The sequence below is a fragment of the Mastigoproctus giganteus genome, chromosome 12 (genome assembly GCF_048544385.1).
Source record: "Mastigoproctus giganteus isolate SK-2022 chromosome 12, ASM4854438v1, whole genome shotgun sequence".
NCBI classification, from domain to species: domain Eukaryota; kingdom Metazoa; phylum Arthropoda; class Arachnida; order Uropygi; family Thelyphonidae; genus Mastigoproctus; species Mastigoproctus giganteus.
The window spans coordinates 166,851,984-166,996,162 of record NC_143586.1 but is presented as its reverse complement, the minus strand read 5'-3'; the positions used below and the strand labels follow the sequence as shown (position 1 = coordinate 166,996,162).

General features: G+C 37.6%; 1 protein-coding gene across 1 annotated transcript; it reads left to right on the top strand.

Moving 5' to 3' along the window:
• Positions 1–66,065: 66,065 nt before the first annotated feature.
• Positions 66,066–119,945, top strand: LOC150077576 (uncharacterized). The gene is made up of 2 exons (XM_090385949.1): positions 66,066–66,229; positions 117,837–119,945. Exon 2 carries the CDS (start codon positions 117,843–117,845, stop codon positions 119,943–119,945), a length of 2,103 nt encoding a protein of 700 aa, XP_090242075.1. The 5' UTR covers positions 66,066–66,229; positions 117,837–117,842.
• Positions 119,946–144,179: the final 24,234 nt, after the last annotated feature.

Here is a 144,179-nt window from a genome sequence, read left to right as displayed (position 1 = left end):
CCACTTTCCATTTTGAGAAACCGCGTCCTGCTCAATCAGCTTCAACTTCTCGAAAATCTGCTACTAAATCCTTAAATACCGATCTTCAGGTAATTCTCCAGTGGGGCAATGACAACTTAGTTGATTTCAGCCCTTCTAAAACTCAGTCTTGTCTTATATCTCGCAAAAAGGATTCTTCCGCTCCAGTGCTTACCTTTAGTGACACTCCGATTTGTAGGCAAAATGATATATCTCTTTTGAGGATTACCCTGATTTCTAATCTCTCTTGGCACAAGCACATTACAAATATTGCTTCCTCTGCATCTAAAAAACTTGGTTTTCTCTTTCGCTCTCGGCTTTACTTTTCTTCCAAACAGCTGCTCACTCTGTATAAATCGCAAATCCGCCCTGCCATGGAATATTGTTCCCACATCTGGTGTGGTGCCCCCAAAACCTCTCTCAGGCTTCTTGATTCCATTCAGAAGAGGGCAGTTAGGTTAATTAATGATTCATCTCTAACGGAGTCTCTCCATTCGCTTTCTCATAGAAGTACTGTTTCTGCTGCATGCCTCTTCTACAGATACTTCCATGGGCACTGTTCTTCTGAATTGGGTTCTATAATTCCCGCTCTCTCTTTCAAAACAGTCCGAACACGTGCCGCCACCAGCCAACATCCATTTACTGTCCAACTTCAAACCCACAGAACCAACTTTTCATCTTCCTCATTTATTCATTCAACTGCCGTTTTCTGGAACAACCTTCCTTCATACGTATTTCCTGAAAATTACCATCTACAGAAGTTCAAGTCCAATGTCAACAAATATCTTCTTTCGTCTTCTCAACCTCCTACCCAAGCACGGTACTAAGTACTATAGGTTCTAATACCTCTCGTGTTTGGGTTCACATAAAAAAAAAAAAAAAAAAAAAAATCAAAGTTTAGTGGCAAAGCTTCAAAATGATCCTTATTTTAAGATAAAGTACTCATTATAAATATTAATATATACAGTCTAATCTTGTTAATACAAAGTTCAAGGGACCTAAATTTTCAACGTGGTTTGTAGTTTGTAGTAACGAGGTCCCCAAAACTGTCAAAATTTTACTGTTTTTTTTTTTTTTTTTTTTGGAACATACAATATATCTACGAATAATAATATCAAAAATAAATGAAAAAATTATTAATTTAAATTAATAAAAAAAAATAAAAATAAAACAATAGAAAACAAAAGCCTTGTCTAACAATACAGTAATAGGAATAACACATTTTTTAAAGATTTTTTGTTTGTAAGATAAACTAAGAGAAAAGCAATTAACGGAAATGAAAATACTTTACAGTATATTATTATTATTAGCCATATGGTGCAAGGAAGCCTGAGGTTATGCTGCAGTAGCCAAAAAATGTTGAGTACCCTGAGAGAGAGAGAGAGAGAGAGAGAGAGAGAGAGAGAGAGAGAGAGAATCACCAAAAAAGAGAATGATGATATTCAGCTCAAGACCCTGGGTGTGCCAAGCCCATGCTCACCAGATGTGAGTCCCTGGTGTTAATTTATTTTGATATATACAATATTTTAGTATCACAGTAAAAAGAATTACGATCTTAATATTAAATGAGACATACAAACCATTAACTTTTCATAAATTAATCTGATTTAAAGAAAGAATCCAATGTTGTTTGCACAGTTTTTGTCCTATATGCATTTTTAACTACAGCACAGACATAAAATGCAATAGGTGTTCTTTATCAACATTACTGCAGGCCAACACAAAAATAAGAAGCAGTGTGTGTGTGTGTGCTACTTTACTTTCACTGTTGCTGGTGGTAACAAAAACAGCATCGTTTTGCTTTGTGCTTAGCAGCTCTTCTGGCATTGCTGTGGTAGCAACTTCATCATTGACCTTCATAAACTCTTCAACTTCAACAAAATCCATATGCGCCTTCAAATTCTACCATTCCTCAATGTTGCTATCACATTCATCTGCCGGACCATGTTTTTTGATATTCTCTCCAAAGCCACTCTTTCTGAAGCAGTTGATTATTACACTTGATGCAATACTGTCCCAAGCAATTACAAGATTACTGATAGCTTCCAAGACATTCCAATTTGGCTGAAAATTGTTCCCTCCTATGTTGTGGATGAAGTACCTCATCAGGTGGGCTGTATATACCTTGATCCAGTGACTGCGTAAAACTAGTGGTATTGAGAGGTAAAAACAACAGCCATATATTTGTAAACTTAAGTGTCTCAGCAGAATGTGCTGTACAATGATCTAGAATCATCAAAGTGTTCCTTTTTTCTGAAGTCGTTCTTTTGTCCACTTTTGATAACCAAGACTGAAAAATTTTGACCATAAGCCAAGTATTTCTATTGGCCTCATAATCACTGGGAAGTTGGTTAACTTCTTTAAAACATCTTGGCTTGGAAAACTTACCAATCACAAGTGGGTGTAGTTTTGTACTGTCATCTGAATTGCAGCTTAACAGAATAGTGAGTCTTTGTTTACTTAATTTTCTACCAAGACAAGGCTCCTTGAACAGCAAATATTTTGTTTGGCAGCAAATTATAAAATAAACCTGTCTCGTCAAAATTAAAAATATCCTTTGCCTCATAATTTTCAAGAATGGACTGTACAGAACACAACCAGTCTGTAGCCTTTTCTTTGTTGACTAATCTGGACTCACTGCAAACATTTTGTGAAATCAAGTTATTCCTGTTTTTAAATTTTTGGAGGCTGCCACTGCTGCATTGAAGTCGCTAATTCCATGTTGCTGAGCTAGATAATTTGCCCCTTCTTACAAGATCGGATCTGATATTGGCAAATGAGATGCATGCATTTGTTGGTAACACTTGAAAAGTGTTGTTTCAAGCCCCTTGTGTTTTGCAGCAGGAATTCGCTTCCTGTTTTTTATTGCTGCTCCAGTTTCATGTACCCAAGTTTTTTTCAGTTTTTCAGTATTGTACATAAAGTAGGTAAAAGGATGTTGCATTCCTTTGCAGTGTCAATTTTACTTCAATCCATCCCATCAGGCTCTTGTATAAGTTTCAGTTTAATTTCCAGGCTTATTCCATCAGTTTGTGTTTTGTTGCCATAACACTGCTAGATAAGATTTAATATAAACAAATTTTAAATTTAAAGGCACAAATTCCACAAAAGACATCAGCTCAGATAAAATGGCAAAAAAATAATTACTGTGTACTACTGTAGCAAAAGACTCTTTGAACTGGCATAACAATTGCAACTGACCTTAATCCCATGGAGAATGAGGGAGTGTATGTAACAACTTAGAAAAACTGTTTTTATTCTTTTGTTAATTTAACAGCTCATCCTTCAGAAAGATGTTTTTCAAAGTGCACTTACGTTGTCAATGCATACCATAAACTGGTTCTGTTTATACAAATATAATTTCTAAGAATAAGTGCCATCCTTTGGGAAGTTGGGAACTGGGTGGCCAGAGGCAGTAATAGAGGCAATAATCAGACAGCTGTGCCAAGATTTGTATTAAACTTACAAAATAACAGTATTTATTTCTCACAGGGTGAAAACGAACTTTGTAATACATATTAACTGAATTTTGTTATAAATGAATATATTTATATAGAAAAGCCTATCCTTTCGCAGGGGAATGGTATGTTCTTCATATAAATGAGTACTTCGTATAAAATGAGTTTGTATTAACAAGATTTTAACGTATATCTTTTTTTTCTAAGCTATGACTTATGGCAAGATACCAATTTTGAACTTTTGCCATTGTATTTTAATAACTATGGTTAAAATTTACTATCGGAAATAATGCTTTTTTATTCTATGATAATTAGATATAACTCATATCTGTACTTAATTTTTTTCTCTGTGAAAATGTGGCTGTACATCATTTCATACCAGCCTTAAAAATCTGCTGGTGAATGCCCCCCTTCTCTCACTCAATTCACCAAATCAACTAGTTCTCTATTTGCCTCTTCCCTGAATGCACCAGTTTTCTGTCTGTTGTCTTCTCCTCCCAAAGTGAACCATTTTTCTGTCTTCATTCTCATTTCCTTAACTATTGTGTTGAATTGGTTTGTTTGTAAAAATATATTGATATATATATATATTTTTTTTTTATGTGAACCCCAAACACGAGAGGTATTAGAACCTGTAGTACTTAGTACCGTGCTTGGGTAGGAGGTTAAGAAGATGAAAGAAGATATCTGTTGACATTGGACTTGAACTTCTGTGGATTGTAATTTTCAGGAAATACGTATGAAGGAAGGTTGTTCCAGAAAACAGCAGTTGAATGAATAAATGAGGAAGATGAAAAGTTGGTTCTGTGGGTTTGAAGTTGGACAGTAAATGGATATTGGCTGGTGGCTGCACATGTTCGGACTGTTTTGAAAGAGAGAGCGGGAATTATAGAACCCAATTCAGAAGAACAGTGCCCATGGAAGTATCTGTAGAAGAGGAATGCAGCAGAAACAGTGCTTCTATGAGAAAGCGAGTGGAGAGACTCTGTTAGAGATGAATCATTAATTAACCTAACTGCCCTCTTCTGAATGGAATCAAGAAGCCTGAGAGAGGTTTTGGGGGCACCACCCCAGATGTGGGAACAATATTCCATGGCAGGGCGGATTTGCGATTTATACAGAGTGAGCAGCTGTTTGGAAGAAAAGTAACGCCGAGAGCGAAAGAGAAAACCAAGTTTTTTAGATGCAGAGGAAGGAATATTTGTAATGTGCTTGTGCCAAGAGAGATTAGAAGTCAGGGTAATCCCCAAAAGAGATATATCATTTTGCCTACAAATCGGAGTGTCACTAAAGATAAGCATTGGAGCAGAAGAATCCTTTTTGCAAGGTATAAGACAAGACTGAGTTTTAGAAAAGTTGAAATCAACTAAGTTGTCTTTGCCCCACTGGAGAATTACCTGAAGATCGGCATTTAAGGAATTGGTAGCAGATTTTCGAGAAGTTGAAGCTGATTGAGCAGGACAAGGTTTCTCAAAATGGAAAGTTGAATGCAATGTGCTATCATTGCATTCAACTTTCCATTTTGAGAAACCTTGTCCTGCTCAATGATAGGATTTCTTTCTCTTTAATGGGTGTGATATCACAGATTCAGTTGTCCAAAAGTTGTTTTAGGATTTTTCAATAGTGCGGTTTTTTTTTTTTTTTAATCCTAAATTTTTTCAACATAATACAATATTGCATCTTTTTGTTTCAAGATTTGAGTATTTTTTTTTTTTTTTTCCAGAATTTACTGAACTTGCAGTATGGCCAAATTCATTTTAAAAGTGAATGGCTAAATAAGAGGCAGTAGAGTCCCCCTCATTTCATCAGTGACACAAAAGCAAAGTGACAGTGAGCTGTTTTGTGTTGTATGCCCAGAGCAAAAGTAAGAACAGCATCAAATCAAGTAACCTTCAGCTTGGCTTGACTGGTATAAAGAGCAAAGTGGAAAACATTTTGAGAACTTTAGTGATTGATATAGGAGTATGTGCATTTTTTGCAAGTGTTTGGGATGTAGCTCACACAACCAGAGTTATTGGTAATAATAAAAAAAAATGTAAGGATGTTACATCATTAGTTTAACTTATTGGGTGACGAAAGCCATGGCTCTGAATGCCCTTCTGACTCTTGTTGGGCTTTTCAAAGCAATGTTTTCTATGCCTGGAGCATTTTCAAATGAATTTTTACTTAACTCTTTCAAATAATTTTAAAAGTTATCCTATTGGAGATGCATCATCGCCATATTTTGTCATACTGCATGCTACACATTGCAGTATGATAAAATATCTATCAGTAAAGAACGACAAACTATGATAAGAGACTGGGATTTATACCAAAGAAGCAGTAGTTTCGCATCATTTGGAGAGTTTTTACATGGGTTGCACAACTACTGAAGACTTAAAATAACATTTTATTATTTTTTTTTTTTGGTAATGGAGAATTGTTTTTATCTGAGTTTCTTATACAGTAAACCCTCGATTTAACGGACCCCGATATAACGGATATTGGATTTAACAGACCAGACAAATGATAATACAGTAATGTACATATTAAACTCGACCATATTATTTTTTTTAGGTTATACAAAACTTCAGTGTTATTATCAATTAAAAGTATTAATTAATTACCTATATCCATTATTGTTTTGATAATTACCTACTTTTATTTTTATAATCAAAGTCAGGAAATTGTTTTTTATTCTTTCTGAAAACGTGTTCAAATAGCTGTTTTCCCAGATTACAGATAAGAGCAGGCAGTGACTTGCAAGCTGAACATGACTTGGGACATTAAACTGCAGGACTACCGACTCACTTTGTTTCGGTCTCAGTCTGCCTCAAGCTAACATGCGGTCAGGTTGTATACAGAGTGTTTCTGAATTGTGACTATTTATTAAATAATTTTGCAATCCTTGAAATTTAAAATGGCAACAAGTGATAGAGGAGTTAAAAGAAAGCGTGTGAACTTAAGTGTGGCACAGAAATTAGAGCTGATTGAGAAATTAGAACAAGGCGTCTCAGTAGCACGTGTTTGTGAAATTTACTGTGTAAAAAAACACTGTTTCTTATATCCGTAAATCAAAGGGCAAATTGCAACACAATTTTATATTTTACAGTACTGTATATTGTATTAAAGCTTTTTTTTACATTAAGAACAATAAAAAATGCCTCTCACCCCAGGTTACATTTGATTTAACGGACTTTCGGCATTAATGGACACCCCTTCTCCCCTATTAGTCTGTTAAATCGAGGGTTTACTGTAGTTATCATTGATCATCCCACTGTCAATTCAAATATTTTGGCTCTAGAATGAAATTAAAAGTATCGAAGAAGGGGGAGCTTGATTTGTTTTGGTGTTTAATGGTGCATGAGGCCATATTGTGCCAATTCAAAGTAGGAATTTGTTGTCACTGGAATGCACAAATATATACATGCATGTTCCATTGTCAACAAGTCCCTTATTTTATCCTCTGTCCTTCATGGCATTTGAACTGGATTTTCTGTTGATGATAGGAAGCTCCATAGAGAAGTCACCCCAGTCCTGCAATATAGACCCTTGTAACCCCTTCCCCATTCATCCTGCTTACATACTACCAGTATCTCTTTTATCTAACAGGAATAGCAGTAATGGGGATCAGTAGCATGCACCAACCTCCCCCAGGGCACCTCCATAGCCAGTGGGAAGGAGCAACAGTGCGTAGCACACGCTTCTTGATTAGACCGGGGTTCGAGCCTGTCACCACCAAATACGGAGGATGCGGAAAGGTCAGGGAATGACCACCACATATTCCCGGAGCAATATGGCCTTAGTTGCTAATGCTCCTGAAAACCAAATAACAACAAACAACCAACCTCCCACATCTCTGCCCAATTCCACTCTCTCTCCTAATTTAAAATACCAGACAACACATGGACTAATAACCCTGTCTTTGGGCGCCTCCGTAGCCAGGTGGGCAGGAGCAGCAGTGCGTAGCACACGCTTCTTGATTAGATCGGGGTTCGAGCCCGTGACCACCAAATACGGAGGATGCGGAAAGGTCAGGGAATGACCACCGCATATCCCTGGAGCAATATGGCCTTAGTTGCTAATGCTCCTAAAAATCAAACAAACAAACCCTGTCCTTGACCCGTTACCAATTCCCACCCTACCTCTAATTCACAACCACAGCAAGAGAGTACTAATAGAAGAAGAAACTAAAGTTCTACATAAAGCAGCCCAGTTTGTAGCAGTTTTTAAAAAATCCTCATCCTACAGCTATTTTCCTATCTAGGAACTTTCAGTAAAAACATTGAAAACTCTAGGAGTATGGAAATTTATAAACTATAGACTTAGTCCAAGCAGTCAAGAAATGCAACTGACATGTTAAAAATAAATTGACCAAACCAATAGACCATCCCTCCCTCCTGACAGAAAAAAAGCACCTAACCTTAAAAGCAACAACAGCATATAGAATAGTAAAGCTGTTGAAGGAAGTGGCCTTGTGGTGCCAGAAAAAGACACTATATATCAATAAGATAAATACTTATGTGATATGCACATGTCCATATCACTCAAAAAAGATCCTGCTAAACCTTTGGGCAAATGCATTCAAGAATTTCAAAAATTATATCCACAGAAAACAAAACTGACCAGCCCATCTTCAAAATACTAAACCCTAACAATTCACAAAATAGCTTGTATACTAAACAGTACTAGAATGAATAGTAAACAGGTAGCTCAATTATGTACATCGGCATATTTTTTATATTTAGCTAAGAATTTAGAAAAAAAGTTGCATTATTTAGAAATATAATAGTGTATATACTGAATATCAAAACCTTGCGAGTAGTATTTCTTTGTTATACTGTTAGCTCATGAAGTAATTTTAAATCAAATTTTGATTGGAATCATGCCAGAAATGAGCAGCAAAGCAAAAAACCAAAAAAACTCAAAATGGCTGGAGTACTTTGGCTTAGAAGGGAACTGTTGATGGGTCTCTTTCAAATCCCAGTTTCATACTTTAGTCTACTTGTTGCCTTTTTTCATACTTATCGATAGTTGAACATGATGAGACTAGGCATCTGCGAGGTGATCTGATTGAGGTGTTTAAGGCCTTGAATGGTTTGAGCAAGTCAATGCTGAAGGGATTCTTCCTCTTGCTCAGATTCCTCACCTGAGGGGGCATAAATTCAAATTAAGGAAAGACAGTTGTAGAATAGATGTGCAGAGATTTGCCTTTAGTATTTAGTATTAGTAACGGCCGCATGGTGCAAGAAAGCCTATGGCTTATGCTGCGCCAGCCAAAAAAAAAAAAATAATAATAAAAATAATAACTAAATAATAATAATTAAAAAAAAAAAAAAAAAGGAAATTAAACCTATCATCCTATGCGCTTCCCTTACCCAAAAGTACTATCCAGATGACCTTTGAATTTCCCCAAACTGTCGGCCTCTACCACCCATGAAGGCAACTTATTCCAGTAATTTATAATTTGCAGGCTAAAATAAAACTTCCTGCAGTCCAATGTAAACATTTCCCCCCGTAACTTGAATTTATGTCCCCTAGTTCTAGCATCATTAATAATCTTGAAAATTTTGTCCTCATTCATTTTACTGATGCTTCTCAGAGCCTTAAACACCTCAATCAAATCTCCTCTAAGGTGTCTAGTTTCCAACTGCAACCCACATATTCGAAGTCTTTCTTCATAAGGACGCCCTTTTGCCGATCTCACCAGGCAAGTTACCCTTCTTTGCACCCTTTCAAGAAGCTCGATGTCTTTCTTTAGGTGCGGTCTCCATACCTGAACACAGTATTCCAAGTGTGGTCTAACATAAGCCTTATATAATGGGATTATCACGTCCCTATCTCTACTTGCAAAAGTTCGATAGATCATCGATAGGACACCATGGGCCTTCCTTGTAACCTGTTTACAATGCTCAGAGAATTTCATGTCTGACCATATCGTAACACCCAAGTCCCTTTCCTCCAGTACTGGGTTTAGTTGAACTCCACCAAGTGAATAAGTTTTTGGGATTACTGTTTCCCAGGTGTAATACCTTACACTTTGTTGGATTAAAGCACAGCTGCCATTTTTCTGACCATTCCTGAAGTCTAACTAGGTCTCTCTGAAGAAGTTCAGCTTGACAGTGATCATTAACTACTCTACCAATTTTAACATCATCTGCAAATTTAGACATAACGCCCTCTATCCCTTCATCAATGTCATTTATGAAAATTAAAAACAACAGTGGTCCTAATACTGATCCTTGGGGAACCCCACTTCTTACATCAACCCAATCTGAGGAATAGCCATTTATCACAACCCTCTGCCTCCTCCCCTGAAGCCATCCTTCTATCCATCTAAGGTTTTCCCAGTGATTCCAACTTGTTTCAGTTTATAAAGCAACCCCTCATGTGGGACTGAGTCAAAAGCTTTGCTGAAATCTAAATAAACAATGTTGAAATTATTCCCTAAATCCAGCTCGTGAGTGACCCTTTCAAAATAGCGAACCAGATTTGTTAAACATGATTTTCCCTTTACAAAACCATGCTGAGTATCCTTGAGAATTTCAATTCGATCCAAGTGATCCTGAATTCCACCCTTGATCATTGCCTCCATGATTTTCCCTACTACTGAAGTCAGACTGACATGTCGATAATTTACAACTTCACTTTTAGAGCCACACTTATGTATGGGAGATACATTTGCACTTTTCCAATCCAAGGGAATCTCCCCAGAGTCTAGTGATGCTTGCATAATTAGCCTCAATGGTTCAATGGACTCACTTGCCGCCTCCCTTAAGATTATAGGGTATATTCCATCAACTCCAGGAGCCTTACTGGTCTGTAGGCTCGAAAGTTTTTTCATTAAATAATCTTGCAAAATTTCAATATCATTAATTACATATTTTTTAACTTCGCTCCCACAATTTCCCATTGCCACAAAAGGTTTTTCATTTGTAAATATCAATGCAAAATAACTGTTGAGTTCATCTGCAATGGCAGCTGGTGTATTTAATACTATCCCCTTTCCCTTACGTAAAGGTCTGATCTGGTTTGTCCTGCTCTTCTTGGCATTTATATATGTGAAGAATTCTTTATCCCCCCTCTTTGCTCTGTTTGCTAGTGATTTCTCATAAACTGCCTTTGCCTGTCGAACCTTTTCTGTGGCTCTATTACACATCACCTTGTAGCTGTTATAGGCTTCAGTACTTTTTATTGCTCTGTAACCTTTCCATGCCACCTTTTTCTGCTCAAGTAATGTGGCAACTTCGCTATTCATCCAACTTGGAACCCTTCTTGTGGAGTATTTTTTTTAATGGCATATATGCATTCAAGGCATCACAGATGCCTTTAATGGCATATACGCATTCAAGGCATCTGTGATTAATGTTTTAAAAGCGTACCACAGTTCAATTGTATTCATTCTCTGCGCGATATCTACCCAGTTAATAGAGGTCATGTAGTACCTTAAGGCATCGTAATTTCCTTTTCTGAAATTAAAACCCATTCCTTTGCCTTTTACTTCTGCTACCTCTCTCGTCATCATCCACCGTAGAACTCCGTGATCACTTCCTGCTACTGGTTCCTCTACTTTAGCCAGCAGATGGTTGATTGTTGGAACAAACTTCCATTCGTTGTGGAAGTCGAGCTTAAATAAATTCAAGGCTGAACTAGACACACTTTTGGACTGAATGGATGGGTGAAATGGGAAAGTTTTTTTTTTTTTTTTTTTTGGCTAATCTTGCTTTCTTGCATCATATGCCTCTGCTAATGATATGGCTAAGGGGAATGTCTTTGTATACTTTCATTAGAGAGTGTGTGTGTGAGGAACTTTAGCAATTCAGTGTTCTGATGAACGCTTGAGGAACAGGTTTTATGCCCTTGAAGAAATTGAAAAGAGGGACAGATCAAGCACTCAACCACCTAAACACTGCTGGACAACATTATATGAAACACAAGACAGACAGATAGTCCACAGCAGGGTGCACTGGTCCTAGGAGGCAGCTGTTGTCAAAAAAACAGGAAATATACATTATAAAAATTATATGTGGAATAGCGTCAGGGTATGAACTATATGAACTAATCAGCAGCAATGAGCAGTAATACAGAAAGACAAATGATGCTGAAACTGAAGAATAGCGAGGTGTAATTATAAATAACAGAGAAGGCATAATTTAAATAGCAGAAGGCTACTATAGAGAATTATACAAGGAGCAAGGGAATGATACCAGCAGTGGGGAAGATGGATCGCAAATTAGTAACACATACGACATACCTGATATCCTTCCTGATGAGGTAGAACATGCATTGAAGAAAATGAAGAATCAGAAAGCCCCGGGAGAAGATGAAGTTACTGTACGGTTGTTAAAGTTGGGAGGAAGAGACATGGCACAAAAACTGGCAAGACTCTTCACAAAATGCATTAGAAAAGGTGTGATGATTAAGGAGTGGAATAATGCAATCATAGTTTTGCTGCATAAGAAAGGAGATAAATCAGAAATTGGAAATTATAGACCAATTAGCTTGTTATCCCACATCTACAAGTTGTTCACAAGGGTCATTACTAACAGATTATAAAGGATACTTAATGAGAATCAACCGAAAGAGCAAGCTGGCTTTAGGACAGGATTCTGAACTATGGATCACCTTCATGTAATATCACAGCTAATGGAGAAAGCAAATGAATATAAAACACCATTAAGCCTGGCATTTATGGATTATGAAAAGGCATTTGACTCCATACAGCATAAAGCAATGTTTCGGGCACTAGAAAGACAAGGCATAGATACCCCATATATTATGATTTTGAAGAAAATATATAAGAACACTACCTTCTTTATTAGACTAGACAATAGCAAATTTAGAGTAGTAGCAAATTTAAAATTGAGAAAGGAGTTGTTTACTGCTGCCCTTGAGGAAGCTGTCAAAAGATTAGACTGGGCGCAGAAAGAAGTCAATGTGAATGAAGAGTACTTAAACCATTTACGATTTGTAGATGACATTGGGGTCATAAGCCACGATCTTAAAAAATTAGAGGAAAACCTTAATCAGCTATGCAGAGTTAGTAAGGATTTTGGACTAAAGATGAATATGGCTAAAACAAAAGTAATGATGAACAAGCATGCCATAGAAGGGGATATAATGATTGAATGAGCAGTAATTGAAAAGATGAAGTCATATACTTATCTGGGATAGGTCATTAGCTGTAATAATGATAAATGGCTGGAAGTCAAGAGAAGAATAAATTTTGGATGGATGGATGGATAGTATTCAGGAAATATAGTCACATACTGAGGAGCAATATCCCAATTTATCTGAAATTTAAAATAATGAACCAATGTATACTACCCACCATGGCTTAGAAGTGGAACTTGGGCACTCACCAAAAGAATGGACGACAAGCTGACAACTACATAGCGAAGAATGGAACAAATTATATTGTGAATCAGACTGTTAGATAAGAAGAAAAACACATGGATTAGGCAGCAAACTCAAGTAAAGGACATTCTTTTCAAAACTAAAGAACTAAAATGGTCTTGGGCAGGACACATACCTCAAAGACATGATAGCAGATGGATTAAGAGAATAGTAGAATGGTACCAAAGAGGAGCTAGAAGAAAACCTGGAAGACAAAGACGGAGATGGACAGATGAAATTCATGAGTGTGTGGGTGGTAAATGATGGCCAGTTGCTGGAGAGGTCTTCATCCTGCAGTGGATTGAAAATGGCTGATGATGTTGAACTATATGAAGCAAAAGTTGATAACATACAGCAATTTTCTTCTTCCCCAGAAAGTTGCAGGTTATAATTAAATATGAAAGTGTGTACAACATATTTTCAGGCATGATATGATAGAAGTGCATGATGAGAGCCTTGTTAATCAATTCAGCCCTGAAGGGGACTGCAAAGCTCATGGGGAAGAATTTTTTTGAACGTGATCTGTGCTAGTTAACGGGAGAAACTGTTTTTACAGAGATGTAATAGAATTGATGCAAAAATATTTGCTGCTACTGTCGAGGGCAGCGTTTGGAAAACTGATAGCTTGAGGGTGGGGAGGATACAGAGACTCGTAGATTAACAGCAGTTGTATGCATAGGTGAAAGTGAGGTGCCAGGGTTAACAAGGCCTCCTAAGGATCCTCACAGAACAAGGAGTAAAACCAGGTGGATGTATACTTGCATGTGCACTAAGGCTAAGAGCATTAGTAATCAAATTTTCTGCATTTGAAGGACTGGTTAAGTTATTAAATGCAGACATTGGAACACTGAAGGGATATTAGTAATATGGTAAGTGCAATGATAGATCTGACAGGGTTGTGGGGGATTGTGCTCTTAATTAAGAAATACATAGAACATAAGGCAGTGCACCCAGTTGACGAGGGTGCCCAGAAGCACTAGAAAAACAAAACTGAGATGACTGTGTTATAGGACAAATGACTGCAGTGAATATAATGAATAACTATATAGATAGATAGAATGGGTAAGAAAATCAGAATGTCTTAAAATGGAGAAATATAACATTCCAGATATTCAAAGGAACTTGTGGGTTGGTTACTCACACAGTAGTAAGTCTGGATTTATTGGAAGACTTTTCTACATCAGCATGTTAGAGAGGCAATGAGAGAAAGAAATATGTACTCTTAAAATGATTAGAAATGGTGTTTCTTTGTGCTTAAGAATCTGCAAATAAAAGAACCATTTGGTGGTTGATCATAGTGTATTGATGTGGGATCTACTGTCAGAGGTAAGGGCGGGGATTTTATTTTTGTAAAGATGACTTGACAAAACTGTGACTGCATTGGTCTCAGTTTTTAAATTATATTCAGTGGGACCAAATGCAAATTCTAGATGGGAATCATTCTGGGAAGTAATCATAGAATCTCCTAGGTACCAACTAAGAGACTTTCAAGGTTTATCCATAAATGGTTGTCACATGAACTGATGAAACTACTTGCAGAGAAGAAAAAATACAAGGGAAAATTATAAATTATCAGGGTGTATAGAAATCTAAATCAGATATAGTCTGCAACAAGTCATAATGAGAGGTATTATTATTATTAGCCCTATGGTGCAAGGAAGCCTGAAGCTTATGCTGCACCAGCCAAAAAAAATTCCCGAGTTATCCTGAGAGAGAGAGAGAGAGAGAGAGAGAGAGTCAAAAGTAGAAAGGAATCACCAAGAAAGAGAAGAATGATGATATCCAGCTCAGGACCCTGGGTGTGCCAAGCCCATACTCACCAGATGTGAGCCCTGGGGCAAGCCAAGGCAGATTATGACAGATCTTTGACAAATAATGCAAACAAAGACTTCTTAATTATGTAAACACTAGAGGGAAAGGGGTGAATCACATTGGTCTGCTAGATATTAACAGTACCGTTGGTGATCCTCCTTAGGTTGATAACAAACTGAAGAAATATTTTGTCTGTGTTCAAACACAAGGAATTTTTAGGGATGCTGATGTCAGAAGTATATCAAATTAGAGGGAGCTAAATGGTTTTGTGATAATTGAGAGGGAAGTGAAAGAAATTGTTAAGGTTAAACAATTGCTGCTACTCCCAGTAATATTGGGAGAGGCAGCAAAGGAGTCAACAAACCTTTAGACATAATTATGATATTGCTTTGGTTCAGGTAAGTACCCTGTGGACTGAAGATGTGTAAATGCATCCCCAGTTTACAAGGGGGAACAAAAGGTGAGGTGATTAATTAAAGACCTCTAAACTTGACTTCCATTGGTCCTTATTGAACAAGCATGCACTTGGACTGTGTTTGGATTATTTAGAGTAAAAACAGGTGCATGTATATTTGCATGTTTACTATACTCCTAGCATTAGTGCTAGGAGTATAGTAAACATGCAAATGCTAGGAGTATAGTAAACAAATTTGAAGTAATGGTTAAATTATCAAACATTGGCACTTTGGTGATATTGGAGATGTGGTGCCACTCTGACATAAGGGGTAGAATTTGAATATGGGAAGTGCATATCTACAGACAGGACAGGAGGCAAGAGATTCTGCTCTTAGTTAAAAAGCACATAGTATCTAAGACAGTGCACCTCAAGTTGACTAGGGTGGCCAGTGTTGAGTTAGTTTGGCATTGACATAAGTACTGGGAAAACATATGAGATTAGTAATTTTTTATAGGCCTAATTACTGTGATCAACTCTATGGACAAATTGTGGGCTAACAAATCACATTGGGCTAAGGTAAAGAAAGACTGCACGCGAACGACGAAAAATGTCGGATAACTTACGTGGAAAATTAGTTTCCCGGCACCGGACTCAAGTGCTGCTCACTCTGTAAACAGACGGTGGGTGTTATCGGTCTGGAGCAGAAATCGAGAAGAATATATTGATTGATAGGTAGGCGTGGCAAATGATGAAATGATTGGTGATGGGTGCAACAGAAGATGTGCTACTGTGTAGTTGCTGACCAGGCTAGCCCGGTGGGTAAAATGTCTACCTGGCAACCCAAAGGTCGCAGGTTCGAATCCCGCCTCGGGCTTGGATCAGAGTAGAAAATACAAAAACTTTGGGCGGTGCATTATGGCCACAGAAGCTGATGTGCCAATAACTAACAAAAAAAAAAAAAAAAAACTGTGTAGTCATTAGTTGGCATTATGATGTGTATTTACCAGTAAAGAACGGTGCATAATAGTTTTGTAATGAACGGTGAACAGGTAATAGTAGCGATGAATCTTTTAAGGTGCTGATTGACGCTATGATATGTGTGTATCCGCACGAGTGTCTTTAAAAATAAAAGTATAGTAATAAAAAATTAATATTTTTTTAATAAACAGTTTATGTACTAGTCCACCCATGATTCTAAAGAAAAAAGGTTATGTTACTCCCTCCATTTCGGGAGGGGTTCAAGCTCCCATGGGATTCAAGTGGAGGTAACCTGACCGTTTTTCACCATTAGGGCATATTATTGAACAAGAAAATAAAAATACAGTCATAAATAAATTTTTTATGAATGTATTTCTAAATATGACTGATTCTAAAGAAAAAAAGTTAGGTTACCCCCTCCACTTTGGGAGGGGTTCAAGCTCCCATGGGATTCAAGTTGAGGTAACCTGACCTTTTTTCACCATTACGAAATACTGTAATGGTGAAAAAAGGTTAGGGCATGTGCGATTAGGACAAGTTACCATTAGTGCTGCTAAAGTGATACTAAACCGATGTAATTGGGTGTTGTGTTCATGCACTAATTAGCACATCATTTGCCACGCCTACCTGTCAATCAATATATCATTCTCGACTTTGCTCCAGACCGATAACACCTACCGTCTGTTTACCGAGTGAGCAGCACTAGAGTGCCGTATCGGGAAACTAATTTTTCGTGTAAGTTATCCGACATTTATCATCGTTCTCATGCAGGCTTTCTTTACCTTCGCCATCACATTGTCTTATAATGAAAAATTTTAACTTTATGGATATTGACTGGAACTTGTGAGTTTGCCTCTCGCACTAGCAAAAATTTTCTATATTTATGGGCGATCGTTTTCTACAGCAGAATGTTAGGGTGGCAACAAGAGAAAAGCTCCTGATCTAATTATCAGCAGGGACTCATCTTGCATTAACAATCTGCAGGTAAAAAGAACCACTAGATGATAGTGATTACAGAGTATTAATGTGGAACAGTCAAGGAAAGGGCCCTTTGTTTTTGTCACGGTCTGACACAAGGGTGTCGACAGTTTTTAACCTCAATGTTACTGACAACATCTAGATGAAAGGTATTCAGTGAAGTAATCATAGAAGCTGCTAAGCTTTTTATAAAAACTAAGGTGTAGTTTACAGTTTAGACCAAAAGGGTGTCACATGAACTGATGCCTCTGTCAAAGAATGCAAAGAAGAGTGGCAGACATCTTAATAATGCAAACAGTAGAAGGAAAGGAACATTGGTTTACTAGATATGAATGGTATAACTGTTGATCTACCTTGTATTACTGATAAACTGAAAAATTTTGCATCTGCATGCACACATTTTTTGAGATGGGGTGCTTGAAGTATATCAAATTCCAGGGTGCTAAATGATTTGTGATAACTGAGAATAAAGTGGAGCAGAAATTGTTAAAGCTTAACATAAATAAAGCACTTTAGAAAGATGTGGTATGTCCACATCTGTCTAAAGTGCCATATTAAAAGGGACAACAAAAGAGGCAAGCCATAATTTATGAGCATGATATTGTTGTACACATTGGCACTAATGATTGTTATTTTTTATTTACACATTTCCCTTTATTTGTTTAGGCAAAGGTTAAGCCAGTATAATGCTCACATTCCATACTGTATGTTGGATACATCAAACAAGTCTTTACATATTTCTGTGCCACCTTGTGGTCATTCACTGATGAGCCCCCCCCCCCCCCTCACAGCAGCTCAGTGTTCCCTGCAAGGCCCGAATCGCGAAAATTTTTAAGTCTGCAGCGGTGATTCCCATAAGACGGAGTTGGTCTGCAGAAGTGCGGCACCAAACCCTTTATAGGAGATAGTAATAGATGACGCCATAGGTTGAATATTGTTATATTCCAAGGCTATTGCATTTTTCAAAGTAATATCTCTCTCTCTGTACATTAAAAAAGTTTTCCTCCTGGTGATATTTATTTGAGTCAATGGGAGAAGAGAGCGAGGCCATTACATCACTACAAATGCAATTAATTATTGACAACTGCCTCCAAAGCACGTGCACGTGCTTTGCTATCTAACATTTGACGTTCCATTGTAACATTTTTTGTATATTAATGAATATTGTATATTTGTAAAATAGTTTAGTTAAAATACATTTAAAATACTGTAAATACAGTATTTTAAATATTTGTATAGTTTGTAAATATTTTAGTTAAATATTTTAGCCCTTCTCTTTCGGATGCAACAATATTCCTCGTGCATTATGGGAACCCGAAGCAAAAGGCCTTTTCCTAAGTGACCTATGTGAATTGCAGGTAAATAATTACATAGTGATATTTATTCGACCTTGAAAATGCCGCACACTACAAATGCATGGGTAAATAAATACATAGGTCATTTCCTGATTAGATGTCAATCACAGTGACATAGTGTTTTTTTGTTTGGCGGCACCTGGGGTCTGCCGACCCGGCTAGCCGGTTGGGTAAAGTGCCTGCCTGGTAACCCATAGGTTGTGGGTTCAAATCCCGCCTCGGGCTTGGATCAAAGTACTACAAAAACCTTGGGAGGTGCATTATGGCCACAGAAGCCGATGCGCCAACAACTACAAAAAAAAAAAAAAAAAAACCTGGGGTCTCTCCCAACTCCGTGTTTTTACTCTGTATAGAATACAATACAATACTCTGCATAAAGCCAGGGTGTGTGTTTTGTGAAGTATTAGTGTGGATTATGTTGTTCCTCTGGCTACTTAGCCTGGGAGGGCTGTGGATAACCACTAACAACCCCAGTTTCCGTTACTGCCATGGGGAGGTGGACCAGAACACATTAGGAGAGAAGAAAGCTGTGGCAGGGTGAACCCTGGGGTAGCCTAGGCATCCAAGGAGAGCCCCAAAAAATTTTGGTGGAAAGGAGATAATGGGGCGATAGGAAGAGAGTGGGATATAAAAGGAATAGAGAACAGAGGGGGCAGTGTTGAGGCACCCACCTGGTTTAAAAGGGGGGACTAAGTGTACCCCTGGTACAGGTCACCCATCCTGGTCCTGCATGTGGGAGTTGAAATTGGGTGGTGGGGTGAGCCACCAGGCAAAAGGGGGTAGGGGCCACACAGGGTGTGAGAAGGAGACTCAACCACCTCAGGTGGCAGGAATAAAAGAACATAGGGAAAGAGATTCCTATGGTGGAGCCTGCTTTTTGCATCTCTGTCCCACACTCTGCCCCTGGGCGTTATCCTAATGGCCAGAGTCAGCATTTCACACAATGCCAGCTAGGAAAAGCTACAGCATGCTGTCAGCTTGGATAACCATGAGGCCCCTGAGGGCCTGCGTAGCATGTCTGTTTGGTGAAGAGGCTAAGACAGACCGTGCAATTAATAATAACTTTCATTCACTCAACATTCACACAATTTTACTTTTTATAGTTTTTACTTACACTTTCTATTTTCTTTTATATATTAGATTAGATATCGATCAGTGCGTTTCGACAGGTGTGTCTTTTACGTAGAAAAGATTTGACTTGCTCCGTCATACATCTACATATTACATAGAAAAGCATGCCTGGGGTTTAGTGAGCAAGGAGCTGAGCCCCCTAGTTATCATTATAATAATTTTTCTTTCATCTATGCAATACCTCCAGATCATCACCTGTTCCTACGATTTGTTCTTCGAGAAGGAACAGGGACCCACCTCTTGCACATAGAAGATCTGGCTTACATACTCCTTCCGTAATGTTAAAATGTGGTTCTTTATGAACCTGCCAGCCTTTCTGTCAGAGCCTGTTTATCACAATATCTACAACAGCATCATAGTGTCGCACTCTCAAGACATGAGTTCTTATGCACCATTGTGATATGTGGCAGCAACTCGACCGCATTGCATCTAACTCTGCATATCCTCTCCATACTATGTCCTCTATATGTCCTTGAGAGGGTAGGGAGAGCATTTATCCTCATTCTTATGAGGTCTGTATATGCATGGCCGGACAACAATTTGGTTCCGTGACCCACCCACCGGTGCTGATAATGAACCTTTGCTGATTACTTTAAGCCCTAACCATCGAAGGACTAGTGCAAGAGGTGAGTCTACTGCCCCTTCACAGATGCCTTTGAGTCCAAGCATACAGATCCATCTAACTGTAGCTTCTGTATTTTTCCCCATCTCTGACTTGACATAAGGTAAGTTAGCAATGTGACGAGTTAAAGTTAAAGACGAGTATTGGAGCTTCTCCAGCCTATTCTTCTTCAACAGAGGGATAGTCCACTGATAAGATGGGATCCCCAAGCCTCCCTTTGGAATGCTGGCATAAATGTAAGCCATGACAGTGTCGTGCGGCAGACAGAGCCATTGTTTGACCGCGGACCTCACTTGGGAATCCAAGCTAAGTTGGTCGGCTGTTACTCTCCCCAGGACTAGACTGTAAAACAGCCTAGGGATGACGTAGGCACTGAGGATAAACAACCTTTGTTGTGGTTGCATTAAGAGTACAATATCTGCAGACTTACTTATCAAGTACAGGGCAGTGTGAAAAATGCTATGAGTTAAGGTTAAATTTGAAAGTGTCTGAAATTCTACCCAGACACAATAGGGAGTGTATGATGAGATCTTTGTCAATTAATTTGGTACTGCAGAGATTGTGCAAGGCTCACGGGGTAGAATTTTTCTCAACATTAGTAGAGGCATATGACACAAGAAAGCAAGCTATTACAGCATCAGCCAAAAAAAGAAAAAAAAACTTCCCATTTCACCCATCTATTCACTCCAAGAGTTTGTCCAGTTCTTGAATTCATTCAAGCTCTTCACTTCTGCAACATCTGATGGAAGTTTGTTCCAGCAATCAACTACCTACTGGCAAATTTACACACATCTATTCTGCAACCAACCTTCCTCTGTTTGAATTTATGCCCCCTCAGGTTTATAATCTGAGCAAGACGAAGAATCCCATCAAAATTGAGCTCGCTCAAAGCATTCAAACCTCAGTCAGATCACCTCGGAGGTGCCTAATCTCTAGGTGCTTCCTTTGTCTGACCACCCCTTTATTCCTCTCACCAATTTCATTGCCCTTCTTGATATGTCACTCTGGGGGTTACTGTTACCCCTGTCCAGTATTTTGTATTTGTCAATGTTAAACTTCAGTTGTCATATCTCAGCCCATCTGCCCAATTGTCCTAGATCCTGTTGCAGTACCATACTCTCATTAATAACCCTACCAACCTTCGTATCATCTGCAAACTTGTCTATATCATTGATAAATATAGAAAGCAACAATAGGCCCAACACTGAACACTGGGGGACTCCACTAAAAACATTAGTCCACGAAGAGCAGTGTCCATTGATTACCACTCTGTCTTCTCCCACTCAGCCATCTCTTTATATCAACTTTCCCTTAATGCCATACTGCTCCAATTTGTGCAGTAGTCTTCCATGTGCAACAGTATCAAAAGCTTTCCTGAAATTCAACTATATGATATCAAAATTTTTTTTGCATCTAGTTCCTTTGTGACCATGTCATAGTATCCAATCAAATTGGTCAGACAAGACTTCCCCTTAACAAACCCATGTTGTGTCTCAGCTATACCTGCAGTCTTGTCTAGATGATCCTGAAATACTTTTAACCAGTGTCTCCATTATTTTTCCTGGAACAGAAGTTAAACAGTTGTATCCCCAGTTCACAAAGGATGTCATGTCATCCTTTGTTATGAACTGGGGATACATTTGCACATCTCTAGTCTGTGGGGACCCTGTGTTCAAGGATGCTCTCATGATTATGGCTAATGGTTTGCGCTTACTTCCTTTGCTGTCTCCTTTAATATAACTGGATAGATTCCATCCACCCCAGGTGCCTACCTTGTGATGAACTTTAAAAATTTCTCCTCCACTTTGCTCTCAATTATTACAAAATCATTTAGCTCCCTGTTTGAATTTGATAAGCTTCTGGCCTCCACTTCCCTACTGAATTCCTCGTGTGAATGTAGATGCAAAATACTCATTTAGTTTGTCAGCTATCTGAGAAGGATCATCAACAGTCAAACCATCGATTGATGGATCCCAACTAGAAATGTGTAATATCTCGAAAACGATTCACTTAAGGACCCATATTTACTGGGTTTTTTTGCATATTGTAGTCTGTACAGTTCACCTTTAAATTATTGACCATCACATTTGAAACGCCCTGTATATCGTAATTATGATAATTGTATAATATAGAAACTAAGTTTATTTGAAAAAAAATGTAACCAATTTACTTACAGTTATTATTATTATTATTATTATTATTAGCTATATGGTGCAAGGAAACCTGAGGCTTATGCTGCACCAGTGAAAAAAAAAAAAAAAATTCTGAATTACCCTGAGAGAGAGAGAGAGAGAGAGAGCCAGTCAGAAATAGAAGGGAATCACCAAGAAAGAGAAGAATGATGATATCCAGCTCAGGACCCTGGGTGTGCCAAGCCCATACTCACCAAACGTTGAGCCCTTGGAGTTAGTGAGATACTTGCACTTGAGAATCTTTTACCAAATTTTCAACGTTAGCAGGAATAGAAGTTGTTGCTACCCTTAAGTTGCTTTCTTAATGCTTGTTTATCAATCTTGATCTTTTTTTAGACTTGATTTCATTCTTGAAAATAGCTGTTCACATTTATAGGTACTGCCAAAAATTGAGGCATGTTTTCTAGCAAATTTTATCATTTGTGGAAAGCAATCTAAAGGAAGAGAAGCATAGAATTCCAATAGAGAAATATCTTGAAATTTCTGTTGAAGAAGAGCACTCCTTTTAAGTTCAATTAGTTGCATTTTCAGCTCTTTTCACGCCTGATAAATATATACACCAAAAGGATTTGAAAATAGCGTGAAATCTGCATCTTATAATTTGAAATATTGAAATCTAACACCGAATTCTGTGTTAATGACTACTAACTCTTCAACATGTGAAATGTACCCAGAACTATTGTGATTGGCTAAAGTTGGAAAGTGGTAAGTGGCACTATCTTTAAGTTGTCTTTCCTAAAGTTGAAGTTTGGTTTGAAAAGCTTTTATATGAGCATAAAGTTCACGAATGGATTTTGTACTTGTATTTTCTGATTTAGCTAGCTCATTAAATGAGAAGTGATATCAACAAGAAATACAAGATCACGTGTCCACTCATTACTTTCTATTTCTGAAACAGATTTGCCTTTCATCTCCATAAAGATAGACTTCTTCTCTAAGATTATAAAAGCGCTGAAGCATTTTTCCTTAGCTTAACCATCGAACTTCTCAGTAATAGACCAATGTTCTGTATTCATTCTCAAGTTCTTCAAGGAATAGCTTTAACTCAAGCTTGGGGGAGGGCAAATCTCTCCCAAGCTTGAGTTAGTAAGTAATTTCATTTCTTCATACAGCGTGTTCCCCCCCCACCACTTTTTTTTACTACTGAATACACCATGAATTGTCAAACTAATAGAGCAAACTTATCTGTGAAAAGATCTAAACACTTCCTAGTTCATTTCACAAATATACGTGGTCTCAGTTCTAATCTCAATGAAGTCCATTTCCACTTACACTCTTCCAAACCCCCTTGCACTTTTTCTGACAGACTCTTAGTTATCTGTTGATTCAACCACTGCTCATCTCAGTTGCCCAAATTATTTCCTATATGATTCCTTTTGCATCAAAGGTGGTACTTATGCATAATGTCCATTTCGATATTCGCTGTCAGAGATAGTAATTTGGAATCTCCACTTTTTGATCTTCTCTGGCTTAAAATCTGTCTACCTCATTCTGTCAAATTCATCTGTTGTCCCTACCACTCTCCCAACTCTACTAATCACTTGGAACTCTTTGACTTTCTCCAGTCCAACTTTCCTAACAGTGAGGTAATTTTCCTTGGTGATTTTAATGTTCACAACTCCAGCTGGCTTCCATTATCTAATCACACAAAACTGTTGGTTGAGATGCTGAGGCTTTTGAAATTACTAATGACCTTGTACAGATTGTTCATTTACCTACCAGAATACCAGACAATCCTAACTGTACAGCCAACACTCTTGATCTTTTTCATACAAACAACCCTTCGAAGTGAGTGGTCCATTAGGCACCTTAGATCACAACTTGGTGAATGTCTTTTCTCCAATGGAGTGTGTATCTCGTGGCTATTCCCAACCTCATGTTGTTTGGCATTACAAGAATGCGGAATGGGATGACCTGCAAGATTTCTTTTCCTTGGTTGCATTACTGTTTCATAACTCCTGATGTCAACGTTTTGCTCAGATTGTGTCAGTGAAATTATTCTTATAGGAATGAAATCATTTATTCCACACTTCACCTTAAAATCTCGTCCTTTATCTAAACCTTGATTTTCCAATAAATGTGCTAAGGCTGTTCAAGAAAAGAATGTTGCATATCGTAATTGGCTTGTTTCCAATTCTTCAGTTTAATTTTCTGCCTACACCAGAGCTCGCAACAAATGTAAAGCAGTTATTAATCAGTCCAAACTAGATTTTGAACAAGCTAAGAGTAGAAAGTTGCTTCTTGCCCTAATGGTAGCTGAGCATTCTGGTCTCTTGCCAAAGCTATTGGCTGTAACTTTTGCCCATCTCTATCAAAACCAGATGGTTCTATTGTCACCTCAGCCAAGGATAAAGCTGACCTGCCAGCATCCCATTTTTCTTCCAACTCATGTATTAAGGATCTTGGTAAAACACCTCCCACCATTCCCAGCATGCTCCATTCAATGCCCCTGTGGTCTTCCATCAAAAGGATGTTAGAAGGATTTTGACCAATCTTGATGCCAAGAAAGCTCCAGGTCCTGATGGTATTTCTCCACTTGGTCTCAAAACCTGCACTCCTGAATTTACTTCTGTACTTTGTCACCTTTTTTCACTTTCTTATTCCAAAGGTGTTTTTCCTTCTGCTTGGAAATTTGCTCATATCCAGCCAGTTCCAAAAAAGGGTGACAAATTACTCCCATCCAGTTATCGTCCCATTGCAATTACTTCTACTCTTTCTAAAGTAATGGAGAAATTAATTAAACGCTAACTCTTAAACTACCTAGAAACTTTCCGTCTGATCAACGATCACCAGTATGGATTCCGTCAGTGTCGATCCATTTGTGATGTTCTGGCTTATGTTACCCATTTATGGACAAATTCAATGGAAAAGTTCGGTGAAATCCAAGCAGTTGTTCTTGACATCTCATCATGTTTGGCATGAAGGTCTTCTAAACAAGCTTCCATCTTATGGTTTGCCCACTGTTTTTTATAATTGGTTATCTAGTTTTCTCTCTGACTGCTCAATGAGGGTGGTGATAGATGTTTCTCTATCTTCTAACTTCTCAACTAATGCTAGTGTCTCCCAAGGTTCAGTTATTTCCCCCACTCTTTTCCTCTTGTATATTAATGACCTTCCATTGACTGGAAATCTTATCCATCATTTTGCTGATGATAGCGCAATGTATTCCACTTTCCAGTTTGAGAAACCTCACCCTGCTCAATCAGCTTCAACATCTGAATATCTGCTAACAATTCTTTAAATGCCGATCTCCAGGTAATTCTCCAGTGGGGCAAAGACAACTTAGTTGATTTCAGTCCTGTCTTATATCTCGCAAAAAGAATTCTTCTGCTCCTATGCTTATCTTTGATGACACTCCGATTTCTAGGCAAAATGATATATCTCTTTTGGGGATTACCCTGACTTCTAATCTCTCTTGGCACCAAGCATATTACAAATATTGCTTCCTCTGCATGTAAAAAAAATTTGGTTTTCTCTTTTGCTCTCTGTGTTACTTTTCTTCCAAACAGCTGTTCACTCTGTACAAATCACAAATCCCTCCTGCCATGGAATATTGTTCCCACATCTGGGACGGTGCCCCCAAAATCTTTCTTAGGCTTCTTGATTCCATTCAGAATAGAGCAGTTATGTTAATTAGTGACTCATCTCTAGCACATTTTCACCACTCTCTGTCTCAAAGATGTACAGTTTCTGTTGCATGCCTTTTCTACAGATACTTCCATGGGCACTGTTTCCCTGAATGGGGTTCTATAATTCCCGCTCTCATTCAAAACAGTCCGAATACATGTCGCCACCAGCCAACATCCATTTGCTGTTTTCTTGAACAGCCTTCGTTCATGCATATTTCCTGAAAATTAGTCTACAGAAGTTCAAGTCTAATGTCAACCATTATCTTCTTTCATCTTCTCAACTTCCATTCCATGCACGGTACTAAGTACTATAGGTTCTAATACCTCTTGTGTTTTGGATCTTCTTAAAAAAAAAAACTGGTGATGGTTTTGAGCCCCTTTGATTTTATAAAATTAATGGAGACCACAACTTTCATCACATTTGCAAATTTAAGAGATTTAGCACACAAGTTCTGGTGTATCAAACAGTGAAAAGAAGTAGAATATTTTCTTCCAAGTTGAGGAAATGTATTTCTGATTTTATTTTGGAAATTAAAGCCACTTTATTTCCGATTATTGCTTGAGTCCGATCTGTCACACTTTCGAGCTTATCAAAAGAAAGGTTAAATTTCTTTATGGATGCCTTTAGTTCGTTGAAAATATCATCACCTGTGGTAGTATCATTCATACTTCGAAGGCAAAGCATTTCTTCAGTAATAGAAAAAGCATATCAATCCGACAAATAAAAATTGTCAACTGGGCCGTATCCAATATATCCGTGCTTTCATTGAGAGCCAATGAAAAAGACTCAACTTTACAAGCCAGCATTGCTAAGCTGAAATTTCCTCAATGCTTCTCGTAACCGATCTTCGGGATAAGCTAATGGCATTGAACTGTTCGTTCTTCTCTGGATATAAAACATTAACAACAGAGGTTAAGCACTCCTTGAGAAATTCACCATCAGAGTAACTTTTTCAGTGCTTGACAATTTTTGCTGATACAATATAACTCGCAAGCAAAATGTTGTCAGAAAATTTGTGCAAAAAGAATGTAGTTAGACTCTTAGTCTGTTTCATCAATTTTTCTGGTTTCATATTTTTAATTTCTCCTTGAAGTTTATGATATTCACTGTGTTTCGTATTGTAATGATGCTTAATATTGTATTCCTTGAAGACAGAAACAGTTCCAGAACAGATTAAGCACACAGATTTGTTTTTTGATTCAATAAAAAATAATCATTTGTCCACTGTTCATGAAACATTCTCATACGATAGCATTCTTTTGTTTGACAAAGACATTCTAAGGGTTATTACTGTATTCATCAAGAATCAGTGATCAAACTTATGAAGTAAATGCCCAAGCACAGTAAGAACTATGTACAGTGACGGACTAAGACAAAATCGGGCTCTAGGCAAGATTCTCATTTCGGGCCCCACCTACAGTTGCACCTTTCAGAAATTGTAATGGAGGACACAGTTGAATGGGTAAAAAAGGTTTTCTATTACTAAATATAAAAATGCAGGTCTTGTATTATGTTGAAAGCTAAAAAGTTTCATACTTCCACTTAAATGCTTATACATTCTGGATATAAGGCTGAAAGAAAATTAAATAAATAAAATGTAATCTTGAATTGAACTGTCAAAAGTGATAACTGTAGCACAAGTGGGTCAAGTTAAATACACTTACATTTAGAGTACTTCAAAAACTGCAAAACCGGAAAGTTGATAAGTTTGCTTGAAATTGACATTAAATTCACTAAAAATTGTTCAAACACTCGTTATGTTTACACATACAGAATAAAACATTTGAAATCTATTATTGAAGTTGCCAACTTAAATGAAATAGTTCATACCAACGTACAACAGAGGCATTAATTAAGTAACTAAATCTACCTAATCAATGTGCTACTAGCGCTATCTGGTGAATCATCGTGTATACCGCGCCTGGTGCCGGTATACACGATGATTCACCAGATAGCGCGGCATGCAAAGATGCTTTGATTGATTGGCACGAAACAAGCGGAACATTATAAATTTATTTAAAATAAAATAATGAAAAAAAATGTATAATAAAACCGTTTTACGGGCCCTAGGCAGTTGCCTAGGCCAAAGTCTGCCCCTGACTATGTACCCCAAACAAAAATGTTATGACTAATAAAATATTATGACAAACAAAAATATTGATTACTTAAAAATAGTTCAAAGCAAAGACCTTTGTGTTCTGCAAAAATTCTAGGTAAAAAAAAAAGGCAAAATTATGAACAAAGAAAGATTTTTCTGGCCAAACTGAATCAGTTGTCAGGAGAAAAATAGAAAACATGTCAGCTGTTTAATGGAAAAAAGAGAAAATGCCTGAGGGAAAGGATATGAGGGCAAACTTACCTAAAACAATGATTTGGACTTATACATGTTAAAATTGCATCAAGTAGAATAGAGTCAATTTTGCCTAAATAGCTAACTTAATTTTATTTCATTTTAGGCATACATATGAATTAACATTATTATATTATTTATTTTATTTAACCAAACGCTTATATTTCTACAAAATTATAAAATTATCTTTCATAGCAGAATTTACACTTTACAGTATATTAAATATATTGTCTATATTGGTTGCAGGCCAGATGTGGCCCAGCCCAAGGTTGCCCATATGTGCTTTAGATACTGTTACACATAAAAGACTGCTGTGCAAATTGGAGCAGTGCTGGCAGTAAGGTAAAGTTACTGCTATGGATAAAGGGATGGTTGAGAGAAGGAAGACAAAGAATTGTGATCAATGGACATTGCTCTTTGTGGACTGATGTTATAAGTGGAGTCCCCCAGGGTTGGTTTTAGCCCATTGTTGTTTTCTATATTTATCAGTGATATTTATGAAGGCATATCAGTCTTACTGTCCAAGTTTGCAGATGATACAAAGGTTGGCATGGTAGTTAATGACAATGCTACTGCAACAGGATTCAGAAAACTTAGGCACATGGGCTAAGGAAAGGCAATTGAAGTCAGACATTGACAAATGCAAAGTACGGTATATGGGTAGCAGTAATCCCAGAGTACCAACAGTGACGTACTATGCTCAGGGTAGTGGAACATGAAAAAGACCTGGGTGTTGGGGGAGCAGTAATTGTGCTGTCTGATGTGACATTCTCTGAGCAATGCAGATATGCTGCCAAGACAGCTCATAGGGTTTTGTCAATGATATACAGGAATTTGGTTAGCAGGGATAAGGAGATGGTTATCCAATTGTATATGGCAATGGTCAGGCCATAACTTGAGTACTGCATGAAAAGTGTGCTGCAGTGAGAGTGGTGAGCGGAACAAATGGGTACTCTTACCAAGAAAGGCTTCTGTTCTGCAAATTGCAGCATCTGGAGACAAGGCACCTGTGAGGAGATCTGATTAAGGTGTGTAAGGCTTTAAATGGTTTGAGCAAGGTGATGAGATTCTACCTCTTGCTCAGACCACACAGGCGCCTCCGTAGCCAGGTGGGAAGGAGCAGCAGTGCGTAGCACACGCTTCTTGATTAGACCGGGGTTCGAGCCTGTCACCACCAAATACGGAGGAAGCGGAAAGGTCAGGGAATGACCACCGCATATCCCAGAGCAATATGGCCTTAGTTGCTAATGCTCCTAAAAACCAAATAACAAATAACAAATCAGACCCCACACACACGAGGGAGCACAAATTCAAATTGAGTAAAGACAGTTTCAGAATAGATGTGAGAAAATGCTAATTCATCTTTGGATTCAATGGAGGTCCCCATGCGATGTAGATGTGAAATTGTATTCCCAATTCATAAAGGGAGATCAATGAGTGAAGTATTTCTCAGGGATATAATGGAGTCACTGGTTAAAGAAATAATGTGGGACCATCTACACAGGAATGCAGTTAGCAGCTGTCACAGCATAGATTTAATAAGGAGCAATCTTGTATGACCAATATTTTAGATACTGTGATGTAATAACAAAGGAACTGGATGCCAAAAATAATTTTGATATTTGATACCATTTCACATAAAAAGCTGCTTTACACTTTGGATTACTGTGGCGTTAAGGGCAAGATGCTGCTGTGGATTAAGGAATGGCTGAGTGGAGAAAGAGTGGTTATTAATGGGCACTGCTTTTCTTGGGGCACCTCCGTAGCCAGGTGGGCAGGAGCAGCAGTGCGTAGCACATGCTTCTTGATTAGACCGGGGTTAGAGCCCGTGACCACCAAATACGGAGGATGCAGAAAGGTCAGGGAATGACCACCACATATCCCTGGAGCAATATGGCCTTAGTTGCTAATGCTCCTAAAAAAACCAAATAATAATAACAAGCTTTTCTTGGATTAAAGTTATTTCTTGATTCCACGAAGTTTCAGTGCCTGCCCCGGTGTCCAGATCAAACTCAAATTGGAAGAAAATAATATAGATATCGTGGTACTCCAGGAACCCTACACACATATGGGTAGAGTACAGGGATACCCAAGAGGCTATAAAATAATAGAATACACCTCAGGTGTCCCTTCTACAGCAATAGTAGTTAAAAATACTGACTTTACAGTCACAAAGGTGGGTCACCTCTGCTCCCCAGTGGGAGTGTGTGTGCCCCCCTATCACCATCGCTGTAGGACAGTTTAACTTATTTTTCTATATTCCAGACTAGGTGAGGATATAAATCCAACTATTGAATATCTACAAGTAGTCACAAACTTGCTACCTACTGCAAATATCATAGTGTGTACTGATTTCAACTGCCGGTCAGCCTTATGGCATAGCCGTATGGAAGATAGAGCAGACACACACAATGGCCAGATACTTTAAGACTATATAGCCACCTCACCCTTTCAAGTGCTAAACCAACCAAATAACCTCCCAACTTTTAGAAGTACCATGTGGGAGAGTGACATTGATGTTACTCTTGCCACCAATTCAATAGCTTATAAAATCACAGATTGGTGTGTCCAGCCAGCCTGGACCACATCAGATGACAGAGCCATTTCCTTCAAACTAAACAGGCAATTACAAACAACCCAACACTCCCTGTTGGATATCAAAAGGTATAACCTTAAAAAGGCAAACTGGCAGATTTTTGCAGAACATACAGCAGCTGAGCTGCAAAAACAGAAAAATGAGTGGTCTAGATCAGGCAACTGTAGCCCGGACGAGCAAACACTGACTATGACAAACATTTTAACAAAAACAGCAACCCTGTCTATCCGACGGAAAAAAACCGAGGAAGCAGACAGTTCCCTGGTGGTGCCCCAAACTGACTATACTCAGAAATAGGGTACTCCAGGCGAGGAGACATTTTCAAAGAGCCAGAACATCTTGGCCACAAAATGAGGTGGATGCATTGAGAGATACTTATAGAACTCTCAGGAATCAGTATACAGCCCTCATAAGAGACAAGAAAAAGGAATGCTGGAGGCACTTGGTGGATACTACTGGAAACAATAACCCTTGGGGGAGTTGTCTACAGAATAGTGACCAACAAGCTGCCAAGAGGAGATGTCTTAGAAACTACTGTCAAACCAGACGGAACCCCAACCCTGTGTTGGGTGGATTCTGTAAATAACATCCTAGACAGTATCATTCAGACTGAAACTGGGAATCATTCCCCCACCCAGCTAGACATTATAAAAGAAAACACTGAATACGACAATGCCAGTATTGAACCTCTGTTCACTATACAAGACTTAGAAATAGCACTATCTAAAACCAAAAACAATAAATGCCCAGGTTTTGACCTCTTAGAGATTGAGATTATCAAAAAATTAGCGAAAATAGCACCAGATAAATTAATAGCACTATATAATAACTGTATGACAGAAGGTATATTCCCAAAAATATGGAAACAAGCTGTGTTAAGATTAATTCTCAAAAACCCTGAAAAACTCCCTACTGATCCCAAATCATATAGACCAGTAGCCCTCCCTGTGCTAGGGAAAATATACGAAAGACTAATATACAGCAGATTAGCTCAATATTACACAGAAGCAGGTTTGCATTCCAACAATCAGTTCGGTTTTAAGCAGGGCAATTCCACGGAGGATGCCATGCACCACCTACTGACAACAGTTAAAAACACAGAGGAGAAATATATGCTGGCAATCTCCATTGACTTTGCTGGGGCATTTGACTCACTCTGGTGGCCTAGTGTCCTTAGGAGACTTTGCCAGGCGAATGCTCCACAAAACCTCTATAAGGTAATAAACAGCTGTCTGTAAGGTAGCTGTTTATTACCTCTATAAGGTAATAAACAGCTACCTTACAGACAGAAGTGTCTCAGTACGCACAAGGTTCCAGGAATTGACACACCCTGTGAATAAAGGCTGCCCACAGGGTTCAATCCTTGGCCCTTTCTTTTGGAACATTGTTCTGGACGAATTTCTGGCCTTGGATCTGGGCCCCGTGGAAAGCCTGGCCTTTGCAGATGACATGATTTTCCTTGTAAAAGGTAACTCACGAGTGGTTGTAGAGCAAAGATCAAATGCTGCCCTCTTGCAGCTGCAGGAGTGGGCACAAATGAACATGCTCAAAATATCGCCTGAAAAAACCAAACAAATACTTCTAAAAGGCAATTTGGACATAAGAAGACGTCCACAAATCAAAATTAACACAACCACTATAAAAATGGTAACAGAACTAAAATATCTTGGAGTGGTCTTTGATTCAAAATTAACTTTTTACCCCCATTTGATCTACTTGGCAAAGAAAGTGAGAAATTATGCAGGTATGATTGCCAGGATCAGTTGAGCAGACTGGGGACTCAAAAGAAAGACCCTGGCAATCATATGCTGTGCAATGTTCCTACCTGTTATCACCTATGGAGCCAGTGTGTGGTTCATCCGCTCAGCCATAGTAAGAAATAGGAATAAATTAGAATCGATACAAGGACAATACTACTCACTATTACCAGAGCATGTCGCACAGCAAGCACACCTGCATTACAGTTGCTGGCCGGAACTCTCCCACTTTACCTGGAAGTAGCTAAAAGAGGCTTATATTATAGATTTAAAAAGGGCATACCCACAGAATTTCTGGGGATAGCCCTTGATACAACCAACACCTTCAATGATGAAAGAAAAAGAATAGCCACAAAGCTCCATGAGCTATGGCAAACAAAGTGGGAGCAGGAAACTAGAGATCTGGTTACCAAACGGTTTCTGTTACGGGTGTCAATGGTTAGCCCAAAGCCACCTAAGTGGTATGTCCCTGGACTTTTTACAACATTTAATTTTACAGGTCACGGCTCCCTATAGGCGAAACTAACCTCCTTAGGCCTGACTGATGACCCAAACTGCACCTGTGGCAAGAGTAAAGGCTGGGCACACATTCTATATGAATGTATAATATATGACATCCCCAGAACAGAGCTAATAGTACAGATTGGCCCCCTTCCCAGGGGAGAAGAACATCTGTTCATCATAGAAGAGCAAAATTATAAAGCTTTTACATCTTTCACACAGAAAGTATTCGAAATGTGCAGAGCAATCCAAAGAATGGCAATTCAGCCCCCCCAGCGATTAAACAATAATCAATAGTAAAATTGCCGAAGTTTCCCACCATGCCCAGACGATGACTTAAAAACTGTTAGGATAGCAATATTCAGCGCCCTGACATAACAAAACTCCCCAGGACTACTCTGCCATGTGTAGGAACCTGGGACCCCACACCAAATAAGTAACCATGTAGGGGAGGGAGATTAACTGAAAAATATCAGTAAGCTAGTAGCAAGGGGATGCAATGTAGAATGAAAGAAGAATGAATGAATGAAAATGAAAGAAGAATGAATGAATGAATGAAAATGAAAGATAGAATGAATGAATGAAAGTGAAAGATAGAATGAATGAATGAATGAAAGTGAAAGATAGAATAAATAGGCTGGGCACTGAGTGAACTAGGAATTATGGTAAAAGGGAATAAATGGCAGTTTTGGTGAAAGAAAGAGCGACCTAGCATGAGGGAAGAGAGTGAATGGGAATGAGTGGAAGAGCAAATGTAATTGGCCGAAAGAATACAAAGTTAAAAATAACTTACATTACTTTATACATACTGTACCAACAAACATTTACTAACCACATAAACACTATCACTGCATTCTCCCCTGGCCTGCACAAAAAAAAAAAAAAAAAAAAACTTGCGGCTAGGCCTGCACCACAACTGAAGAATAATAGTAAGTTGAAGTGCCCAGAGAGTGCAGTGCAGAAAGTAAGAGTCAAATAAATGAGATGAGAGCTAGAAGAACGAATAAAAGTGTAAGCATGTGAGAAAAAGAATACAAACCATAAATGCTACAGTTAAGTACACACTAATTGTGTACTAACCGTAGTTTTAATTAGTATTTAAATTTACACTACACATCATTGCTTCCCCTCCTGGTGTGTGAGAAAAAGATGAATGAGTTGAGTGAAAAAAAAAATATATATATAAAAAACTTGGAAAAACAATTATAAAATAAGAAAAAAGTATTAAAAAAAAAAATAAATAAATAAAAAAATAATAATAAAAAAAAAAAGAATGCAAGTAGAGTGAGAATGCATATTATGAATGAAGTAAATGTGTGTCTCTCCCACCCCTTCGCCTGTTGGGTTCCCCACTACCAGCTAACATATCCCACCCCCGGAACGGGATGGGCAGCTTGACCTTCATATCGGATTTGACACTGCTTGGACATGACACCGACGAAGACATTCTGAGGCTTTACTGCCAACACGCCATTGGCGATCTGAACTGGGTACTCTAACCAGGTTCCCTTTAAAACCCCATCCCCAGGCAGGGGAGGGAGGAGACGGATCTCTGTCTCCTCTCCTCCCTGCTTACCCCCCATACTTCGCCTGGTGGGGCTCATCTCCACTGACCTCTTTGGGGATGCCTACTCTATTGTCCCTATTCTTCTATCTGTTTTCCCCCCAGTCTTCAGTCTCCCCCCCTCTCTCACTAAATCGACCGAGTACACCCTTATCAATGCCGCCAAATTCTAATCGATGTCTAAATTCTACCAGTTTCGTGTAAATCTCTAAGACAACTAACACTATTACCTTTTATCTAGTGTATAGCCTCACATGTCTAAATTTAATAACATCAAAATTTTGCCCGGCCTGTTAGGCCTTTAACACATCTCTTTAGCGTTCAACCCCAACCAGCGATTTCCTAACAGCAATCCCATTAAGCAATAATGTGAAACGCATAATGTTTTTTTTTTTTTTTTATAGGTCCTAGCCACTGAAATCCCAGGAAACTAGGTGGCAGGACCTGCCAGAGCAATTTGTTGTGATACTGGATACACCCGGCTAGCCTCCACGTGGCAAGGTATGGGCAACGTCGGGCCCCACTAGGGGCCTGGTGGCCAATAAGCCTGACAAACAATGGGCACAACATATCACACTGCACAGACACGGCCCACACACTTTCAAGTCTCTGACTTGACAGTGTACTGTCCTCGATACAGCGAAACACACGCGGAGATGGGAGAAATCCTAGGTTCCGTCTGACACGAACATGCCTTATGTCCTTTTCAATATTTATTAATAATATAGATGATCATATCAGGCTTCATTTCTAAGTTTGCAGATGACAATAATGAAGGTATGCAGCTACAAGGTCTACAAAAATTAGGCAGATGGGTTGAGAAGTGGCAATTGAAATTTTATGTTGGCAAATACCAGGTACTGCATCTGGGTAGCAGTCATCCCATAACAACATACCATCTGTGTGGTTCCACATTCACGGTAGTGGAGAACAAAAAATGACCACCTGGGATTAATTGTGGAGTCAGACCTAACTTATGCAGGTGAGCTGCTAGTAAAGTTCTTGGAGTTTTGTATTTTTGTTTGTATGAGTACTACATAAAGGTCTGGAAGGTTGTATGTGTGTGGGGGAAACAGAATGGATACAGGGAAGAGCAGCAAAATCAGTGAGGGGAATGAAAGAGAACTCTTAGCAAGAAGGTCTTCAGTTATGCAAATCTGGAAACTAGACACTCGTGACAAGATCTGACTGAGGTTTTGAAAGCTTTGAATGGATTGAGTTATCTAAATACTAATTGAATCCTTACTCTTGATCCAAAAATACATACACATGAGGGGGGACATAAATTAAATTCAAGATAGGAGGTGGATAGATGCTTCTAAATTTATTTCCAGCCACAGGTATTTGACTGTTGGAATAAACTTTCATCTGTGGTGGTAATGGATAGTGTGAATAAATTGAAGAAAGAACCAGATAAACTATTAGATCAGATGGATACGTGATGTAGGAATGGTTTTTTTTTAATGCTAAAAAATACATGGAATGTGTTAGGATTAATAAAAGCAAGAACAGGTACAAGTATATTAGTATTATAATGGCCATATGGTGCAAGGAAGCCTAATGCTTATGCTGCACCAGCCAAAAAAAAGAGAGTAAGAGAACCTATGCAGTTCCCTTTTCCTGCAAGTAACTATCCAGCTGACCTTTAAATTTCCCCAAACTGTCAGCCTCAACCACTCACGTAGGTAACTTATTCCAGTAATTTATAACTCACTGGCTAAAAACTTCCAGCAATCCAGTCTAAACATCTCCCCACATGACTTGAATTTATGGCCCCCTAGTTTTAGAATCATTTATAACTGAAAATTTTGTCCATATTCATTTTACTTTTGCCTTTCAGAACCTTAAACACCTCAATCAAGTCTCTTCTAAGGTGCTTAGTTTCCAAGCTGTGCAACCCTTATATTCGAAGTCTTTCCTCATATGGACGCCTTTTTGATAATCTCACCAGGCGAGTTACCCATTTTTTTGACCCTTTCAAGAAGCTCAAGTGTCTTTTTTTTCTTTTTTTTTTTTTGGTGTGGAATACTGTGTTCAAGTGTGGAGACCACACTTGAACACAGTATTTCAAGTGTGGTCAAAAAATAGCCTTATATAGTGGGATTATTATTATATTAGCCATATGGTGCAAGGAAACCTGAGGCTTTTGCTGCACCAGCCAAAAAAAAATTTCTAAGTTACTCTGAAAGAGAGAGAGAGAGAGAGAGAGAGACGTAGAAGGGAATCACCAAGAAAGAGAAGAATGATGATATCCAGCTCAGAATCCTGTGTGTGCCAAGCCCATACTCACCAGATGTGAGCCTCTGGGGTTGTGACGTCCTTTTCTCTACTAGCGAATGTTTGATAAATTCTCGATAGGATACCATGGGTCTTTCTCCTTGCAACCTGTCTACAATGCTTAGAGTACTTCGTGTCTGACTGTATCATAACTCCCAAGTTTCCTTTCTTCCACTACTAACTTTAGTTCAACTCCACCAAGTGTATAAGTTATTGTGGTGTTGCTGTTCCCCAAGTGTTAAGACATTGTATTTTGCTAATTTAAAGCATAGCTGCCACTTTTCTGACCATCCCTGAACTCTATCTAGGTCACTCAGAAGAAGTTCTGGTTGGCTGTGATCATTAACTACTCTACCGATCTTTACATCATATGCAAATTTAGAGATCATACCCTCTATCCCTATCATTAACTATTCTACTGATCTTTACATCATATGCCAATTTAGAGATCATACCCTCTATCCCTTCATCGATATCATTTAAGAAAATCAAAAACAACAGTGGTCCCAATACTGATCTTTGGGAACTCCACTTCCTACATTAACCCAATCTGAAGAATAACAATTTATCACAACCCTCTGCCTCCTGCTTTGAAGCTATCCCGCTATCCATCTAAGGATTTTCTCTGATTCCAGCCTGTTGCAACTTATAAAGGAACTGCTCATGTGGGACTGAGTCAAATGCTTTGCTGAAATCAAAATAAACAATGTTGAAATTATTCCCTAAATCCACCTCATGAGTGACCCTGTCAAAATAGCTAGCCAGATTTGTTAAACATGATTTTTCCTTTACAAAACCATGCCAAGTATCCTTCAGAATTCCATTTCTGGCTGAATGATGCTGAATGCCACCTTTGATCATTGCCTCTATGATTTTCCCTACTGCTGAAGTTATACTGACCAGTCAGTAATTTCCAATCCAACGGAAACTCTCTCTCTCGAATCCAGTGATGCTCTCATAATTAGCCTCAATGGGTCAATGCACTCACGTGCCACCTCCCTTAAAATTATAGGGTATATGCCATCAACCCCAGGAGCCTTATTTGCCTCTAGGCTTGAAATATTTTTCATTAAATTATCGTGTGACATTTCATTATCATTAATTACATATTTTTTATTTCACTCCTATAATTTTTCATTGACATAAAGGGTTTTTTCTTCTGTAAATATCAATGCAGAGTAACTGTTGAGTTCATCTGCAACATCGGCTGGGTTATCTAATACTATTCCATGTCCATTACGTAAGGGTCCAATCTGGTTTGTCATCTTTGCATTTATGTATGTGAAGAATACCTTATCCCCAATCTTTGCTCTCTTTGCCAGTGATTCCTTATAATCTTCCTTTGCCAGTGATTCCTTATAATTTTCCTTTGCCAGTGATTCCTTATAATTTTCCTTTGCCAGTGATTCCTTATAATTTTCCTTTGCCAGTGATTCCTTATAATTTTCCTTTGCCAGCGATTCCTTATAATATGCCTTTGCCAGCGATTCCTTATAATATGCCTTTGCCAGCGATTCCTTATAATATGCCTTTGCCAGCGATTCCTTATAATATGCCTTTGCCAGCGATTCCTTATAATATGCCTTTGCCAGCGATTCCTTATAATATGCCTTTGCCAGCCTAACTTTTTCTGTGGCACTATTACAGTTCAATTTGTAGCTGTTATAGGCTTCAGTGCTTTTTATTGCTCTGTGACTTATCCATGCTGTCTTTTTCTGCTCAGGTAATCTGGCAACTTCATTATTCATCCAACTTGGAATCCTCCTCATGGAGTATTTTTTTAATGGTATACTAGGAGGCTTGGCCCCCTGCTTGTTTTGTTCGCCAACCCCCCTCCCCGTGCATGCTTTTCTATGTAAAATGTAGAGGTGTGATGGAATAAGTAAAATCTTTTCTACGTAAAAGACACACCTGTCGAAATGCACTGATCAATATCTAATCAGGAAATGACTATGTAATTATTTACTTGTGCATTTGTAGTGACAAAATTGCCCCACCCACTTGTACCACGTGACCTGCATCCCTCTTGCTCCCATTGGCTTCCCCACCAAGCGGCATTCTCAAGGTCGAATAAATATCACTATGTAGTTATTTACCATAGGTCACTTAGGAAAGGATCATTTGCTTTGGATTCCATAATGCATGAGGAATATTGTTGCATCCAAAAGAGCACAACTAAAATATTTACAAAATACTAAACTATTTACAAATATACGACCTGTTTACAAATATACACTATATCGGGTCCCTTCATCAGCTGACATTACAATGGAACATCACATGATGCCGGGCATGGTCGTGTATTAGAGAGTGAAGCACATGCATGAGGTTAGTGAACATTATGGAGGTAGTTATCTTGCAATGCAGTGAACGTTGGCATGCACCCCATTTACATGCTCTACACTGTCAACAGCAAGTGTCTGATTCTGCCCAGCAACCCATTTGTGTTCCATTGTAACGTTTTTTGTATATTAATGTCAGCTGATGAAGGAACCCATCGTCCCGATATATAGTAGAGGGTGTATGATTGTAAATAGTTTAGTAGTTTATAAATATTATTTGTATAATAATAACATTATACTAACATTATAATGCACTGATCGAAACTAATCAAGAAATGACCTATGTAATTATTTACCTGCACATTTGTGGTGATGTAATTGCCCTGCCCTCATCTCCCATTGGCTCGAATAAATATCACTAGGAGGAAAACTTTTTTAATGTATAGGTAGATATCCCCAGGGGCTCATATCTGGTGAGTTATGGGCTTGGCACACCCAGGCCCTGAGCTGGATATCATCATTCTTCTCTTTCTTGATTCTCTCCCCCCCCCCTCTCTCTCAAATTAAAATCACCCCTAACACTTACTTGTCCATGCCATTTGCATGTAGAAGCTCTCATCATAATCAGAATGTGCAACCAGATGTAAGTGGATAGTGCAATGCCAAGTCAGGTTGGTATGACAATTAAGCACTGGGAAGACTGAATATATGCTTTTACACTAATGCTAGTAGTACTGTAAAAAATTTCATTAATTTGAAGTAATGGTTACATCACCAAATGCAGAACTCATAGATATATTGGAAACATGGTGCCTCTCAGACTTAAGTGATGTGGAATTTGTGAGTACAAACACATACAGAAAGGGAGGTGGAGTTAATACACTTTGTTAAGAAAGATGTGCAACCAGATTATGTAAATGGATAGTGCAATGCAAGTCATGTTGGCGTGACAACTAAGCACTGGGAAAACTAAAATGAGAAGAGGAGTCTGCTGTAGGCCAAATGACTGTGATGTGTACAATGAACAACTGCACAGGCAAGTAGAATGGATTGCTACATTGGAATGCCTTATAATGGAGGAAATTTATAACTTTTTAGATACTGAGTGAAATTTGTGGGTTGGTCACTTATATACTAGCAGAAATTTTCCGGTTTTGACTATTTTTTACAGCCATCTAATAAAATCAGGATGGCATATTACAGAGGCAATAATAGAAAGCAATATTCTTGATCTGAATATGATTATAAATTAGCAGAATACATGGAAAATCCTGAAACAAGTACAAAGTACAGTAGTCTGTAATCAGGTCACTAAATAAGTTAGGCAAACTAATGCAGATTATGAGAAATCCATGCTAAGATTCATAGAAAAGAAGCAAAGAATTCTTTGCTCATGTTAATGCTATAATTAAATGGATCAGCAACATTTGCTCACCAGATTGAATGGCATAACTGTTGATGATCCTGCTCAGGCTGCTGACAAACTGAATAAATATTTTACATCTACATCCATGTGCGAAGACACTGTTAGGGATGGAATCTCAAGAAGTACATGAAGTTATAACTGGGAGTTAAATGACTTTGTTATAACTGAGAAGAAAATATTACATCTCTGTGAGATGGTGGTTATAAATTTACACTGCTCTTCTTGTTCTAATGTAATTAGTGGAGTCGCTGAGGGTTCAGTGTTGGGCCCCTTACTGTTTACAATATTTATTAATGATATTGATGAAGGCATATCAGACTTAATAGCTATGGTTTCAAATGATACAAAGGTTAGTAGGTTGTTAATGAAATTATCTGGGTATGTTACTGCAATAAGAAGAAAATGTAGGTAGATGGGCTGAAAAATGGCAATGCTGGTTTAACATGGTAAGTACAAGGTACCACATATGGCAGGCAGTAATTCCAGAATAACATATCAATTAGGTAGTACCACACTCAAGTGATGGAGAATAAAATAGACCTAGGGCTAATCGTACAGTCTGACATGAAGTTCTGTGAGCAGCAGATAGGCTGCTCAGAGCTGGAACAGTTCATGGCATTCTGTCAATGATATACAGGAACTTGCCAGCAGATACAAGGAAGTGATCATCCTGTTGTATTAGGCACAGAGTAACAGAATTGTTTTGGATTTATTGGATGACTTTACTAAAGCAGAAATTATTAGAGAGGCAACATGAGAAAATTTGATCTGATTATCAGCAGAGATTTGTCATGCATTAACAATCCGCAGATAAAAGAACCACTAGATGGTAGATGGGGTTTACTTAAAGGTAACTACTGTCAAGGGTAAAGGGAAGGCCCTTGGGTTTTGTAAAGGTAACTACAAGAATTGCAGACAGTTTTTAAATTCTATTCAGTGGGGCCCATTATGTTACTGGCAGCAAATTCTAAATGGGAGGCATTCAGGGAAATAATAATAGAAGCTGCTAATCTTTTTATACCAACTGCTCTTATTTTGAATACCCTTAACACATTTGTTGGAAAACTAAGGTTTAGATGAAGGTTGTGCTACATCTCAAGTATCGCATACACATCTTGGAGGCCTCATTTAAGAAAGGTGTGGAACCCTTGGAACGTATGCAAAGAAAAACAACTAGATTAGTAAAGAACACAGTGGGATACTCCTGTTTCTAAGCACTGCAAATTGCAGTGCTTAGAAACAGGCACTTGCCAGTAGACCTGATTAGAGTGTTTCAAGCTTTAAATGGTTTGCATAAACTTAATGAATGGTATTCTCTTTCTTGTATAAAACACACAAAGGTACATGAGCTTAAATTGAAAAAAGAAAAAAGGATGGTTGTGAAGATTTGTGAAAATTTGCTTTCAGCCAGAGTAATTGTTGGAACAGACTACCATCTGGTGTGGTGGAAGTGGATAATTTGAATTAATTTAATGAAGAATTATACATATTAGAGAGGACAGATAGATAAGGTAAGTAGTCTTTTTTTTTTTTTTTTTTTGCTGATGCTGTATAAGCTTTCTTCTTTGCAGCATTTACCATTACTACTAATAATGATAATATTACCACATTATTAATTTGGCAGCCCTGTACATATTTGTGAACATTAAAGCCCACAAAACTGAGCTTCCAGTGAGGCCTATTGTTGATTGGCAAGACATCCAATTGAGACCCTATGTGGTTAGGCATTTGGTCAGTTAGTCTCCTGACTATCTATTCCCCTTCTGACAAACATCACAGTAAAGAACATCCAAGAAGTTATTACTAAAATCTGTCAACTCTGCTTCCAGGAAGATGAAAGAGTAGAATTTATGATTGGAAGATTAGTCAGCTTTAATTTTGATGCAGTCGGCACTAATATCCATAAAACATTAATACCTCCCATCTCAACTAATACGTTCTAATCCTTAATCTTGGGCAAAAAAAATATGAAATCATAGCTGTCCAGTGATGACATCACTGGACAGCTGTGATTTCAATGCCTGATTACCGTTTGGACAAGAAGCAAGCTTTGTATTCTTAACCTGTACAAAATCTAGTTTGGACTGATTAATAACTGCTTTACGATTATTGTGGGTAGAAAATGAACATGGAGATTTGGATGCAAGCCAATTGTGATATACAACATTCTTATCTTGAACACAGCACATTTATTGGAAAACCATGGTTTAGATAAAGGACAAGATTTCATCCCTACAATAATTTCACTGACCCAATCTGAGCAAACATTGACATCAGATTTAAAACAGGACTCCAACCAAGGAAAATAAAAATACTGATTTCACTGATCATCTCATTTTGAGTTCTTATAAGATTGAGAACAGTTATGAGACAAAGGCTCCATTGGAGAAGACCACCAAATTATGATCTGAGGTGCCTAGATGACCGCTCACTTCAACCATGCTCTTTGAAGGGGTGTTCATGAGAAAAATATTTAAGTGCGTTGGCTGAGTGGTTAGGATTTGTCTGGTGTTCTGGTATGTAAATGAACAATGCCAGGTCATTAGTAATTGCAAAAGCATCAATCTCTCGACCAGCCGAGTCCGTGTGACTAGTAGACTGAAGACAGCTGGAGTTGGGAACATTGATATCACCAAGGAAAATTACCTCACTGTTAGGAAAGCAGGACTAGAAAATCGAGTTTCAAAGAAAGGAAGTCAAAGAGTTCCAAGTGATTAGTGGAAATGGGTGATCGATAGATGCAACAGATGAATTTTACAAAATAAGGTAGAGAGAATTCAAAACAATATTAAAAGAGGAGATGCAGAATTACTAATCCTGATAGGAAATAACAGAGTGGACACATTTTCTTCAAAGATGCACAAGTAGCATCTTCGAAGAAAAAAGAATCATACAGTGATTAAAGTAAAACAGATCAGCAGGAGTGCAGGCAACTGTTAATTGGAAATCTCAAAAAAAGTGGAAGTTGGCAAGGGCGGGTGGAAATGGACATCATTCAGAATGGAACCGAGGGCACTTATTTTGTGATATGAATAAGGCTGTTTTTGGGACAGATTACTGTATAAGCTTGAACAGGTTGGGATTACTGGTAAGATTCTAAGATGGATTGCTGAGTTGCTCCAGGGCAGAAGGCTGTGATTAATGGATATTCTTCGGATTGGTGTATCATCGGGAGTGGGGTCCCTCGAGAACCTGTCCTTGGACCACTCTTGTTTCTCATTTTCATAAATGACATTGACAAGAGGGATAGAAGGCATGAATGCGAAAATAAGCATCATTCCTTCAGAATGGCATGAACAGATGTCAAAGTTCATCAAAGAAGTGGCAGATATGTTTTAATGCTGTTGAATGTCTTACTAAAGGATTACACTTGGGGAAGAGCAACCCACAAATAAATTATACACTTGGTGAGGTTCAATGAAAAACTGAATGAGGAGGAAAGGAATTTAGGAGTTATAATATGGGCAGATATGAAGTTTCATGAACAGTGTAAACAGGCAGCCAGGAAAGCCTGTGGTGTCATTGATTGATCAAACGCTATCTTGTACAGAGATTGCTGGGATTTGTAAAATGAATGAAGGTGCAATTCGCACTTTTCTAAAGAATTCCAGAACTACAGATCATAAATTCAAATTATGGTGCTTGAGGTTTAGATTAATATTATTCAAGGTTTAGGCCTAAATAGATGTCAGATGAACTAATGAGAAATGGGGCAGAGAAGAAAAATGCATGGGATACATATAAATTAATGGGTGACATGGAAGCCTATGATAGATATAAGCTGGTCTGTAACCAAGTCACAAAGGAGATTAGGCAGGCAAAGGCAGATTATGAGAAATCCTTGGCAAAGGATGTAAAGGAAAACAGAGTTCTTTACCTATGTAAACTCTAGAAGGAAAGGGATGAATCGGATTGGTACACTGGATATTGATGGTTCATCTGTTGATGATCCTGCTCAGGTGGCTAACAAACTAAATGAGTATTTTGCATTGACATTCACCCATGAGGAGTTATTCAGGGAGGGGAATGCCAGAGGTAAGTTAAACTCTGCAATGAGCTGGATGATTCTGTAATAACTGAGAGGAAAGTGGAGGAGAAATTATTGAAGGATTGGATGGGATCTATCCAGTAATATTAAAGGAGGCAGCAAAGGAAGTAAGCAAACCCTTAGCCATAATTATGAGAGCTTCTTTGGACTCAGGGGAGGTACCCATGGACTGGAGATGTGCAAAATTTACACCAGGGGCTCACATCTAGTGAGTATGGGCTTGGCACACCCAGGGTCCCGAGCTGGATATCATCATTCTTCTCTTTCTTGGTGATTTCCTTCTACTCTCTCTCTCTCTCTCAGGGTAACTCAATTTTTTCTTTGGGCTGGTGCTGCATAAGCCTCAAGCTTCCTTGCACCATATGGCTAATAATAATAATAATAATAATAATAAATGTGACCCCAATTCACAAAGGAGAATCAAAGGGCAACACGAGTAATTATAGACCTGTTAGTTTAACTTCTGTTCCAGGAAAATTAATGGAGGCACTGGTTAAAGAAGCACTGCAGGAGCATCTCCACAAGACTTCAGTTATAGCTCGGACACAGCATGGTTTTGTTAAGGGAAAGTCTTGCCTGACCAATTTGATTGGATGCTATGATGTGGTCACAAAGCAACTGGATGCAGGGATTAACTTTGATATCATATATTTGGATCTTAGAAAGGCTTTTGATACTGTTGCACATGGAAGACTGCTACACAAATTGGAGCAGTGTGACATTAGAGGCAAATTGCTGCTGTGGATAAAGAGATGGTTGAGTGGGAGAAGACAGAGAGTGGTAATCAATGGACACTGCTCATCGCGGACTAATGTTATTAGTGGAGTCCCTCAGGGTTCAGTATTGGGTCCATTATTGTTTTCTGTATTTATAAATGATACTGATGATGGTATATCAAGCTTAATGTCCAAGTTTGCAGATGATACAAAGATTGGCAGGGTTGTTAAGGACACTAATGACAGTATGCTGCTGCAACAGGATCTAGAAAAGTTGAGCAGATGGGCTGAAAGGTGGCAAATGAAGTTTAACATTGACAAATGTAAAGTACTATATATGGGAAGCAGCAACCCCAGAGTGACGTATCAACTCTGTGGTACTACACTGACAGTGGTAGGGAACGAAAAGGACCTGGGGGTAATTGTGCAGGCAGATATGAAGTTTTCTGAGCAGTGCAGACGAGCTGCAAGAGTAGCTCATGGTCTCTTGTCAATGATATACAGGAATTTGTCTAGCAGGGATAAGGAGGTGACTATGCCCTTATATAAGGCAATGGTCAGGCCACACCTTGTGTACTGTATACATGTCTGGAGGCCTCATTTTAAGAAGGATGTAGAGCTGTTTGAAAGAGTACAGAGAAGGACAACAAGATTAATGAATGGAACAAAGGGTTGCTCTTATGAAGAAAGGCTTAAATTTTACAAATTACAGCGTCTGGAGACTAGGCACCTGGGAGGTGATCTGATTGAGGTGTATAAAGCCTTGAATGGCTTCAGCATGCTCAATGCTCATGGAATTCTTCCTCTTGCTCAGAATAATCATTTGAGAGGGCATAAATTCAAATTGAGGAAAGACAGATGTAGGATAGATGTGCGGAAGTTTGCCTTTAGCCAGCGGGTGGTTGTTTGGTAGAACAGACTTCCATCCTTTGTTGTGGAAGTTGATAGCCTAAATAAATTTAAGGCTGTGAGCTAGACAGGTACTTGGAATGAACGGAGGGGTGAAATGGGAGCGTGTTTTTTTTTTTTTTTTTCTTTTTGACTGGTGCTGCATAAGCTTGCTTTCTTGCATCATATGCCTCTACTAATGCTAATGAATAATTAGATTGTAGGCAGTTTTCGTTTAGCCAGGAAGTTGATGGCTGGACCAAGTTTCCCTCACAGGTAGTTGAAAAGTTAAAAGAAATCTTCGGAATCATTTTTGTTCAGAAAAATTTATATCGGTAGTTAAAAGGAATTGGAATGATCCTAATCATTCGAAGTAGTTTTTCAACTTTCTAAGTACTTATTAGATGGTCTAGCCATGGTGATTTCTCTTTTGTGATTTTATTTTTAAATAGACAAAAAAAACTATTATATATATAGGCCACCCGAATAATTAAATTCATCTGCCGTGCTGTGTCTTATCTATTAATTGTGTGTGTGTGTTCTATGGTCGATTTGTCTGTTTTCTGGATGAAAAACCCCAGTTTTCTGGGGGAAAAACCTTGCTATCTATGCCTGAGATCGACTAACTCAGCCACGGAATGAAAAAAGCCCATTAAAGTTCTTCGTGTCATCGACGGGATTCAAACCTGAACCTTTTAAATAGACAAAAGTATTTAGTGTCTAACGGCACCAGGGGTTTCCGCCATCTCTGCTTTGCTTTCATTGTGGGTGTACCAGTTCCCCCGCGCCTCCGTAGCAGGTGGGAAGGAGCAGCAGTGTGTAGCACACGCTTTTTGATTAGACCGGGGTTTGAGCCCGTCATCACCAAATACGGAGGATGCGGAAAGGTCAGGGAATGACCACCGCATATCCCGGAGCAATATGGCCTTAGTTGCTAATGCTCCTAAAAACCAAATAACATAACTAACATAACCAGTTCCCTGGGAAGGCCAGTGATTTAAAAGTGTATCGATATTGTACATGTGTAGTGTTGTGTTCTATTGTTCATCTGGCTGTTTAGCCGCTGGCCCAACGTTGCCCACACTTGGCTGCGTGGGGGCCGACCAGTTACACCAGTATTTTTAGATAAGTATTCTGGTAGGTCCTGCCACACCTAATTTCCTGAGATTTCAGTGGCTAGGACATATATATATAAAAAGTGTGGGGGGGGGGATAAACGCTTGAATCTAGTTCGGCCGAAAGAGGTTGCAAGTGTGTCGAGTTTGGCATTTTCAATTTTTCGTTGTGTGGGGCATTCGCTTTTCACTGGCAATATAGGTAGAGTAGGGGGGGAGATGGAAGGCTAGGGAAAAGGACAAATATGGGATCAATAGGAAAGTGACCCCAGGTATATCAGTGGGGCATGCCCCTGCCCCACCAGAGGGAAAAGAGGGGGAGGGGCAGACAGACCATCCCCTCATCCCACCAGGGATGGGGAAAGAAAGTGGGCTGGGCAAGGGAACCATGCCCAGTTTGCCGTAGCGACAATTTGCAGTGCCAGCCAGCCAGTGCAGTCCGATGCTGACTCGGTTCTATCTGGTGTGGGTTCATCCTGGGAGCGACCACATCCTGGTTGGTGCCACTCCCATTGGTTCCTAGGTCGATGCTGTTTCAGTGATAGTATTGGTGCTCCATTTATTCTGCTGCATATTATGCCGTTTGTCCTTAGTATTTTGCGATCATTTCCTCTGTGTTAATGTTCATTATCAGTTTGCCTTTATTTATTATTTGTGGTCATCTGTTCGTTGTCGATGGCTATTTCTGTTTGTCATCTATTGAAGACGTCAAGTGCAAATCGGCTGAGCGCTTTGTATTCATCTTCTGAATCCAGTAAATGGTACTCGATTTTTCGGCAAGTGTTGAATCTCAGTTATAAGTCTACTTCTGTGTGCTTTGTAGCATTCACAGTCGTGCATAATATGCTGCCAGGTTTCAGGTTCTCCACAGGTGCATGTGGACTTCTTTTATTCTGAGTGCATTCAGTTTTGCTTTCTTCCTTCCTCCTGATGGGCCACGGCCCATCAGGAGGAAGGGTGTATTTAGCTCAGGGTAGAACCACGAGGGGGCTTTTGGGTACATTTTTGCGACTCTTGGTATGAAGCTTCTTGTAACTTGATCCTTTGGCGACATCTCCCATCTGTGGTGCCAAATCTTCATCATGTGAGCCACTATTTCAAGGCCGCCATAGCCTAGTGGTCAGGCACGCAGGTGCATAAGTACACGTTCCTTGAGTGACCAGGGTTCAAACCCGTGACTGCTGAATACAGTGCTGTTTCTTGTATTCTTTCTATCTTGTGAACCCCTCTGACCGTTTGGTCGTCCCGGAGTATAAACAGAAAATTTATTTTATTTTTTATTTGTTGTTTCTCTGTCGTCCAGCTGTTGGTTGGGGTGAAAGTAAAGTCATAGATGGAGGCAGGCATATCCTTAGATAGTAAATACATTTGTCCACATCCAGTCACCTTGAGGTCCAGTGGAAGAGCTCCTGCCAGGACCTGCAGAGTGTGAGTGCTCATCGTTTTGCAGGCCCTAGTTATAGTTAGAAGTATGTTTCTTTGGATAGTATCCAACAGTCTTGTGTTGACCATGGTTCCGGCCTTCCTGAACCAGATTGGCGATCCCTAGGTGATTGCTGGGATGAATATTGTTTTATAATATGGACAGGGTCTTGCTGTTGAGACCCCAATCCCTGCGAGATACTCTTGCTACAAGTGCTGCATAGTTCCTTAGTTTCTCTCTCAGGTAGGTGAGGTGTAAAGAACAGGTTTCCATTCAGGATTATACCTAGGTTCTTTATTTGCTTTGCTAGTTTAATGGTGGATTGTGCTATTTTTATTTGCGGTGGTCTGATATTTAGAGAGCCTTTTAGTAATACTGAGTTTGTCTTGGTGAAATCATTAACATGTGTTTTCACCCAATTCTGTAGGGTTTGTAGTGCTTAGTTAGCCTATGTTTCAAGTCCCGATCTGGAGTCCGCTTCCACCATTAAAATAAGATCATTAGCAAAGGCCTGACTGGCCACATTTCCCTGGTCCAGAGCCAAGAAGTCATCAAAGACCATGTTCCACATTAGTGGTTCCAGGACAGATCCCTGTGGGCAGCCCCTAAGGACGCTTTTAACAACTCTTCGGAAAGTTGTGACAACCTCAATTTTCCTATCCGACAGATATGCCTGGACACTTATACAAGTTTTCTGGCAGTGCTGCTTTCCGGAGCCTGCCAAGGACGCTCGGCCACTAGACGGTGTCGAAGGTCCTAGCAAAATCCACTGCTATTACCAAAAAATACTTCTTGTTACTTTGGGTTGCCTTGGTTTTGGACTGCTTCAATGGTCGAGAAGCCCAGTTTGAATCCATATTGCCTGGATGATTCCAGGTTGGCGGTTTTGTAATGGTTCATGATCCTTTTGTGGAGCAGCCTTTCATAGAGTTTGTTTAGGGTATAGAGTAGGGCTATGGGGCGATATGAGGTCGGTTGGTCCATAGGTTTTGTTGGGTTTTTTAAGATAAGTTTTAGGTGTGCAGTCTTCCAACTTGTCGGGAATTTCCAAGTTTCTAGGCATCGGTTGGGGAGATGAAGTATCAGGTTCGGTATATATTCCACGGCTTTTTTCACCATCTCTGGTTCTATGAGATCCGGGCCGGGACATTTCCTGTTGCACATTTGCAAGGCCGCGCCCTGTAATTCATCGACTGTGAAGGGTGAATCTATTTCTTGGGTTCTATATGTTTGGTTTGTCTGGCATATTGCCTGTTGTTGTTCATTAACGATATCTGGGGTTCATGGATGATAGCACTAAGGATATTGGTAACCGATTCCTCCCACGTTTTAGTCAGGCTTCCATTCGGTATCCCCATTACAGTGGCCGCTTCTCCCCTGGGGAGCTTGTTTGTGGGGATTTTATACACCACGCCCCAGGGGTTCTCGTTCCCTGTCTTGGAGACCAGGTTTTTTATTATTATTATTAGTAGTAGTAGTAGAGGCATTTGATGCAAGAAAGCAAGCTTATGCAGCATCAGCCAAAAAAAAAAAAAAAAAACCCACTTCCACTTCACCCCTCTGTTCGTTCCAAATACCTGTCCAGCTTAGCCTTAAACTTATTTAGGCTATCAACCTCCACCACAAGGGATGGAAGTCTGTTCCACCAACCAACCACCCGCTGGCTAAAGGCAAATTTCCTCACGTCTATCCTACATCTATCTTTCCTCAATTTGAATTTATGCCCTCTCAGGTGATTTTTCTGAGCTAGAGGAAGAATCCCATCAGCATTGAGCATGCTTAAACCATTCAAGGCTTTATACACCTCTATCAGATCACATCGCCGGTGCCTAGTCTCCAGACACTGTAATTTGCAAAACTTAAGCCTTTCTTCATAAGAGCACCCCTTTGTTCCATTCACTAATCTTGTTGCCCTTCTCTGTACTCGTTCCAGCAGCTCTACATCCTTCTTGAAATGAGGCCTCCAGACCTGTATACAGTACTCTAGATGTGGCCTGACCATTGCCTTATACAATGGAATAATCACCTCCTTATCCCTGCTGGAAAAGTTCCTGTATATCATTGACAATACTCCATGAGCTACTCTTGCAGCCCGTCTGCACTGCTCAGAGAACTTCATATCTGCCTGCACAACCACCCCCAAGTCCCTTTCATTCTCTACCACTGTCAGTGTAGTACCACAGAGTTGATACGTTGCTCTGGGGTTGCTGTTTCCCATGTGTAGTACTTTACATTTGTCAATGTTAAACTTCATTTGCCACCTCTCAGCCCATCTGCTCAACCTTTCCAGATCCTGTTGCAGCAGCATAGTGTCAGTAGTGTCCTTGACAACCCTGCCAACCTTTGTATCATCTGCAAACTTGTACATTAAGCTTGATATACCATCATCAATATCATTTATAAATGCAGAAAACGATAATGGACCCAACACTGAGCCCTGAGGGACTCCACTAATAACATTAGTCCACGATGAGCAGTGTCCATTGATTACCACTCTCTGTCTTCTCCCCCTCAACCACCCCTTTATCCATAGCAGCAATTTGCCTCCAATGTCACACTGCTCCAATTTGTGTAGCAGTCTTCCATGTGCAACAGTATCAAAAGCCTTTCTAAGATCCAAGTATATAATATCAAAGTTATTCCCTGCATCCAGTTCTTTTGTGACTGCATCATAATATCCAATCAAGTTGGTCAAGCAAGACTTCCCCTTAACAAAACCATGCTGTGTCTGAGCTATAACTGAAGTCTTGTCTAAATGATCCTGAAGTGCTTCTTTAACCAGTGCCTCCATTAATTTTCCTGGAACAGAAGTTAAGCTCACAGGTCTATAATTACTTGTGTCAGCCTTTGATCCTCCTTTGTGAATTGGGGTCACATTTGCACATTTCCAGTCTATGGGTACCTCCCCTGAGTCCAAGGAAGCTCTCATAATTATGGCTGTTTGCTTACTTCCTTTGCTGCCTCCTTTAATATAACTGGATAGATCCCATCCACCCCGGGTGCCTTTAGCATTAGCATTAGCATTAGTAGAGGCATACGATGCAAGAAAGCAAGCTTATTCAGCATCAGCCAAAAAAAAAAAAAAACCCTCTCCCATTTCACCCCTCCGTTCGTTCGAAATACCTGTCCAGTTGAGCTTTAAATTTGTTTAGGCTATCAACTTCAACAACAAGTGATGGAAGTCGATTCCACCAACCAACCACCCGCTGGCCAAAGGCAAATTTCCGCACATCTATCCGACATCCGCCCTTCCTCAATTTGAATTTATGCCCTCTGAGGTGATTATTCTGAGAAAGATGAAGAATCCCATTGGCATTGAGCATGCTCAAACCATTCAAAGCCTTATACACCTCTATCAGATCACCTCGCCGGTGCCTAGCCTAGTCTCCAGACTCTGTAATTTGCAAAACTTAAGCCTTTCTTCGAAAGAGCAACCCTTTGTTCCATTTACTAATCTTGTTGCCTTCTCTGTACCCGTTCCAGCAGCTCTTTCTTGTGTTTATCTTCAACAGTTTCTCCTCCACTTTACTCCCAGTTATTTCAAGATTCTGTAGCTTACTGCTAGAGTTGAATACACCTCTGGCATTCCCCTTGCTGAATAACTCCTCATGTGTGAATGTCGATGCAAAATATTCATTTAGTTTGTTAGCTACCTGAGCAGGATCATCAACAGCTGACCAATCGATATCAAGTGGACCAATCTGATTCATCCCCTTCCTTCTAGAGTTTACATAAGTAAAGAACTCTTTGCTGTTTTTCTTTGCATTCTTTGCCAAGGATTTCTTGTAATCTGCCTTCGCCTGCCTAACCTCCTTTGTAACTTGGTTGCATATCAACTTGTATCTATCATAGGCTTCTGTGTCATGTGTTAATTTGTAAGTATCCCATGCATTTTTCTTCTCTGCCATATGCCTCATTAGTTCATCTGACATCCATTGGCCTAAACCTTGAACAATATTTCTTAGTTGGTATGTAAAGCCTAGTAGCTTCCAAGATAAGTTCTTTGAATGCTTCCCATTGTGAATTTGCTGTTGGTAACATCATCAGTTGGTCCCACTGTATAGAATTTAAATACTGTCTCAGTCCATCGTAGTCGCCTTTACGGAAGCAATAACCCTTCCCTTTACCCCTAATGGTAGTTACCTCTTTGAGTAAATCCCACTTCAGCACACTGTGATCACTGTCACCTAGTGGTTCATTTATCTGCAGATTCTTAATGCATGAAGAATCACTGCTGATAATCAAATCAAGAGTATTACTCCCTCTAGTTGCCTCCCGAACATGCTGATGTAGAAAACAATCATCCAATAAATCCACAAAAGCCCTGCTAGTGTGTGAGTAACCAGCCCCCAAATTCCAGTCAATATCTGGGAAATTAAAATCTCCCATTATAAGACTCTCTGATTTACTGGCCCACTCTATTTCCCTGTACAGTTCCTTATTATACCTTATTATACTCATCAGAGTCATTAGACCTATAGCACACTCCTACTCTCAATTTTGATCTCCCAATGCTTATGTCACACCAAACTGACTCAACACTGCACTGTCCGGCGATGTCGACTGGCTTCACTTCCTTGGTTTTTATGTGTTTCTTAACTAATAGCATAACCCCTCCCCCCTTCCTGTCCTGTCTATCCTTTCTGTAGACGTTGTCCTCCCCAAATTGCAGTTCTGCATCCCTTATATCTGTGTGACACCACGTCTGTGATATCCCAACAATATCTGCCTTTGATGTTTTGAGCAATACCTCAAATTCATCAAATTTATTTACTAAACTCCTAGCATTGGTGTACACGCAAGTATACCTGCACCTGTTTCTATTCTTAGCTACCCTAACACAACCCATGTGTTTACTTGTACCGCAATGGCTCCCAGCAGGCTCACTTATTTTTTTTTATTTTTTCTGTATAGGTGTTTTGCACCTCTTTGTATTGTTGCTGTAGTACTGCTACCTCTGTTGGTGGCCATGTTCTCCGTGCTCGGTGGAATTCCTTTGTCTGGACCTGTTTTCTCAATCTTTGCAATTCTGGAGTTTTAAATAGACAGTGCCAGCACAACAGAACTGGATGAAATCCAATTTGAGACTAACGAAAAAGGTCGTCTGGAGGGGTTTCATGAAATGGAGATTCGCCAAATTATACATTTGATTTTACAAACCATTTGTAGAGCCTTTCGAAATTTAATTAAAATGGGACCAATAGAATTCTGGAAATTATTTTTTTTGTCTGTCTGTCTGTCTGTCTGCATACTATTAATATTATGTATTAATTTAATAAATATTATTAAACCTAATAATTCATAATAATAATAATATTAAAGTAATATTATGTCCCAGTATTAATATTATGTACCTTTATATATATATATATATTTTTATATTTTATTACGCCTTTAAAAAATATTTAGTAATACTATTAATATTAATAGTGGCTAATGATGCAAGAAATTAAGCTTATAGGCATCAGTCAAAAAAAAAAACCCACATCACCTGATTGTTCGCCCCAGTACTTCTCTAGTTCTTCCTTGAATTTATTCAAACTACGCAATTCTACTACAAGAGATGGAAGTTTCTTCCGATTAACGATCCACTGCCCACTACCGATGGCAAACATTTGCACATCTGTTCTATAAATGTCCTTTCTCAATTTGAATTTATGTCCCTTCTTCTATGTAATCTGATCATGAGGAAGAATGCTATCAGCACTGATCTTGCTCAATCCAACCAAAGATTTGTCGAGGCATCCTAATTTCATTAAAGTCTAGCCAATATCAATCCAACAATTATGATTTATTTGACCGTCCCATTTGTGCAGGCAGATATGAAGTTCTCTGAGCAGTGCAGACGGGCTGCAAGAGTAGCTCATGGAGTATTGTCAATGATATACAGGAACTTTTCCAGCAGGGATTAGGAAGTGATTATTCCCTTGTATAAGGCAATGGTCAGGCCACACCTAGAGTACTGTATACAGGTCTGGAGGCCTCATTTCAAGAAGGATGTAGAGCTGCTGGAACGAGTACAGAGAAGGGCAACAAGATTAGTGAATGGAACAAAGGGGTGCTCTTACGAAGAAAGGCTTAAGTTTTGCAAATTACAGTGTCTGGAGACTAGGCACCAGCGAGGTGATCTGATAGAGGTGTATAAAGCCTTGAATGGTTTGAGCATGCTCAATGCTGATGGGATTCTTCCTCTAGCTCAGAAAAATCACCTGAGAGGGCATAAATTCAAATCGAGGAAAGACAGATGTAGGATAGACATGCGGAAATTTGCCTTTAGCCAGCGGGTGGTTGGTTGGTGGAACAGACTTCCATCCCTTGTAGTGGAGGTTGATAGCCTAAATAAGTTTAAGGCTCAGCTGGACAGGTATTTTGAACGAACAGAGGGATGAAGTGGAAGTGGGTTTTTTTTTTCTTTTTTTTTTGGCTGATGATGCATAAGCTTGCTTTCTTGCATCAAATGCTTCTAATAATGCTAATGCTAATATACATATATATATGTGACGATACCACTGTGCTGTCCTCGCAGACTATGAAGTTTAATATAGAGAATACTATGATATTACCAATCTGCATAGAATTTTATGCAGTTTGAGTATTAGATATTTTTGGTACATATGGTTCAAATATGTGCCAGGGACGCTATGCTGTTTTGAATAATATTATTCCGAAATATAGAAAGATTTTTTATACAATTTTTTTGACAGAAAAATCGTTTTCGTGTGTGTGTGGTTTGAGCAAGAGGAAAAATCCTATCAGCCTTGAGCTTGCTCAATCCATTCAAAGCCTTAAACACTTCAGTCAGATCCACTCACCGGTACCTAGTCTCCAGACGCTGCAATTTGCAGACCTGAAGTGTTTCATGGTAAGAGCACTTCTTTATTCCCGTCATCAATCTCGTTGCCCTTCTCTGTGCCCGTTCCTCTATACTTCTTAAAACGAGGCCTCCAGACCTGTATGCAGTAATCAACATGTGGCCTGACAGAATTTGAAAAGAAAAAACAAACTTTTCGAGAAGCAAAAAACAAAGTTGGGCACCTCTCAGAATTCATATGGCTGTGTTTGTAATAAACGGGAAAGTGATTATTGCTAGGTTCAACAAGGTTTAATTCAGATGGTAAAACAGAATGAAAAAAACAAGTAAAGTGTAAAGTATGTTAGCTGTCTGACGGCACCAGGGGTTCCCCCAATCTCTGGGTTGGATACTCTGATTGTGCATCACATACTCTGTGGAGGCTAAAGATTTAAATGTGTGTGGGAAGTGGAATGTCGTGTAGTGTTTTGTTCTATTGTTCTTCTGACCATTTAGCCGTTGGACCCATAATGGATCCCCCACCGTTGCCCATCCTTTGTCACAAGAAGGCAAGTCAGGCACCCAATAGATTTTTAAGTACTCTGGCAGGCCCTGCCACCTAGTTTCCGAAGAATTCCGTGGAAAAGACCTAAAAAAAAAAAAAGGTTGCGGGCGGTGAATTTACAGCCGAATTGGGGTATAGGTTTAAGTGATTTTGAGTAGGGGGAGAGGCTGAAGTCTGGGGGGAACAGATAGAGATAAGGGGACAATAGGGAAGACATCCCCTTGAGGATCAGTGGAGACAGGCCCCACAAGGAGAAGAGTGGGGAGGCAAGGAAGGGGAGGAGACGGGAACCGTCTACTCCCACCCTGTCAGTGTGTTGGGAATTTAAAGAAACCAGGTTTAGATCGGCAAATGGTAGAAGGTCAGATTCAGGATGTGGTTCTTCCTAACACCCCGACTGTGGGACTAGAGGATCGTTCCATTAGTTGGTATTGTCACACTTCAGTTGTCATACTTCCAGTTCTTCCATTTGCTAGTTTCGGTTTTGGTAGGAAATCTTGTACTACTACTTGGCGCATTATGGGTAGTCAGTTCTGGTCCATCATACGTGAGACTGATTTGGGACATATCCATCATCATTGTCGTGTCGTGTCGCCATGGTCAACTTTAGGTGTCATTTCTGGGTGTTCAGTCAGTAAGGATTTGTTGGTAAGGGCACCATTTCCTTACTAAGGTTCATTTCTGCTCATTAGGTACGGGCCTATGCATTGTTATGCAGACTGTCCTCCTCCTTGCGAATGGATTCTGCGCTAACTTACTGAAATGCTTTGTATTCTTCTTCCACGTCCAGTAAAAGGAGTTTCCGATTTCGAAGAAGGTATGTAGTCTTGATTATCAGGATGCTTCCGAGATCCTCATAATATTCACATTCATACATTATGTGTTGCCAAGTCTCTAACTCTCCTCATCCAAAATTTGGGTCGTCTGCAATTCTCATATTATTTAGCTTGGCATTTATGGCACGATGACCCGTCAGTAGTTATGTAGTGTGTAATACTGGGAAGAACCAAGGTGGGGTTCTGGGGTAGACTCTGCTGACTGGATGTCTGAATTTTCTTGTGATTTCACCTTTACTGGAGTTGGACCATCTCTCTTGCCAGGCCTGACGCAGTTGCAGCACCAGCCGCGTTTTTTCCTGTTTCCGATTATTCGCCGGATCTGTTGTGTACCCTATGAAGGGCGTTTGGATTCCTCTAGAGAGTATGTACAAACGCACCACCTGTAAATGAAGGGAAAGAACGCCTGCCAGGGTCTCTAAGGAATGGGTGCTCACCGTACAGCAGGCACGAATTATTGTTGGTAGAATATTTCTCTGAATGGTGTCAAGAATTCTTTTGTTAACGGCTGTAATTGCCTTGGTAAACCATACACGCAAGCCGTAGGTTATTGTCTGGACAAAAATCGCTTTGTAGTAGAGTGCCAAAGTTCTTCGTTTTAGTCCCCAGTCTTTTCTTGTGATTCTTGCAATCATGGCTGTGTATTTTCTGAGTTTCTTCTTCCGGTAGAGGAAATGTTGCTTGAAGGATAAGTTTGAGTCTAAAATATTCCCAAGATACTTTAGTTGCGTGCTAAGCTTGATGGTTGCGCCCTCAATTTTAATCTGTGGCGGGCAACGAGTGTCTAGTGTCCCTTTTAACAGGATTGAGCCCGTCTTTGTCGGCGAAATTGTTAATGAGTGCAGCTTCGTCCATTCCAGTAGCTTTTCCAGTACCCTGTTTGCGTGCATTTCCAAGCCAGCCCTTGAGTTCGCCTCCACGGTGAGGATGCGGTCATCTGAAAACGCTTGACGATTTACCTCTCCCAGGTCCATCGAAAGGAAATCATCTAGAACTACATTCCACAGGAGCGGCCCCAGCACTGAACACTGCGTATAGCCTCGGTGTACCGGTATAGTTATTTTCTGATACGGTGTTATAATTTCCACATGGGAAAAACATATATGTGATTATGAAATTAACTTCGATCAGCGAGAAGTTATTTGAATAGCAGATTATCATTGTGAATTTAACGGAACTGGGGCACAAAAATGAAAATTTTAAATTTATAAAATGCCACTTACTGATGTTGAAAACAACTAATTCAGAAACAAAGGTTTCACCGTTGAAAGTAAATAAAATCAAAACATAGTGAAACAATGCACGCAGATCACAAATTTCAATCTAAAATGAGAGAGAGTTATTGACAATGAATTCATGGAAAGCCAGAAATAGCACATCAATAATCCATAATATAATTGGGTACGTTACCTCCACAGCAATACCGGAGTGATATTGAAAATAAGCATTTTAATTAATGCTGGAGGCAACAATTGCCCATTTTTGTGTCTCATGCAAGTGCACTGAGGCGCATAGTTTCCTAGCGTTAGTGGAAATGCACCTCCAATGGTTTCCACATCTGTATTGATGTAGCCTGACAGGGTGTAGAGAGTGGAGTGTGTTTAATGTCAAACGGCACCAGCGGTTCCCCCATCTCCGCATACTATACATTATGGGTTTGAAACAGAACACTGTGAATGCCAGAAGTTATATCGCTGTTTGCAAAATTCCTGTGTATCCTTGACAAAACTCCATGAGCAGTCCTGGCAGCCTGTCTGCATTGACCAGATTTCATATTCGAATGCACAATTAGCTAAGAATTGGAACAGGTGCAAGTGTACTTACGTGTACACCAATGCTAGGAGTTTGGTAAATAAATTTGATGATTTTGAGATATTGGTTGAAACGTCAAAGGCAGATATTGTTGGGATATCAGAGACATTGTGTCACACAGATATAAGGAATGTTTGTTTGTTATTTGGTTTTTAGGAGCATTAGCAACTAAGGCCATATTGATCCATATAAGGAATGCAGAAATGGAATTTGCGGAGTGCAATGTGTACAGGAAGGATAGACAGAATAGGAAAGGAGGAGGGATGATGTTGTTAGTTAAGAAATACATAAAATCTAACGAAGTGCATCCAATTGATGTTGGTGGACAATGCAATGTTGAGTCTGGTTGGTGTGACATAAGCACTGGAAAAGGAAAAATGAGAGTAGGTGTGTTTTTTAGGGCTAATGACTCTGATGAGTATAATAAACAAATGTGCATGGAAATAGAGTGGACCAGTAAATCGGTGTCTTATAATAGAGGATTTTAATTTCCCAGATCTCGACTGGAACTTGTAGTTTGGTCACTCTCAAACTAGTAAGACTTTTGTGGATTTATTGGATGATTGTTTTCTGCATCAGCATGTTCGGGAGGAAAGTATACGGAGTAATACTCTTGATCTGATTATCAGTAGTAATTCTTCATGCACTAAGAATCTTCAGATAAAGGAACAACTAGGTGGCATTGATCACAGTGTGCCGAGGTGGGATTTAATTCAAAGAGGTACTACTATCAGGGGTAAAGGGAAGGTTTTCGCTTTCGTAAAGGCGACTACAGGGGTCTGAGACAGTATTTAAATTCTATACGGTGGGACCAGCTGATGATGTTACCAACAGGAACTAGTAGTTGTTGGTGACTCTATTGTCAGGGAAGCGGGGAACATGCTTTGCAAAAAGGATAGGTGGAATAAGACCAGGGTCTGTCTGCCGGGGGCAAAGGTTGATGACGTTGTAGAGCGGATATCATCTTTTAAGGGCACAAAAGGTGATATAGTTGTACACGTTGGCACTAATGATATTAAGAGTAGGAGACCGGCGGAATTACTTAGCAAGTACAGGTCACTGTTGAAAAAAACCTGTGAATTAGGGTTGAATTTGAAAGTGTCTGCAATTCTGCCCAGACACGATAGGAGGGAGTATATGATGAGAGCCTTGTCGATCAATTCGGCCCTGGAGGGATTGTGCAAGGCTCAAGGGGTAGAATTTTTTTCAGCCTGGATTGTACTTGTTAACAGGAGAGATTGCTATTACAGGGATGGGATACACTTAAATAGAAAGGGTGCAAGAATTTTTGCTGATGCTGTCGAGGCAGAGTTAGGTGGGTCGGAAAACTGCTAGTTGGGGGGGGGATACAAGGACCAATAGATTAACAGTAGCCACTGGCAGAGGTGGAAGTGATTCTTGCACTGCTTCTATTGAAATGAGGAGAAGCCTGAAAAACAAGATGCAGGATATTTCAGAGACTGCTGGGAGTCATTGCGGTACAAGTAAACACATGGATTGTGTTAGGGTAGCCAAGAATAGAAACAGGTGCATGTATACCTGCGTGTACACCAATGCTAGGAGTTTGGTAAATAAATTTGATGAATTCGAGGTATTGCTCAAAACATCAAAGGCAGATATTGTTGGGATATTAGAGACGTGGTGTCACACAGATATAAGGAATGCGGAACTGGAATTTGGGGAATACAATGTGTATAGGAAGGATAGACAGGACAGGAGGGGAGGAGGGGTTCTACTATTAGTTAAGAAACACATAAAGTCCAAGGAAGTGAAGCCAGTCGACATCGATGGATAGGGCAGTGTCTAGTCAGTTTGGTGTGACTTCAGCATTGGGAGATCAAAATTGAGAGTAGGAGTGTGCTATAGGCCTAATGACTCTAATGAGTATAATAAGATATTGTACAGGGAAATAGAATGGGCCAGTAAACCAGAGAGTCTTATAATGGGGGATTTTAGTTTCCCAGATATTGACTGGAATTTTTGGGTTGGTCACTTGCACACTAGCAAGGCTTTTGTGGATTTATTGGATGATTGTTTTCTACATCAGCATGTTCGTGAGGCAACAAGAGGGAGCAATACTCTTGATCTGATTATCAGTAGTGATTCTTCATGCATTAAGAATCTGCAGATAAATGAACCACTAGGTGGCAGTGATCACAGTGTGTTGAAGTGGGATTTACTCAAGGAGGTAACTACCATCAGAGGTAAAGGGAAGGGTTTTCTTTTCGTAAAGGCGACTATGATGGTCTGAGACAGTATTTAAATTCTATACAGTGGGACCAACTGATGATGTTACCAACAGCAAACTCAAAATGGGAAGCATTCAAGGAACTAATCTTGGAGGCTACCAGGCTTTACATACCAACTAAGAAATATTGTTCAAGGTTTAGGCCTAAATGGTTGTCAGATGAACTAATGAGACATGTGGCAGAGAAGAAAAATGCATGGGATACATACAAATTAATGGGTGACATGGAAGCCTATGATAGATATGTTGGTCTGTAACCAAGTCACAAAGGAGATTAGGCAGGCAAAGGCAGACTACGAATAATCCTTGGCAGAGGATGCAAAGAAAAACAGAAAAGAGTTCTTTACCTATTTAAACTCAAGAAGCAAAGGGATGAATCAGATTGGTCCACTGGATATTGATGGTTCAACAGTTGAGGATCCTGCTCAGGTGGCTAACAATCTAAACGAGTATTTTGCATCTACATTCACGCATGAGGAGTTATTCAGGAAGGAGAATGATGTAGGTAAAGTAAACATTGTCAGTGAGCTGGTTGATTTTGTAATAACTGAGAGGAAAGTGGAGGAGAGATTGTTGAGGATAAACAAAAAAGGCACCTGGGGTGGATGGGATCTATCCAGTTATATTAAAGGAGGCAGCAAAGGAAGTAAGCAAACCCCTAGCCATAATTATGAGAGCTTCTTTGGACTCAGCGGAGGTACCCATAGACTGGAGATGTGCAAATGTTACAGCAATTCACAAAGGAGGATCAAAGGCTGACACAAGTAATTATAGACCTGTCAGTTTAACTTCTGTTCCAGGTAAATTAATGGAGGCACTGGTTAAAGAAGCACTGCAGGATCATCTAGACAAGAATTCAGTTATAGCTCAGACGCAGCATGGTTTTGTTAAGGGCAGGTCTTGCCTGACCAATTTGATTGGATACTATGATGTAGTCACAAAAGAACTGGATGCAGGGAATAACTTTGATATTATATATTTGGATCTTAGAAAGGCTTTTGATACTGTTGCACATGGAAGACTGCTGCACAAATTGGAGCAGTGTGGCATTGGAGGCAAATTGCTGCTATGGATAAGGGGATGGTTGAGTGGCAGAAGACAGAGAGTGGTATTCAATGGACACTGCTCAACGTGGACTAATGTTATTAGTGGAGTTCCTCAGGGTTCAGAGTTGCGTCCGTTGTTGTTTTCGGTGTTTATGAATGATATTGATGATGGGATATCATGTTTAATGTCCAAGTTTGCAGATGATACAAAGGTTGGCAGGGTTGTTAAGGACACCACTGACACTATGCTACTGTAACAGGATTTGGAAAGGTTGAACAGATGGGCTGAGAGGTGGCAAATGAAGTTTAACATTGACAAATGTAAAGTACTACATATGGGAAACAGTAACCCCAGAGCAACGTATCAACTCTGCGGTACTACACTGACAGTGGTGGAGAATGAAAAGGACCTGGGGGTAATTGTGCAGGCAGATATGAAGTTCTCTGAGCAGTGCAGACGAGCTGCAAGAGTAGCTCATGGTCTCTTGTCAATGATATACAGGAATTTGTCTAGCAGGGATAAGGAGGTGATTATTCCCTTGTATAAGGCCATGGTTAGGCTACATCTTGAGTATTGTATACAGGTCTGGAGGCCTCATTTCAAGAAGGATGTAGAGCCTGGAACGGGTACAGAGAAGGGCAACAAGATTAGTGAATGGAACAAAGGGTTGCTCTTACGAAGAAAGGCTTAAGTTTTGCAAATTACAGAGTCTGGAGACTAGGCACCGGCGAGGTGATCTGATAGAGGTGTATAAGGCTTTGAATGGTTTGAGCATGCTCAATGCCAATGGGATTCTTCATCTTGCTCAGAATAATCAGCTCAGAGGGCATAAATTCAAATTGAGGAAGGACGGATGTCGGATAGATGTGCGGAAATTTGCCTTTGGCCAGCGGGTGGTTGGTTGGTGGAACCGACTTCCATCACTTGTTGTTGAAGTTGATAGCCTAAACACATTTAAGGCTCAACTGGACAGGTATTTCGAGCGAACGGAGGGGTGAAATGGGGGTGGTGTGTTTTTTTTTTTTTTTGGCTGATGCTGAATAAGCTTGCTTTCTTGCATCATATGCCTCTACTAATGCTAATGCTAATGCTAACAGCAAATTCAAAATGGAAATCAGTCAAAAATTAATCTTGAAAGATACTAGGCTTTACATACCAACTAAGAAATATTGTTCAAGGTTTAGGCCTAAATCAATGTCAGATGAACTAATGAGACATGTGGCAGAGAAGAAAAATGCATGGGATACATATAAATTAACGGTGACACGGAAGCCTTCGATAGGTATAAACTGGTCTGTAACCAAGTCACAAAGGAGGTTATGCAGGCAAAGGCAGATTACCTTTGCCAATCTTTAGCAAAAGAATGCAAAAAAAAAAAAAAAAAAAACAGCAAAGAGTTGTTTACTTATGTAAACTCTAGAAGGAAAGGGATGAATCAGATTTGTCCACTTGATAGCGATGGTTGAACTTTTGACGATCCTGCTCAGGTAGCTAACAAACTAAATGAGTATTTTGTATCTACATTCACACATGAGGAGTTATTCAACGAGGGGAATGCCAGAGGTAAATTAAACTCTGGCAGTGAGCTAGATGATTTTGTAATAACAGAGCAAAGTTGAGGAGAAATTGTTGAAGACAAACTTAATAAATGCACCTGGTTTGGATGGGATCTATCTAGTTATATTAAAGGAGGCAGCAAAGGAAGTAAGTAAAAATCGTTAGCCCTAATTATAAGGGCTTCCTTAGATTCAGGGGAGGTACCCAAGGACTGGAGATATGCAAATGTTACCCAATTCACAAAGGTGTATCAAAGGGCGACACAAGTAATTACAGACCTGTTAGTTTAACTTCTGTTTGAGGAAAATTAATTGAGGCACTGGTTAAAGCACTGCCGGATCATCTACAGACGACTTCAGTTATAGCTCGGACACAGTATGGGTTTGTGAAGGGGAAGTCTTCTCTGACGAATTTAATTGGATGCTATGATGTGGTCACAAAAGAACTGGATGCATGGAATATTTCTGATATAATATGTTTGGACCTTAGAAAGGCTTTTGATACTGTTGCACGTGGAAGACTGCTGCACAAATTGGGATTGGATGCAATTTGCTACTGTGGATAAAGTGATGGATTGATGGGTGGGGGATGACAGCGAGTGGTAATCAATGGACACTGATCTTCGTGGATAAATATTATTAGTGGAGTTTCCCAGGGTTCGGCGTTGGGCCCATTGTTGTTTTGTATATTTATTAACGATATTGATTATCCTATATCAGGCTTAATATACAAGTTTGCAGACGATACGAATGTTGGCAGGGTTGTTAATGACAATATTCTGCTGCAACAAGATCTAGAAAAGTTGAGCAGATGGGCTGAGACGTGGCAAATGAAGGTTAACATTGACAAATGTAAAGTAATGCATATGGGAAGGAGTTAGCCCAGAGTAACGTATCAACTGTGTGGTACTTCACTTATAGTGATAAAGAATGTAAGGAACCTGTCGGTTATTGTGCAGGTAGATATGAAAATTTCTGAACAGTGCGGATGGTCCGAAGAGTAGCTCATGGTGTCTTGTCAATGATACACAAGAATTTTGCTAGCAGCGATAAGGCGGTGATTATCCCCTTGTAGAAGGCAATGGTCAGACCACCCCTTGAGGTCTGTGTACAGGTCTGTAGTTATCATTGTTAGAAGGATGTAGAGCTGCTGGAACGAGTACAGTGAAGGGCAACAAGATTAGTGAATAGAACAAAGGGTTGCTTTTACAAAGAATGGTTTAAGTTTTGCAAATTACAGTGTCTGGAGACTAGGCTCGTGCGAGGTGATCTGATTGAGGTGTATAAAACTTTGAAAGGTTTGTTCATGCTCAATACTGATGGGAATCTTCTGCTTGTTCAGGATAATCCCCTAAGAGGACATAAATTGGAATTAAAGATAGATTTGTAGAAGTTTGTCTTTAGCTAGCGGTTGGTTGATTGCTGGAACAAACTTTCACCTGTCGTTATAGAAGTTGATAGCTTAAATAGATTCAAGGCAGAACTGGACAAACATTTGGAGCGACTGGATCGGTGAAATGAGAATGAATTTTTTTTTTTTTTTTTTTTTGGCTGATGCTATATTGGCTTCCTTTCTTACATCAGCCTTTACTAATGCTAATGCTAAATACCCCAAGGTCTCTTGAATGTTACACTTCCATGAGTTGATATCACACAGTTGATATGCTACTGTTAACCGTATGCTCTGCCTTGCATTTGTGAATTTTAAACTTCAATTGCCATTTTACAGCCCATCTGCATAACTTTTCTAGATTCTGTTGCAGTAAAATTCTGTCATTAACCACCCTGCCAACCTTTGTATCATCTGGAAACTTGGGTATTCAGCCTGATATATCTTCATCATTATCACTGATAAATATGCAAAATAACAATGGACTCATCAACAAAGTGTGCAGGATTCCACCAATAATATTAGTCCAGAAGAGCAATTTATCAATTCCTACTCTGTCTTTTTGTCCATAAACTGCTAGAAAACTCTTTAGTTAAATTCAGCAATAGCGTGATATGTTTTTCTGAAAATTGTTAATGAAGGAGGAAATCGCTCAAATTGATTTTAACATCTTGGGATATTAATCATATAACGTTTTATATTTTGGAAAAGAAATAGGACAAAACAATAATACTGCTAATGCCAATTGCAATTTTTGAATTTCATAAAGCACACAAATATCACATTATAAAATAATAATATACTCTCAACTCTTTTGATATATGTAGGGAACTCTCGAAATCAAATGGTTCTGTGTTGGATGTAGTGGTATATTGCAAATTTCGACTGTTCTGTGATTTTCGAAAAAAAAAAAAAAAAAAAAAAGCTCTAGACTTTTTGTCATTTTGTTTGATCATGAACTCTATTTGTTATTTTGTGGAAATGTCGTCGAGTCTTTTATCATTTTCTTTGTAGTGCACGGTATTTTTATTTCTTCTCTAATTGTCGATACTGTGCGTTTTGTTATGGCGTACTTCACCACTGCTGCTTAGAGAAGGTAGGTTTGCTTGATCTAACCTTGTGTTTTCAATAATCAGAGTACATTTTTAATTAATTTGACATTCTAATTGAATATCATCTGTAATTCAGCAGTTTTTTTTGTTTTCTTTTTTTAATTTAGCACACTGTGTACTGATGATGCATTCATATATATATATATTAATGATAATAGATTTGAATTGCTTATGTTGCTTAAAATAGTAACTTCACGTTGTAGACAATTCCTTTTGCACACCAGTATCTGAAGAAATCGTGGGAATTGATTTCGGAAATGCATTGAGTCTGGTCGCTATATGATTGAAACGAATACCACATTGACTAGTCTTATTTTTTCAGATTGCTGGAGATCCTCGTGATTTTTATTTGCCATTAATATATCACTTATCTAGGTGATTTTTCACTTTACCTAAGAAAGTGTAATAAAGGTTGAATGAGCAAAATAATAGTTAATGCAGTAGTTTAATAATTGATCTTTTAGTTAGTGTTGCATTTGAATCTAATATTTCAGAAACCCAAAAAAATGAAAGTATACTAAGAGTGTTGCCTTCAGTGACTAAGAAATGGAGAAACTGCATAAGAGTTGGTGTAGTATCAGTAGTGTTGGTAATTAGATGGAGGAAACTACTTGCTGCTTTTAAAATGTGAGGGGCACACTAATGGGGAGACAGTAATGATAGTAGAGCACAACCAGTGCTGAAACTACCATTCCATCAGGACTGCCACTGCAGTTGTGGGGGGGGGGGACAGCTAATATGGCAGTTTTGCCACTAAGTTTTCTCACTGCAGGGGAGGGAGTGAAGGGTCAAGATTACCTGATTTTAATGAGCACAAGGGAGCCCATTCCAAAAATTTTATGAGTGAGCCCAGAAGTCATAGTTTCACTATGTAGCATTACACTGTATATATTTACATCATATAAAAAAACATTATGGAAATTTAACACTTATCTCACTGTATATAGTGAAAAATAAAAATTTGTTTAGTTCTCGATGCATACTTAATGAACACATTTATATTTATCTCAGACTAAGACTATCCTTTGTATTTACTATTAGTATTAGTAATGCAAATGATGTAAAATAAGCAAACTTATTTCCACATCAAATATCCATTCCTTCTAATAGTTTGTGTAGTTCTTCCTTGAATTTTGTCAAACTGAAACTTATAAAACACCAGATGGAAGTTTGTTTCCAACGGTCAACTACTTGCTGCATGAAGGCAAACTTCTGTGCATCTATCCTGCAACCATCCTTCCCCAGTTTGAATTTATGTCCCCTCATGTTTGTAGGCTTGGCAAGAAGGAGGATACCATCATTACTGAGCTTACCCATTCCATTCAAATGCTTAAACACTTAAGTCAAATCTTGCGGGTGCCTAGTCTCCAGATGATGCAGTTTGCAGAAGTGAAGCCTTTGGTAAGAGCACCCATTTTGTTCCTTTCACTTATCTCATTGCCGTTCTCTGCACCCGTTACAACAGATTCACATCCTTCTTAAAATGTGGCTTTCTGACCTGTGTGCAGTACTCAAGATTTGCCTGTTCAATGCTTTGTACAACATGATAATTAACTTCCTAAAAAAATTTCTATACCTCCTTGATGAAACCCCAGTTGAGCCTTGTAGCCCATCTGCATTGTTCATAGCACTTTGTATCTGACTGCACAAAGACTCCTTTTCATTCTTCACTACCCTGAGTGTGGTATCATACATTTTGGATATGTGATATCATACCCAGGGTAGAAACCTGTAATGCAGAAGCTGCTTTTATCATACTAGGGAAGCACCATTAAAAAAAAAATGCAGGCTTTTTCATAGGTCAATTCTCAGTCTGGTTATAATAGCCACAAATAATCATTCTGATATCTGCCACTTGTGGAATGATCTTGAATATTTTTGAGAACCCTATAAGCAAGGACAAGAGAACACGAACTTCATGTTTGACTGCACAATTACCTCCAATTTTTTTTTTTTTTGTTCTTTACTACTTTTTGTAGAAAAAAAAAAAGGTAAACTGCAGCCATTATCAACCCACTGCAGGATGGAAGCCTCCTCAACAATTCATACCGAGAAAAATGGACCATAATCTGCTGGTCCAGTGCAGGTTGGCAGATCGACCGTATTTAGCAGTCAGGGGCTTGAACCCTGGTCTACTCAAAGAGTGTGTGCTACTGCCCTCCTGCTCATGACCACTCGGCTATGGGGTTTTTGTAGAATATCTCTGTAAATCAGAATATCTACTACCTTCCCTAGAATATCTCTGCATTTGATTTTCCACATACCAAATGTACAGCATAACGGCTAGGAGCAGCTACCCTTTTATTAGTGGACATTCAAATGCACTTTTCTCTAATATCTTTACCGTTACAAATGTCATCATGTATGGTATCAAGACAATTCTTTCTCAAGGTAGGTTCATCTGTAGTATTTTGGTTTATACGATAGTTTTTTTTTTTTTTTTTTTTCAATAATTGTTTAAAAACTGGCTTCTTTAACTGAAAGGTACATTTTTGCTTACCAGGATGAGACATGGATCCTTTTAAAAGTTACTTTTTTCTTATCCTGACGCACTTGGCTAGGTTATAAACTATTGATGTGGCAATTTTTCATGCATTTTCTTTCTTTCTTTCTTTTTTTTTTTTTTTTTTTTTTAGCAATGGTGTGTGGTGTTATTTTCATTTGCCAGTCTATCTGGAATTTTTTTTGTGTGGAACAATATTTTCTAAGGAATGCAGAAAATGATAGTGCCACCTGTTGCAAAATTTTTATCATAATTGGCGATTCATAATTCTATATGTGTAGTAGTAGATTTCATTTTTGGATGAAATCTCCAACTGTGTATTCTGTAAATTTTTTTATACCAAAACTGAACTATTATTACACATGCAACGAATGCACTGTCATCCAAAGTTGATGGCACAAGAATTAAAGCAAAACACTGTTGACATGTTTTCCTATACATATGTTATTTTAAGTGGCTTAAAATAGCACATTTTGCATTTAATGTTTCTCAACTGAGAAACTGATCAAATTAATGAAATATGTAGTGTTGCTATTAATATTTGTGTTCTGTGTGCTAAAGATTAAAAATTATCAACTTTATGCCTACCCTTTATAATAATTTGTCCAATCCTTTAAATTTATGCATATTGTCATTTAACAGTACAGTACTCAGGAACTTTATTTCAACAATAATTAATGCCCAGTTTCCAGATGATGCAGTTTATAGAACCCCTCCCATTATTTTATGGTAAGAATACCAATTTTTCCACCCAACTAATCCTTTGCTTTTCACTGCTTTCTTTCCAGCAGATTTATGTCCTACTTAAAATAGGTTTAAAATTGTATATGCAGTATTGACATTGGTAGAATTTCTGTTTACATTGCTCAGAGAACTTCATGTCAGACTGTACAGATGCCCTTTGGATTTCTAGTACATCTTTGTCTGTACTGGCTGTCCTTGAATCAGGGATGCTCTCATTATCATAGCTAAAGGATTGCTTACTTCATTTGCTGCTTTTTCAAATATGCAGCAACAAAATAGGTTAGTTTTTATATTTAACCATATCTTGTATATTTTGTGTGCCGAATCCAGTTGTCATTCTTTTTTTCTGCTATGATGATAGCAATTAAAGATTTCATGTTTTTACAACATTTATGTGTATTTCATAATTGTGTACCAGTAATGTGATCCATAAGAGCCTGTAGTATTTTTTTTTCCAGTTTGCTTTCACTACTGAAATTTGTAAGTGATTACAGACTTGTTCTGCTATATAGGTCCAAAGCAGGTGAAGCACAACATTGTTGGTGGCACTGAGTTTTGCAGTACATATGAAATATCTATCAATCTATAGGTGATCAAGACACATTGAGCATCTCATTTTTGCATCTCATGTGGTAGTTGCAGTCAGCATTAGATGAATGGTTTCATAGTAGTTATGAGTGTCTTTTACTGTACTTTAAATAAGGAGAGAGCATAAAACCAGCATGATGATTGCTAGCTACTTTTGTATTGGTGGCATTATTGAAGTTTAAAATTCTAGTTCAAAAAGCTGTAGTTTCTTCAGTGCCACCCAATGAATATGTGCCAGTACCCACTCCACCTTTCAGAGAAGAATTTTCAGAATTGGATGACATCTGGTGTACATGATAATTGGGACTGATCCTCATGATTGATCCAAATGTTGCCTGACAACATTTAGTTAGACCTTCTCACTTAAAAGATTGGAATTTAATGTATACCAGGTGGAAGATTTCTGCATATAGAAAAATACATGTTAGTTATGCATGTTTTTACACTGTTGCAGAATCCCTCTGCTGTTGTTATTGATATGATTGGTTTTTATGAAGTTAGTTATTAAACAGAATCCAGGATTCTGTTTAGAATCCTGGATTTCTGAAACCAATTATCCTTATTATCCAAGGATAATTGGTTTCAGAAAATTCCACTTAAAACAGGGACCAAATTTTCATGTGTATTATATAGTTGTACATAGTAAAAAATGGATTAAAGGAAACTAAAAAAATTAGACAATTATTTTATTAGACATTTTTTATTATAATATGTTGAACAATTTAAGGTCAAGCAAAGTTTAACTATATTGATTACTCATTCTCCACTTCTTTTCGACATATAACTTCTAATTTAACATCTAAACCATAACTTTTGCGTTGTCTTTTTTTTTTTTTAATGATTTTTTTTTTTTCATTAGCACTTTGCTTTGAATGTATGGTTAATAAAAATAAGAAAACTAAGAATTCACTTAATGTAAAAATTATCAAAAATATCAGATTTGTCTACTACAAGCAACAGTAAATGAGAAACTGACTGTAGGTAGAGGGAATCGAGTCAACAGGACGTTTGCAGGAAGAACAGGACCGAAATAGTCAAGTGTGTAGCGGGGTGCTTCAGCATAAGTTGAAACAAAGTTCATAGATACTATTATGTCTTTTATGTTTTAGTATTTTTTTATGTATTATTTGCAACCTCAATTGCGGAGACTCGGATACCACAGATTTATTTACTTGGTCTTCATTATTTCCTTAGGGTAGTGTTAATCTTTATATATCTCTCTCTCTCTCTCTCTCTCTCTCTCTCTCTCTCTCTCTCTCTCTCTCTCTCTCTCTCTCTCTCTCTCTCTCTCTCTCTCTCTGTCTCTTTTTTGTTTAATTTTCTCCCTTAATTATTTTATTTCTTTTTCCTGTATATACTGTTCTGCACATTGTTCATATTAAAGAAGGCTATGGGAATGTAATTCATATTTTAGAAAAGATCAAGTGTGACCAGTATAAATGGGATGTCTCTGAGGGCTTTAAGATACAGGAATTTCATCTGGGTTTGCAAGGTTTTGCCAAGTTTCCCTTGCTTTCTTTTCCTCTGGGGCAGTAGGGCAACAGATCAGCCTACAGGAGATGAGAATGGGCTGCCATAATTGCTCAAAGCATTTGCTCACTGGCAAATGCTCAGGTAAAGCATTTGCCAGTGAGCTGGTTCATATCAGTTATCTTAGTTATCATAGTATCATTTTTGGGAAAATTTCTAAATCCCTTTATTAAGCTGCAGAATTTTTAATTTGATCAAATTTTTATTATAACATTGGTGATGTTTTTAAAATAAACAAATATATAAACTGAAAAATTTTAAAATTTGAGTGTATATGTACTTTTGCTGGTTCTCTGCAAAACTCTAAAACATACTGTTTTAAATTTAGTTTTGCAGGGAACCAGCAAAAGTACAAATACATTCAAATTTTAAATATTTTCAGTTTATATGTTTGTTTATTTTAAAAATATCACCAATGTTATAATGAAAATTTGATCAAATTAAAAATTCTGCACATAATAAAGAGATTTCTGAAAACAGTTGACCATTTTAAGAGGTGAACAGATGAATCTGTGATTTCTAATTCGATTTTACACTTGTGGCTTGTTCAGTTACTGCTGTAGAAGTATTTTCATAGATAGTGTTTATTTGGTATATAGTAGAGGTCTGCATGGGTCTACATTTTTTATTTTTACCCGGCCTGAAGTCTAGGTGGCCCAACCCAACCCAAGCCCAAATTTGTTTTTCAAATTCATTACCCATACCTGACCTACTTAAACTGATTTTTATCCCAGCCTGACTGAAATTTTTTATATAAATAAAATTGCTAGCATTAGTTTCTGAAGTTCATAATAAAAAAAAAAAAAACTTTCAGATTCAAAATTCAATATTAATAATTATATAACAATTATCCAATTATTATATACACTGAGCGATCACTGAATTATGACCACCCCTATGAAAATTGAATATGACTTGTTTGACCACGTGAGGTACGAGAGTCGACCTATGTAGCATAGATAAGATGTCAGTGGTTCAGTAGGTAGTAAAATTCCGAGCGTGTTGGGTAAAAGAAAGGATTTATTGGACTTTGATAAAGGACAGATTGTGGGAGCTAGATGAGCTGGTACCTTGATTTCCCAAATGGCTGAACTGGTGGGGTGTTCGAGAGCCGCCGTTTTTAAAGTGTACCAGGACTGGCATCAAAATGGCCAAACAAAGACCCGACGGTAAAACTGCAAAGGTCAGTGAAAGGTTGATGTTAGAGGTGAGCGCCGGGTCCAATGACTCGTACAGGAACAGCACTGTTGAAGAGTTGACTACCCAATACAACATGGGCAAACCTGGAACAATATCTGGCTTGACCATGCATCGCACACTCGCATGTATGGGCTGTGTCAGCAGACGACCCCTACGGCAGCCTCTCCTAACCAAGGTTCGTCGGCGTAAAAGACTTGCCCGGTGCAAAGAGAATGAAAGTTGGACATTAGAAGACTGGAAGAAGGTGTGCTGGTCGGATGAGTCACATTATTTACTCCATACTGTGGATGGTTGTGTACGGATTTGGCATCAACAACACGAGGCTCTTCATTCATCATGCATGGTATCAAAAGTGCAGGCCGGTGGAGGTAGTTGTATTGTGTGTGGCGTTTCACTGGCAAGAACTTGGACCCCTGGTGTGTGTGGAACAAGTATCAGTGGTCTCTGCTATCGTCAACTGCTTGCTGACTGTGTACACCCCGCTATGTTACACCTTTTCCCGAATGGCGATGGTGTCTTCCAAGATGACAATGCGGCAAGCCATCGGGCACTTGATGTGCAGGAATGATTTGAGGAACACAGTTCTGACTTCCAGCATATCGATTGGCCTCCAAACTCCCTCGATATCAATCCCATAGAGCACTTGTGGGACACTATGGAAAGGCATATCAGGCGTCTGGATACACCAATCACCACCATACTTGCATTGTTAGCTGCATTACACACAGCTTGGTTGGCCATACCTCCTGATCGCTTCCGACATCTTGTTGAATCAATGCCACTTCGGATAGCTGCTGTTCGGATAGCTGATAACTGAGGGCAAAAGGAGGACCTACGAACATTAGATAGGTGGTCATAATTCATTTGATCACTCAGTGTATGCAATTATCCAATAATAATTATTAATATTAATTATAAAAAGACTTAAATGTAATAAATTTCCAATATACCATATTTAATATAATTCCAAAACGAATATCAATATCCACATATACCAGCCACCCTCTCTTCACATACTTTTTATTGCAAATTGTTGTGCAGAAATAAAATACAGTGAATACTGACACTACTTAAATTGATTTGATGCTCTTCTGGCTGCACTAAAATTTATTTCGGCGCGTGCACTGCTGGAGGATTTCCACGAAAGAGCAAATTTCGGTGAATTTTGGAGACATCAACGAAGTGCGACCTATTGGTCAATTAAAAGTGTCAACACAAATAATACACATTTTTTTCTAAAAAATCTTTAAGAATTTAAATTCATATAAAAAAAAAATATATATGTATGAAATAGCCTGAAAAAGTCCGAAATGTTTGATATGACAGTTCATTACATTATTTGTACCCGACTGAAGCCCGAACATAGTTTGTATTACCCGACCTAGCCGAGGGCCGGGTTTGACCAAAGCCTGAGGGCCAGGCCCAGGCAGACCTCTAGTATATAGGCACCTTTTATTCTCCAATAATATAAGGCAACTAGTTGATATGACCCAGAATATTTCCGGGTAAGATTTAAAGCCTTGTATATGGATTTTTTAAAAAGAACGTTAAACATAACTATAGTACAAACTCCTAAAATTTACCAGCACACAACTGTCTTTCAATAAAATCAGGTTTTCAAAAATATTTTATTATGAAATTAAAGGTATGAGTAATATAAAAGTTAGAAATAAGGTTCCAGTTTTAACAGTTCAGTGGTCAGTTTATTTAATCAGTGAATTCTCTTCCTCGCAGCATACCATCTGTATCTCTCATTTATAACACTTAATTTGGGTTTTCTCTCAAATGAATCAAGGTTTAGTAATGGGTGGTACAATCCCACCCATTACTAAAGAAATGTACTTGAAGAAATGTACACCGAAATTGAGTCTTCTAGATGAGCAGAAAACCCACTACACTATTATTATGGGGGACTTCAATGCTAAGGTTGGAAAAAGACAAAACAGCGCAGAAAGGGGAATTATAGGAAATTTTGGAATTGGTGAAAGAAATGAAAGAGGTGAAAGACTTGTGGAATTTGCAGAATCTCAAGGACTGTCAGTAATGAACACTTTTTTCAAGAAAAGGGTGAACAGAAAGTGGACATGGAAGAGTCCAAATGGATTAACTACTAATGAAATCGACTTCATCCTCACTAACAGAAGATATATTGTGAATGATGTTACCGTCCTGAATAAGCTAAATGTTGGAAGTGATCACAGAATGGTAAGATGTACACTTGATATACATTTGTAGATGTAGGAAAGGAAAAAACTGATTCGAGTAAATAACACAAAGGTCTTTGAGATAACAGAAGAGGAGAAAAGCAGTATGTACTGGAACTTAGAACAAGTTTGAGCTTCTGCAGACTGCTCAGGACCAAGATATCGACGAGGAATATTACAACTTTCTGAAAGTGATAAAGCCCAAGAAACCTATAGGGAAAAAGAAATCCAAAGAAGAAAAAATTAGTCAAAAAACACTTGTCATGATGAACCGAAGACGACAAATGAAAAGCAAGAAAAATACTGACAGGGAGAAAATTGAGTATACTGAGTTATGTAAAGCCATTAGAAAGAGACTTAGAGAGGACATAAGAAAATTTAACACAAGAAAAGAAGAACAAGCATTAAGGGAAAACAAAGGATTTAAATCAGCAGCCATGAGCAGTAATACAGAAAGACAAATGATACTGAAACTGAAGAATAGTGATGGTGTACTTATAAACAGCAGAGAAGGCATAATTCAAATAGCAGAAGACTACTATAGAGAATTATACAAGGAGCAGGGGAATGATGCCAGCAGTGGGGAAGATGGATTGCAAAATAGCAACACATACGACATACCTGATATTCTTCCTGATGAGGTAGAACATGCATTGAAGAAAATGAAGAATCAGAAAGCCCCGGGGGAAGATGAAGTTACTGTAGAGTTGTTAAAGTTGGGAGGAAGAGACATAACACAAAAACTGACAAGGCTCTTCACAAAGTGCATTAGAAAAGGTGTGACGCCTAAGCAGTGGAATAATGCAATCATAGTTTTGCTGCATAAAAAAGGAGATAAATCAGAAATTGGAAATTATAGACCAATTAGCTTGTTATCCCATATCTACAAGTTGTTCACAAGGGTCATTACTAACAGATTAGAAAGAATACTTGATGAGAATCAACCGAAAGAGCAAGCTGGCTTTAGGACAGGATTCTCAACTATGAATCACCTTCACGTAATATCACAACTAATGGAGAAAGCAAATGAATATAAAACACCATTATGCCTGGCATTTGTGGATTATGAAAAGTCATTTGACTCCATACAGCATAAGGCAATGTTTCGGGCACTGGAAAGACAAGGCATACATACCCCATATATTATGATTTTGAAGAAAATATATGAGAAAGACTTATTAGACTAGACAAAGACAGTAGGAAATTTAAAATTGAGAAAGGAGTTCGACAAGGAGACACAATATCTCCGAAGCTGTTTACTGCTGCTCTTGAGGAAGCTTTCAGAAGATTAGACTGGTCGCAGAAAGGAGTCAATGTGAACAGAGAGTACCTAAACCATTTACGATTTGTAGATGACATTGTGGTTATAAGCCACGATCCCAAAGAATTAGAGGAAAATCTTAATCAGTTATGCACAGTTAGTAAGGATTTTGGACTAAAGATGAATATGGCTAAAACAAAAGTAATGATTGAACAAGTATGCCACAGAAAGGGAAATAATGATTGAAGGAGCAGTAATTGAAAAGGTGGAGTCATATACTTATCTGGGACAAGTTATTAGCTGTAATAATGATAAATGGCTGGAAGTCAAGAGAAGAATAAATTTTGGATGGATAGCATTCAGAAAATATAGTCACATACTGAAGAGCAATATCCCAGTTTGTCTGAAACGTAAAATAATGAACCAATGTATACTCCCCACCATTACTTATGGAAGTGAAACTTGGGCACTCACCAAAAGAATGGAAGAGAAGCTGAGAACTACACAGCAAAGAATGGAACAAATTATATTGGGAATCAGACTGTTAGATAAGAAGAGAAACACATGGATTAGGCAGCAAACTGAAGTAAAGAACATTCTTATCAAAACTAAAGAACTAAAATGGTCTTGGGCAGGACACATAGCTCAGAGACATGATGACAGATGGACTAAGAAAATAACAGAATGGTATCCAAAAGGAGCTAGAAGAAAACCTGGAAGACAAAGGCGGAGATGGATAGATGAAATTCATGAGTTTGTGGGTAGTAAATGGATGGCCAGTGCTCAAAAAACAGAAGGAACTGGAAAGTTGCTGGAGAGGGCCTTCATCCTGCAGTGGATTGAAAATGGCTGAAGATGATGATGATGGTACAATCCCTGCTGTGTCTGGATTAGATCAGAGAAAATCAAATTAATAAAAACACATGTGAAACACTTTTATCCATTGCACTATTGTTTCAGCTATTATAGTTGTACGTGTAATACCTTGATTTACCAGTTAGTAATTGCACAAGCACATCAGATTCTTAATTCTGTATTTAAAAAAAAAAAAAAAACATTAACTTCTGGTAATATTGTAAACTTGATTCCTGTTTATGACTTTTTTGAATAATATGTGATTTATTGTTGTAGAAGCAAAACCTGAGACCAGTATCATAAAAAACACAATCAAACACAGTTTTGATAATGTGTAATAGATTCAGAATCATCTTGATTTAGAATATTGTATAACAAAACCAATAAAGATACCAAAAAGCAACTAGAATTTAGGCAGACTTTAAAAGTTTTTTTTAAACTAATTAAGTTTATTCTGCACTCAGTTTGTGAAGTTGCAGACATCAAGATGATATTCCACTTCTTGTCATGTTTCATAATGTATTGCACTGTATTTTTGCAATAGCTACATATTCTTTTCTTCTAACCCTCCATTGATACCCCCAATTGGAATACATCTTTTTTCCATGGTATCTGTTAGACTTTTTTTTTTTTTTTTTTTTTTTTTAATTATAAAAATTTAATTTTTAATCAGTTTGTTGAATTGAAAACAATATTTCATTGTGATTTACGTAATTTATCACTAATTTTTTTCACTGATCATAGATTATATACTTGCCCTTCCCTCAGTTTTAGATTTTTTCATTTGGAATATTATCATTAGTATTAATAGTGGCAAATGATGCAAGAAAGCAAGCTTATACAGCATCAGCCAAAAGAAAAAAAAAAAAATCCCATTTCACCTATCCATTCCCTCCAATAGTTTGTCTAGTTCTTTCTTGAATTTATTCAAACTATCCACCTCTACAACAACTCATGGAAGCTTATTCTGGCAATCAACCACCCATTGACCCCGCTCCCCAAAAAAAAATCAGAAAATTACAAGTACAAAGAGCCAGATTATAGTAGTTTATATGTAACATAATATCACTGCAGATATGTCTCACATTCTTCCTCCGAACACTTTGCAGGGTCCTTAAAAATATTAACTAAAAATGTTAATTTTTTGACTTATAAGGTATTGTAAATAATATAAATATACCAATATTCAGATATTCTTTCATGAATGATTCATTGTATTCTTAATATCAGGCAGAGAGAGCAGAGTCCTGGCAACTACCCATTTGTCAAATGGGAAATCTGATACTTTATATGTTTTTATCTGGTAAAGAGTATATACATAAAATCGTTAAATAGCCCTTGATTATACTGAGTATTATTATTTATTTATAGATCATATATCTGCTTTTAGAAATATCAAGTTATGAAAATGTAAATTTTCACTCTGTTATTGCAATGAATGTCCTTTCAAATACTTTTGCTAGATACCCATGATAAAAATAAAATTATGCATAATATAATTTTTTTAGAGATAGTTCTGCTTAACTTTTAGATGTAATTTTTTTTAGACAGAATTTGCCATGTATAAATTACAATATGATATGCTACACAAGTTTTTGGACTTTTACTTTTGCAATGCATTTTGGTATGGAAATCTGCTGCTAGATGGCAGTGATAGCTTCTAGCTGTTTAGCAGGTTTATACAGCGAACAGTTATTTTTCACATAAAGTTGGTACATGCAATCGTGTAATTTTAGTCTCATGCTGGTGGTTTAGATTGCTGTATTGGGCAGAAAACCCATGTGTGGAGTCCTACATTCACTTTTATTGCCATGCATATGTGGGTGTACAGTGTCATCAGAATCACAAATTACGCATGTTTGTACTAAATTGGAATAGGGAGCGGGAATTATAGAAGTCAATTCAGAAGAACAGTGCCCATGGAAGTATCTATAGAAAAGGCATGCAACAGAAACAGAATGTCTATGAGACAGAGAGAGTGGAGATACTTCGTTAGAGATGAGTCATTAATTAACCTAACTGCCCTCTTTTGAATGGAATCTAGAAGTGTGAGAGAGGTTTTGGGGCCACTGCTCCAGATTTGGGAACAATATTCCATGGTAAGATGGATTTTTGATTTGTACAGAGTGAACAACTGATTGGAAGAAAAGTAACACAGAGAGCGAAAGAGAAAATCCAGTTTTGTAGATGCAGAGGAAGCAATATTTGTAATGTGCTTATACCAAGAGAGATTAGAAGTCGGTAATTCCCAATAGGGCACCTCCGTAGCCAGGTGGGCAGGAGCAGTAGTACGTAGCACACGCTTCTTTATTAGACCGGGGTTCGAGCCCGTCACCACCAAATACGGAGGATGCGGAAAGGTCAGGAATGACCACCGCATATCCCCGGAGCAATATGGCCTTAGTTGCTAATGCTCCTAAAAACCAAATAACGACAACAACAATTCCCAATAGAGATATATGATCTTGCCTAGAAATCGGAGTGTGACCAAAGGTAAGCACAGGAGCAGAATCCTTTTTGCGAGACATAAGACAAGACTGAGTTTTAAAAGGATTGAAAAATCAACTAAGTTATCTTTGCCTCACTGGAAATTACCTGAAAATCAACATTTAAGAAATTGGCAGTAGATATTTGAGAAGTTGAAACTGTGTGTGCAGGGCAAAGTTTCTCAAACTGGAAGGTGGAATGCAATGTGCTACCATTAGCAAAACTAGGGATAGGATTTCCTGTCAGTGGAAGAAGGTCATTAATATACAAGAGGAAAAGAGTGGGAGAAAGAACTGACCTCGGGGAACACCAGCATTAGTGGAGAAGATAGAAGACAGAAAGCCATCTACCATCACCCACAGTGAGCGGTCAGAGAGAAAACTGGATACCCAATTACAAAAAACAGTTGACAAACCATGAGATGGAAGCTTATTTAGAAGACCTTTATTCCAAACATGATCAGAACCTTTGAAATGTCAAGAGCAACTGCTTGAGTTTCACCAAACTTTTCCATTGAATTTGTCCATAGATGGGTAACATAAGCCAGAATATCACCAGTGGATAGACACTGACGGAATCCATACTGGCAATCATTGATCAAATGGAAGGTTTCTAGATAGTTTGAGTTGGTGGTTAATTGATTTCTCCAGTATTTTTGAAAGAGTGGAAGTAAGTGCAATGGGATGATAATTGGATGGGAGGGATTTGTCACCCTTTTTAGGAATTGGCTGGATATGAGCAAATTTCGAAGTAGAAGGGAAAACACCTTTGGAATAAGGAGTTCACTTAGAAGGGTTGTTTGTGAAAAACAGATAAAGCATGGTGGCTGTGTGGTTAGGATTGTCTGACATTCTGGTAAGTAAATGAACAATCTGCATGGTCATTAGTATTTGCAACAAGCCTAAGCGTCTCGAACAGCCTGGATATGTGTGACTAGAAAATAGAAGCCGGCTGAAGTTGTAAACATTAAAATCACCAAGGAGAATTACCTCACTGTAAGGAAAGTTGGACCGGAGAAAGTCAAGTTTCAAAGAGAAGTCAAAGAATTCTAAGTGATTACTGGAGTTGGGAGATTTGATAGAAGCAACAGATGAATTTGACAGAATGTGGTAGAGAGATTTTAAGGCAGAGAAGATCGAAAAGAGAATATTCCAAATTACTAAGTCTGATGGAATATCAGAGTGGACATATGCACAAGTGCCATCTTTGAAGCAAAAGGAATTAAATAGTGAATAATTTGGATAACTGAGATGGGCAGTGGTTGAATCAACTGATAACTGGGGTTCTGCCAGAAAGAGTACATGTGGTTTGGCAGATTGTAAATGGAAATGAACATCATTGGGATTGGAACTGAGACCAGTTATATGTGTGAAATGAACGAGGAAGTATTTGGAAGGTTTAGACCTTTTCGCAGATATATAATTGTTCTATTAGTTTGACAATTCATGATGTATTCAGTGAAAGGTGAAGTAAGAAAGGTGGGGAGGCACACATGCTGTATGAAGTAATGAAATTTTTGGATATGGTGTACACATGGAAAGAATGTACCATGCTCCTTTACATAATGTGGCCTTGACAATGCCCCCCCCCATACATACACACTACTTGTACTTCTTCCATTCACTATCTGGCAGAGTAGAGGCAGAAAGATTATAGACCTGATCCGGAAGCCACCTATAGATTTACAAATAGGATCGGTCCAGTAGACTATCTAGTGACGGTCTGTAGACACTGTTGTACAGGAGCCAATTCAGAAGACGCTGTTCTTCTGAATTGGCTCCTGTAATTCCCCATCTCTCTTCCAAACCATTTCGAACATGTGCCACAACCGCGGAACATCCATTTACTGTCCAACTGCAAACTTACTGAACCAACTTTTCTTCCTCATTTATCCCTTCAACTCTGTTTTCTGGAAGAGTCATTCTTCCTGTATTTCCTGAAAATCTACAGAAATTCAAGTCTAATGTTAACGTGTATCCGCGTTTGAAATTTTAGTAAAAAAATTATTTAATTTTTATTTAGTTATTTGTATTTATTTATTTTATTTATCTATTGTTATTATTAAGCATGCTCATATATATATATATATGTATGTGTGTGTGTGTGTGTGTGTGTGCTTAGCACCTGTTGTCTTCACCATGGTTTGTCTGTTTGCATGTAACAGAGGGACTCCCAGTGGACTTCGTATTTGGCTTTTAAAAATATTTGTTGAATCAAACCAAATTTCATTAAAATTATACAAATAGAAACTGATAGATTAAATGTAGTTTTAATGTATTATTGTTAGCTTTAGGCTGTTCACAGTTTGTGAATATTGTTATGCAAGACTTGTGAATGTGAGGTTTTTTGTGAAAGTGACTGAAAAAAAAAAAGAAGAGTAATATAGAAGAGTATTAAATGTTATACTGTTGTAAACTAAATGGCTAAGTTTAGAGAATGCAAACCTATAGTATTATTATGTGTTCTATAAAGTTATGATCTTAGTAATTAATTGATAAGGAGATAATGATATTTTCTTATTTCTATTAATCGCAGAAAATGAAAAAAACCTGCACCTGTTATTATTAACATAACTAAGAATAGGTGCATGTATATTTGCATGTACACTAATGCTAGGAGCATAGCGAATAAATAATTACTAGTTAAGTCGTCCAATGTGGACATTGTAAGGATAGCAGAGACGTGATGACATTCAGACGTGGGAAGCAGAATTTGAATATGGGGAGTACTACGTATACGGAAAGAATAGATGGCACAGGAGGGTGAGGTTATGCTCTTAGTTAAGAAGCATATTAAATCAAAGGCAGTGCATTCCATTGACTTGGGTGGCAGTGGAAACTTGAGTGTGTTTGGTGTGACATAAACACTGGGAAAACTGAAATGAGAGGAGTGTGTTATAGGCCACACTAGCAAAACTTTTGTGAATTTATTGGATGACTGTTTTCTTTAGCAGCAACAAGAGAAAGCAATATTCTTGATCTGATTATCAGTAGCAATTCTTCATGCATTGAGAATCTGTAGATAAAAGAACCACTAGGTGGCAGTGATCATATTGTATTGATGTGGAATTACCTAAAGATCTAACTACCATCAAGGATAAAGGAAAGGCTTTTGTAAAGGTGACTACAGTGGTCTCAGAAAGTTTTTAATCGTAGAAGCCAAGCTTTTCATACAAAAGTATACCAAAATTTAAATATGTCGAATGAACTTGGCATTCGTGGAAGAGAATTTGCATATAAATTAGATATAAACTAGTCTGCAATGAAGCCAAAAAGGAGGTTAGGCAAGCTAAGGCAGATTGATAGAAGTCTCTGGCAGAGAATGCTAAGAAAAACAGCAAAGACTTTCTATTTATATAAACACTAGAAGGAAGGGATGAATAACATTGGTCTACTCGATATTAAATGGTTTAACTTGATGGTTGATGATCCTGCTGCGATCGCTGATAAACTGAATTGATATTTTGCATCTACATTCCCACACAGAATTTTTTGGGAAGAGGATGCCGAGAGGAAAGTGGAATTGAAATTGTTGAACATGAAAAAGGCACCTGGGTTAGATGGGATATGTCTAATTTATTACAGGAAGTAGCAAAGGAGGTAAGCAAACCCTTAGCCATAATTATGAGAGCATTTTTGGATTTGGGAAAGGTCCTTGTGGACTACAGATGTGCAAATGTATCTCCAATTTATAACAGGGAATCAAATGGTGGCACTAGCAATTACAGACCTATTAGTTTTTCTGTTCCATGGAAAATATTGTACTGGTAAAATATGTTATGGAAGATCATCTAGACAAGGCTGCAATTATACTTCAGACAGTATAGGTTTGTTAAGGGGAAATCTTGTCTGACCAGTTTGATTGGATACTGCGATGTGGTCACAAAGGGACTGAAGCAAAAAAAAAAAAAAAAATTGATGTCGTATATTTAGATTTCAGGAAAGTTTTTGATACTGTTTCATGTAAAAGACTGATATACAAATTGGGCGTTGAGGTTGCCACAGACATTCTCTCAGCCATGCCAGACAAGCTGCACTTGCTACCTGGGAGCCTAAAACGCTGATGGAACTGATATTTGACTTGAATGTCAAATGGACCCAATTTTGGCCAAGTCCGGATGGTCTGTAACAGCCAAATCTTCTGCTTGCACCTTCACGATGGTGGGACTGTTAGTAATCCTGGGTATAACCTCCATGGACAAGCACTGTGGGTGACCACCCAGGTGTGAACCGATGTAAGCAGGGGTCGAGTTGTGGCACCCACACCACAGGGAGGAATGCCACCCCCTTTGTGTTACCAGGCAATACTAGGTGGTAGTTGACTCTCATCAACCGGTGAAATACCACCACTTTGCTTATTGGAGGCTTGAAGTGGTGGAACCTATGTTTAGTCTCCAGAGCTAAGTTCCGGTCAACCCTTCTCCATCTCTTCCATCATGCAGTATGACTGATGACTTTTGAGGTTATGATGAACGTCATGGCGAGATCCAATCTTCCTTACATTTCGAGGGTACAACTCTAAAACGGTGTTCGCAGGCAGGCGCTAGTTAGTAAACCGGACCAAACCTATTGGGAACTCTTTAGGAGGCTTCCGGATCAGCTAATGTATAATCTTGCTACCTCTACTCTGCCAGATAGTGACTGGAGGGAGTCCGAGTAGTGTGTATGCGGGGGGGGGGGGCATTGTTGAGGCCACGTTATGTCTAGCATCTGGGTGTACGCCATATCCTAAAATTTCATTACTTCATACAGCACGTCCCCCCCCCCCCCACTTTTTCTTACTATTGAATACACCATGAATTGTCAAACTAATACAGTAAGCTTATCTGCGAAAAGATCTAAACCTCCCAAACACTTCCTAGTTCATTTCACAAATATATGTGGTCTCAATTCTAATCTCAGCGATGTCCATTTCCACTTGCAGTCTGCCAAACCCCATGTACTTTTTCTGACATAATCTGTTATCGGTTGATTCAACTACTGCTCATCTCAGTTGCCCAAATTATTCGCTGTATGATTCCTTTTGCCTCAAAGGTGGTATCGTGCATATGTCCGTTCCGATATTCCCTATCAGAGACAGGTAATTTGGAATCTCCTCTCTTCGATCTTCTCTGACTTAAAATCTCATTGTGTCAAATTCATCTGTTGTCTCAACTGTTCTCCCAACTTCACTAATCACTTGGAGCTCTTTGACTTCCTCTCTTTCTAACTTGACTTTCGCCAGTCCAACTTTAACAGTGAGGTTCACACCTCCAGCTGGCTTCCTTTTTCTAGTCACACTGAACCAGCAAGGTTCAAGATGCTGAGGCTTTTGCAATTACTGATGACCTTGCACAGATTTACCTACAAGAATACCGGACAATCCTAACCATACAGCCAACATGCTAAATCTTTTTCTCACAAACAACCCTTCTAAGTACACAATTGAAGTGAGTGGTCCTTTAGGCACCTCAGATCACAACTTGGTGATTGTCTCTTCTGCAAAGGAGCCTTTATCTTATGGCTATTCCAAACCTTGTGTTGTTTGGCATTACAAAAATGCAAAATGGGATGACCTGCAAGATTTCTTTCTTCTTTCCTTGGTTGGATTACTGTTTGAAAGCTTCTGATGTCAACGTTTGACCTCAGAAGCTTTGTCTTTTGACACCAGAAGCTTTTATCTAAACCTTGGTTTTCCAATAAATGTGCTAAGGCTGTTTATGAGGTATGAGGTATTGAGGGTCTAGCGGCTCCTGGGATTTGTGGGATTTCTAGCGGCTCCTGTTCTCAAAACCTGTTGTTTGCAGCCTTTTTTCACTTTTCTTATTCCAAAGGTGTTTTTCCTTCTGCTTGGAAATTTGCTCATATCCAGCCAGTTCCTAAAAAGGGTGACAAATCCCTCCCATCCAATTATCGTCCCATTGCAATTACTTCTACTTTTTCTAAAGTCATGGAGAAATCAATTAACCACCAACTCTTAAACTACCTAGAAACCTTCCGTCTGATCAAAGATCGCCAGTATGGATTCCGTCGGTGTCGATCCACTGGTGATATTCTGGCTTATGTTACCCATTTATGGTCAAATTCAATGGAAAAGTTGGGTGAAACACAAGCAGTTGCTCTTGACATCTCAAAGTCTTTCGATCGTGTTTGGCATAAAGGTCTTCTAAACAAGATTCCATCTTATGGTTTGCCAACTTTTTTGTAATTAGTTATCCAGTTTTCTCTCTGATTGCTCACTGAGGGTGATGGTAGATGGCTCTCTGTCTTCTAACTTCTCCACTAATGCCGGTGTCCCCCAGGGTTCAGTTCTTTCCCCCACTCTTTTCCTCTTGTATATTAATGACTTTCTTCCATTGACTATAAATCCTATCCATAGTTTTGCCGATGATAGCACATTACATTCCACTTTCCATTTTGAGAAACCTTGCCCTGCTCAATCAGTTTCAACATCTCGAATATCTGCTACCAATTCCTTAAATGCCGATCTCCAGGCAATTTTCCATTGCGGCAAAAACAACTTAGTTGATTTTTCAATCCTTTTAAAACTCAGTCTTGTCTTATGTCTCGCAAAAAGGATTCTGCTCCTGTGCTTACCTTTGGTCACACTCCGATTTCTATGCAAGAAATTGGCACAAGCACATTACAAATATTGCTTCCTCTGCATCTAAAAAACTTAGTTTTCTCTTTCGCTCTAGGCGTTACTTTTCTTCCAAACAGCTGTTCACTCTACAAATCGCAAATCCGCCCTACCATGGAATATTTTTCCTACATCTGGGGTGGTGCCCCCAAAATCTCTCTCAGGCTTCTAGATTCCATTCAGAAGGGTGCAGTTAGGTTAAGTAATGGCTTCTCTCTAACAGAGTCTCTCCACCCCTACCTCATATATACAATTTCATTATACAGTATATACTTTATATATATATATATATATTTTTTTTTTTTTTAATGTCAGATGCTGCAGACAGTTCATTTTCAATCATATATACTTATTTTTGAGGCACTTGGCAACTCACTTTGTGCAGATCTTCCTTTACTATAGTATGTCATGGATAATGGTGTAAGGTGGACACGTGACTGATATTTAGCACCCTGCTCACATCATCAGCTATCCTTATATCATCAGTCTGTCCTCAACTGCCAAGGCAACATTTTCTTGTGTGAGCTTGTGCCACGGCAAGTGTCATCCGTCACAGGTGTTCTAATTTCATGACTTGTACATTTGTGGACATGACATACGGTTTTTGATTTACACCTTTCCCATACAATGGTGAAAATTTCTGCCAGAGAAATATTATCTGCTTTAAGCAGTTTAGCACTGTGTTGCATTATCTTGGATTCACCTGTTGCTACAAATGCTACATTGCCTTTGCTGCTTTGCTCATTCTCAGCATACAGTAGAAGCATTCCCTAAATTTATAACAATGACAGGTATAATTTAAATTTAAGCTAATTAAAATAACTTAACACGTCACTGTATGTAATTAACATAAGAATTTTAATTTTTTAAACCTAAACAATTATAATAAGAAACTTAAACAGAACTGATGGAGTCACTGGTTAAAGAAGCACTGCAGGATCATCCAGACAGACCCCAGTTATAGTTCAGACACAGCATGGGTTTTTTAAGGGGAAGTCTTGTCTGACCAATTTGATTGGAGACTACGATGTGGTCACAAAGGAACTGGATGCAAATAATAATTTTGATATCATATACTTGGATTTTAGGAAAGCTTTTGATACTGTTGCACATGGAAGACTACTGTACAACTCGGAGTGGTATGACATTAACGGCAAGTTGCTGCTATTGATAAAGGGATGGTTGAGTGTGAGAAGACAGTGATAATCACTGGACACTGCTCTTCGTGGACTAATGTTATTAGTGGTGTCCTCCAGGGGTCCGTGTTGAGCCCATTGCTATTTTCTGTATTTATCAATGATATTGATAAAGGTATATCAGGCTTCTTAATGTCCAAGTTTGCAGACGATACGAAGGTTGGTAGGGTTGTTACAGGGACGTGCCCTCGGGTTAGGCAAGGCATAGCCAGACTAAAATTATAAATATTAATCATTAAATATAAAAAGTAAATGATTTCCAATTCATTATAAAAATATTAATTTAATGCATGAAATTTGATATATTTATTAAATTTGTATATTTTGAGGTTAGACAGGAAAGACAGGAAATTGAGGTTAGACAATTTCCTTGTGCCTTTCAACCTCAATATATATATATATATATATATATATATATACTAACTCATTACATTGTTAAACCATGTGCCATGTTAAGCAGCTCCAGATGCACGAAATACCATGTTATAAAGGCAGAATAAATTCTTCTGCCTTTGCTTCAGTGCCTTTGCAGAGTGAGGAGTGTACACATGTGTGTTGTTGCATCGTTTGCCTCTAGTGATAGAGCTGTTACTTTATTACTTTACAAATGCTTTATTTCAAAATTTATCGATTTTCAAATATGGACTGTGAGTCTCTTAAAAATTTTTCTAATCTGTCTTATGAAGAAAAGTCTAATGTCTAATATGATTAAAAGTGGAAGACCAACATCAGAACTGAAACAACTTCAACTGCATAAAGGGACAGAAATAATAAGAACATTTCAAACCGTGTGGTACAGCAAGAAAGATTGGTTGTGTGGCTGTATTACAACAAATAGACTTTTTTCGTTTCCCATGCTTGTTATTTTCTGTATGTAGTGAAAGTGTGTGGGTAAGAACTGGATATTGTGATTTAACTAATTTGCCTAATGCTTTAAGTAAACACGAAAGATCTGCCGCGCATTACGAAAGCCAAATATCATTGAAAACATTTGGATCTACACGAATCTACTTGAGCTGAAAAAACTTAGTGTTGAAATTTACAATAAAAAGGTAAAGGAGAATAGAGACATACTGCAAAAATTAATATCATCTGCTACTTGCTTTTTGATTAAAGAAGAACTTGCTTTTCGCAGTAATAATGAAGGCAAATCCCCTTTAAATTGTGGAAACTATATTGAGTTACTGAATTACACTGCAAAATTTGATGAAAATTTGGAACATCATTTACAGACATCATCCGTTTTTTCTGGTGTTTCTAATAAGATCCAAAATGACTTGATTGAAGCAGTAGGAACAACTGTAGAAAATAATATTAAAGAACAGATCGCAAGATCCACATTAATTGCTATAGAAGAAATTATTGCTAAAGAAACAACTGATATTTCAAATTCAGCTCAGTGTTCCACAGTTTTTAGATATGTATTGGATTCTGAAATTAAAGAAGCCTTCATAGGATTTGATGAACTTAAAGACAGAACAGCTACTGGTGTAACAGAATGCATATTTAAAAATTTAGAAAAATACATCGATGCTGATAAACTCAGCACAGGCATATGATGGAGCATAGGTAATGGCATCACATTTAAATGGCATTCAAGCTAAAGTAAGAGAAAAAGCACCATCAGCATTATTTACCCATTGCTATGCTCACAAGTTGAATCTTGTTCTGTCTCAGTCAGCAAAATTCATATCTGTAATTGATTGTTTTTTTTATGTAAACCCCAAACACGAGATGTATTAGCACCTATAGTACTTAGTACCATGCTTGGGTGGAGGTTGAGAAGACGAAAGAAGATATTTGTTGATTGTTGACATTAGACTTGAACTTCTGTAGACTGTAATTTTCAGGAAATACGTATGAAGTAAGGTTGTTCCAGAAAATGGCAGTTGAATGAATAAACGAGTAAGATGAAAAGTTGGTTCTGTGAGTTTGAAGTTGGACAGTAAATGGATGTTGGCTAGTGGCGCCATGTGTTCAGGCTGTTTTGAAAGAGAGAGCGGGAATTATAGAAGCCAATTCAGAAGAACAGTGCCCATGGAAGTATCTGTAGAAGAGGCATGCAGCAGAAACAGTACGTCTATGAGAGAGCGAGTGGAGAGACTCTGTTAGAGTTGAATCATTAATTAACCTAACTGTCCTCTTCTGAATGGAATCAAGAGGTTTTGGGGCCACCACTCCAGATGTGGGAACAATATTCCATGGCAGGGCGGATTTGCGATTTATACAGAGTGAGCAGCTGTTTGGAAGAAAAGTAACGCCGAGAGCGAAAGAGAAAACCAAGTTTTTTAGATGCAGACGAAGCAATATTTGTAATGTGCTTGTGCCAAGAGAGATTAGAAGTCAGGGTAATCCCCAAAAGAGATATGTCATTTTGCCCAGAAATCGGAGTGTCACTAAAAAGATAAGCATAGGAGCAGAAGAATCCTTTTTGCGAGATATAAGACAAGACTGAGTTTTAGAAGGGTTGAAATCAACTAAGTTGTCTTTGCCCCACTGGAGAATTGCCTGAAGATCTACGTTTAAGGAATTGGTAGCAGATTTTCGAGAAATTGAAGCTGATTGAGCAGGACAAGGTTTCTCAAAATGGAAAGTGGAATGCAATGTGCTATCATCAGCAAAACTATGGATAGGATTTCCAGTTAATGGAAGAAGGTCATTAATATACAAGAGGAAAAGAGTGGGGGAAAGAACTGAACCTTGGGGAACACCGGCATTAGTGGAGAAGTTAGAAGACAGAGATTTATCTACCATCACCCTCAGTGAGCGATCAGAGAGAAAACTGGATAACCAATTACAAAAAAACAGTTGGCAAACCATAAGATGGAAGCTTGTTTAGAAGACCTTTATGCCAAACACGATCAAAAGCCTTTGAGATGTCAAGAACAACTATTTGGGTTTCACCGAACCTTTCCATTGAATTAGTCCATAAATGGGTAGCATAAGCCAGAATATCACCAGTGGATCGACACTAACAGAATCCATACTAGCGATCATTGATCAGATTGATGGTTTCTAGGTGGTTTAAGAGTTGGCGGTTAATTGATTTCTCCATTACTTTAGAAAGAGTAGAAGTAATTGCAATTGCAAAAAACTTGGATGGGAGGGATGTGTCACTGGCTGGATATGAGCAAATTTCCAAGCAGAAGGAAAAACACATTTGGAATAAGAAAGTGAAAAAAGGCGGCAAAGAATAGGAGTAAGTTCAGGAGCACAGGTTTTGAGAACAAGTGGAGAAATACCATTGGGACCTGGGGCTTTCTTAGCATCAAGATTCGTCAAAATCCTTCTGACATCCTTTTGACGGAAGACCACAGGAGGCATTGAATGGAGCGTGTTGGGAATGGTGGGAGGTGTTTTACCAAGATCATCAATACATGAGCTGGAAGAAAAATGGGATGCTAGCAGGTCAGCTTTATTCTTGGCTGAAGTGACAACAGAACCATCTGGTTTGGACAGAGGTGGGAGCAGAGATGGGCAAAAGTTGCGGCCAATAGCTTTGGCAAGAGATCAGAATGCTCGGCTACCATTAGGGCAAGAAGCAAGTTTTCTACTCTTAGCCTGTTCAAACTCTAGTTTGGACTGACTAATAACTGCTTTACAATTGTTGCGAGCTTTGGTGTAGGCAGAAAATGAAACTGGAGAATTAGAAACACGCCATTTACGATATGCAACGTTCTTGGCTGTTCAACTTCTCTTGAACAGCCTTAGCACATTTATTGGAAAACAACGGTTTAGATAAAGGACGAGATTTTAAAGTGGAGTGTGGGATAAAGGATTCCATTCCTGCAAGAATAATTTCACTGACATGATCTGAGCGAATGTTGACATCAGAAGTTTTGAAACAGTAATCCGACCAAAGAAAAGAAGTCTTGCAGGTCATCCCATTTTGCATTCTTGTAATGCCAAACAACACGAGGTTGGTAATGGCCATGAGATAAAGGTTCCATTGGAGAAGAGACAATCACCAAGTTGTGATATGAAGTGCCTAAAGGACCTCTCACTTCGACCTTGTACTTAGAAGGATTGTTTGTGAGAAAAAGATCAAGCGTATTGGCTGTATGATTAGGATTGTCCGGTATTCTTGTAGGTAGATGAACAATCTGTGCAAGGTCATTAGTAATTGCAAAAGCCTCAGCATCTCGACCAGCTGGGTCGGTGTGACTAGAAAACGTAAGCCAGCTGGAGTTGTGAACATTAAAATCACCAAGGAAAATTACCTCACTGTTAGGAAAGTTGGACTGGAGAAAGTCAAGTTGCAAGGAGAGGAAGTCAAAGACTTCCAAGTGATTAGTGGAATTGGGAGAACGGCAGAGACAACAGATGAATTTGACACAATGTAGTACTTATTGTATGTTTTTTTTTTTTTTTTTGTTTTAAAAAAAATAAAAAATTTCAGAATATGCTATGTGTTTTACACCTTTTATTTAAAAAAAAAATAATAATTCTGCTAAAACTTGCAAAAAAACATTTTAGGTATAAAATAAAACATCAGCCCCTATTATCTGTCATTTTCTAGTTTTAAAAGCCTGTTTAGCATGCAAAATTTCAAACCTTGCATATATTTCTGCTTACTGTGTATATAAATATTAAAAACCATATTATATATGTTTGCATGTGAAATTTCAAAAAATCTGAATATATTTTTGCTTACTGTGTATATAAATATTAAAAACCATATTATATACATTTGATGCTTCTTCCATTTCCAGATTTATTTTAATTTGGCACTGTTCACAGTGCATGAAATTTGAAACTACTTATCGTGCTTCTTGCACTGTAACAGTTATCTGGAGAGAGTATTGAGTTTTTGTTGTAGTCTTTACTCTGAAAACAATGTCTTCCAAAAACAGCTAGGTAAGATAAGACTAGATGTATTTTGAACAAAAACAAAACAAGTAATATGAAACTATAAACAAGTACAGCATTGGTGCTTGTTCAGTGTCATGTCACTGTTCAAGCCAAATAGTAGGAAAGATGTGATGGGTCACCTGACAAATTCTTGCATGCAGTTTCTGTATGAAAGCTTAAAAAAAAAAAAAAAACTAAAAAAACTTTAGAAAATAATATAGTAAAAGTTCAACTATATTTAGGAAGGCAGAAAAAATTTCTATTTTTTTTTTTATTTTTTTTTTTATCATTGATTAATGCTTCATGCGGAATTTTTATTTTCGAGGGTCACCTGTTAGGTTACCTGTCATGGCTATTAAGATTTCAAGTAGGAATAAATCCAGATATGAACCTCCTTCCACGTGGGTTTGGGAAAGGGATGATTGAGACTAAATCCTATGAATTGTTTATGGTGCAGTTCATTTATTTCATATAAATCATTTCTAGTGCAGGTAATGCTTGTTTGTTTCGTATTTAACTTGAGACCTTTGAAGGTAGGAGGCCACTCTTTTCAACTCTCTTCCATCTCATTCACATGCTCTCCTCAGCTTTTTTTTTTTTTCCAAGTTTAACATTGTTGTCTGCTTCCCTTGCTAGTACAGTAAACAGTCTTTTGTGTGTGTTCAAGATGGCTTTAATAAATTTCAGTAAGGACAGCATTATTATTATTATTATGTACAATGTTATGTTTATAATATTCAAGATCTTGAATATAAGATTAAAAATATTATATTTAATTTAATAAAATATTATTTATTATTTTCATTCTTGGTAATAGTATGCAGAAAAGATTGGTGCCAAAAAAGCAAACACTGTGCATTGTGTGCAGTTTTTCAAAACATGCAAGCCATTGTTTCTTAAACACTTCAAAAAAAAAAAAAAAAAAAAAACTTGAAAAATCAGTTTACCTACAAGAATATTGATGAAATATGAAAAATAGGCTCCAAAAAAGTCTTGCTTATAATGCTTTTCCACTTATATTACCCCTTAGGACTAGCCTCATAGAAAACCCTGTTATGAGAATTTACTGTGTGTAGGTGTGTATAAATAAATAAACCTGCAACCAATGTCAATCCACTGCAGGATGGAGACCTCCTCATCAAGTCATGTTCAGAGGACTGTAATCTGCCGCACTGATCTAGTGGGGGGGGGGTTAACAGATCGACTGTATTTAGCAGTTAGGTTTGCGATGGTCTTGCAGAGGGTGTGTACTATTGCACTCACACTAATGACCACTAAGCTGTAGATGTGTGTGTGTTTTAAACTTCCCGCATCTTGAGTTTTTTATATATATATATCAGTAATATTTTTTTTTTTTTTTTTTTTATGTGAACCCCAAACGCGAGAGGTATTAGAACCTATAGTACTTAGTACCGTGCTTGGGTTGGAGGTTGAGAAGACGAAAGAAGATATTTGTTGACATTGGACTTGAACTTCTGTAGATTGTAGTTTTCAGGAAATACGTATGAAGGTTGTTCCAGAAAACGGCAGTTGAATGAATAAATGAGGAAGATGAAAAGTTGGTTCTGTGGGTTTGAAGTTGGACAGTAAATGAATGTTGGCTGGTGGTGGCACGTGTTTGGACTGTTTTGAAAGAGAGAGAGCGGGAATTATAGAAGCCAATTCAGAAGAACAGTGCCCATGGAAGTATCTGTAGAAGAGGCATGCAGCAGAAACAGTACGTCTATGAGAAAGCAAGTGGAGAGACTCTGTTAGAGATGAATCATTAATTAACCTAACTGCCCTCTTCTGAATGGAATCAAGAAGCCTGAGAGAGGTTTTGGGGGTGCCATCCCAGATGTGGGAACAATATTCCATGGCAGGGCGGTTTGCGATTTATACAGAGTGAGCAGCTGTTTGGAAGAAAAGTAACGCCGAGAGCGAAAGAGAAAACCAAGTTTTTTAGATGCAGAGGAAGCAATATTTGTAATGTGCTTGTGCCAAGAGAGATTAGAAGTCAGGGTAATCCTCAAAAGAGATATATCATTTTGCCCAGAAATCGGAGTATCACTAAAGATAAGCATAGGAGCAGAAGAATCCTTTTTGCGAGATATAAGACAAGACTGAGTTTTAGAAGGGTTGAAATCAACTAAGTTGTCTTTGCCCCACTGGAGAATTACCTGAAGATTGGCGTTTAAGGAATTGGTAGCAGATTTTCGAGAAGTTGAAGCTGATTGAGCAGGACAAGGTTTCTCAAAATGGAAAGTGGAATGCAGTGTGCTACCATCGGCAAAACTATAGATAGGATTTCCAGTCAATGGAAGAAGGTCATTAATATACAAGAGGAAAAGAGTGGGGGAAAGAACTGAACCCTGGGGGACACCGGCATTATTGGAGAAGTTAGAAGACAGAGAGCCATCTACCATCACCCTCAGTGAGCGATCAGAGAGAAAACTGGATAACCAATTACAAAAAAACAGTTGGCAAACCATAAGATAGAAGCTTGTTTAGAAGACCTTTATGCCAAACACGATCAAAAGCCTTTGAGATGTCAAGAGCAACTACTTGTGTTTCACCGAACCTTTCCATTGAATTAGTCCATAAATGGGTAACATAAGCCAGAATATCACCAGTGGATCGACACTGATGGAATCCATACTGGCTATCGTTGATCAGATTGATGGTTTCTAGGTGGTTTAAGAGTTGGCGGTTAATTGATTTCTCCATTACTTTAGAAAGAGTAGAAGTAATTGCAATGCGACGATAATTGGAAGGGAGGGATTTGTCACCCTTTTTAGGAACTGGCTGGATATGAGTAAATTTCCAAGCAGAAGGAAAAACACATTTGGAATAAGAAAGTGAAAAAAGGCGGCAAAGAATAGGAGTAAATTCAAGAGTACAGGTTTTGAGAACAAGTGGAGAAATGCCATCAGGACCTGGAGCTTTCTTATCATCAAGATTCATCAAAATCCTTCTGATATCCTTTTGACGGAAGACCACAGGAGGCATTGAATGGAGCGTGTTGGGAATGGTGGGAGGTGTTTTACTAAGATCATTAATACATGAGCTGGAAGAAAAATGGGATGTTAGCTGGTCAGCTTTATCCTTGGCTGAAGTGACAACAGAACCATCTGGTTTGGACAGAGGAGGGAGTTGAGATGGGCAAAAGTTGTGGCCAATAGCTTTGGCAGGAGACCAGAATGCTCTTCTACCATTAGGGCAAGAAGCAAGTTTTCTACTCTTACCCTGTTCAAACTCTAGTTTGGACTGATTAATAACTGCTTTACAATTGTTGCGAGCTTTGGTGTAGGCAGAAAATGAAACTGAAGAGTTAGAAAGAAGCCAATTACGATATGCAACATTCTTCTCTTGAATAGCCTTAGCACATTTATTGGAAAACCAAGGTTTAGATAAAAGACGAGATTTTAAAGTGGTGTGTGGGATAAAGGATTCCATTCCTGCAAGAATAATTTCACTGACACGATCTGAGCAAACGTTGACATCAGAAGTTTTGAAACAGTAATTCGACTAAGGAAAAGAAGAAAAGAAGTCTCGCAGGTCATCCCATTTTGCATTCTTGTAATGCCAAACAACACGAGGTTGGGAATAGCCATGAGATAAAGGTTCCATTGGAGAAGAGACAATCACCAAGTTGTGATCTGAAGTGCCTAAAGGCCCTCTCACTTCAACCGTGTACTTAGAAGGGTTGTTTGTGAGAAAAAGATCACGTGTGTTGGCTGTGTGTTTAGGGCAAACTGTATTCTGGTAGGTAAATGTATGATCTGTGCAAGGTCATTAGTAATTGTAAAAGTCTCAGCATCTCGACCAGCTGGGTCTGTGTGATTAGAAAACAAGCCAGCTGGAGTTGTGAACATTAAAATCACCAAGGAAAATTACCTCACTGTTAGGAAAGTTGGACCGGAGAAAGTCAAGTTGCAAAGAGAGGAAGTCAAAGAGTTCCAAGTGATTAGTGGAGTTGGGAGAAAGGTAGAGACAACAGATTAATTTGACAGAATGAGGTAGAGAAATTTTAAGCCAGAGAAGATCGAAAAGAGGAGATTCCAAATTAGGTGAAGTGCCTGAATCAGCCGATAACTGAGATTCTGTCAGAAAAGTATATGGGGTTTGGCAGACTGTAAGTGGAAATGGATATCATTGAGTTTACATTGGTTTATATTGATTCATCATTTTACATTTCAGACAAATTGGGATATTTCTCCTCAGTATGTGACTATATTTCCTGAATGCTATCCATCCAAAATTTATTCTTCCCTTGACTTCCAGCCATTTATCATTATTACAGTTGACTTGTCCAAGTTAAGTATATGAATCCACCTTTTCAATTTCTGTGCCATCAACGATTGTGGCATACTTCTTCATCATTACTTTTGTTTTAGCCATATTCATCTGTAGTCCAATATCCTTACTAACTATGCATAACTGATTAAGATTTTCCTCTAATTCTTTGGGATCATGGCTTATGATTAACAGTGTTATCTGCAAATCATAAATGCTTTAGGTACTCCCAATTCACATTGACTCCTTTCTGCGACCAGTCTTCTGTAAGCTTCTCATGGTCAGCAGTAAACAACTTCGGAGATCTTGTCTCTCCTTGTCAACTCCTTTCTCAATTTTAAAGTTGCTAATGTCTTTGTCTAGTCCAGTGGTTCCCAAACTGTGTGCTGTGGTGCCCCGGGACACCGCAGTTAACTCACAGGGGCAACGTGGGATATTTTAAATTTTGCAGGGAAACAGTGATTCTTGTCATCTGTCAGACACTGCGTAATCTACCAGCTCAACGTAGTTCATAGTTTTAACATTACTTATTAAGTTGTTTGGTACTACATAAAAATGGAACTGTTAAGTATTTCTTTTTGTCTAGGGGTACCATGAAAAAAATACTTAGACACTAAGGGCGCCGTGAAAAAATTAGAGACATAAGGGCATTGTGAATCGAGAAAGTTGGGGATCCTCTGGTCTAGTCTAACAAAGGAGGTAGCATTCTCATATATTTTCTTCAAAATCATGATGTATGAGGTGTCTGTGCCTTGTCTTTCCAGTGCCTGAAACAGTGCCTTATGCTGTACGGAGTCAGATGACTTTTCATAATCTACAAATGCCAAGCATAATGGCATTTTATATTCATTTGCTTTCTCCATTAGATGTGATATTACGTGAAGGTGATCCAAAAAGTTGAGAATCCTGTCCTAAAGTCAGCTTGCTCTTTTAGTTGATTCTCATGAAGATTTCTTTCTAATCTGTTAGTGATGACCCTTGTGAACAACTTGTAGATGTGGGACAACAAACTAATTGGTCTATAATTTCCAATTTCTGATTTGTCTCCTTTCTTATGCAGCAAAATTATGATTGCATTTTCCCACTCTTTAGGTGTCACACCTTTCCTAATGTATTCGTGAAGTCTTGGCAGTTTTTGTATCATGTCACTTCCTTTCAAATTTAACAACTACAGTAACTTCACCTGGGGCTTTTGATTTTTCATTTTCTTCAATGCATGTTCTGTCTCATCTGAAAGATATTGGGTATGTTGTATGTGTTGCTTATTTGTGAATCATCTTCCCCACTGCTGACATCATTCCTTTGTTTCTTATATAACACTTTATAGTATTCTTCTGCTATTTGAATTATGCCTTCTCTGCCCTATCACTATTTTTCAGATTCATTATAATTTGTCTTGCTGTATTACTGCTCATGGCTGCTGATTTAAGTCCTTTGTTTTCCCTTAATGCTTGTTCTACTTTTCTTGTGTTAAATCTTCTTATGTCCTGAGTCTCTTTTTAATGGCTCTGCATAACTCGGTATACTCAATTTTGCCCTTGTCGATTCATCATGACAAGTGTTTCTTGACTAATTTTTTCTTTGGATTTCTTTTTACCTATAGGTTTCTTGGGAGTTCTCACTTTCAGAAAGTTATAGTAATCCTTGTCGATATCTTGGACCTGAACAGTCTGCAGAAGCTCAAACTTGTTCTTAAGTTCCAGTACAGACTGCTCTTTCTCCTCTTCTGTTATCTCAAAGGCCTTTGTATTATTTACTCGAGTCAGTTTTTTCCCTTTCTTTTCTTACAGTTATATCAAGTGTGCATCTTACCAGTCTGTGATCACTTCCAACAATTACCTTGTTGTAAATGTTGGTAACATCATTCACGATATATCTTCTGTTAGTGAGGATGAAGTCAATTTCATTAGTTGTTAATCAATTTGGGCTATTCCGGGACCACTTTCTGTTCACCCTTTTCTTGAACAAAGTGTTCAATACTGATATTGCTCAAGATTCTGCAAATTCCATAAGTCTTTCATTTATTTCACCAATTCCAAAATTTCCTGTAGTTCCCCTTTCTGCATTGTTTTGTCTCTTTCCAACCTTTGCATTGAAGTCCCCCATAATGATAGTGTAGTGAGTTTTCTGCTCACCTAGAAGACTCAATTTCGGTGTACATTTCCTCAACCTCTTCATCATCATCATCATCATGGCTTGACGTTGGTGTATAAATCATTATAACCTTTAGCTTGTACATCTTAGAAATCCAGAGTAGTAGTCAGTCTTGACACCCTTGGTGATGTACTTTTGAATTCCAAAATGTTGTTTTTTATATCTTTATGAACCAGAAAGCCAACCTCACCTTAGCTCCTTTCACTGTTTCCCTTGGTGTACAGCAGATTTCCACTTAATAAACTTTTAAGTGATTCATTTCTTGTTCTTGTTTCAGCCAAACCAATGATATTTCAATTCACATTTTCTAATTCCTTTTCCAAATCTAATATCCTATCTTTACCGATGAGTGATGTTACGTTGTAACAGGCCAAGTTCAGTTTCCTTGCATGGCAGCCTGGTCATACCCAGAGATTCTTAGTACCCTCTGCTTCCACTCTGATCCTCTCACTGCTGCAAGAGGGGGAGTGAAAGCTGCTGGGGACTGAGGACCATTTGTTTCATTGTGTTGTCATGTGCTGGAGGTCTTGGTCTTTTCCTTTTCACGCTGACCAGGCATCGTGAAGAGAACCACTACACGTTCGTTGCCACATAAGTGACGTAACAGGGCTTATATCAAGAAAGTGTGCATGAGTTGATTTTAGGGAGGCAGGCCAGATGGACCTCTCCTAAATCTTCTGAAATAGACAGATATTGGATCCATCAGTGTTTTAGACAGTGTCTGATAACACACAGAATGCTTGTTCCCCTCTAGCCCTACACAAGTAATTACTGACCTGTTAGTTTAACTTCTATTCAGTGGAAAATAATGGAGTCATTAAAGAAGCATTGCTGAATCATCTAGACAAGACTGCAGTAATAGTTCAGACACAGCATGGGTTTCTTAAGGAAAGTCGTGTCTGACAAGTTTGATTGGATACTATGATGTGGTCACAAAGGAACTGGATCCAGAAAATAAATTTGATATTATATACTTGGATTTCAGGAAAGCTTTTGATATTATTGTACATGGAAGACTACTGTACAAATTGGAGCAGTATGGCATTAATGGCAAGTTGCTACAATGGATAAAATGATGGAAGAAGCGAGAGTTGTAATCAGTGGACACTGCTATTAATGGACTAATGTTATTAGTGGAGTTGTTTTGTATATTTATTAATGATATTGATGAAGATATATCAAGCTTAATAAGTTTGCAGATATACAAAGGTTGGCAGGGTTGTTAATTGTAGTAATGACAGTATGCTACTGCAACAGGATCTAGAAAATTTGGGTAGATGGGCTGAGAAATATCAACTGAAGTTTAACATTGACAAATGCAAAGAACTGCATAAGTAACCCCAGAGAAACATACCAATTGTGTGGTAGTACACTCAGATGGTAGAAAATTAAAAAGACCTGGGGATAATTGTGCAGTCAAATGTGAAGTTTTCTGAACAGTACAGACAGGCTGCTAGAGCAGGTCAAGAGATTTTGCTAGTAGGGAAAAACAGGTGATTATCCATGATTATCCTTTTGTATAAGACCGTGTTCAGGCCACGCCTTGATTACCGTGTACATGTCTCTATACCTCATTTTAGGAAGGATATAGAGTTGCTAGAATCAGTATGGAGAAGGGCAACAAGATTTGGTGAGTGGAACGAAGGAGTACTCTTACCAAGAAAGGCTTAAGTTCTGCAAATTGCAGTGTTTGGAGACTAGGCTCCTGCGAGGTGATCTGATTGAGGTGTATAAGGCCTTTTATGATTTGAGCAGCATCAGTGCTGATTGGATTCTTCCTCTTGTTGAGATTACGAACCTGAATGTTGTAGCATTGATGTGCGGAAATTTGCCTTTAGCCAGCGGATAGTTGATTGCTGGAACAAACTTTCATCTGTTGTTGGTGAAGTAGGTAGCTTAAATAAATTCAAGGGAGAACTAAACAAAGTTTTTGAGTGAATGGAGTGGTGAAATGGGAGGAGAATCCAACCTTAGCATTGAAGTCCCCCATAATGATTGTGTAGTGAGTTTTCTGTTCATCTAGAAGTCTCTCAATTTTGGTGTACATTTCTTCAATGTTATGGTGGCTCGATGTCAGTGCATATATGATTATAAACCTTAGTTTGTATCTCTTAGAAATCCCAAGTATTAATCTTGACACCCTTGGTTGATTTAGTTTTGAATTCCAAAATTTTGCCTTTTCTATCTTTAAAGACCAAAAGCTAACTCCACCTTCCATCCTGTTTCCATTGGTGTACAGCAGATTTCCACCTGATAAACTTATAATTGATTCTTTTCTTTTTGTTTCAGCCAACCTGATGATATTTCAATTCACATTTTCTAATTCCTTTTCCAGCTCTGATATTCTCTCTTCACCGATGAGCAATCTTACATTGTAACAGTCCAAGTTCATTTTAAGTGCATGGCAGTGTGGTAATACCCAGAGATTCTTAGCATGCTCTGCTTTCACTTGGATCCTCATGTTGCCCTAAGAGTGAAAGCTGCTGGAGACCGAGGGCCACTTGCTTTGTCATGTTTTCACGAAATTCTGGAGGGTTTGATCTTTTCCTCTTCGCGCTGACCAGGCCTGTGCTTGAGTGGATTTCAGAGAGGCAGGTCAAATGGACCTCTACTAAATCTAAAATAGACAGATATTGGTTCCATTAGTGTTTTAGACTGAGTGTCTAATATCACACAGAATGCCTGTTCTCCTCTAAGCCCGATCAGTCAATATGTGCATATTAGTGTCAATATGTGCATAAACCCTTTCCATTCACTGCAAATGTTTGTCTAGTTCTGCCTTAAATTTGTTTAAGCTGTAAACTTCCACAACGACAGATGGAAGTTTGTTCCAGCAATAAACCACCTGCTACTAAAGACAAATTTTCACACATCTATTCTACAACTGTCTTTCCTTAATTTGAATTTGTGTCCCCTCTGGCAATTAATCTGGGAAAGAGGAAGAATCCCATCAGCAATGAGCTTGCTCAAACCATTCAAGGCCTTACGCACGTCAATCAGATCACTTTGCAGGTGACTAGTCTCCAGACACTGCAATTTGCAGAACTTAAGCCTTTCTATGTAAGCCTTTCTTGTTCCATTCACCAGTCTCGTTGCCCTTCTCTGTACTCATTCCATCAGCTCTACATCCTTCTTAAAATGAGGCCTCCAGACTTGTACACAGTACCTCAAGGTGTCTGACATTGCCTTATATAAGGGGATAATCACCTCCTTATCCCTGCTAGAAAAATTTTCCCTGTATAGGCACTCCCCGGCTTACGTAATACTTGACTTATGGAAATTCGACTTTACATAAGTTTTTTCCGGCTGGTGCAAACTTAAAAAAAACCATGGAAACGTATTTTGTATACCATTGGAATAAATGGAGGTATCGTGAAAATATCGTAATGTGAACCTAATAGCACATTGTGTTTTTTTTTTTTTTTTTTGGTAATTCAATCCAGGATCTCGGAACTTGAAATTTTTTCTATATAACCAAGCTATTTATCTCTCTAAGGGGTCATTTTTAAAATGGAAATTGCACTATCCTTTCATCGTTATCATATGTTCTGGTATAAGGATCAATTTTGAACACCTTTGTGATATTTTTCGAAAACACATTTCTTTAGCTCCCTACCATAAAACAATAAAAACAATTTGCACTTTCCGGTTTATTGGGCTTTTCTGTTAGTGCATCTAATTATAAACGATTAGTAAACTCGATCTTATTGCATTTGCGATAATACCGATAACTGGAATTCTGTGGGTTTTTATTTTACAGTATTATGGTGAAATGAGTTCCCCTTCACTGAAATCTTCAAACATAAAAAACAAATAAATTTTCAGAATCTTCTCTTCATTCCTATTTACTCATTACAATGGTGAAGAGAAAGGGACCAACGGAAAGTGCAAGTGCTGGCAGTGCTAGGAAACGAAACAAAATTAATTTAGAAATGATGATGATTAATTAAGAAGTACGAAGCAGGACAAAGTTTGGCAGCTATTGTATGGAATTAGGTATCGCTGCTTCAACAGTGAATACTATTTTAAGGGACTGTGTGCATATAAAAGAACATGTTAAAGGAACAAAGCATTTAAGATTAACAGTGATCGCAAAACATCGTTCAGGTGCTATATCGAAAATGGAAAGCTATTTTCCATTAATAATATGGATGGAAAATCAGATTCAGAAGCGAGTGCTCCTGAGTCTTTTGCTTTTGCGAGTGCTCCTGAGTCTTTTTCAAAAGCAAGAATTATTTATGAAGAATAAGTGCGGTGAACCCTAAGCCAAGTTCGTGGCAAGCGACGGGTGGTTTAATAGGGTTCAAGCAGCGCACTGGTTTCCAGAACATTAAAATATGCAGTGAAGTCACCAGTGCCGATTCTGCAGCTGCAGAAAAATTTTGTGATGTGTTGGAAAAATCCCCTTCTAAATCTCCACAGCCCTCAGTGCTTCCGCAGTGGTATACTTTTCAGCTGGAGAGTTAATTCTGGCACAATGCTTGAATGGTAAAACTTGCTGACGTTATGCCTGTTTCCTCTCTCTCTTTGTAATTTTATATTTTTTATATTTGAAATTTTTGTAATTTGGTACACGTTTGTAATTTTTCCTGTGCATGAGATAAAAAAATGTAATAAATAATTCTATTTATATGTTCGCCGAACATTTCTTTTTTGCTTCAATCAAATTGAGCGTGCATAGTTGTGAGTGCTGAATTTAAGATTTAGGGAAATTCCGACTTACATAGAGTGGTAAGGAATGCAACTCTTACGTAAGTCGGGGAGTGGCTGTTTATCATTGATAAGACACCATGAACTAATCTTGCAGACTGTCTGCACTGCTGAGAAAACATCATATCCGAGTGCACAATTAACCCCAATCCTTTTCATTTTGCACTACCCTGAATGTAGTATTACATAGTTGATACGTTTCTCTGGAGTTACTGCTACCCATATGCAGTACTTTACATTTGACAATGTTAAACTTCAGTTGCCACTCTCAGCCAATCTGTTCAACTTTTATAGATCCTGTTGCAGTAGCATACAGTCATTAAAATCCTGCCAACCTTTGTATCGTCTGCAAACTTGGACATTAACCTTGATATACCTTCTTCAATATCATTAATAGATACAGAACCCAGAACCCTGGGGACTCCACTAATAACATTAGTTAACAAAAGAGCAGTATTCATTGATTACCACACTCTGTCTTCTCCCACTCAACCATTCCTTTATCCATAGCAGCAATTTGTCCTTAATGCCATAATGCTTTAATTTTTACAGTAGTCTTCCATGTGGAACAATATCAGAAACTTTCCTGAAATCCAAGTATATGATATCAAAATTATTTTTTGCATCCAGTTCCTTGGTGATCACATCATAATATCCAATCAAATTGGTCAGACAAGGACTTCCCCTTAACAAACCCATGCTGTATCTGAATTATTACTGCATTCTTGTGTATGCCTGTAATGTTTCTTTAACCAGTGACCCCATTATTTTCATTGAAACTTAAGTTAAACTAACAGGTCTGTAATTACCCATGTCATCCTTACATTACCCTTTATGAATTGGGGTCACATTTGCACATATCCAGTCCATGGGTACCTGACTTGAGTCCACGGAAGCTCTCATAATTATGGCTAAGGGTTTGCTTACTTTCTTTGCTGCCTCCTTTAATTTAAATGGATACATCCCATCCACCCAGGCACCTTTCTTATGTTTAACTTCAACAGTTCCTCCTCCACTTTGGTCTCAGCAAAATGATTTAGGTCTCTTCCTGGGTTTGATAAACGTCTAGCATTCACCTCCCTGAAGAACTCCTAATGTGTGAATGTAGATGCAAAATAGTTAAGTTTGTCAGCCATCTGAGTAGGATGATCCTCAGTCGAACCATCGATATCAGGGGAACCAACCTGATTCATCTCCTTCCTTCTAGAGTTTATATAAGTAAAAGAAATCTTTACTCTGTTTCTTTGCATTTTTTGCCAAAGATTTCTTGTAATCTGTTTTTGTTTGCCTAATCAACTCTGTGACTTGATTACAGTCTAGCTTATATCTACCATAGGCTTCTGTGTCGCATGATAATTTATATGCACCCCATGCATTTTTTTTCTTAGTGGTTAGTGGTTCTTTTCTCTGCAACATGTGTCATTAGTTAATCTGACATTCATTTACGCCTAAACCTTGAACAATATTTCTTAGTTGGTATGAAAAGCCTAGTAGCTTCCAAGATTAATTCTTTGAATGTTTCCCATTTAGAATTTGCTGTTGGTAAATTCTAAGTCCAGTTGGTAATTAGTTAATCCCACTGTATAGAATTTAAAAAGTGTCTCAGACCACTGTAGTCACCTTTACAAAAGCAAAAACCCTTCCCTTTACCTGTGATGGCATCTTTGAGTAAATCCTACATAAGCACACTGTGATCACTCTAACTTAGTGGTTCTTTTATCTGCAAATTCTTAATGCATGAAGAATTACTGCTGATAATCAGATCAACATCTTTACCCTCTCTGGTTGCCTCTCGAAAACAGTCATCCAATAAATCAACAAAAGCTTTGTTAGTGTGCGAGTCATCAATCCACAAGTTACAGTCAATATCTGAGAAGGTGAAGTCCCCCATTATAAGGCAATTTGATTTACTGGCCCACTATTTCTCTGTACAGTTGTTCATTGTACTCATCAGAGTCATTAGGTGTATGATACACTCCTCTCAATTTTTCATTCCCAGTACTTATGTCACACCAAACTGGCTCAACATTGCACTGTCCACCCATGTCAACTGGATGTACTTCCTTGGATTTTGTTTTTTAACTAACAGCATAACTGCTCCTCCCTATCCTTTCTGTACACATTGCACTACCCCAAATTCCAATTCTGCATTCCTTATATCTGTGTAACACCATGTCTCTGATATCCGAACAATCTCTGCCTTTGATGTTTAGACTAGCACCTTAAATTAATTAGATTTCACTTAATTCTTGAATTTTTCTTAATTGTGTGATGACTAACAGATATTTCCAGAATTTTCAGTGGAGAAATCCAAGATAATATTTTCAGTAACAGCTGTTAGGAGTTTCAGCTGTATGGATGAAGTGATTGAAGAGAAGAAATACTAAAATATTGTTTGTGGTCTTGCTGACCTTGCTTGGCCAACTTGGTTAAAAGATGAGAGACTGCTCTCACAGCCTCTTTTAGAAAACACCTTGCCCCTCATCCGATTAGTTGGACTTTAGTGACAACACTCAGATAAAAATAGTTGTGAAGAAGCATCAGTGTTCGATGCCATGCACTATATGAAATCAGTTTTCAGAGTTTAATATAGCTATAATCAGTGATTTAGTCGTAAAATTAGCAGAAGGTATACTCTGTGAATGTTACAAAAAGCAGAGAGTATACTATGCATATTAATCGAATTCCAGAATGTATAAGGCATATACCCGTATACACCGTATTTCAGACTTTCAAAAAACTAGAAGGTGTACACTATTCACCTTAAAAAATCCAGAGGGTATACCTGCATATACCATTCACTACAGCCCTGGCTATACTACAACTCAAGCTATCCCTTACATTCAAAGCTTGTTACTAAGTCAAGTTTCTTCTGCTGTGGGAATTAAGTTCATTGCTCATTTTAGTTGAAATCCTTCTGGCTGCAAAAATAGATGAAAGTGCTACAGATGTAAATAAATTCTCTTTCTCATGATTAATATTTATTGAAACATGCTCCTCTATAACTCATCAACCACCAGGTATACCTCTCTAAAATCCAGAAAATTTTAGCATTCAGAATTCTTTCAATCCTAGATTTTGCTAGATTTTAAAGTTTACTGTGTATATACACACGTACACATATATATAATAGATAATATTAGTCATTTTCGAATTTGTTTCAAATTTCCTACATTGTTAAGCAGGGTAATTTCAAAATTATTCATTTGAATATATTTCTTTATGTATTTGTTTTATTTTTTATTTTTGGGAAGTACCTGTGAGGTGCTGCATGATCACTAAGCAGAAATAGTAGCAAAAACAGTGATATGTCTTCTGAAAGGTGCTTTCAAACAGAAGCTGTGTGAAAACATTAAAAGTTTCACTTCGAAAATTAATCCAGTAAAACTGTTTCTATAGTTAAGAAGGCTGAGAAGTGGCAACTGAAGTTTAACATTGACAAATGCAAAGTACAGGCATACCTTGAATAACGAATAGGATGCGTTCCACGAAATTACTTCGTTAAGCGAAACTTCGTTTTCAGAGGTAAAAATACTATGGTCAGAATAGGGATACGTTCCTACATAAAGAAAATGAAAAGCTCTTTTTTCGAACAAAGAAAAGTTTTATTAAATAATCAGTCAACTTACATACAAAGTGAAATCACATTTTAAAATACGAGTCTAAAGTTGTTGTTTATGCTCTTTTTCTCTTTCATTTAACAATTGCCTATACGGAGTTATTGCATTTAACACTGATCGCTTAACAATAACACTTCTTCCTAAATCAGGATCATTTTCACTAAAAAAATTTAAAACGTTTTCAATGTCATTTAAGCACCTTTTTAAATCTTTGGTTGTTAACACTTTTTCGGCAGGAACTTCTTTAACCTCGTCTTCATTATCTTTGTCTTCGTTGCTAACAAGGTTTTCTAAATCTTCCACTGAAAAACCATCATCTTCTGCATTCAATAAATTTCTAACATCCTCTTCATCGACATTTTCGAAACCTATTGATTGAGCCATCTGGATAACTTCATTTCTAATTTCTTGGATGTTATTTTCTTCTTCTAGTACAACTTCTGGCCATATTTTGCGCCAAACTCCATTTAAGCATTTCTTAGTGATTTCTTTCCAAGAACTATCAATGTTTTCAATTGCGTTTTTAATGGTGTAGTTTTTCCAAAAAGTTTTAACTGTCATTTCCTCTTTATCCTCTAGTTCAGTTAAACTGCTTAATGTTCGACGCAGATAATAAGCTTTAAATTATGCTATTACTCCCTGATCCAATGGTTGAATCAGGGAAGTTGTGTTTGCTGGAAGAAACACAACTTTGACAGGAATGCATGTGTCCAACGTGTTAAGATCAGTAGGATGTCCCGGAGCATTGTCTAACAACAAAAGAGCTTTTTCTTCAAAGTTGTTTTTTTTGACAATACCGTTTTACTTCAGGACAAAAGTGGTTAACAAACCAATCAGTAAATAACTCCTTGGTAACCCACGCTTTTCTATTTGCTTTCCATATTACAGGTAAATTCATTTTTATGTTACCTTTTAACGCCCTCGGATTTTCTGAATGGTAAACTAATAACAATTTTAATTTATAATCGCCAGAGGCATTTGATCCAAAGAGTAACGTTAAACGGTCTTTGGCTGCTTTGAACCCAGCAGCTGATTTTTCTTCAATAGAAATGAAGCTTTTTGTTGGTAGCCGTTTCCAGAACAAACCGCTTTCGTCAACATTGAACACCAAATTTGGAAAATTTTGACGTTCAATGATTTCCTTTAGTTTTTCTGGAAACTTATTTGCAGCTTCTCCTGTTAATTTTACACTATGAATCCTGGCCTGTTTTTTAAATTTCTCGAACCAACCACGAGAAGCCCCAAAAGTTTCCGTAATTTCTTCAGTTTGTTTAGATTTCAGGTGATTGAACTGGAATATATTTTTTTTATGTTAAATGGGGCTTGAAATTGCCGACTTGGTTATATCGAAGCTTCGTTATCAGAGGTAACGTTAACCGAGGTATGCCTGTACTTCATTTGTAGCAATAACCGAAGAGAAACTTACCAACAGTGTGGTACTACACTCAGGGAAGTGGAAAGTGAAAAAGACTGGGGGCGGGGTTAATTGTGCAGTCAAATATGAAGTTCATTGAGCAGTGCAGATGGGCTGCCAGGGCAGGTCATGGAGTCTTGTCAATGATATATAGGAATTTTCTAGTAGGGACAGGGAGGTGATTCTCTCCTTATACAAGGCAATGATCAGGCCACACCTAGAGTACTGTGTACAGGTCTGGTGGCCTCATTTTAGTAAGGATGTAGAGTTGCTAGAATGAGTACAAAGGCAACAAGATTGGTAGGGGGAACAAATGGGTGCTCTTACCAAGAAAGGCTTAAGTTCTGCAAATTGCAACACCTGGAGAGTAGGCACCTGCAGGGTGATCTGATCTGATTGAGATGTATAAGGTCTTAAATGGGTTTGAGCAAGCTGAATGCTCATGGGATTCTTCTTCTTATTCAGACTAAGAACTTGAGGGGGCACAGTTTCAAATTGAGGAAAGTTAGTTGTAGCATAGATGTGCGGAAATTTGCCTTTAGCCAGCGGGTAGTTGATTGCTGGAACAGACTTCCATCTTTTGTTGTGGAAGTTGATAGCCTAAATAAATTTAAGGCTAAGCTGGACAGGCATTTTGGAACAAATGGAGGGGTGAAATGGGGTTTTTTTTGGCTGATGCTGCATAAGCTTAATTTCTTGCATTGTATGCCTCTACTAATGCTAAGGCCGAGAAAGTTTCAGCGATTAACCTTAAACCAATTTTAACACAAAGATTCTTTTTGTGAGGATCTGACACAAGTTTGTAATTCTTAAGAAATAACATAATTTGTTTATTGAGCGACAAAAATGGATTTTGTAATACCTGTTAACTGGATTTTGTAATAAACATCTTTAAGTAGAAAAGTTCATTGTTTAGAAGGGAAATGTAGTAGTAGTAGTATTAGCAGAGGCATATGATGCATGAAAGCAAGCTTATGTAGCATCAGCAAAAGAAAAAAAAAAAACCAGCAGTCATTTCACACATCGAGTCACTCTAAGTGTTTGTGTAGTTCTTGCTTGAAGTTATTTAAGCTATCAACTTCCATGACAGGTGGAAGTTTGTTCCAGAAATCAACTACCTGTTGGCTAAAGGCAAATTTCTGCAAATATATTCTATAACTGTGTTTCCTCAATTTGCATTTATGCCTCCTCAGGTTTATAAATTGAGCAAGAGGAAGAATCCCATCAGAATAGAGCATGCTCAAACCATTCAAGGTCTTATACACCTCAATCAAATCACCGTGCAGGCCTGTCTCCAGATGCTGAAATTTGCAGAACTTAAGCCTTTTTTGGTAGCAGCAACCGTTTGTTCCTTTGACCAATCTTGTTGCCTTTCTCTGTACTCACTCAGGCAACTCTACATCCTTCCTAAAATGAGGCCTCCAGACCTGTATGCAGTACTCAAGGTGTAGCCTGACCATTGCCTTATACAAAGGGACAATCACATTCTTTTCCCTACTAGCAAAATTCATGTATATCATTGATAATTCCCCATGAACCTGCTCTGGCTGCCTGTCTGCACTTCTCAGAAAATTTCACATCTGACTGCACAATTACTCCCACGTCTTTTTCATTTTCTACCACCCTAAGTGTAGTACCACACAGTTGGTATGTTTCTCTGGGGTTACTTCTACCCATATGCAGTATTTTGCATTTGTTAATGGTTAACTTCAGTTGCCACTTTTCAGCCCATCTGCCCAACTTTTCTAGATCCTCCTGCAGTAGCACACTTCCATTACTGTCATTACAACCCTGTCAGACTTTGTTATCATCTTCAAACTTCAACATTAAGTCTGATATACCTTCATCAATATCATTGATAAATATATAAAACAACAGTGGGCCCAACACCGAACCCTGTGAGACTCCACTAGCAACATTAGTACACGAAGAGCAGTGTCCTTTGATTACCACTCTGTCTTCTTCTACTCAATCACCCTTTTATCCATTGTACCAACTTGCCATTAATATCATACTGCTCCAATTTATACAGTAGTCTTCAGTGTGCAACAGTGTCAAAAGCTTTCTGAAATCCAAGTATATGATATCAAAATTATTTTTTGCATTCAGTTCCTTTGTAGCCACATCATAGTATCCTATCAAATTTGTCAGACAACTTTCCCTTAACAAATCCATGCTGTGTCTGAATTATTACTGCACTGTTGTCTAGATTATCCTGCAATGCATCTTTAACCAGTGACCTCATTTCAGTGAACAGAATTAAACTAACTGGTCTATATATTACTCGTGTCAAACTTAGATTCCTTTTGTGAATTGGGGATATATTTGCACATCTTCAGCCTATTGAGATTACCCCTGAGTCCAAGGATGCTGTCATACTTATGGCTAAGGGTTTGCTTACTTCCCTCGCTTCCTCCTTCAATATAACTGGATAGATCCCATCCACTTCAGGTGCCTTTGTTATGTTTAACTTCAATGATTTTCCCCCCACTTTGCTCTCAGTTATTACAGAATCATTAAGCACCCTGTTACAGTTTGATAAATTTTTGGCGTCCTTCTCCCTTAATAACTCTTTGTGTGATTGTAGATGAAAAATATTTAGTCAGATTGTCAGCTCTCTGAGCAGGAGCATTAACAGTCGAACCCTTGATATCATGTGGACCAATCTGATTCATCTCCTTTCTTCTAGAGTTTATATAACTAAAGAAGTCCTTGTTTTTTTTTTTTTTTTTTTCCCTTGGCAGCCTTTGCCAAAGATGCTTGTAATCTGTGGCACCTCCGTAGCCAGGTGGGCAGGAGCAACAGTGCATAGCACATGCTTCTTGATTAGACCGGGGTTCGAACCCGTGCCCACCAAATACGGAGGATGTGGAAAGGTCAAGAAATGACCACCGCATATCCCCGGAGCAACATGGCCTTAGTTGCTAATGCTCCTAAAAACCAAATAACTACATAACAATAATAGCCAAAGATTCTTGTAATCTGCCTTTGCTTGCCTAATTTACTTTGTGGCTTTATTACAGACTATCTTATATCTGTCATAGGCTTCTGTGTTGCCTGATAATTTATATGCATCCCATGCATTTTTCTTCTCTGCAACGAGTCTCATTAGTTCATCTGAGATCCATTTAGGCCTAAACCTTGAACAGTATTTCTTAATCGGTATGAAAAGCCTAATATCTTTCACGATTATTTCCTTCCATCTTTCCCATTTAGAATGGTTTAGAATGTAGTTCCTCATTTGCTCTTATTTTATTTGTGTATTAGCAGAGGATTTTGTTCAGATTTTGTCCTAAAATAATGAGTAAGTGATTTTAGTGCTGAGAGTGAAGCACAGTTATTACAGCGGGTAAATAACTGTATATGTACATTACAGTAAATATTCTGTATATTTACTACAGTAAATATTCTGTATATTTACTACAGTAAAATATTATTATTTCTCAAAAGAAATATTTCTTCAAAATATAATACACATAGCCAGGAATCTTTATCCTGATTTTTAACACGTGAAATGCTAGTAAATATTTTATTAGTATTGAACGTCAAATTATTTCATGATGAGCCTCCTATAAATAATAATTTATTGATTGATAGAATAATCATAATCACTACAAATATTCGGTATTTCTATCATCTTTGCCAGAATATTTACCATTGATGCTCAATGCAAATATTCCATCAACATTGAACATTAGATAGTTATCTATGGCCATGCTTTCCTTCCAGAAACCTAAGACCAGTTTATAATGTCTCTGAATAGATGAATAAGAATGCCTATCATGAAATTACAAAGGGACAAAAAAAAATCCACAAGCTTAAAAATAAATTTTTAAGTGGCCTTTCACATGACTAAAAGTGTCACGAAAGGTCATGTGACTACTGAATGGTTAATGGCTCCAAAATTTAAATAATTTTGAAAATGGAAGTGATTGAATCCATCTGATATATACATTTTTTAATTAAAAAAAGTACATAAACAGAAATATGTGACATGGGCAAGTTTGAAATTTAATGCACTTAACATTGTATTTTAACAACCAAAATATAAAAGGCATTAGAACCTATGGCCTTAGTACTGTGCATTTGTTGAAGGTTGAAGAAAAAAGATTGACAATATACTTAAATTTCTGTAGACATATAATTTTTTGGAAATGACATGTGAAGGTTGGTTGTTCCAGAGACCAGAAGGGATAAATAAGGAAGAAAAAGAAAAGTTAGGTCTGTGTTTGGAGTAGGACAGTGAATGGATGCTGACTGGTTTGTAAGAGGTACAGATGCTGACTGGTTTGTAAGAGGTACAGATGCCAATTCAGAAGAACAGTGCCTGTTGAAGTATTTATAAAAAAAAAGATGTGGCAGAAACTGAAAAACTGTGAGGTAAGGAGTGGAGAGATTATGTAAGAGAAGGGTCATTAATTAACCAGACTGCCCTTATTTGAATAATCCAGGAGCATGAGAGCTTTGAGATTTACACAACATGAATAGTTTTTTTAGAAGAAAAGTAACATTCAGAGTGAAAAAGACAAAGAAAACAATTTTTTCGACGTGGAGGAAGCAATATTGGCAGATACCCAAGAAGTTAAGGGCTCTTTGTGCAGGCCGTGATTTCCCAAAATCGTAGGTGTCATTTTGGTGTGCCATCCTCAACAAAACATAAACTATGGATAGGATTTCCAGTCAATGGAAAAAGGTCATTAATATATGAGAGGAAAAGAGTGGTTAAAAACAACTGAACCCTGGAGAACATCAGCATTAATAGACAAATTATAAGACAGAACCATCTGCTATCATCCACAGTGAGCAGTCTGAGAGAAAACTGGATACCACATTGCGAAAAAAAACAGACAGCAATCTATAAGATGAGAGCTTGTTTAAAGACCATTTTGCCAAACATGGTCAGGAACCTTAGAAATGTAAGGAGCAACTGTTTCAGTTTCACCAAACTTTTCCATCAAATTTTTCCAAAGATGATTAACATAAGCCAATATATCACTACTTGATCAACACCGAGAGAATCCATATTGGCAGTCATCAGTTGGAAATTTTTTGAGATAATTTAAGTGTTGGCAGTTGGAGTTCTCCATTTTGGAAAGAATAGAGGTAAGTGCAAGGGAGTGATAACTGGATAGGAGGGATTTGTTTTGCTTGTTTTAGGAACTGTGCAGGTATGATTAAATTTCAAAGTAGAACAAAAGCAGCAGTGAAGTAAGAAAAGGTTAAAAGGCAAAAATAGAACAGGAGCAATCTCAGGTGCACGGCTTTAGAGAACAAGTGGAGAAGTGCTTCAGTGCCTCGAGCTTACTTGGCTTCAAGATTGTTCAGAATTCTTCTGATATCTTTGTGCTGAAAAACCAGAGGAAGTATTAAGTGGAGTTTATTGGTAGGTAGTTTTCCAAGGTAGTAGTAGAAACAGAGTTAGAAGGAAAGTAGGATTCTAGTAAGTCGGCCTTATATGAGAATGCATAGAACCAAGGTTGTAACATAGGTGGGAGTATAGATGACAGAAGTTGCAACCAGTAACTTTTACAAGTGACCAGAATGCTCAACCTCCATTTAGACTCGAAGCAAGTTTCTACTCTTATCAGGTTTGGACGATTAATAACGGTTTTGCAATTGTTATTAAGCTTCAGTATGAAATAAATCAGGAGATTTGGATATAAGCTGATTGTGATATGCTACTTTGTTATCTTGAACAGCCTTAGTACATTTATTAGAAAACCAAGGTCTACATAAAGAATAAAATCTTATAGTGGAATGCAAAATAAAGAATTTCATCCTTACAAGAATAATTTCATTGACATATGAGCAAGCATTGGGATCAGAAGAATTAAAACCGTAAACTAACCAAAGAAAAGAAGAAAGAAATAATGCAGATCGTCCCATTTTGCATTCTTGTAATGCCAAACAGCACGAGGTTGAGAATGGCATGGGGAGGTGGTCTCCACTGGAGAAAAACCATCACCAAGTTGTGAACTGAAGTGCCTAGAGGACAACTAATGCTGACATTGTATTTTGAAGGGTTGTTAGTGAAAAAAAGATTGTGTGCTGGGTGTGTGGTTAGAATTGTTTGGTATTCTACTAGGTAAATGAAGGAGGGAGGAATTAGTAATTACAAAAATTTTAATATCTGAAGCCAGCTAGTGTTGTAAACATTAAAATCACCAAGGAAGAAAAATTATCACTGTTAGGAAAGTAGACTGGAGGAAGTTCAGTTTCAAAGAAAGTAGAGTTCCAGGGGATTAGTGTAGATGGGAGAATGATAAGAGGAACAGATGAATTTAGTATTAGCATATGATCTAGCAATGAGAATGCCATGGATAGGAGTGGAGGACTGCCAAAAGTATTTCTCTGATGAATCAAGGTTTTATTGCCTACTCTGTGTATGCGTGCAGATTTGACTGTAGCTGGAAGTTATGTTGCAGAGGACGACTTTGTGTGCACACCTTTTTGTATCCCTCATATTTTTTAAATAAGTCACAACTGGGTTGTCAACTCTTGTACCTCTGGGTACCTACTCGCTCAATGATGATTAGCTAAATAGCTTCGAAACAGTGCTGTCTGAGCGGTGGTACTCAGCTGAAAATAAGTAACAGTAGTCCTCTCTAATGGGGAAGCGTTACTTATTTGAAGTTTAAGGAGGGCAGCTTGTGAAGGATTTCACAATATGGGATGCTACAATAATGATGCCAATGTACAAACTTTGATTAGTCTAAAAAATTCAACTATGTAGTAATGATGCAAATGCTCTGACTAATGTCATAACCTCCCATTTTTTTTAAAAAGTACTAGGGCCACTGCACTAGTGAGTGCTTGCCTGGCTACCACCCTGAATGACTAGCAATTGACTAGCACTCGAATGACTGAAAAATGACTAGCAAGGGGATAGATAATGTCACTCATCTGCAGCAATGCACATTCCTTTGTCACCTGCATAATCCAAGTCTTTGGTAGATACTGTACATGCATACAGGTGATAATTTGTCTTTCCACATAACCCATGTTTAGCCTCGAGAGCAAGGTTTCTGGCATTCTCCTTCTGCTCCCTCCCTGCCCCCATCCAGGACCACCGCAAGTGGGTAGGCGAGGTAAGCGTTGCTTACAGGCGGCAGTTCAAGAGGGCGCCGAAATTTTTTCAATGTTGTTTTACTGATTTGTTTTCGGATTGGTTAATGCTTATCAATATTCAACATTTAGGGTGGCAAATTTTATTTTGCTTACTGGCGGCACATAGGAACGCAGCGATACTGCCCTCCCCCCCCCATCTCCTTCATCCTATGCATGGTACGAAGTACAATAGGTTTTGATAACTTTCGTGTTTTGGGCTTCATAAAAAAATACTTATTCTCTTTTTCTGTCAGTTACATATTTACTCTTCATTAATTTTTCATAAGTTTTTTTGTCTTATTTTGAGTAATTATTATGAATTGTTATAATACATTCAAGCTGACAAAGAAAAACAGTATCAGCAAATAACTAAATATTGTGGCTCTCCCAGCATATAAACAGAAATGGAAATTTATTAAAAATAAATTTCCATTTCTGTTTATATGCTGGGACAGCCACATGTGGGCAGAAGAATTTATAAGTTAGAAAGCACATGAGCATTTAGCAGTTATGTGGACTTGAATCATGGTCAATGCAGTTTCTGTTCACTGAATTCATTTAGCTTTGCTGCACAGTATAACTGATCAGTAAAACTTTTTATGGTGTTATATTTAGTGACGAAAGAAGCTAGTTGTAAAAATTTGTCATATAACCATAAATACTGCTATGCAGTCAAACATATCTTGCAGGTAGGTTGCAGGTAGGTGTGTGAGAGAGAGAGAGAGAGAGAGAGAGAGAGAGAGAGAGAGAGAGAGAGAGACTTGATCCTTTGACTATATGTATCGTATGTTATAATTTTTACCTTAGTCATGGCTACGAGCTAGTTCTTATCCAAATTATGTAGTTTGGCTATTCATTTGCAGTTAAGCTTACTTTTAGCCAGTTGATTACAATTTTGCAGCAGATTGTTTTATGTAATTTGATAAGAATAATATTGGAATCCCAATATTGGTGTTTCATTGGGAACTTGAAGTTCATACATTTCCTGAATTTATTATTATTTTTATTTTATGATTAGCCATATGGTGCAAGGAAGCCTGAGGCTTTTGCTGCACCAGCCAAAAAAAAAAAAAAAAAAAATTTCTGAGTTACCCTGAGAGAGAGAGAGAGAGAGAGAGAGAGAGAGAGAGAGAGAGAAGTAGAAGGAAATCACAGTGAAAGAGAAGAATGACGATATCCAGCTCAGGATCCTGGGTGTGCCAAGCCCATACTCACCAGATTTGAGCCCCTGTGCAATAATTATTGCAATTTTCCTTTATTTCTTAAGCTCAAGTGTTATTGGGGTTTCCATTAACAGTAGCGACAAATGTGTGCACACGGAACTTGAAGAACAAATTTAGAATTATCCATTCAGAAACTAAGTAGAGCCCATCATGGATGAATTATAAGGATCCAAATAATTTTGATATTTTAAGGGGAGGAAGAACAGTCAACAATTTCATTTCCTATCTAGTTAGTTCAGCCCTGAATATTTGACATGAATAAATATTTTTGACGAAATCATAATTTTTCGCATAGAGTTTGGTAGTACAGTATAACTTGTTGATGGTTTTTAAGTTTTTAACAAATCACTAAAGTCATTAGAGAGTCATATATTATATCTGCATGCAATACACACAATATCCATGTGCATCCATACAATTTCCATAAGTCTGATTACACAGTAGTAGTAGTAGTAGTAGTAGTGATCAGACTTGTGGACTAAACCAGCAGTAAAGACTAAAATCAAATAAAATTGCTCTGCAAAGTGAGAAGTTTTTATTTAAATTGGGGAAAAAAAAAAAAAAAATTGCACACCCGTTAGTTTTTACTAGCCAGACTAGATTCCAGTCATTGTTATGATGGAAATTTTACGTGTTTGCCATTTTTAGAATGCTTTTTAGATCTCTTTTTTTTTTTTCATGGAATGATTTATTTTGATACTGTGAAGATGAAAAAAAATTGTAAGTGCAGTTTTGTTACCACAGGCAGTGATTCGTATAATAAGAAATGAGATATCACTTTTTCTTCAGTGGCATTTTTACTGTACTATTGAGAACACTTGTTTAATTTAGTGTTAAAATTAAACAAGGTAACTTTATTTCTGTTAAGTAAGCATATCACTTTTACTGGATGTTTAATGTGGAAAGAACAAAAATTAATTCAATTTTGACTAAACAATTATAATTGTCTTATATTGCAGTCCACTGTTCAGTGTTTGGTGTTTCACCTATACACTGCTGCATAATATTTAGGTATTCTTGACTCAAAGTTTCCTTTGTATGCTGGGAATAGGTCACAATGGATGGAGGTACAAGACAGCTGCCTGAAGACCATCTGTCATTAAAAGATGCGGGAAGTATGCTGAGCAGTAACCAGACATCAGAACCATCAAAAGAAAGCCCTAAAACTCGGGATAAACCTCCAGAATCAGGTTTTGGATCCAGTGAACTTCAGGGATCTCCTACAAAAAGTTCTCCTTCCAGAAGTTCTCCAGATCCTAATTGTGCTATCTGTTTAGGGAAACTTGAAAACAAGTCATTTACAGATAGCTGCTTTCATATGTTTTGTTTTACTTGTCTTTTGGAATGGTCTAAAGTTAAACCAGAGTGTCCTCTCTGTAAGCAACCATTCAAAAGTATTGTTCATAACGTGCGCTCTATTGAAGAATATGATCAATATTATATTAATTCACGTGTATCTGATCATTCTTGGCAAAGTCCAGATGGAAGAAGATTTCGTTATCCGTCTACATTAACAGCTGAGAGGCGGAGACACATTGCTTTTGAGGAAACTATAGAATACCATAGGCATCGTCTAACATTTGCACCACATTCATTACATCCTTCAGTTCAGAGAGATTTAGTTATTTTGGATCATCCTTCAACAAGTAACTTTAGGCGTCATATTTATGATAGTGGAATGTGGGTACATGCAGGAAGTGAACAGACTGGTGCTAATAAAAGGTTTCGTGATGTGTCTCCAGAATTTTATCGCCAAAATCCAGCATGCACACATAGGTTAATACCTTGGTTGAATCGTGAATTAGTAGCTCTTTTACATGGTAGTGAAAGCCAAGTGACTTTTGTGTTGGAGTTGATTTTGGGTCTTATAATGAGATATGATATCCGTAGCCAAGAATTTTATCTACTCATTCATCCATATCTTCAGGATAGAACAAATCATTTTATTCATGAATTTTATAATTTTGCCCGTTCTCCCTATGATATGGGAAGGTATGATAGTTCTGCAGTTTATGAACAGTTGGAAATGGAACTGCACAATCAAACAGTTGCTTCTACCTCTGAAAATGATGTTGTTGCAGTTTTTATTGGCAACTCTTCTCAAAGTATTCCACTTTCCTTTAGCATGCTTCATTCTTCTCATAATGTTACTTCATTAGAAAATACAAAAAAAAGGAGTGCTCAAAGTAAGAGTAAAAATTATTCAAAAATTGTCTTGAGAAGGAATTCAGAGAAAGGTATTTGGCAAACCGTTTGCAATCAAACAGGTTGTCAACAGATTGATAGTTCATCTTCACCATCTGTATGTGGAAGTGATGTTTCAACTGTTAACAATACTGCTCATGACTCTAGCATTCCTGGTCCTAGTACTTCTGTATATGCACAAAGGAATTCAGACACTGCTGAAGAGATTCAGTGTATTGATCACAATTCTGACTCTGATTGTTTTATTGTTGACTTTGTTAAACCAAAGCAACTAAGAACACCAGAAGTCATCAACTTAGTATCTAGTTCAAGTGAAACAGAGCAAAGTAATACACCAGTGAATAGAAGCAAATTATCAAATCAAGAAACTGAACAAGAAGTGGAACATATTCCTGAAATTCCAGATGTTGCAGCTTATTCACCTAGTAATAGAAGTGACTGCTCATCCAGTAATAGAAGAAATAAACATTGTAAACTGAGATATTCACGTGGAAGGAAGATGACAAAACATAACAGAAAGTCTAGTAGTGTGCGAACATCAAAAGTTCAGAGGCATTCATTGTCTTCAGAATGGTCCCAGTCAGAATCTAGGTCATATTTAGATATATCATCATCTTCACAGACACGATCACCATCTTGGTCACCATATCAATCATGCAAACGGCATTCAAAATATAACTGCAAAACCAAAGGTGACAGGCATCATCGTAATAGATCCACAGATACCTCTTCTGGAGATGAAATAATGCGATCAGCTGTTACATATAGTAGTGGTACTTGTGTAAAAATACGTAGTGTGATTAAGCAGCATTATAATGCACAGAACTCTGGCAGTGGAGAAAAGATGAAAAATTATTCATTGCATTGTAAAAAGCATAAAGATAAAAAGAAAAGACATAAAAAACATAAGCACCATCATCGTAAACACAGAAGACATTCATCTGATAGTGACTAAGTTACAGTAGACAGCATTCAAGAGAATGAGAAAGTTAATAATTTTTTAATTTAGAAGATAGACACAGGAAAGACAGATAATATCTCTTCTCTTTCCTGCTTTCCCTTCTTCTCTACCCAATGGCATAGAAATATTCATGAGCCTAAATGAGATCTTTATTTAAGATTTAAAATTCTGTTAAACTGTTTTGAAGGTGCTGTTTGTAGTGAAGTTTGGAAATTCCTTCTCATTTTCATATATTCAAATTTAAATTATGACTATGCCTGTGTTATTAGACATTAACCAACAAAATATTGTTATTCACATTTAATGTTCTCTTAACTTCAACTTCATGAAATTAATTGCTTCAACTACTACTTTTATGGGACTTTAAAAAGATGATTGTTGATTATATGATTGACAAGATATTTTGTAAGAATATTTTGTTGCCATTAATTCTCTTGAAACATTTCTTTTAAAAATGAGAATGCATATCCAATATTTTAATATCTGATATATATTGTCAATAATGTCATTAATGAACTACACTTCATATTACTTAGAAAAAAAAAATGTATTTGATGTACATACAGAATTTGTATATAGTGTATTTATCAAATTAATAAATTCAAATTTTTTTTTGTTTTAAAATGAGATTTATATTGTATTTTTTATGTTCTGCCATTGTGCATCTTCCTCCTTACTTCTGCTGTAATCTTTCATAGCAACAGGAATCATACAGTTTAGAAATTAATTTTCTTCTTCTAAGATCGTGAGAAATATATGATTAACTCTTTCTAGATTATTTCACAGCATATTTAGCTTATTTTATTTTCTTTGATTTTCATATTTACTTAACTGTTTAGTTATTTGCATCAATAAATGATTTATTTTTTTAATTTTATGGATATATTATGTAATACTGTAGTTTATATCAGTGTTTCTCAACATTCTTTTGATAGATTGTTTCTTGAAAAAATCAAAAACACCAGAGAGAGAGAGCGAGAGAGAGAGAGAGCGAGAGAGAGAGAGAGAGAGAGAGAGAGCAAGCAAGCAAGCACACACACACACACACACACACTACTGGTCATAGCAAGCTTTTTTTTTTGCTTTATTATGTTATGTCTTGAACCTATAGGATATTCTCTGAGATACCATGGGGAGTTTGTAATCCACCGGTTGAGAATCACTGGTTTTTATATTCAGTATTAAATTGGTAGATGCACAATTTAAAATTGAGGGGGAGGGGTGAGCACTAAAGTTTTCAATATTATAAACAATATAATTTATGCTGGTAGCTTTAGAAGTACAGCTATATATTAGAACATTATAAAATCTTTTTATATAAAATGCATGTTATTGAAGAACGCTATGCTTAAATAATTGGTCATTGTGAACTACAATCAGCTTTTGGAAACATAATATTATAAATGCCATTTTTTAAAAAAAAAATTTCTATATATTATAAGGTAAGTTCTGTTTGAATTAAAAGCTTCAGTAAAACATAATGCAGGTGATTTTGCTGTTTTGTGTTATTGAAATTGGTCTCCAGGGCAGGGTGGCCAACCGTTCAGATATGGCCGGGATTATTCCGATTTAGAACTTTTAAGTCCAGCTTCCCGATAATACCACCATTTGTCCTGATAAGAGAAGAAAAAACTTAATTTATTGATTTTATGTATTTTTAATTAATTCTTACTGGAATCTAACGGATGTGTTAAAAATTAATTCTAATAACAAGAGAAAAATGAGAATTGAGGAATCTTTTTTCTTTGTTTTTTTTTTTAAATTACATGTATAATGGCATACATTATTTTAGTAAAAATTCTCAAATGAATTTTCCTTTTTTTTGAATTGTTAAAGTGAAGTAATTTTGAAAATTAAATGAAAAAACAGTAATAATCATTTAAGATATCGTAAAGTACAGTAAATAACTACATTCAAATGCTTCATCAGAAAGAGTTTTCAGCTTAACGAAAACTGCTTGGCGGAAAGAGAGAAACAGTCTTTTAATAGAAAATTTAGAAGCCAAACTTATGGTGAAAAAAACTATAACATGTCCTGTTCAGAATTTAAAAACTTTTTAAAATCTTCGGAAGGAGAAGAAATTTTAAAACTAGCGAAATCTAAAGAAAAATATATAAAGTAAATGTAGTCTTCCTTGCTATTTTTAAAATAACTGTTATAAATAATATTATAGTTTATATAGGACAAATACATATTAACAACAATCATATAACAAATAAATACTATGATTGATTGTATTAAGCTAAGCTATATATATACGATCTAGTTATTACATTACAGCACATAAGGACTCCTTAAAAATCAAGAGTATGATTGATTGATTAAAAAAATGTATTGTAATTTTATATTTTTCTTTTACTTTTTGAAGGAAAAAATGCTATACTACACATTTTGTTTCAAGTTGTCCCACTTACCAGTTTTCAAAACACGGCCACCCTGCTCCAGGGATTTGGTATACTATAAACCAGATTCAATTTTTCTGAGTACATCTGAATTCAGAATTTCTCTTTTTGGTCCATTGCATAAAGTTTCATTCTGCCAACCAACTCTAACAACTTTCTGGTTTATGAAGTGTGAACTCACTCTCGTATGTAATCTGAATACTTATATGCAAATACTTTGGCATCTGTATTCTACCTCACTTCCTCTATACATTACTGATCTGGTCTTTCTTCTTGAAATATGCTTTTTAGCCAGTCATATCAGACATATTTTCTCGTCAGGTGGCTAAATGCCAAACTTGGGCTTCCTTTTGTGTCATCAACTGTACTAGTGGATTGAAATAATGCCTGTTGTCATGTTTGCTGGTAATACAAAACTCTTCAAGGTTTTGTATCTCTAATCACTGAATAAAGTGAGAAACTCATTTTAGGCAGTGATCTTCAGAGACAAATCCACCACAGATTACTAGAGCCCCCTCCCCTCTCTCTATCTCTCCCACCCCAGTCTAAACTTTCCAGATTAAACAGAGATTTGATTCTTCATTTGTTCCACACCTCCAAGCTGGCCACCCGTTTTGATCTTGACCCTGATGTTTGGCTTTATGGCAAAGTGTACTGAAAAACTATTTTAGATATCCTGTATCAGGATATTCATCCTGCTTTATTGGATACCAATAAATGATTTTATATACTCTATATAATTTCACCTCTTCTTCTTTGACAGAGCTCCAGTGATGTACCCAGAAATTTTTTGTGTGGGTAAGAGGTTGTATGTTCTAAAACCATAGCTTTTACAAGTACAGCTATATAATATAAAATGAAACATTCTTGGGAGCTTTATGCTCTCCCCCCAATGATGTGAGTATGTCTATGAGCAGCTGAGCTGTTTGTATTTATCATGCTTGCAATATGTGGAATTAATGTGTCTTTTGCAAAAGCAACTGAGAGTGGAATATGTAAGTTTATTGGGGGAACTCAATGGATGTTTGGTGACATTATTCACTAAGTCATATAGCTGCATTTGGATTTTTATTGATAATACTGATCATTCTGCTGCTCAGTGATTTTATTGCAATTACAGTTGAATGCATTCAGTTTAGAAAAATATTTTTGAAAGTTTCTAAATTGGTGTGAGTAGAAATGTGTTTTGCTAAAGTTACCATTTTTATGATGAGCTCAGAGCTGTTTAACCTTTAGGGTATTTTGCTTCTTTCTTTGTTTTTTTTTAAAGAAAACCCAAAAGAAAAATGTATTGAACCTATAGTACTTAGTATACTGCAAGTTGTAGGTTGAGAAGGCAGAAGATATTTGTTGACATTAGACTTAAATCCTTGTAGAGTGTAATTTTTGGGAAATAAATGTAAAGGAAGGTTATTCCAAAAAAACAGAAGTACAAGGAATAAATGAGGAAAAGTTGGTTCTACAAGTATTGAGTTGGACAGTGGATGGATGCTCACTGGTTTTGGCATGTGTTCAGACTGGTTTGAAAAAGAGTAGGGTGGGGGGGAGGATTACAGATAACTATTTAGAAGAACAATGCCCATGGAAGAATCTATAGAAAAGGCATGGACCAGAAAAAATGTAATGTTATGAGACAGAATACAAAGACTTTGAAGAGACCGGCCATTACTCAAGAGTGGCAACTGGATTGCCACTCTTGAGTGAAGTCTAGAAACTTGAGAGGGGGGGCTTTTGGGGCACTCCAGATGCGGGAACAATATTTCATGGTAAGTCAGATTTGAAATTGGTTCATAATGGATAGTTGTTTAGAAGAAACATACTGTTGAGAGCAATAAAGAAAATCCAGTTTTTTTTGGATTCAGAGGAAGCAATATTTGTGATGTGCTCATGTGCAGAGAGAGAGAGAGACCATAATGAAGTTGTGAACTGAAGTGCCTAACACTAACATTCTATTTTGAAGGGTTTGGGAGAAAAATATCAAGAGTGTTGGTTGTATGGCTAGGATTGTCTGGTATTTTGGTAGTTAAATGAGCAATATGTGTGGGGAATTAGTAATTGTTGAAAGTCTTCCAATTATACAAGGATAGCTATAATTAAAGTGTTTCTACTCTTCTGAGATATCTGCAGAGAATCTAATTAATAAAAGGAATTCATACTTGGTGGGCACACAATGAGATAATGCAGACAAGAATCATCCAAAAACAAAGTTTTAAAAGTAACCAACAAAAGCTATATGTGGTATTGATATTGAAGTGCAGATAAGTATGGATACCGATCAGTAGTATCAGGATTAACAAAGGTTTGTTTGATATGTTATCCTTCCTTCTTAGTCTATGACATACAAACTTAAGAACTGTGTTTTTGACAGTGATGTGTAAGGCATCAGATGGGATGTTATTTATGCCATTTTGGCAATATGGCTTATTGTGCTTTCATGTCTGGTAGCAATCAGCAAGACATTTGATAGGCTGGAAGCTACAGGTTGAACCAACTGCAAAATTAAAAGCGGAAGGGAGAGGGGTAACCAGAAGACTGTAACATAGGAGCTTATTTAGAATACATGTATGCCAAACACAATAAGAAGCCTTAAAAATACCAAAAACAACTGTTTTGAGTTTTTGAATTGTGATCATATTTGGTTTATGATAATTGATAATATTAAGCGGCTGATAATATTAAATGAAGGAATTTTTTTTAATGAAATATAAAAAGTTGTGTATCTTACCAATTTTTATTTATTATCCAGTACAGTACATAGGAAGTATGAATATTGTTCTCCAATATTCATACTTCCTGTACTATGGATCATGGAGCAAGTCCTATCTGGAAGAAAAAACCATTCTACCCTCACCTGGGACCGACTTTAGATTTATCAGTACAGTATATGTAGTACTCTACATACATAACTACAGTATAAACACATATCAACCGATTTCAGTGTTAAAATAAATAAAAATAAAATTTATTTTTTTGTAGTCTTCACTTTTCCCTCCCTTAAGTTCTAATGCACTCGATAACGCTTCAAAAGATTTCCTAATTTCTTTGGAAATTAGGAAACCTTTTGTGATCAGAATCTTCATTAGTGATCAGAATCTTAATTTTATTTGATATCAGATTTATCTGGTATAATTCCATTGACTACATCATTTATTGATGGATCGTCTGTTGTTGTTGGAAGATTTCATCAATTTTTACCTACACATCAAAATTTTGTGTAACATAAAGCACTGTGAGATAACTTGTGGGAAAACTTGGACAGTTTGGATAGTGTAATTAAATGCCAATAACTTGTATAGTTGTAAAACTTTACAGTAGCGAGTTGGATTGTTCCTTTTCCTGACCATATAACCCGATAGCAAAAACATAATTTTCTTGATTGTTCGCTTGCCTTTGTTTATAGGCACTTTCCTGCGTTTCCTGAAGGTGATGGACATGTTGTTGTTGTTATTTGGTTTTTAGGAGCATTAGCAACTAAGGCCATATTGCTCCGGGGATATGCGGTGGTCATTTCCTGACCTTTCCGCATCCTCCGTATTTGGTGGTCACGGGCTCGAACCCCGGTCTGATCAAGAAGCATGTGCTACGCACTGCTGCTCCTGCCCACCTGGCTATGGAGGCGCCGATGGACGTGACAGAGATTAGAAGTTAAAAGGTACTACATTCATGTGACAAGGGATGAGGTCATAAACATTATTTTGTAGTCAGGGTTGTAAATAATCAACAAATTTCTGACTTATACATAATTTTAAAGGTTCGGGAAGATATATTTCTCCCAATTGAAAGGAAAAATGATAACAATAAATGGTGGTATGATCACATAAAGCGGCAGACTTTATTTACATGGTTCTGGATCTTAATTTTTGAATATAATAATAAGCAGCTGATTATGTATATAAAGTGCTTAGCATCATATAACCTAAAACGATGCCACCTTAAAAAATTTTCTGTTTATTCAGAAATGGCTGTGTATTATGATGCTAAGCACTTTATATACATAGTCTAAATTTGTTCGCAGCTTGAGGCTCTAGCCCTAAATGCGCCTTAGTCTAAATACATCATACACCATCAGGCATCTCTCATATTGTGGAGTTATACTTCATAACTGTTTTTGCCATCATTGCATCACTTGGGTACCTACCCACTCACTGAAGAAGGGCCAAATAGCCCTGAAACAGTGCTGTCTGGGTGGTGGTACCTATCTGAGAATAAGTAACATTAGTCTTCTCCTTAGGTGAAGCGTTACTTATTCGAAGTAGTGCAATATCATGGCAACTCGTTGTGAAGGTATTCACAATATGAGATATAACCTAAAACGATGCCACCTTAAAAAATTTTCTGTTTATTCAGAAATGGCTGTGTATTATGATGCTAAGCACTTTATATACATAGTCTAAATTTGTTCGCAGCTTGAGGCTCTAGCCCTAAATGCGCCTTAGTCTAAAGCAGCTGATAATAATAACTAGTGATAACTGGCATTCACTGTATATGGAATTATAATAGGAAAGGAGTGATTTATCACCATTTTTAGGAACTTTATTAGTAGAGGCATATGATGCAAGAAAACTTATATAGCATCAGCCAAAAAAAAAAAAAAAAACCTTCCCATTTCATCCATCCATTCACTCCAAATGTTTGTCTAGTTCTGCCTTGAACTTTTGACCACCACTACAGCAGATGGAAGTTTGTTCCAACTATCAACCCCTGCTGGCTAAAGGCAAATTTCTCACATCTATTCTACAATTGTCTTTCCTCAGTTTGAATTTATGCCCTCTCAGGTGAGTAATCTGAGCAAGAGGAAGAATCCCATTAGCACTGAGCTTGCTCAATCCATTCACCTCAATTAGATCACCTCACTTGTGTCATCTCCAGAAGCTGCAATTTGCAGAACCTAGGCCTTTCTTGGTAATGCCAACCTTTGTTCCACTCACCAAACTCATTGTTCTTCTCTGTACTTTAGCATTAGCATTAGTAGAGGCATTTGATGCAAGAAAGCAAGCTTATGCAGCATCAGCCAAAAAAAAAAAAAAAAAAACCACTTCCACTTCACCCCTCACTTGTTCTAGCAGCACTACATCTTTCCTAAAATGAGGCCTTCAGACCTGTATACAGTACTCAAGGTGTGGCTTTATACAAGGGGACAATCACCCCCTTATCCCTGCTAGCAAAATTCCTGTATATCATTGACAAGACACCATGAGCTACTCTTGCTGCCTTTTTGCACTGCTCAGAAAACTTCATATCTGACTGCACAAGTACCCCCAGCTCCTTTTAATTCTCCATTACCCTGAGTGCAGTACCACCCAGTTTATACGTTACTCTGGGGTTGCTGCTACCCATATGCACTACTTTACATTTGTTAATCTTAAACTTCAGTTGCCATCTCTCAGCCCATCTATTCAACTTTTCCAGATCCTGTTGCAGTAGTGTACTGTCATTAACAACCCTGCCAACCTTTGTATTATCTGCAAACTTAGACATTAACCTTAATATACCTTCATCAATATCATTGATAAATACCGAAAACAGCAATGGGCCCAACACTGAACCTGGGGGGGGGGGACTCCACTAATAACATTAGTCCATGAAGAGCCATGTCCATTGTTAACTACTCTTTGTCTTCTCCAACTCAACCATTGTTTTATCAATTTTTGCAACTTGCCCTTAATGCCATACTGCTCCAATTTGTGCAATAGTCTTCCATGTGCCACAGTATCAAAAGCTTTCCTAAAATCCAAGTACATGATATCAAAATTATTCTTTGCATCTAGTTCTGTTGTGACCACATCATAGTATCCAATCAAATTTGTCAGACAAGACTTTCCCTTAACAAACCCATGCTGTGTCTGAACTATAATTGCAGTCTTGTCTAGATGATCCTGCATTGCTGCCTTAACCAGTGACTCCATTATTTTCCCTGAACAGAAGTTAAACTAACAGGTCTGTATTTACCCGTTTCACTCTTTGATAACCCTTTGTGAATTTAGGGACACATTTGCACATCTCCAGTCTATCGGGACCTCCCCTGAGTCCAAGGAAGCTTTCATAATTATGGCTAAGGTTTTGCTTACTTCCTTTAATATAACTGGATAGATTCTATCTGTCCCAGGTGCCTTATGTTTAACTTCAGCAATTTCTACTCCACTTTGCTCTCAGTTATTACAAAATTACTTAACTGCCTGTTAGAGTTTGATAAACGTCTGGCATTCCCCTCCTTTAATAACTACTCATGTGTGAATGTAGATGCAAAATACTCATTCAGTTTATCAGCTACCTGAGCATAATCATCAATAGTTGAACCATCTCTGTTAAGTGGACCAATTTGATCATCCCTTTCCTTCTAGAGTTTACATAAGTAAATAACTCTTTGCTGTTTTTCTTTGCATCTCTTGCCAAAGATTTCTCATAAACTTGCTGGATATAAGCGAAAACTTATCTAAACAGAAAAATACCAGTGGAATTAAAAAAAAAGTTCTATTTATATTCTGACATGGTTCACTAGGTTAGAGGATTTCATAGATTATCATTTTAAGAATGAATACAATTGTTAACCATATTTAACAGCCATTGTTGGTTTAAAAAATGGATTCACTGAAACTTGGGTTCTACTGCACTCTGGCATTTGACTACTCATCCTATATTGGGCCTGAAGGGAGGTATAAAAAGGAGACAAAAAAACAGAAGTATACCCTGGACCACATGTTTTAATAACAAGTGAGGGGAGGCCATTATAACTAGGGATTGATTTTCCGTCCTTAGACACATTTATTCCATAGCTTAAAATATGGACTTGCAGATCTCTTTCTCTGAACAATTTGTCAGCAATTTCTAGCCATAATAACAAGCACTGGAACCCCACTACCTTTTAATCTGTGAAGCCGATAATACTGCTGTGCACTGTTGTTATTTGGGAAACAGTTTTGCCAGTAATATGCAGCATTTGAATGACATTACACTAACTTTATACACAGTCAGAGATCTTGCGAGTTAAATGAGTTACCTTAATCTTAGGTCACAAACAAAAACACTTCTCACTAAGAAGTATATTGCTATTTATTTGTGTTGCAGTGCTAAAAAGCATTGCCATTGTTAGTTATTAACATAAGTACAGTGTAAAACAAATAGTGGTATATTTTAAGGAGAAATGTTATTTATTTGTAGTGCAAGACCACAGGAAACTTAGCATTTCCTTTTAATATGGGATGCCTGATGCATGGAAACTTAGTTTACATTTTTCTATGTACAAAAAAAGATGCTTTTGCACTGTATGTATGATAATGTTATATTACTCTTATATAGCATTATAAGAGTTGCCTGAAGCCTATTAACTCTAAATTTACTTGAATTGCTACTCCTTTTGGTCCTTTGCCATTATTTTCATGTGAACAATCGTTAGAGTTACCTCCTGTTTGCACATGACCTGGGTATCTTTGGGTGTATCACATTCAGAGTCAGGTGTTTATTGTAATTTCTTGCATAGAGAAAAAAATATATATTACCATTCCAAATGTGATATTATGCACCTTTCTTAGAATGCATGCTGCATAATGCAGCTATTTAATATTTATATCATGTACCGCAGTGTTTTTAACAGCTGGAAATATATACATATAAACAGTTACCAAAAATGAAGTTCTAATATAAATTTATTGCCTAATAAGTAATATTGTAACAAATTAATTTACAAATTAATCTAAAAAAAAAAAGAGTTTTATGGGAAAAAAATTAGGGCCTCTCCAATCATTGGTTGAAAGTAATGAATTTTGGTAACTGAGTTTTTGTTCAGTGTTGATTTTATTTTATTTGAGTATGTGCAAGATGGGGTTTTGGTGCTTTAGCAATTTTTAAAAATATTAAACATGACCATATTATAATCCAAGGTGTCGCACTCATTCACATGCGTGTATGCATTAGATTCTCAGGGCATGCCCTTGATCCTGTGTATTTTTCCATAACTTTTATTTGCATTGTCTCAATAATGTACCTATGAAGTGTGAACACAGCATTTAATTAGATTTTCTATAAATGTTCCAGAGTAGGTAAGCTTTAGTGGCGAAGGTAGAGAAAGCCAACATGAGAAACTTTGGTAAACTTACTGGGCAAACTCATTTCCTGCTACCACTGTTTCTCCCTGCATTCTTGGATGTTATCGGTAGTGACAGTAGAAGTCGATAATGATGTATTGATTAGTTTTTTCTCATTATTAAAAGCAGATTATTGGAGTTCATGAGACAGTCAGCCTGGAGGATGTACCTGTAAGTAAATTTCAGCTGTTTTTTCTCATTATTAAAAGCAGATTATTGGAGTTCATGAGTGGGCTGGAATTTACTTAAGGGTACACCCTCCACACTCTCTCAGTCTTAGGGTGTTTATCCCTCTTCCTGCATTTTCCTATTTTAAAATAGGAAAATGACCTACTGTCACGGAGTAGAAGTCGTCTGTAGAAGTCATTTCCTATTTTAAAACATCGGGAAGAGGGGGGATAAACACCCTAAGACAGGCAGTCTGGAGGGTGTACCCGTAAGTAAATTTCAGCCGAAAAAACTAATCAATACATTGTTATCAACTTCTACAGCCACTACTGATAACATGCACCATCTGTTTACCAAGCATGCAGGGAGAAACTGCTGTAGTGGGAAATGAAGTTTCCCATGGTTCTTGTGTTGCCGTTCTTTACCTTAGCCACTTTAGTTATAGCAGTCCTATGTATTCAGTTACACCACGGCTCTTCCCACCATTATTAAGGTATAAAATTGCAGTTTAATACATGTTATTATTAATAGGAAAAAAATAAGAGAAGTAAAAGAATGTAAAAAAACTTATGCAAATAAGTAAATGAAAAACATATATTGCTTATTTTTTTTACTTCAAAATTTTTTTAGATGGGAGGAGATCAAATTTAATCATTTGAATCATTCCTGCATTTCCTTCTGAACTTGAGAATTATTAGAAATTAAATTTTAATAATAATATTGGAACTCAAGGATGGAATTGGTAGTTAAAGACCTGTAAGTTTAACTTCTTTGGCAGAGAAAATTATGGAATCCACGATAAAGAATGTATTGCAGGAGCATCTGGACAGGAATAGAGAATAAGAAGCAGAACATAGGTTTGTTAAAGAGGAATCATATCTGTTTCCTACCATAGGCCTTTTGGGAAAAAGTTGAGTTAGGATTAAATTTGAAAGTATCTTTAATTCTTCCCAGACACAATAGGAAGGACTCTTGTCAGTCATTTCACCGTGGAGAGGCATGCAAGGCTTATTGGGTAGAATTTTTCTCAGCATGGTCTGTGCATGTTAACAGGAGAGACTTTGCAGGGATGGGACAGACTTGTCAGATTAACTAATGAGACTTATGTTAGAGAAGAGATTTTCAAGGGATGCATATAGATTTAATAGGTGATTCAAGTAGCCTGTGGTAGATATAAATTAGTCTGGAATCAAGTCACATAGGAGGCAAGCTAAGGCAGAGTATGGGAAGATTGAAAAAGAATACAAAGAATGCAGCAAGGACTTCTTTACTTATGTTAACAGTAGAAGATCAAGAAAGGTTTTCAATGGACACTACTCTTCTTGGAAAATGTTATTAGTGGCATCTCCCAGGGTTTAGTGCTCGACCCATTGTTGTTTTCTATATTTATTAATCACCTTGATAAAGGTGGATGCAAAAAATAATTTTGATATCATATACTTAGATTTCAACCAGGCATTTGATAACTTTGCACATAAAAGACTGCTGAATAAACTGGAGCAGTGTGGCATTAAGGGCAAGTTACTGCAATGGATAAAGGGATAGGATTTACGAGGTGATCTGATTGAGGTGTATAAGGCCTTGAATATATTGAGCAGGCTCGATGCTGATGAGATTCTTCCTCTTGCTCAGATTACAAACCTGAGGGGGGGCATAAACTGAAATCGAGAAAGACTGGTGTGTGGAAATTTGCGAGAAAGATTGAATAGGTGTGTGGAAATTTGCCTTTAGCCAGCGGGTGGTTGATTGCTAGAACAAACTTCCATATGTCGTTGTGGAAGTTGATAGCTTAAATAAATTCAAGGAAGACGTGGACAAACTTTTGGAGCGAATGGATGGGTGAAATAGGATTTTTTTTTTTTTTTTTTTGGCTGATGCTGTATAAGCTTGCTTTCTTGCATCATACTTTCCTGATGCTAATGGTTGATTGGAAGAAGGAAAGTGGCTATCAGTGGGCACTTCTCTTCATGGACTGTTATTAGTGGAGTCCCTCAGGGTTCAGAGCTGGGACCATTGTTGTTTTCAGTATTCATTAATTATTTATTATTATTATTATTAGCCATATGGTGCAAGGAAGCCTGAGGCTTATGCTGCACCAGCCAAAAAAAAAAAAAAAAAATTCTGAATTACCCTGAGAGAGAGAGAGAGAGAGAGAGAGAGAGAGAGAGAGAGAGAGAAAGAAGACAAGAGTCAGAAGTAGAAAGGAATCGCCAAGAAAGAGAAGAATGATGATATCCAGCTCAGGACCCTGGGTGTGCCAAGCTCATACTCACCAGGTGTCAGCCCCTGGGGTGACACGATGATATTGATGAAGATATATCAGGCTTAAGTTTGCAGATGATACAAAGGTTGGATAGTAATCAGGGTGAGCCTGCTGCAGAAAGATCTAGGAAAATTATATTGATGTGCTGAGAAATGTCAGTAATCAGGGTATGCTGCTATTTTTCAGCTCATCTGAAAAATCGCAACTGAAATTTAAAATGGACAAATGCACCGTACTGCAAATGGGTAGTAGTAATCACAGATTAATATCAATTGTGTGGTACTACACTTAAGTTATGCAGTTAGATTTGAAGTTCTCTGAGCAGTGCAGACAAACTTCCAGGACAGCTCGTGTTTTTTAATGATATACAGGAATTTTTCTAGTAGGGATAAAAAGGTGATTATCATTGTAGATGGCAATGGTTAGGCTGCATCTTGAGTGCTGCATACAAGTCTGGAGTCATCATTTTAGAAAGAATGTAGATCTGCTGGAATGGATGCAGGGAAGGGTAGTGAGATTGGCGAGGAGAGCCAAAGTCTGTCTTACCAAGAAAGGAATCAATTGTGCAAGCTCTGTGGCATTCTTCTTCTTGCTCAGGCTACACACCTGAGTGGCAAATTCAAGTTGAGGAAGGATTGTTGCAGGATAGATGTGCGGCAGTTTGCTTTCAGCCAGCAGGTGGTTGATTGTTGGAACCAACTTCCATTTGTTGTTCTTGACATGGATAGTTTGAATAAATTCAGCTACAAACTATTGGAGGGAATGTGAGAATTTTTTTTTTTTTTTTTTTGGTTTTTTTTTTTTTTTTTTGTTAATGATTTATAAGCTTGTCTTTGTGCATCATATGCCACTGCTAATACTAACTAAATCTGAGTATTTTTAATGTTGTTGTACCAAAGAATATGCATAGAATAATATTAAAGGATATTTTGAGTTTATTAAGGCTTTTGATATCATTCCATATGGATGGCCATTTGGAGAATAGCATTAGTATTGGAAACATGATTGAAGGAAACAAGCTTATACAGTACCATTCGAAAAAAAAAAGGGGGGGGGGGAAACATTTGCCTGTTCCTTCCAGTAATTTGTCTAGACCTTCTTTCAGTTTATTGAAATCAACTACTTCCAGAACACTGTTTATTCCAACAATCAGTTGGTTTCATGCAGAATGCTAATTATCGCACATCTATTTTGCAACCATTCTTTTTATGATTTAAATTTGTCCATGTGTTATCTGAGTACAGGTAAAGATGCCATCAGTATTTAGTTTATTTAAACTTTTGAAAGCCTTGTGCATTTCAGTTAGGTAACCACAAAGATGCTTAGTTACCAGAGATGTCAATTTATAAAACCCAGTTCTTATTTTTTTTACGAAAATATTATTTTTTTTCATCATTTTGATAATTTCATCCAGATTTTTGTGATGATATCAAAGTAGCTAATCAGGTTGGTCAGACAATATCCATTTAACAAATCCATGTGTGATTGCCTTATATCCCTGCTCCTCTGAAGGTCATCATGCATTACTTCTTTTTAACTATATATTGACTGTCATTTTCTGAAGATTGGTCAAACTTACAGGTCTGTAGATACCTACTTCATCCTTTGAAACAGTCTTGTTAATTGGAGATATATTTGCATTCCAGTTTGCATTTAATATGTTATTGGATAAGAGTAGTCTTAGTTAAGTCTTTGCACATATTTCCCTGAATTTAAAGAAATTTCCCTGATTCTGTATATCTAAAGATTTGACAATGATTTTTATTTAGCTTCTTTTAATGTAATCGAAACAATTCCATCAGCCCCAGGTTACTTTATTCATTTTTAGCTGTAGCAATTACCCCTCTTGCCTTCCTTTCAGTTATTTATCATTCTCTTCTAACTGCTGACATAAGCAAAGAATTCTTTGCTAATTTTCTTTTCATTCTTAGCCAAAGACTTCTTACCCCCCACCCACCCAGTAACTTGATTGGAGACTAGGTTATAGGGTAGGCTTCTTGTACCCTTAACATAAATAATGCATTGGATGATTTATAATTGTACAATGCATTTTTTTCCTCTGCTACTAATCTCTAATCTGTAGATCTAAAGGGATGTCAGTTCATCTGACATCCCTTTAGGTCTATACCATGAACAGTATCACTTAAAAAGCTTATTAGTTTCTAAACTCACTTCCCTGAACACTTCTGATTTCCATTAGTTGATCCCATCTGATTTGCTGCTCTAGTCTCTCATGATTCCGTTTAAGTACAATTTCATTAACAATGAAATTTAATAAGATTAAACTTCCATATCGATCTAATAGACTATAACAATGGCGGCAAGTTAAGAACGGTAAAGACTATAACAATGGCGCCTCCATAGCCAGGTGGGAAGGAGCAGCAGTGCGTAGCACACGCTTCTTGATTAGACCAGGGTTTGAGCCCATCACCACCAAATACAGAGGATGCAGAAAGGTCAGGGAATGACCACCACATATCCCGGAGCAATATGGCCTTAGTTGCTAATGCTCCTAAAACCAAATAACTAACTAACTATAACAATGGCGGCAAGTTAAGAACGATAAAATCTTCAAACCTAAGTATTAAGTTTCAAAATCACTATCGAAATTCAAAATAAACCAGGGAATGTGCTAGGACTATAAAGCTACTTATAGAAAATAAGTTTTAATTAAGTCAATAAAACAGTTAAATATTTAAAATTGATTGCAGACAAATTTATATACAGGGTGCCCAAAAGAGACCACCACCAAATTGAGAGGGCAGTTTTTCTGATTTAAAATAAGAATAAAAGTTAAAATGAATGTATGGTCACAATTGCTTCTGTCTGAAGTTATCACAGAATGAAGGTTACCAGTTAAGTAAATTTGAAATACAGTAGCCTTCTTTTTGCTTTGCTTTTGTTTGAAGTAACAAGGTCACAATAATGACTATTTACCCTCACTTCTTGCCTTTCCCTGCTCTTGCCAGTCTGCTGATGACACATTTCCTGTGTCAATTAGTATGCATGTGGTATTTGAAGAGTCAGAGGTTTTGTCTGTTATTCATATTTTGTCATATTTTTGGTTAGCTACTTGATTTTATTTGAAAATGGAGTTTACCAAAGAAGAGTATGCAGATACATTTATGGAATGACACATTGTAATTATCAAGAAGCTGTATGTTTGTGCCTGGACGATTTTTTCAATGGTGTATGCATCCCATGCATTTTTCTGCTCTGCCACAAGTCTCATCTGTTTATCTGACATCTATTTATTAAACAATCTATTTAGGTCTAAGCCTTGAGCAGTGTATCTTAGTATGAAAAAGCCTATTAACTTCGATGAATCCTTCCCTGAGTGCTTCCCATTTAGAATTTTTTGTTGGTAACATCAGTTAGGCTCACTGCATAGAATTTAATAACTGTCTGAGACCACCGTAGTCACCCTTATGAAAGCAAAAGCCTTTCCCTTTACAGTAGTTGTCTTTAGTAAATTTCACTTTAATACACTATGATCTCTGCCACCCAGTGGGTCTTTTAACTGCAGTTTCTTAATGCATGAAGAATCGCTGCTAATAATCAGATCAAGAGTATTGTTTCCTCTTGTTGCCTCTCAAACATTCTGCTGTAAGAAAACATTCATCCAGTAAATCCACAGTCCTGCTAGTGTGTGAGTTATTAACCTACAAGTTCCAGCCAATATCTGGAAAGTTAAATGCCCCCCACTCCATTATAAGACATTCTGATTTACGATCACACTCTATTTCACTGTATAGCTTTCACACTCCTCACAGTCATTAGTCCTATAACACACTCCTATTCTCAATTTAATTTTTCCATTGCTTATGTTACACCAAACTGACTCAACATGCTCTGGCCACCCATGTTGACTGGATACATTGCTTGAGATTTAATATGCTTCTTAACTAAGAGCATGACCCCCCCCTTCCTCTGCTGTCCTTTCTGTATACATTGTACTCTTGTGCAAACTCTTCAACCCTTATGTCTGAGTGACATGATGCCTCTGATATCCCTAAAATGTCTGCATTTGATGACTTGGTCAGTATTTCAAATTCATCAAATTCAGTTACAGTGCTCCTAGCATTAATGTACATGCAAGTATACATGTACCTGTCTTACTCTTAGTTATCTTAACACAGGCTATATTTACTTGTTCCATGATGACTCAGAGCAATGCTAAACATCCTAAACACCTTTCTTTCCAGGCTGCTGCATGTTCGAAGGACCAGTACATGAATTGCTTTCACCTGTGTGCTCTGGTTAACTGTTAGTCTGTCCCCCCCCCCCACAAACTACCAGTTTTCCATGACCCACCTAACACTGCCTAAATAGCATCATCAATTATCCATGCATCCTTTCTATTTATACCTCTTCTATCTCTAAAAACAATCTCTTGTTAGCAAGCACTGAGAAAAATTCTACTCTGTGATCCTTGCACAGTCTCTCTAGGTCAGAATTCATTGACAAGGCTCTCAACATGTATCCTTCCTATCATGTCTAGGCAGAATTGTAGACATTTTCAAATTTAATCCAAACTTTTGACTTTTTCTTAACCTTGCCCTGTATTTGTAAGTCCTCAGATCTATTGTTAATATCATTAATACCAATGTGTTCAACAGTATCATCATTCATGCCCTTAAAAGATATCTTATCCACAATGTCATCTACCTTTACCTCTGCAGACATATCCTACTTCTGTTCCACCTATCCTTTTTGCAGTTTACAAAAAGTGAAACATATTGAAAAGGATATTGTTCCTCATTGATAATCTGAAATTTCAAGCTGATAGTCACAATAGTTATTTTTTAAAGTTATTTTGTAAAATCATAATCCAAATTTTATTTTTTAATTTTATTAAAAATAATTTAATAGAATTATACAATTTTTTTTATTAAATTGTATAATTTTTTATTAAAATATTAATTTTTAATAAAAATGAAACAATTTGTAGTCAAATAGCCAGGTGGCATGTCACATTTTGTATTAATGGTTCCTGAAAAGTTCTGGGAGTTACAAAATAATGGCTTCTTTTGAAGTTACTAGGATTAAGCAAAACAGTTTGTTGTTTATTTTTGATTGTGTTTTGTTGCATAGACTACAGATAAAGAGATGGTATTATTTATCAAAAACTTTATCATAGTTTTACTTGAAGGTATACTTGGGCTCTCATCAGACTAGGACTATTTTTTCTTTGTTTTCAGTTCTGAAAATGTTGGGCTTCACTCAGTTTCCTCTATACCCTACAGGGGATTAACACTTGTTGCTACTGCCTCCAAGAGCTGGCATCTGGATGTAGTGGCTTCCATATTTGTTGGCATGATACATTGCCACGTCACTTGTTTGGAGAGAGTTTTGGGTTCATTTCTTGTTGATGACTGGAGAAATTTTTGGGGTTGTCTTCAATTAAGGATATTGTTAGCTGACCTCATGTGTAGCATTTTTCCACGAGTCTTTCCACATTTTTTACCAACACTACATCCATATAGGCTTGTAAACATTCTTAGATATGCATAAATTTAATGACAGATATAAGCAACAGAATCTGGTGCCATCGAATAATAATTTAATCTGAATTTTCCTGTATTCCAATGGAGAATTAAAATAATTGCTGATGCCAGTTTCCTCACCCATATTCATGCCATTTTGCTTAGTGTTGCTAAAGAAAAACGAGTAACATACTTTAAAATGTGATCAATTAGTACAATACTTATGGATCTTGAAGTTCTGCCAATACTTTTTTTGTTTTCAGTTCTTCCACATCATTCCACTTTGGAAATAATTGTTCTTTTAAACTGCACAGAAAAACGAAACTGAATGAAACACCGGCAGTGATTCTGCAAGTAGCAAAGTTACAAGTTGACGTGATTGGATTTTAAACTTTATTGTAAAACAAAACAAGATCTAGTGCCTAACACTACTAATAGTTATACATAACAATCTGGTGATTTTTTTAGTGGGGAGGGGGGTGCTGAGCTAGTAATTTGGTCATAAAGTAAGCTAAAAACGTAAATAAGTAGGAAACAGAACATAGTATTTATTTTTTAACATAATCAGTAAAACCAGTCATGCACTTATCCCACACCCTATCAAATTCTGGAAACCTCCTGCTTAAAACAACAACAACAACCACCACCACCACCACCACACCATCTCAGATACTATTGTAACCAGTAGCTACAAAGAAGTAGGACTGGCTGTCAGCAGAGAAGTTAATGGTGACTGTTTTCCTCAGAGCAGCTGCCGTATCCTACTGTACACTTATTGAAGAACATAAGGATTCCACTGGTCTGCCTAGATTTTGCTGTTTCTAAAATTAATGGTTTCAGGTTTCCCCCCCCCCCCCCCCCCTATTTTCATGAAAGCTCCAAATTAATATTAGTATTGTGCTTGGGTTGAAGGTTGATAAGACATAAGAAGACTTCAGAAATTCAAGACATTAGACTTTAATTTCTGAGGATTGTAATTTTCAGGAAATACATGTGAAGGAAGATCATTACAGAAAATGTAAGTCGAAGCAATAATGCGGAAGAAGAAAAGTTGGTTCTGTGAGTTTGAAGTTGGACAGCAAATGGATGTTCACTGGTTGTGGCACGTGTTTGGATTAGTTTGGAAGGGGTGTGGGGAAGAATTACAGATGCAAATTCAGAAGAATAGTGTTCATGGAAGTATATATAGAAAAGGCATGTAGCAAAAAGAGAATTCTATGAGGCAGAAAGGGGAGAATCATTGAATGAAATGAGGCATTAATTAACCTGATTTTAGTATTAGTATTAGTAATGGCCGCATGGTGCAAGAAAGCCTATGACTTATGCTGCACCAGCCAAAAAAAAATAAATAAATAAAATAAAATAAAAAATAAATAAATAAAATAAAAATATCCAAACAAAACAGTGATAAAAACAAAAAAAAAAAATAAATGAATAAATAATAATAATTAATAAAAAAAGAAGGAAATTAAACCTATCATCCCACACGCCTCCCCTACCCGAAGGCACCATCCAGATGACCTTTGAATTTCCCCAAACTGTCGGCCTCTACCACCCATGAAGGCAACTTATTCCAGTAATTTATAACTCGCTGGCTAAAATAAAACTTCCTGCAGTCCAATCTAAACATCTCCCCCATAACTTGAATTTATGTCCCCGAGTTCTAGCATCATTTATAATCTTGAAAATTTCATCCTCATTCATTTTACTGATGCCTCTCGGAGCCTTAAACACCTCAATCAAATCTCCCAGGTGTCTAGTTTCCAAAATCTGCAACCCACATATTCGAAGTCTTTCTTCATAAGGATGCCCTTTTGCAGATCTCACCAGGCGAGTTACCGGTCTTTGCACTCTTTCAAGAAGCTCGATGTCTTTCTTTAGGTGCGGTCTCCATACTTGAACACAGTATTCCAAGTGTGGTCTAGCATAACCCTTATATAATGGGATTATCACGTCCCTATCTCTACTTGCAAAAGTTCGATAGATCATCGATAGGACACCATGGGCCTTCCTTGCAACCTGTTTACAATGCTCAGAGAATTTCATGTCTGACCATATCGTAACACCCAAGTCCCTTTCCTCCAGTACTGGGTTTAGTTGAACTCCACCAAGTGAATAAGTTATTTTGGGATTACTGTTTCCCAGGTGTAATACCTTACACTTTGTTGGATTAAAGCATAGCTGCCATTTTTCTGACCATTCCTGAAGTCTATCTAGGTCTCTCTGAAGAAGCTCAGCTTGACAGTGATCATTAACTACTCTACCAATTTTAACATCATCTGCAAATTTAGACATCACGCCCTCTATCCCTTCATGAATGTCGTTTATGAAAATTAAAAACAGTGTTCCTAATACTGATCGTTGGGGAACCCCACTTCTTACATCAACCCAATCTGAGGAATAGCCATTTATCACAACCCTCTGCCTCCTGCCCTGAAGCCAACCTTCTATCCATCTAAGGTTTTCCCAGTGATTCCAACCTGTTCCAGCTTATAAAGCAACCACTCATGTGGGACTGAGTCGAAAGCTTTGCTGAAATCTAAATAAACAATGTCGAAATTATTCCCTAAATCAGGCTCGTGAGTGACCCTTTCGAAATAGCAAACCAGATTTGTTAAACATGATTTTCCCTTTACAAAACCATGCTGAGTATCCTTGAGAATTTCAATTCAATCCAAATGATCCTGAATTCCTCCCTTGATCATTGCCTCCATGATTTTCCCTACTACTGAAGTCAGACTGACAGGTCGATAATTTCCAACTTCACTTTTAGAGCCACCCTTATGTATGGGAGATACATTTGCACTTTTCCAATCCAAGGGAATCTCCCCAGAGTCTAGTGATGCTCACATAATTAGCCTCAATGGTTCAATGCACTCGCTTGCCGCCTTCCTTTAGATTATAGGGTATATTCCATCAACTCCAGGAGCCTTACTGGTCTGTAGGCTCGAAAGTTTTTTCATTAAATAATCTTGTGAAATTTCAATATCATTAATTACATATTTTTTTAACTTCGCTCCCACAATTTCCCATTGCCACAAAAGGTTTTTCATTTTTAAATATCGATGCAAAATAACTGTTGACTTCATCTGCAACGGCAGCTGGTGTATTTAATACTATCCCCTCTCCCTTACGTAAAGGTCCGATCTGGTTTGTCCTGCTCTTCTTGGCATTTATATATGTGAAGAATTCTTTATCCCCCCTCTTTGCTCTGTTTGCTAGTGATTTCTCATAAACTGCCTTTGCCTGTTGAACCTTTTCTGTGGCTCTATTACACATCACCTTGTAGCTGTTATAGGCTTCAATACTTTTTATTGCTCTGTAACCTTTCCATGCCACCTTTTTCTGCTCAAGTAATGTGGCAACTTCACTATTCACCCTCCTCGTGGAGTATTTTTTTAATGGTATATACGCATTCAAGGCATCTGTGATTAATGTTTTAAAAGCGTACCACAGTTCAAGTGTATTCATTTTCTGCATGATATCTACCCAATTAATAGAGGCCATGTAGTATCTTAAGGCATCGTAATTTCCTTTTGTGAAATTAAAACCCATTCCTTTGCCTTTTACTTCTGCTACCTTTCTCGTCATCATCCACCGTAGAACTCCGTGATCACTTCCTGCTACTGGTTCCTCTACTGTCAACCCTGTTATGTCATCTGATTCGTGGGTGATGATGAGGTCTAGGATATTCTTTTCTCTAGTACTTTCCCTGACGTGTTGATACAAATAACAGTCATCTAGTTGATTTAAAAATTTTGTACCCCATGTCGAGTTTCCTTCCCATTTACTCCAATCAATTAGAGGCAAATTGAAATCACCCATAATAAGACATTGACGCTTACTTGCCCATTTCATTTGCATGTAGAGGCTTTTGTCATAATCTTCACAATCAGCTGGTCTGTAGATTACTCCTACTCGCATTATACCTTTGTTTACAACTATCTCACACCATACAGACTCTATACTAGCATGTGAAATGTCTGAATCCGGGAAAGCTATCGTCGCACTCAGGCTGCTTCTGATAAGGAGCATTACCCCACCACCCCTTCTATCTACCCTATCCTTCCTAAATACATTGTACAAACCGTACTTAAACTCATCATCCCCAGTTTCCGGGTGGCACCACGTCTCTGTAAGCCCTATTATGTCCGCGTTACTTGTTTTAACCAGCAGTTCGAATTTGCTCATTTTATTGACGACACTTCTAACGTTACTGTATAAACAATTAAGATTTACAGTTCTTCTATATTTAACAATCCTAACACAACCCTTGAAGTTTTTTAGGCTCTCTTCCCTGATATTAGCTACCCGCTCACGTGAAACGTTTCTGCCCCCAGAACATCTAGATAATACATACGTCCAGTTGGGGTAGCAGATAAGAACTCTTAACGTATGTGCAAGAGTTACTTTGACCAATATTATCAGATAAACACGTGTCAGTATTACCCACATCCCCTCTAGCTAGCAGTTTCCCTGAACCTTTAAGGTATCCTCAATAATACTGGCAAAAACTTTTGCACCACCTTTGTTTAAGTGTATCCCATCTCTACAAAACAAATTTTCCCCTTTTTGAACAGTCTAGAAGCTTGAAAGAGGTTTTGTGGGCACCATTCCAGATGTGGGAACAATATTCCATGATAGAACAGATTTGAAATTGTACTGAGTCTGCAGTTCTTTAGAAGAAGTGTAATGCTGAGAGCAAAAGAGAAAATCCATATTTTTAGATATAGAGGAAGCAGTAACCCCTGGCCTTTTGGCTGTGAAGGGAAAGTGCAACACTATTTAACCTTGTAACCAGCTACAATCAGATGTTGTTGCAATAAATATTCTCTCTCTCTCTCTCTCTCTTGAAATCTGAGTGTCATCGAAGATAAGTATAAAGCAGTCGACTCCATTTTTGTAAGACAGAACTAGGGCTTACAATACCGGTCAAAATCTTAATACTGGTATTTCGGTATTTTTAATTTATGAAACCTGAATACAGGTATTCCAAAAACAAATGTTTTTCTCAATAAATTTTGATGACAGTTAGGTGCAATAAAGTAAGGAAAAAAAAACAAGTACTTTAATTACTTGAATTCATGTTTTAAATACTTTTATTGCAATAATAAATATTCTGAAAAAAATCATTAAAATACAGTTATTCTAAAAACAAAAAAATAGAAATTGTTACTGCAAAGTTTAGTTATGTTTAAGCATCCACATTACCTGTCCGAATAAAGTGAGCTCTTAAGAAACATAAGCAATCAATAGTATGATCGTTTAAAATAGATCTAATTTTGGTACATATTTGATTAGCGGCAGAAAACATCCTTTCGGATTCTATTCTGGTACTATTGTACTGAGATATTTGTAGACGATCCAGTCCATATTTTCTAGGCTTTGAACTTTTTTTAGCAAATATAGTTAAAAGTATTTAATTAATTTCTGACTCAAGTTCATCTTTTAAAATCTCATTAGAGTCAGGCAATTTCTTATTTTGGAAAGAATTTGCGGAACACTGATGTTCTGTTCCATGTTGGTCTTCCATGGTTGAATTATGTTCATAATTTTCTGAAGAAGAAAGATGTTTTATTAAGCGAAGTATAATTTTCATTATAGTATCTCTACTGAGTCTGGCAGAGAGAAAATAGTGGGGATAAGGAATAAAGAAGAGAGCAAAGAGTGCAGTTAAGGAATTCTTCACATATATAAATGCAAAGAACAGAAGGACAAATCAGATTGGACCTTATGTAATGGACGTGGGATAGTATTAGATAACATAGCTGAAGTTGCAGATGAACTCAACAGTTACTTTGCATCGATATTTACATAAAAAAACCCTT

Excerpts from the sequence above, each read along its gene's own strand:
- LOC150077576 (XM_090385949.1), top strand. The coding sequence starts at position 117,843 with ATGGATGGAGGTACAAGACAGCTGCCTGAAGACCATCTGTCATTAAAA.